Source organism: Dipodomys spectabilis, unplaced genomic scaffold (assembly GCF_019054845.1).
Source record: "Dipodomys spectabilis isolate Male_0828 unplaced genomic scaffold, ASM1905484v1 ptg000299l, whole genome shotgun sequence".
NCBI classification, from domain to species: Eukaryota; Metazoa; Chordata; class Mammalia; order Rodentia; family Heteromyidae; genus Dipodomys; species Dipodomys spectabilis.
In genome coordinates, this window is record NW_024870976.1 from 2,293,718 (window position 1) to 2,417,500 (window position 123,783).

At 59.1% G+C, this 123,783-nt stretch overlaps 2 protein-coding genes and 1 pseudogene across 3 annotated transcripts; 1 reads left to right on the forward strand and 2 right to left on the reverse strand.

Annotated features, from left to right (window-relative positions):
- The first annotated feature begins 7,755 nt into the window (after nucleotides 1-7,755).
- Nucleotides 7,756-13,781, forward strand: Faap20 (FA core complex associated protein 20). 2 transcript variants are annotated; one of them, XM_042701957.1, is made up of 4 exons: nucleotides 7,756-7,822; nucleotides 7,961-8,078; nucleotides 10,124-10,344; nucleotides 13,575-13,781. In XM_042701957.1, exons 1-4 carry the CDS (start codon nucleotides 7,767-7,769, stop codon nucleotides 13,645-13,647), a joined length of 468 nt encoding a protein of 155 aa, XP_042557891.1. In that variant the 5' UTR covers nucleotides 7,756-7,766; the 3' UTR covers nucleotides 13,648-13,781. The 2 variants fall into 2 exon arrangements, with proteins under 2 accessions (XP_042557891.1, XP_042557892.1); XM_042701958.1 differs by having other exon boundaries at nucleotides 10,124-10,378; nucleotides 13,575-13,661.
- A 2,535-nt stretch (nucleotides 13,782-16,316) lies between these two features.
- Prkcz (protein kinase C zeta) lies at nucleotides 16,317-120,608 on the reverse strand. Its single transcript, XM_042701923.1, has 18 exons — nucleotides 120,500-120,608; nucleotides 117,823-117,944; nucleotides 117,111-117,200; nucleotides 112,350-112,400; nucleotides 38,693-38,778; nucleotides 37,688-37,819; nucleotides 36,955-37,036; nucleotides 36,174-36,226; nucleotides 35,090-35,278; nucleotides 30,957-31,054; nucleotides 23,294-23,380; nucleotides 21,657-21,792; nucleotides 21,469-21,556; nucleotides 20,339-20,458; nucleotides 19,423-19,502; nucleotides 18,999-19,088; nucleotides 17,173-17,288; nucleotides 16,317-16,776 (listed from the first exon to the last, which is right to left on the reverse strand). The coding sequence occupies exons 1-18, from the start codon at nucleotides 120,568-120,570 to the stop codon at nucleotides 16,689-16,691; spliced, it is 1,779 nt and encodes a 592-aa protein (XP_042557857.1). The 5' UTR covers nucleotides 120,571-120,608; the 3' UTR covers nucleotides 16,317-16,688.
- On the reverse strand, nucleotides 96,274-96,969 carry LOC122127346 (annotated as a pseudogene).
- Nucleotides 120,609-123,783: the final 3,175 nt, after the last annotated feature.

The window sequence follows — 123,783 nt, forward strand, 5'->3', positions numbered from 1 at the left end:
GTGGAGAGGAAGAGAGGGAGGAGGGAGGGAGGGAGAAGGGAGGGAGGGAGGGAGGACAAAGTGGAGAGGAAGAGAGCTGGGTGGGAGGCAGGCCCAGGGCAGCTGCAGCGGGGACCCCAGGGCCTGGCCCGAGTGTGTCACCGAGGCTGGGCCGAGAGCCACCACCGAGCCCCCAGGACGTGCTCTGAGGCCACTCGGCTGTGTGCCTAAGCCCTCCCTCAAGCCTCAGTTTCCTTTAAGAGACCACTGGGTTCGAGGCATGGAAGGATTCCATTCCGGAGCAGAGACTAACACACACACGCACACACACACGCACACACGCACACACACGTATGCATGCACACAGGCATATACACATGCGCACACATACACAAACATTCAAAACCACACACACACACACACACACACACACACACACACACACACACACTGCAAGCAAAACAGCCCGCCTGTAGCTCAGAGGTCTCAGCCCAAGGCTGGAAAAATCCATGAGGCAGAGCGGGGATGGGGCCCTCCGCGTGGGGCGGGCGGGCTTGGAGGGGGGACAGGGCCTTCCCAGGGCACAGCACCGCCGGCCGCGGGCTCCCTCTCGGGAAGTCCGGCTGTCTGTGGGGCAGCAGCAGCCCCGCCTGCCCAGTGCCTGCGAGTGGGCCGGCAAGGGGGCCCGTGAAGGTGTGAGGGGAGCCAGGGGCCGGCGCGCTCAGATTTCCTGCCCTGTCTGAGCCCCCTCCAAAGCCTGGGCAGGTCCAGCCCGCAGTGCTGTCTCGCTCTGGACAGAAGCTTCCAGTCTTCCAGCCTCTCTCAGCTCCAGAGGGCTGCCAACCTTCAGTGAACCCCAAAGGATGGGCTGCCCCAGTACTCATGCCTTCCGTCTGGTCAAGAGAACCCAGAGCCAGGGCCCCCAAGCCCAGTCCCGGCGCCAGGGCCTCGCCCCCGACGAGGCCTCTTCTTTCCAATTCACAGAAGTGAAGTTTCATGGGCCCCCCAAAGGGCTGCAGAGATGCAGCCCCCCCCCGTGACTCTGTCTCTTAGTGACAGGCCCCCAAGACCTTCCACGTGCCTCCACCCCCGGCCTTGCATGCAAGGCCGACAAGGCTGACCGTCGCTCCCCTCCCTGCAGACAACGGGTAGATTGGTAGCGGACAACCTTCCCCAGAGCAGCCACGGCCCAGAAAACTCCCTGATCCACGGCTGCCCTCCTTCCGCCTTCCAGCCCAGATCTCCCGCCTGCCAGTGAGCACTGGCCCTCCGGTGAGCTAAAAAGGAGAAACCGAGGCTGGGCCCTGCTCTCCTCTTTTCCTACAAGGGGATGTTTGCTGGGCCCGTAGCCCAGAGGTCCTGACTGGTAAGGCCCAGAAGGCCAGGGCCTCCACGCCCACTGTGGCGGCCGTGCTGGGGGCGGTCAGGAGCGGAGCCCGCGCCCCACAGCCCCGTGCGGCAGAGCTGGCCGCAGTGGGGGTGAGCCCGCAGAGCGCCGGCCTCTGCTCTGCAGCACCTGGCCCTTTCCGCAGCCCTGGGCACGGGACGCGTGTCACTTGAGAGGCTGGCAAGGCCTGGTGTGAGCAGCAGGTGTGCACACTCATGACTTGTGCACCGATCGGTTCCATGCTGTGCCAGACACGCCCATGAGTAGCACAGCGCTCTCCCCTGTCCCTCTCACCTCTCCAGGGGTGAATGCGGGCCGCGGGAGCCGCTGGTGAGGTGGTCTGTGGTCGCTGCCACGCGAGTCAGCCCCCTGGGGTGGACAGACCCAACCCCGGCGCCCCACAGAAGGCCCCTGATGGTCACCGACTGTGGAGGGTCTGGCTCACGTGCAGGCTGGCCACGGTGGCTGGGAGCCCTGGCCTCAGTTGGCTGACTAGCACACAGGGCACGGCAACAGCGGCTGCCTGGCGCTGGGACGGCGCACCGCATAACGTGGTGGAATTAGGGAGCGGGCCCTGGGGGCGGGCTGGGGGAGGGCCAAGCGCGGCACCCACTGGACAGGCCCAGCTGCCGACCCAGGGATGTGCTCGTCTTTGCCTCCACCCCAGGCGGGGCCTGGCGGCACCGGCCAGGTGCACAGCTGGGCGGTTGACAGCTGATCACGAATCTAGCCACCCGCTCTCTCCACGAAGGCGTGGACAGGTCAGCCCCGCGTCCCAGGAGCAGGCAGGCTCGCGGAGCCAGTCACAGCCTGGAGCCTCACAGGCGGCGGCTTTCAGCAGCTCTCTGCCCAGTAGGTCTGGGCGAGGGGCTTAGGTGGGGCTGACGGGCACCGTGGCCTTGGTCTGGAGGAGAAACGGGCCACGGAAGAGGAAGAGGCGGCAGGCTGGGATCGGTCCGTTCCTGGGCGGGGGGGGGGGGGGGGGGGGCAGCTGCCTAATGCCTCCCACATCTTGGCTACCTGGGAACGCAGGTGAGGAGTGTGAGGCCTGCGCATGGTGTTAGCCAGGTCACCGGACAGGCAGGCTCGGCCGGGGCGCCCAGGCCGCAGGACAGGACGGGGCTCTGGCAGATGGGCACGGGAGTGTCCACACCACCCGTACCCAGGTGCCACGCTGGAAACAGTTCGCACAGAATGGACCAGCCAAGCTGAGGCCATGGTAGTGGGGGTCCAGGCAGGGTACGGAGGGTCCAGGGAAAGAAGGCGGCACTGGAGAGGGAGTCCATGGGCAGGTAGGAGAGGACACGGGACGCAAACCGGGGGTCTTGGTTTACCGGAAGGGTCTGGGCCGGGTTCTCCAGCAGCCCTCCAGGGTGCACAAGAGGTGGGGAGAAAAAAAAAAAAAAACTGCCGGGCACTGGTGGCTCATGCCAATCCTCCTAGCCACTCAGGAGGCTGAGATCTGAGGATCGCAGTTCAAAGCCAGCCTGGGCAGGAAAGTCCATGAGACTCTTATCTGCAATAAATCACTAGAAAACCAGAAATGGCGCTGTGGCTCAAGCAGTAGAGTGCTCACCTTGAGCTGAAGAGCTGAGGGACAGCACCCAGGCCGAGTTCTTTCTAGAATGTCAAACGCCAAGAAGTTGCTCACCGGGCATGCGTCCCTGAGCCTCTGGCGGGTCTGGCTTCCCTGAGGCCTCGTTTCCCAGGCACCAAGACCTCCCAGTGCCATGAGCAAGGCTGTGCGGGCTGGAGGGTGGATTTCAGCATGAGGTGCTCGCTTGGCATGCTGGAGGCCTTGGTTCAATTCCTAGCACCAGAAATAAAACACACCCCTCTAAACCTCCTTCCTTAAAAAACCCCAAACCAAAACACAGACGCGGAGGTGCAGTGGCAGCGACGGTGGCCAGGCTTCCGGGTGTTCCGGGCTCCAGCATCTCGAGTGTGGGGCCTGCGGGCAGGCGGCTGCGGACAAGGCTCTGGGTCAGGGTCAAAGTGCCCAGAGCTTGGCGTCTGCCGGCTGACTTTCCTCAGAGGAAAGGATCCCCGAGGGTCCTGCTCCCCAGGAGTTCCGCCATGAGGGGATCTGGTGGAGAAGGGTCACACCTGTGCTGTCGGCCGGTCTGGGAGGAATCAGCATGGGCAGGGGCACCGGAGCAAAGCCTTTGCGCTCTGCCTGCTGTGAACATCGACAAGCAGTCAGGCAGGAACACTGGCCAAACTGAAGACTTGGTAGGAGCTCTGTGGGGCCAGGAACGCCCCCCCCCCCCCCATTCCAGAGCATCCCAGACACTCCTTAGCTTTGTGCATGTCTACATGTGTGAGGACTGGACTACGAAGTCTAGACTAGGTCACTCGGCCTTAGCTTTTTCGCTCAAGGCTGGCACTCTACCACTCGAGCCACAGCTCTGCTTCTAGATGGCTTTTTGGTGTTTAATTAATTGGAGGCATCTCACAGACTTTCCTTGATCCTCAGATCTCAGCATCCTGGAGTAGCCTGGGTTGCAAGCGTGAGCCAGGGGGCTCAGGTCCCCGTTAGCTTTGAGTGTTGGGATGGACGCTGTGCCCACTTTGGCTCTGGCTGATCACTGGCAGGCCCTGGTCATAACTTCCTAACTACTGGCCATGAGGAGGTATGGATGTGTGTGTGGGGGGGTGCTGGGGACCCCAGGGCATGCCTGCTCGGCCCCGTGTGTGGACCTGAATGCCTGCTCTGCTGCCCGTGGGTCCGACGATGTTTCCCAGCCAACACTGCCACGCAGCCTGTCTGCCTGGCACTCCTGTGCCTGGTAAACGCCAGGCCGGCAGGTGTGCGAGCAAGCCCACTCCTCGGCTGCGTCAGGGGTGCTTGGCTGGCAGACGTGGCCCAGGCCCTTAGCCATTCCCCCGTGGCCAGCAGGTCCTGCCCGGGCACCATGTGCACATGCCCTGCCATTCTGCCACCCAGTGAGGATGCAAACAGCAGAGCACCACGGACGTGAGCCCAGGCCAGGCGGTTGGCCGTGGGCTCTGCCTGGGCCGCGTCCTGGGTTGGTTGTCTGGCCAGCCTAACCCTACAACGCCCAAGAAACCCAGGAAACCAAGGGGGCCGGGGCCACTCTGCGGCTCCAGCCCCACCAGGGGACCAATCAGACAGGACCCGGCAGGCAGGATGCCCCCGCACGTGGCTGAGGGCGCTCACGGCTGGGACCTCGGGAAGACGGACGGTGCCCAAATGACCCATGTTTCTAGAAATCACTCCTGAGATAAAGTTCGGTGTCTCCTCCAAAAGGATCACCTAGAGGTGGGCAGAGCTCACCAAGAGCAAGGAGCCTCCCGCTGGGCCGCCCGAGGCACAGGGCCTCTGACATTTGCTGTTTCCCCAGCACGGCCCTGAGGGCTGAAGTATTCTCTTGTAAACTTGTTTTGTGGGGCACGGTGGCTCATGCCTATCATCCTAGCTACTCAGGAGGCTGAGATCTGAGGATTGAGGCTCACAGCCAGGCTGGGCAGGAACGTTCGTGAGACTTATTTTCAGTAAACCCCCAGAAAACCAAAATGGCACTGTGGCTCAAGTGGTAGAGCGCTAACCTTGAGCTGAAGAGCTGAGGGACAGCGCCCAGGCCCAGAGTTCAAGCCTCACGACTGACAACACTTGTTTCTGGAGTGCAAGTTATCAGTCCCTGACAAGAAACTATTTGCCAATAAAGCTGACCTTTTCTCCAAGTTCAACTTGTGTGTGTGTTGTGTGTGTGTGTGTGTTGGTACTAGGGCTTGAACTCAGGATCCCTCAGCTTTTTTACTCAAGACAGGTGCCCTACCACTTGAGCCACAGCTCCACTTCTGTTTTTTGGGTGGTTAATTGGTGATAAGGCTCAGATGCTGGCTCACCAAGTTCAACTTTAATCCTACGCTGTGACACTCAGGGACAGCTGGGAAGGGGGGTGGACATGCTCCATCTTCTCATTTCTACTTTGTGAGGGTCCCGCAGACCCCAGTGGCCGGCAGGACGGCAGTGCTGGGTGGTACGGTGGGGTGGGGGTGGCAGCGGTGGGGTGCTGGGCAGCTCCCTCAGCTCCATTCTTTCTTTCTTTTGTTTTGTTTTTTTACCAGTCCAGGGGTTTGAACTCAGGGCCTGGGCACTGTCCCTGAGCTTCTGTTGCTCAAGGCAAGCGCTCTACCACTCGAGCCTCAGTGCCACTTCCCGCTTCTTCCGTGTCTGTGGTGCTGAGGGCCTCATGCATGCGAGGCGAGCTCTACCACTGAGCCCCTTTCCCAACCTCAGCTCCGCTGGTGTGGAAGGACGCACTGTGGGCCACAGGCCTACAACCACCTGGTGGTTGTCCTGAGTGGCCCTGGGCGGCGTCCTTCTCAGGTGTCTCAGGATCCCCAGGCTCTGCCAGGTGGAGCCCTGGCCTGGGATCTGCAGGCAGCATAAATGAGGCCCAGGGGGAGCTAGCAACATCCTGAGGGGCCCTTCCTGGGCCCCAGGGGCCTGCACCCCAGCCTCCGGAACCTGGCTGGAGCCATGCTCCCAAGCCGCCTTACCACCACCTCCCTCCCTCCCTTGCTCTGCTCCTCTTGTACCAAGTGGCTGGGCACCGGTGTAGCAGAGTCCAGGCATCGGGCTAGGCAGGTGGCTCAGGGGTAGAGCGCCTACCTAGCATGCATGAGGCCCTGGGTTCCATTCCTCAGTACCACATACAGAAAAAGCCAGAAGTGGTGCTGTGGCTCAAGTGGTAGAGGGCTAGCCTTAAGTAAAAGAAGCTCAGGAACAGTTCCCAGGTCCTGAGTTCAAGCCCCAGGACTGGCAGAAAAAAAAAACCAAAGTCTGGGCATCCGAATGGGAGGGGCCGAGGAGCTGGGGCTCTGAGGACTCTGGGGAGCTTGGAGTTCAGGTCCAGGGCAGGGACTGGGGCCTCCTGCCTGGAAAAACTGCTGCTCTGCAGTGGCTGCGCGCACAGGTGCCCGGCTCCAGCTCTACTGTGAGGCGCATCTCTCCTCCAGGCCTCTGCCTGAGGGCTGCTGCCAGGGGACACCCATGACTTGCTGGTGGCTGTTTGCTGTGTGGAGGCCTGGGGGGGAGGGTCAGGCCCTGGGGGAGGGTCAGGGGGAGGGTCCTGGGGGAGGGTGGGGGGAGGGTCCTGGGGGAGGGTAGGGTCTTGGGGGAGGGTCGGGTCCAGGCAGAGGGTGGGGGGGTTCTGGGGGAGGGGAGGTCCTGGGGGAGGGGAGGTCCTGGGGGAGGTCCTGGGGGAGGGTCGGGTCTTGAGGGAGGGGAGGGTCCTGGGGGAGGGTCAGGTCTTGGGAGAGGGTCCTGGGGAGGGTCGGGCCCTGGGGGGGAGGGTCGGGCCCTGGGGGAGGGTCCTGGGGAGGCGAGGGCCCTGGGGGGGAGGGTCTGCCCCTGGGGGAGGGTGGGGGGGGGGAGGGTCGGGCCCTGGGGGAGGGTCCTGGGGAGGCGAGGGCCCTGGGGGGGAGGGTCGGCCCCTGGGGGAGGGTGGGGGGGAGGGTCGGGCCCTGGGGGAGGGTCCTGGGGGAGGGTCCTGGGGAGGCGAGGGCCCTGGGGGGGAGGGTCGGGTCCTGGGGGAGGGTCGGGCCCTGGGGGAGGGTCGGGGGGAGGGTCGGGCCCTGGGGGAGGGTCCTGGGGAGGCGAGGGCCCTGGGGGAGGGTCCTGGGGAGGCGAGGGCCCTGGGGGGGAGGGTGGGCCCCTGGGGGAGGGTCGGGTCCTGGGGGAGGGTCGGGCCCTCGGGGAGGGTCCTGGGGAGGCGAGGGCCCTGGGGGGGAGGGTGGGCCCCTGGGGGAGGGTGGGGGGGGAGGGTCGGGTCCTGGGGGAGGGTCGGGCCCTGGGGGAGGGTCCTGGGGAGGCGAGGGCCCTGGGGGGGAGGGTCGGCCCCTGGGGGAGGGTCGGGGGGGAGGGTCGGGTCCTTGGGGAGGGTCGGGCCCTGGGGGAGGGTCCTGGGGAGGCGAGGGCCCTGGGGGGGAGGGCAGGGCCCGGGCCGGGAGACGGAGGAGCCAGTGATGGCCGTCCACGCGCGTCGAGGCTGCCAGCTGGGGCGCGAGCCGGGCCGGCGGAGGTCAGCGCGGGGGTGCGGCCGCGGTGCCCGGGCCTCTGCCGCCACCGCGTGGCCGGCTGCGGGCGCCCCGCGGAGGCCGAACCCCGGAGCGGGGCCTCCGGAGCTCGCGCTGGACCCGAGGCCGCGGCGGGCGGGGGTGCGGGGAACCGGGTCCGGGCCGGGGCCGCGCGCTCGGGTCGGCCGCGGGGAAGCGCCTCGGCCTCGGCCCCCCCGAGCTTCCGCCGTCCCGGGGGAGCGGGCCGCGGGCCGCCGTGGGGTCGGGCTCCCGGGGCCCCGGGCTCCCCGTGGGGCCGGAGGCCCCGCCCCCGCGGCCCGCGCTCACTTCCGCCGGACGCGCGCTCGGGCGGCGGATGGCGGCGGCGCGGCCGCCGGGGAGGCTGAGCCGGCGGAGGCCGCCCCGGGACGGGTGAGGGGCCGGGGGGGGGGCCCGGGGGGTCAGGGGCCTCGGGGGGCGGGGGTCGCGGGCCTGGGGGCCCCGGCCGGGCCCCACGTGCGCCCCGCGCCCCGCCCCCGGCGCCTGACCCCGCCTCCGTCCGCGGCGCAGGTTCCCCCCGCGGTCCGCCTCCGGGGCCGCCGCGAGCGAGCCGTGGGCCGCCCTGCTGCGCGCGGCCGGCGTGGGTCGGAGCCCGGACCTGGAGCCGCTGCCCGCGCTGCCGGGCCAGGTGCGTCTGCGGGGCGGGGCGCCCGGGAGGTGCGGAGGTGGCGGGGGGGGGGGGCGAGTGGGGGGGAGTTCCGGGGTTGCGGGTGGGGGTGTTCCTGTGTGCGGGGGTCCGGGATGCGGGGGCGGCACCCCGGGGTGCGGGAGGAGTTCCCGGGGTGGTGGGGGGTGCGGGAGGAGTTCCCGGGGTGGCGGGGGGGTGCGGGAGGAGTTCCCGGGGTGGTGGGGGGGGTGCGGGGGGAGTTCCCGGGGTGGCGGGGGGGGGGGGTGCGGGAGGAGTTCCCGGGGTGGCGGGGGGTCCGGGGTGCGGGAGGAGTTCCCGGGGTGGTGGGTGGTCCGGGGTGCGGGAGGAGTTCCCGGGGTGGTGGGGGGGGTGTGGGAGGAGTTCCCGGGGTGGTGGGGGGTCCGGGGTGCGGGAGGAGTTCCCGGGGTGGCGGGAGGTCTGGGGTGCGGGAGGAGTTCCCGGGGTGGCGGGGGGGGGGGGTGCGGGAGGAGTTCCCGGGGTGGTGGGGGGGTCCGGGGTGCGGGAGGAGTTCCCGGGGTGGTGGGGGGGGTGCGGGAGGAGTTCCCGGGGTGGCGGGGGGGGTGCGGGAGGAGTTCCCGGGGTGGCGGGGGGGGTGCGGGAGGAGTTCCCGGGGTGGTGGGGGGGGGTGCGGGAGGAGTTCCCGGGGTGGTGGGGGGTCCGGGGTGCGGGAGGAGTTCCCGGGGTGGTGGGGGGGGTGCGGGAGGAGTTCCCGGGGTGGTGGGGGTGCGGGAGGAGTTCCGGGGTGGCGGGGGGGGGGGGGTGCGGGAGGAGTTCCCGGGGTGGTGGGGGGGGGTGCGGGAGGAGTTCCCGGGGTGGCGGGGGGGGGGGGGGGATGCGGGAGGAGTTCCCGGGGTGGCGGGGGGGGGGGTGCGGGAGGAGTTCCCGGGGTGGTGGTGGGGGGTCCGGGGTGCGGGAGGAGTTCCCGGGGTGGCGGGGGGGGGGGGGTTGCGGGAGGAGTTCCCGGGGGTGGCGGGGGGGTCCGGGGTGCGGGAGGAGTTCCCGGGGTGGTGGTGGGGGGTCCGGGGTGCGGGAGGAGTTCCCGGGGTGGTGGTGGGGGGTCCGGGGTGCGGGAGGAGTTCCCGGGGTGGTGGGGGGTCCTGGGTGCGGGAGGAGTTCCCGGGGTGGCGGGGGTCCGGGGTGCGGGGGGAGTTCCCGGGGTGGTGGGGGGTCCGGGGTGCGGGAGGAGTTCCCGGGGTGGTGGGGGGGGGTCCTGGGTGCGGGGGGAGTTCCCGGGGTGGCGGGGGTCTGGGGTGCGGGGGGAGTTCCCGGGGTGGTGGCGGGGGGGGGGGGGGGTTGCGGGAGGAGTTCCCGGGGTGGTGGGGGGTCCGGGGTGCGGGAGGAGTTCCCGGGGTGGCGGGGGGGGGGGGGGGGGTTGCGGGAGGAGTTCCCGGGGGTGGCGGTGGGTCCGGGGTGCGGGAGGAGTTCCCGGGGTGGTGGTGGGGGTGCGGGAGGAGTTCCCGGGGTGGTGGTGGGGGTGCGGGAGGAGTTCCCGGGGTGGCGGTGGGTCCGGGGTGCGGGAGGAGTTCCCGGGGTGGTGGGGGGGGGTCCGGGGTGCGGGAGGAGTTCCCGGGGTGGTGGGGGGTCCGGGGTGCGGGAGGAGTTCCCGGGGTGGTGGGGGGTCCGGGGTGCGGGAGGAGTTCCCGGGGTGGTGGGGGGGGGGTCCTGGGTGCGGGGGGAGTTCCCGGGGTGGCGGGAGGTCTGGGGTGCGGGAGGAGTTCCCGGGGTGGCGGGGGGGGGGGTTCGGGGTGCGGGAGGAGTTCCCGGAGTGGTGGTGGGGGTGCGGGAGGAGTTCCCGGGGTGGTGGGGGGTCCGGGGTGCGGGAGGAGTTCCCGGGGTGGTGGTGGGGGGTGCGGGAGGAGTTCCCGGGGTGGCGGGGGGTCCGGGGTGCGGGAGGAGTTCCCGGGGTGGCGGTGGGTCCGGGGTGCGGGAGGAGTTCCCGGGGTGGCGGGGGTTGTTCCCGTGTGCGGGGGTCCCGGGGTGCTGGGTCCCGGCCCGCGTGCGCAGCCTCCGCCTCCACTCCGCAGGACCCCGAGCCCGGCCCCGACGGCCCTGCGCCCCCCGAGGTTTTCACGGTTGGATCCCAGGTCTTCTCCTGGACGCCCTTGCCGCCCCCTCCGGCCCCGGCCCCCGCCCCGGCCCCCACCTCGCCCACCGGGCCCAGGAAAGGACGCCCGGCGCCTGCTCCCCGCGGAGCCCCAGGGGCCCCACCGAGCTGCCCTGCCTGCAGGACGGCCTTCGCCCCCCAGTGAGTGCCCGCCCTGGGGACCCGGGACCCCCCAGTGAGTGCCCGGCCTGGGGACCCGGGACCCCCCAGTGAGTGCCCGCCCTGGGGACCCGGGACCCCCCAGTGAGTGCCTGCCCTGGGGACCCGGGACCCCCCAGTGAGTGCCCGCCCTGGGGACCCGGGACTCGAGGGTCTGAGGCCGGCCCTGGGCAGGGAATTCTGGGAGGCGAATCCCCCTTTACCCAGCAAAAAGCTGGAGAGGAGGCAGACTTCCCTGGCGCGGCCACCAGGCTAGAGCCCAAAAGCCAAGTGAGGCCTTGGGAGCCCGGGTTCAAGTCCTGTCGCTGGTGGAGGGCTTGCTGCGGGTCTGGGGTCCTGTCCCCATCCTGGGCCCTGTGCTCAGAGAGGTTCTCCTGCCTCCCCCCCCATCTCCCGTAGCTCAGAGTGGCCCCACAGGGGGTCCCTTCATTCCCAGTGTGGACAGGTACGTGACCGGGCCTGTTCAGGATGAAGTCTAGGACCCACTTGCACTGATGTTGCACCCACACTGCCCCGGACCTGGGTGGGTCAGGAGAGTGAACACACTTGGTCAGTTCCTAACGAGTTGGATCAGGCAGCAGGTTCCAGGTGTTCTGTGACCAGGGGACCGTGGAAACCAGAAATATCTAGAAGGAGGATGGATTCTAAAGTTAGTAAGGACAACCCCAAACACACCGAACAGTCTGGCCAATTATCAAAATCCACAGACCAGTTAAGATGGGCTTCTCCATGGTGATGTCTTCATCTGAGTCTTCATCAGTGGGGGGCGGGGGGTGGCCCCAGCCCCACCCCTTCCACGCCCCCCCCCCTCCCGCTCAGGGAGTGGCGAGTGTGGGCTGGCTGGGGGACAGTTTGTGGTGGCTTCAGGTGGGCCATCTCTGTGTGCGCGCGTGTGTATGTGTGCGCGCATGTGTGTATATGTGTGTGCGCGTGCGGGCCCCCTCCCTCCCACAGCCCCATCCCACGCAGCAGCGGTGCCCGGGCTGACGTGGCCCACACCCCTTGTGCTCATCCTGAACTGACCCATGTGCCACCCTGGTGAGGCCGCGAGTGTTTTAAAGCAAAAGCCTCTGCTTTTTGGGTGGAAAGGCACCCAGTGCCGGAGCTCCAGCTCTGGCGGGAATTCATTTTCCCCCAGAACCCGAGCCTTTCTGCCTTTCTGCTGCCACCGGAGGCCCCCGCTGGGGGAGGCTTTTGTCTTAGCAGGGCTTTCATTTCCAGAGAATCTAAAAAAAGATTCTGGAAGACAGGCAGATTGAGGAGGAAGCAGCTCCCATTTTGAGCTTTTCTGCGCCGTTGCGTGAAGGCTTGGCAAAGTGCCTGGATTCTGAAGTAGGGTGTAGAGAAGCAGGTTCAGGTCTTAGCGTGTCTGGAATGCTTCTAGTGTGTTCTTCCATTTGGCCGTGAAGGAGAGTAACTACTTGGGCCACAACTCAGCCCGAGGCCATAGCTCTGCCGCCATCCTGGTGGGGGGGGGGGCTGTTCCTCACGTCTTCCCCTCTGTCCTCTGTCCTGCCCTCAGTCTGTCCAAGCGCTCCAGTGTGACAGGGGTTGGGTACTTGACTAGCCACAGGCACGGTGCTGTTTGTTGCTGGATCCTAGTGCCTTCTCTTGGGGGATGGGGCCCAGGCCCCTGGTACCGGTGCCCATGATATAAACAGCTTCACACTCGCACACAACCTGGGCACATCCTGCACCCCTGGAGAAGAATAACCTCGCAGCACCGGCTTCGAGCTCACCGTCTCGTGCTTTTAAAGCGGGGACTTGTACTCATTTTTTTTTTGCCAGTCCTGGGGCTTGAACTCAGGGCCTGGGCACTGTCCCTGAGCTTCTTTTTCTCAAGGCTAGTGCTCTACCACTTGAGCCATAGCTCCACTTCCAACATCTTTTTTTCTGTGTATGTGGTACTGAGGAATGGAACCCAGGGCTTCATGCATGCTAGGCAAGCACTCTACAACTGAGCCACCTTTCCAGCCCCTACTGATGTTGTGTGTGTATCAGTTCTGGGGCTTGAACTGAGGGCCTGGGTGCTGTCCCGGGGCCTGCACTCCAGGCTAGTTGTCTGTCACCTGAGCAGCAGTGGGAGCCTTCCTCCAGTAGGGAATTGCATTCATTCTTTTTGAACTAGGGTCTCGCTTTCTGCCAGGGGCGTGCCACCTTGCCTAGCACTGTGTTGGGGCGGGGCGTCTCTTAGAACATTTTCTGCCCAGGCTGGCCTGGAACTCAGCCTAGCGCCTGTCTCCCAAGTAGCTAGGACTATAGGAGGAGCCTCGGATACCCAGCGTTCCCTTCCCTGGGCCTTGCCTTCCCTGTGCTGGGATTGAACTCAAGGCTTCACATGTGCTAGACAGGTGTTCTACTGTCTGAGTCGTGCCCAGGCTAGCCTTGAGCTGCAACTCCGCTGAGATTCCGCTGCCTCTTCTCGGTAGCTGGGATTATAGGATTGAACCGCCGAGCCTGCGGGCTTGGTGCAGCGGTGCTGTGGAAGCCATCTCAGCACACGCGCAGGTCTTGGCCCCAGCAAGACCGGACCCAGGTACAGACTGAGCATGCTCAGTCCTGGGGCGTTCCTGGTAGCTCTGCTGACCACCCAACCTGACGCCAGCTGCCCCGGCCTCGTGTCCACGTGCAGTGTGGGCAGCCATCAGTTGATGGGGTCACCTGAGGTCCAGATGCTGCCCAGGCTCGTGGCTTGGGTGGGTATCTTCTTTCCAGCGCTCTTCCCAATCTCAGAACTGGGTGGAGGTTACTCCCTGGCACCAACTGCTCCTGGGTGGGGAAGGAGTCCTGCAGGCCCTGCGTGCAGTGCCTTCCCCTGTGCCCAGTGGGAGCCTGGTCTGTCCTGGCTGCAGGTTGATGGAAGCCGATGGCTGGGTGTGGATTGGGGCCTGAGCCTCTGCCGTGCTCAGACCCTGGGGGCGGGGAGGGTCTGTCCTGCCCGTCCTCAGTCCTCCATGCTCAGGTTGTGTCTCTGCCTGTGGTCTGCAGCTAGGCAGGCGTCTGGGCTGGCCTCCCGGGGCTGAGGCGGAGAGGCCTCTGGCCTGTAGGGTTCCCAGGCGGCGGGGCTTGGCCTGGTTTATGAAAGCTGGGGTGACCCCCCCCTCCCCACGGTGCTGAGCGGTAGAGGGTGGGGCTCCTGCAGCCTGGGGAGGTGTGGCAGGGAGAACACGGTGGTGTCCTAACTGCAGCCTCCATGGGCTTTTTCCCTTCAGGCTGGACCAGCTGGACGTGGACAGCCACCTAGCGCAGTGCTTGGCTGAGGGCATGGAGGACGTGGCGTGGTGAGCTGCTGCCTCGGGGGCCCTGGGAGGCCCGTGCTGGGTGCTGCCGTCCACTCACAGCACCTTTGCTCCAGGATGTGAGCTGCTCCCGGAAGGCCCACCTTGTTGCTGACCCAAATACACATGCGTCTGACTTAAGCACAGGTGTCAGCTCACTGGCGCTCACACAGCAGCTGACGGGGGGGGGGGGGGGGGGGGGGGGGCTTCACACAGAACCGGCCTCCACACCGCTGTACACACAGGTGGGCCGCCCTCCACAGCCGTGTTTCCATTCTTTCCACGTGCTCAAATCCCCATGCGGTGCCCGGGGTTACCACGGGCAGAGAGCTGCAGAGCTGGCACTGCGCTGGGAGGCTGGGGGAGCCGTGGGACCCCGACTTGACAACTGGAGAAATACATGGAGAGAGAGGGGTATTTTCAAGATGGCTGAGGGCGGGTTGGTGTGGCCCGGACCCAGTGTGCGGTCCTCACAGCTGCGGAGCACGGCAGGACGCGGGAAGGACGTGCGCGTGCGTGAGGCCTGCTGGCGAGGGGCCTGGCGCGAGGCTGGGCAGGCTGGGCCTTGGGGTGCGGGTGGCATGGCTGAGCCCAGGCCCAGAGGTTCTGGGACCTGGGAAGCAGCAGAAGACGGGTCTGTCTGAGGTCAAGACAGGAGAGCGGGGGAGCTGGAGTTGGGCTGCGCCTGCACCGTGGTGGACACAGCTGGGGAGGGCACCTGGCCCAGAGCTCGCCGGCTTGATGTCTTCCGTGCCCTGGTGGTGCCCACAGGAGGTGAGGCTCCCAGGAGGTACAGAGACCGGGACCCACAGGGCCAGGAGAGGAGGGCACCTGGGAGCCACCGCTAACATCCCCAGCGGTGCCATGAGCCAGAGCTCCGGAGTGCATCGCACCACCCAGAAGGTGACTCTAAGGTGAGCCACGGAAGGTCAGGAGCTCAGCCTCCGTGGCAGCCCTGCCGGGTGCTGGGAACCCTGGGCCCGGCCGTGGCGCAGTGCTGCTGTGGTCTGTCCCCAGGAGCTGCCAGAGTCGAAGGAAAGGGCTCCGCACCTCACTTTCCAGAAAACATACTTGTGTATATGCGGGGGCCTGAGTGTGGTCCTGGATTTTTGTGCTCAAGGCTAGTGCTCTACCACTTGAGCCACAGCTCCACTTCTGGCTTTTTGGTTGGCTAATTGGAGAGAAGAGCATAAGCTTTCCTGCCCAGGCTGGCTTTGAACTGAGATACTCAGGTCTCCACCTCCCGAGTAGCCAGGATTACAGCGTGAGCCAGCTGCGCACAGCTGAAGCACTTTTAGGTCTGAGAACGGTGCTCACTGGGCACCTGACACGAGCACATCGCCAGCCCCAACACCTTTTTTCCTAACAAAAGTGAGGACAATCGCGTGTGTTCACCAGTCTTTAATGGGTGGGCGTGCAGGGGTGTCACATGACTGGCACATCCACAAGAGACCCCGCCGGCCCCGCCCGCCAGCTCGGCAGAATCGTCTCCTGCCTCTCAGAGGTCGAGAGCTGTGAAGCCACGGGCCGTTGTGCAGACATTAGGACTTTTTCCTCACCACGCACCAGACATTCTTCACTTTACATTTATGTAACAAATCACCAAGTATGACGGTCAATGTGACTCACGCTTCGTGCACCGGCGGCCAAGCTGAGGGCAGCAGCCTGGCGGTGCACAGCCGCGTGCTAACGGATGGAGCGGCCCTCGCTGCGCCCCAGGGGACGGCTGCTGCCTGGCCTCCGGTGGACGGCAGTGAGCACGGGCGGATGGGACCACGTGGGCCTGGGCCCCTTAGACACAGCTTGGGCCCTGCAGAGGCCGCAGAGTTGGCTCTCAAGGTTTTTTTGACCAGTCCTTGGAGACAAGTGTTCCTGTTGGGCGCTGGTAGTGCTGGCGGGAGTGTGCACGCTCCGCGGGAGTTCCCAGGCTGCCAGAGGTGGAGCTGGGGTGGGGTCCCTGAAGCTGGGGCCCCAAGCACTGGTCCTGGCACCTTAGGCTGACAGCAGAGGCCTGAGAAACCTGAGTGCTCCAGGGGCCACGCAACGAGGTGCCGGCCATTGCCTGGACTCTAGCCAAAATCCTCACCAAGCTGCTCGCCCGCTGGGAAGCAGCCATGCTCTGCACCCCCCCCCCAGGCCTGGGGTCTCACAGCCTGCCAAGGTGTGTGGCAGCCCCCCTCCTCCGCCCTGGGCCCCTTTCCCACTGTGCTCAGGGCTGACTAGCCTAGAACATGGCTCCTGCCCTGCTGGGCCTGGCCCACGCCTGGGCGCTCCCCACGCCACGGGCGCCCCCCACGCAGGAAGCAGGCCTCAGGCTGTCTGCTGCTCACGTTAAGGAGAGGGGCTGTCACACACGTCTTTTTAATATTTTCTAATTGAGTAGTATTGATAAGAATACTTCCCCCCAAATCTCTGACATGCCGTCTGAGAGGCGCTGGCTAGTGTTTTCAGGAAAGTATTCCATGTGTTCAGCTTTCATTTTGGGGTGCTAGCAGTGGATTAGGTGTCCGCAGCGCGGTTTCCCTCAGACAGGGCGAGCAGCGCCCCCTGCCGCGCAGGATGCTGCACTGCGAGCTTGTGCTGGCGTGTTAAAAAACAGGAACTTAGCAGGGCGTGGCCAAGGCCTGGGGCCGCCCCGCGGGGCCGCGCCTCAGAAAAAAGGCAGCAGAGGGCAGCTTGGACGTCAGCGGTACATTTTATTCCCCAGGACATTACACACGCACCTCCCTGGGGAGCACGCCAGTGCAGGGCTGTGTCTCTGCGGAGAATGCACCTTGGGTGGTGTGCCCGTGTCCCCTCGGGCAGGGCCACCACACTGGACGTGAGGCGGGCCCAGGAAGCAGTTCCTCCAGCACAAAGCCTGCCTCCCGGGGCCCAGACGCGGGACTGCTCTGCCCGGAGCGCCCGCGGGCGCCTCCCTCCACGGTCTCAGCGGCCATCCCTCCCTGGCTGCCCGGAGCCCCGCGCCCAGCCTGGCATGCATACGCTGTGGTAAAGGGTAAGTTACAGGGTCATTCACGGGCGTGCCCACGACAGACGCACGCCGCCTCACACGGACTCCTCGGTGGAGAGCAGAAGCGGGTTGATGTACTCGAAGCCCTCGAACTCGGACTGGTCGATCCTCTTGATGACATCCCTGGGGGCACAGGATGGGGGTGGGGGCAGTGACTGGGGCCGTCTGCTCAGCGTGGAGATCCCTCCGTACCCCCCGTGGTGGGGGTGAAGGAGCCACCAGTGGCCCTGGCACCACCCCAGGGATGCCCTGCCTTTCTTTGTGGGCTGCTCCTGGGGCTTGAACTCAGGGTCTGGGTGCTGTCCTTTAGCTTTTTTGCTCAAGGGTGATGCTCTACCACTTGAGCCACAGCTACACTTGGGGCCTTTGATGGCTAACTAGACATAAAAGTCTCCTAGACTTTCCCGCCCAGGCTGGCGTTGAGCCCTGATCTCGGGTCTAAGCCCTGCGTGGGCGCCTGGCGGGACCCTGGACCTTGGAGTTGGGGGCACACTCGCTTGCCCGCCCATCGAGACTCACTCGTCATCCGGGGTCAGCTGCACGGGCTCACTGGTGAACTGCGTGTCGAAGTTGTCCAGGCCGTAGTCCTCCGTGATCTGTGGCTGGAAGGGCGGCAGGGCCTGCTTCTTCTCCAGCTGCGGAGGAAGCCGGGGATGTGGGTCAGCGCAGGGCTCCTGCTGAGCTCACTGTATGCGGGCTGCGAGGAGCTCCGGGGATTAATGCCAGCTGTTTTTTCCTTAAAACATTACACCTAAGGAACCATCCAATGCCAGGATTTCTCTTCAGCTAAAAAATGCTGGAAGTATGGATGGCCTGGACCACACACCTGGTACCCTGGAATCTACACACACAGGGCTGGGCCAGCCGGGCGATGCCCCTGCTCTGACCACCAGTGGGCGCACTTGCTCCACCCATGAGAGCAGGGCAGGGGGGGTAGGGGGAGGGAGCAGTTGGTGGGGGGGAGGAGACTTTTGCCCCTGCAGGCCCCAGCCTCTCTCCAGGCCAGCTGGGGCCAGGCCTGTGTAAAGAGAACCATCCTGTTGAAGTCCTCTTCATGATGATACAGTAGGGTTCTGGGGGTCCCCAGGGTGGCAGATGGGGAGAAGCAGAGGGAGGAGCCTGCGCTGAGCTAGGCAGGGGCTACTGCGGTGGCCCCAAGGGGAGGGGTGACCCCTCAGGCCCTCAGCTAGGCCACCAACGCTGGCCTCGGCTGGCCAGCCTTACAGCAGATAAGTGAGGCCTCATAAAACACCATCCAGCGCACGGGTGGGGATGGGAGGGAAGAGCCGAGAGAGAGCAGGGGAAGGGGTGGCACTGTCCAAAAAGGAATGCACTCTTAAGCAGGTGGCTCACGCCTGCAATCCTAGCCACTCAGGAGGCTGAGATCCAGGATTGCGGTTTGAAGCCAGCCTGGGGGGAAAGACAAGAGAGACTCTTATCTCTCACCCCACGTTAACTACTCCAAACCAGAAGTGGTGCTGTGGCTCAAAGTGGTAGAGCACTAACTTTGAGTGAAAAAGGTCAGGGACAGCACCCAGGCCCCACGATGGACAGATTAAAAACCCTCCCCATATCACCCTTTATAACAATGAAAAACATTAAACAACAAAAGAAATGAAACTTCACAGTTTCTCTCTTGAAGGTGGTTTCTCAGTGTCAGGACTGAGCACTGTGAGCAGCGGCCTGGTCTTTCCCGGGAAGGGCCTCGCGTCCTTCCCCGCCGCCACCTGCAGACCACTGTCCACTGGATGGAACGGGGCTGGCGGCCATGTGGGCAGCACCTGGTCCTGGGCGGGGGGTCCCCCATGCCGGCCTGGCTGCCTGGAAGCCAGGTGTGGGGGGGGGGGTGGCGCTGGGACGGAGGCGTCCGCTCCCTTTGCGTGGGCAATTTCATTTGGTGTGGCGGCGTACGCCTGGGAGCCCAGTGCTTGAGGCCAAGGAGGATCATAAGTTCAAGGCCAGCCTGGTCCACACAGTGAGACCTGGTCTCAAAAGCCAAATGCACGTTTTATAGCTCATGTGGCAGTAATTCTCCACGCGTTTGTCTACTTTGAGATTATACAAGTGTCCTCTAATACGAGGAATGGACTAACAGAGAAACACTGAACCTTGCGCTCACAGCCTCGAACAATACCTGGCAGCGTATCAGATCACATGGACTCTGGAAAGCAACCAAGACACCAGGGAACACTCCCAGGAAGGCCCAGCTCCCTCCCGGTGGAGCTCCTCCAGCACCAGGCTGGCTCACCCTGTGTTTCGGACCAGCTGGCCAGCTGACCAGCCGCAGGCAGGGAGCCAGCTGGAGGCCACAACCGCCCCGGGTGCTGAGCGGTCCGAGGACTTACCAGGTCCCAGTCTATGCTGCGGAAGAAGGCGTGGGACTTGATGTCGGAAAACCCCGTCTGCGGCCGGCAGCCGAGCCTCTCCTTGGGGTCCTGGGGGTCAGAGTTCAGACAGACAGGTCACCCTCCCCTGCTGGACAGCACACCACCTCCCCGACCGGAGCCAGCCAGCACGCCACCCCTCCACGCGAAGTCACCCTCCCCGCCGCCATGTCTCTGGGGCGTGATTCTTGCCGCTTCATTTCGTACTAAGTATGAACAAAAACCAACAGCCAGAGAAGGCGGAGGTCCACTAGCAACGCAGGAAACACAAACCTGCAGCCCAGACACCAAACCTGGCCACAGCAGCACTGTGCCCCTGCCCCCGCCCCCTCCCAGACAGCCCAGCCGGGGCCCTCGAGGGACGCGCCTGCAAGGCCAGGGGTACCTTATTTAAGAATCCTTTCAGGACATGCGAGGCTTTGACAGAGAGGAACCGGGGTATCCGGATCGGCTTCTCCAGGATGACTGTGAGGATGGGCGGGTGAGGTGTCTGGCCGCCGCTCCCTGGCTGTGCCCATTCTGCCCAGCAGCCCGCAGGGTCCCTGGACTCTGCCAGTCCTGGGGCTTGAACTCAGGGCCTGGGTGCTGTCCCTGAGCTTCTTTTGCTCAAGGCTAGTGCTCTACCACTTGAGCCACAGTGCCACTTCTGACTCTGTGTATGTAGCATATGAGGAATGGAGGCCAGGGCTTCATGCGTGCTAGGCCAGCACTCTACCACTGAGCCACCTGCCCAGCCTCGGTCTCTCTTTTAAGACTTAGTCTTGACTTACAGCCTAAGCTGGCCTCAAATCTTGAACTTGCAGTTTTCCCACTTGGGTCTGCCCCAGTACTGGATTACAGGCACGCACTACCACGCCCATCTTGAAGTGCTTCTGAGCAGGAGCCCCTTGCTGCCGGAAGCCATGTGTTCTTGAGAACCCTAGGTAGCACCATCTGCCCCTCCTCCCACCCCTTCCGGCACAGGGAGGCCTCTGTGTGCTGAAGACCGGAGGGCGCCGAAGGACAGCCTGGCCTGGACCCCACACTAAAGGTTCCTAAGGTCACCTGGCCAGGGCAGGAAGGAGTCCGGGTTAAATCAGGACGCGTTCTGTCCAGCTGGGCCGTGGAGACCCCACTGTGGACCCTCACCCCGTGGCCAGTCCCCAGCATGCGGGCATGTGGGGATGGGCGGCCAGGGGAATATTCCCTCAGTGCTTTTTGTAGCCGCTCAGCCCAGGCCAGGGACCCCTCCACCCTTGCCCTAGAAGAAGAGAAGGGTGGTGGGAACAGCTGGGGCGAGCTCCGGGCACGTGGCCACGCACCTTGAAAAAGGTAGTCCTCCGTGTTCATGTCGGGGTTGTCGGTGATGATGTCGAAGGGGGAGCGCCCGGCCATCATCTCGAACATGAGGACGCCCAGTGCCCACCAGTCCACGCTGAACCCTGCGGGGAGGTCGCCGTGGGTCAGCTAGGGCGCGCGCGCACGCACGCCGCGCACGCACGCCGCGCACACGAGGCTGGCCGCGCTCCCCTGTGAGCAGCCACAACCTGCCACCCGCATCCACGCCGTCCTCTCTCCGCCTTCTGTTTAGTTAACTAAGGTTGCAAAAGCATCTTCTCTGAGATGACAAAGCGTTCTGAGTTCGCGTTCACGCGTCGGGGTCTGTGGGCAACGCGTCCCGGTGCTGGGGGGGTCTGCCGCCCCGCCACACCCGCGCACCCTCTCCCGCACGGACCAAATCCCCACCCGGCGGCCACACTCGCGACCCTGGGTCCCCGTCTGCCAATCAGCTCCCTTCGTTGCTACTGAGTGACTTCAACTGAAGAAACTTCCAGAAGCCCAATTATCCGCAAGGGTGAGAACCCCGCTCACCGTGCCCGCCCCAGGATGTGCACAGGCCTACATGTGGTATGTTCCACTGAAAACACTAAGACCACAGTGCCCGAGGGTGCACATGAAAACATACAGCACACTGGCCTGCACACACACACACACCCACTGCACGCTGTACGCGCCACGTCCAGGTACCCGCCAGGCAGGCAGCCCAGTGCCACACTGACAGGACTGCATCCCAATTGAGCACCTGCCATCCCCAATGACCCCTCGCTTCTCCTACAGCCCCACGGCACTGCCCACCAGTGTGCATGCTGGTGTGGCACCTGGGCCTGTCGAGCCCTCCTCTCCTCCGTGGCCCCTGGGGCTCACTGGTAAGAGAATGGAGGGGCTGGAGTTAGGGGCTAGGGCCAGACGCTGGCATCAGCTGGGGCATGGGAAGGGTGTGTGTGTGTATGTGTGTGTGTACAGATGTTCAGTGTAAGATGGTAACAAACCTCTCCTGTTGTTGGACAGGACTCCAGGCCTGGCCTGGGACCTGGTGAGTGTACCGGCCGCACCTCCGGCCTCTTGCTACGAGTCATCAGAGCGGGGAGAGGCTCCGAAAGGCCACACTCACCATACTCTTCTCCCCGCAGGATCTCTGGGGCGATGTAATTCGGGGTCCCACAGAAAGTGCTTGTCGTGTCGCCTGGGCCCAGGCCTTCCTGTGGGGACAGAGCGACCGGGGGATCTCGCACCCACGGCCTGGGAGAGGCCTGGCTGGGCACAGGGGGTGCCAGGGTGCGCCGTGCTGGTGGCGCTCACCTTGCACATGCCATAGTCCGTCAGCTTGATGTGCCCATCGGCGTCGAGCAGGACATTGTCCAGCTTCAGGTCCCGGTAGACGATCCCCCGCTCGTGCAGGAAATTGAGGGCAATACAGATCTCGGCAGCGTAGAACCTGCGGTGGGGCGGGCAGCGGAGGTCACAGGGCCCGGCCCCATCCACGGGCTCCACAGGCTCCTCCCAGGGGACCCGCACTCTCCCAAGGATGAGTCACACTTGCGGGTCACACGCACAGGCAGCAGCTCCCGGAGGCGCTCGGCCACTTTGAGACCATGCCCCATTAGAACATCCGCTGTTAAAATCGCCCAGCCAGGTGCTGGGGAGTCATGCCTCTGATCCCAGCTACTTGGGAGTACTGAGGATTGTGGTTCATAGCCAGCCTGGGCAGGAAAGTCCCCAAGACTCATCTCTAACCATCAAGAAGGCTGGACGTGAAATTGTGGCTCAAGTGGTGGAGTGAGAACCTTGAGCAAAAAGCTCGAGGACAGCAGCCAGGCCTTGAGTTCAAGCCCAGGACGGGCACACGGGCACACGCTGGTGGAGATGTGGAAACAGCAGTCCTTGTGCACACGGGGGGTGTAAAATGGAGCCACTTCAAAGACAAATATGAGAACAGAACTGCCCTGTGACACAGCAATGAAGTCCATCGTGCACACGCGGGGTCCAGGAAGACTCCACATGGCTCCGCTGAGAAGCAGCCCCAGCCCCAGCAGCGGAAACAAGGACTCCCCCAGCGCCCACGTTCAGCCTTGAACAGGGAGACGCTGACACGCACAGTGGCAGGGGGTACCGTGACACCATCACGCCACACAACGTAAACCAGAGAAAGACGTGCGCGTGCGTGGGTGCTACTGATGAGAGGCCCTAGAGCTGTCAACCACGCGGGCGACCGTGGGGAGTGGGCTGGGGTCGGGAGTCGCAGCTTCCCTCTGGGGCGTGGCGCTGGGCATGTGCCCGGGATCTGTGTACTTGGAAATGCTCACTTTCAGGCCAGGCGTATTTTACCACAAACCCATCAGGCTCTGTCCCTGCCAGCCCAGCACTCCAGCACCGGCCGTGAGCCTCCTCAGCCAACAAAGTTTGAAAATGAGTGAGGGAGCAGTGGCTGTTCTTGATCTTTCCCTACCTCTCTCCAGAGGATCCAACGTGACTCGTAGACCCGTGTGTGTGTGTGTGTGTGTGTGTGTGTGTGTGTGTGTGTGTGTGTGTGTGTGTGTGTGTGTGTGTGTGTGTGTGTGTGTGTGTGTGTGTTTGCGCGCGCGCGCGCGCACAGGTGAATGAGAATGAAGGAAACAGGAAACGGGGAGCAAGCCAAGCCCACCCCCTCCCTTCCCGGGGGGGGGGGCGGCTTTAGGAAGCAAAGGGAGGGGACTGACGGCCACCATGGAGGGTGAGCAGACGGCCACTAAGGCATTGTGGGAAGAAGCACCAGTGCACACGCCACAGCTCCTGAGAGGCACTGGCGTTTATGACACGTGGAAGAAAGTCTCCCTTCCTGCCATCTCCCCCCAACCTGCTCTTTCCTTTCAACTCCCCGCTCCTCTGGAGGCCCCAGTGCGCTCTCCGGCCCGGCCCGCCCTCAGCCGGCGCTCCCTCCGGCCCAGGCTGGCCCTCACCTGGCATGCTCCTCCGGAAGCTTCCTCTGCCTCTGCATGTGGAACATGAGGTCGCCGCCGTTGACGTACTCGATGACCAGGAACAACCTAGGCAGGACAGAGGCAACAGGGAGCTGAAATCACCGGTGGCGGAGTCCTTGTGCGGACCCAGCCAAGGCCCTCTCAGCCGGGGGGTGGAGCGCGGCCTCAGTAGCACGTGGGGCTGGCTTTTGGTGCACGCCTCAGTAGCATGCGGGGCTGGCTTTCGGCACAGGCTGGGCCGTCCTGGGCAGCTCTACACGCACAGGGGGCAGATATGTGGCGAGGCAGGTGGCGGCAGGCTGGGCAGGGCTGGGAGAGGCCATCTCTCTGTGCTTTGGTGGGAAGATGCGGTCTCAGGTCCCAGCATCTGCTCATTGCCATCCAAGACCATGAGTGTGGTGACTCCAAGGTCGTAAACTCGGACTTGGGGGAGACAGACAGACAGACGTAGATGTCCATCCTCCCATCATCTCTGTCTGTGCTAGCAATGGAAGGTGGCTCAGTGGTAGAGCGCTTGCCTTGCATGCCTGAGGCCCTGGGTTCGATTCCTCAGCACCACATAAGCAAAAAGAAAAAAAGCCGGAAGTGGCGCTGTGGCTCAAGTGGTAGAGCGCTAGCCTTGAGCTGAAGAGCTGAGGGACAGCGCCCAGGCCCAGAGTTCAGGCCCCACAACTGGACCCCTCCCCCCCCCCAAAAAAGAGCTTGACTGAAGTCAATAAAATTCGATTGTCAAAATTAAATTCTTGTATGATTTTCTAGAAAACACCCCATCCAGGGCCCTTGGCAGGTTGGGGCCGGTGGCTCCCCACTGCTGGGGGTGGGCTGGCTGCTCACTGGCACCGGGGTGAAGGTGGGTCAGGGAGGGAAGGAACCAGCAGCGCTCTCAACAGCAGGTAGAGCCTGGCTGAGGTCGCCACAAACGCACCGCAGGTGTGTTCACAGCTGCAGACCACCTGTGACATTCTGATTACGTATCTGGAATGGAAGTAACTCCTAAATAGGCAGGGGTGAGAGCTAAGCCGTCAGCGCAGACGTGGAGCCAGGGTCCTGGGGCCGCATGGGGCTGGGCTGTCCTGCTCTCACACACATCCCACCCCCACCCCCCTTCCAGGGTCTGCTCGGAGACTCTACTACCCGTGCCTCATTCTCAGGGTTCCTCAGCCACTGCCAGCGGGACACAGCCACGCCCGCTGAGCACCGTGTCTCAGTGTCTGTGGGGACCAGGGTGGGGTAACGCACGCCCTCGGACGGCCCAGATCCACAGGCTTTGTGCAGGGTGCCATAGCGCACATGTGCATCCTCCTACACTGAAGATCAGCCTGCGAAGGTGCAGCCCACGCCTCGGTGTGCCGCAGGAAGAAGCAGCGCTCTACTGCAGGGGTGAGCGTCAGGGACAGGGACTGCACAGAGCGTGTGCAGCAGGTCGGGGCGTGGGGTGCTTGCTTAGCAGTGTGAGGCCTTGGGTTCAATCCCCAGCACTGAAAAAGAAATCAGTGAGTCTTCACGAGGGTTAATTTCCCAACCACAACCTGAGTAGGTGCTCTACCACCTGAGCCACGCCTCTAGACCTTTTTGCTTTTATTCTGGCCCAGGCCAGCCAGGACTGACCTTCCTATTCCTGTGCAGCTGGGCCGGGAGCAGTAAAGCAGCTGTGAGCCTAAGGAATTTTTTTTTGGCAGATAGATAACATCTCGGTACCATTTTCAACATTCCTTCAAGGCAGAAATTCCCCCAAACAGACACACAGCGCGCCCTCAGGTGACGCACACCATCACCCCAGATGTCACCCCACCGGAGACACCACGGACGCCTGCCGGTGAGCACGGGGCGCAGGTCCCCTCCCGTCACTCACAGACCCTGGCCGCACCAAGCCAGAAGGAGGCTGGGCAGTGTGGACTGGCCATGGCCCTGCCACACACCAGCCCCATTCTCCTCCTAGCCCGGGCTCCACACATCTGTGCTTAGGACACTACGAGAAGAAACACAGAAGACAGTGTCACCTAGTCTCAACAAGACACGCAAGAATCACAAAAGCTCATCCACCCCACCCATCTCCAGAGAGAACTTGGGAAACTGTGGCCCACAGTGGCCCCTGAGGGATGTCCATGTCCAGGGGGACTAGGGGCAGGCAGCACTGGAACAAGAGGGGCCACAGGACCTTCAGAGAAGAGGAGGTTCCCCTACATTCCCCCAGGAGACCAGAGAAAAACACAACAGCACAAGAACCTAGAGCATGAGCTGGGTGCTAGTGCTCATGCCTGTCATCCTGGCTACTCAGGAGGCTGAGATCTGAGGATCACGGTTCAAAGCCAGCCAGAGCAGGAAAGTCTGTCAGACTCTTATCTCCAAAGAACCACCAGAAAACCGGACATGGTGCTGTGGCTCAAGTGGTAGAGCGCTCGCCTTGAGCTGAGGGAGCTGAGGGACAGCGCCCAGGCCTAGAGTTCAAGCCCCATAACTGACCCCCCAGAAAGGGGACCAAATTCAGTTTTGGGGAAAATGAGGCAGGAGGAATTAGGGAAAATGGGCCTGGTGCAGGCAACTCAGAAACAAGGTCTTTAGAAACAGGAGCACTGTCTTCACTCCAAAGAGAGGAGAGGACCCCTTCCTTATCTAAAGGATAAGCATCTGCTTTGTGGCAGGAAGCAATCTTATCTAGAAGGAACCCCCCCCCCCCATTCCAGGTGCTCAGAAGTGTGACACACAGGTGTGGAGTGCAGATGAAATATCTATCTTTGCATAGCTGAAGTGGGAACCTGAACTTAGTCGTGAATGCCTGGGTGCGAGAGCTCCACGTCTGTCCCGGCCGAGCGCCCGATATCTGTGTTGCTTCCCCAGAACAGCTTTTTGTGTTGTTAAAAATACTTCTTTCAAGTGGCTCACACCTATCATCCTAGCTATTCAGAAAGCTGAGATCTCAGGATTGCAGTTCAAAGCCAGCCTGGACAGGAAAAGTCGGTCATGGGGCTTGAACTCAGGGCTTGGGTGCTGTCCCTCAGCTCTTCAGCTTAAGGTGAGAGTTCTACCACTTGAGCCACAGTGCCATTTCCAGTTTTCTGAGTGGCTTATTGGAGATGAGTATCATGGACTTCTTCCTGGGCTGGCTTTGAACCACGATCCTCAGGTCTCAGCCTCCTGAGTAGCTAGGATGACAGGTGTGAGCCACCGATGCCCAGCATCTCTGTGAGACTCTTATCTCCAATAAACCACCAGAAAACTAGAAGTGGTACTGTGGCTCAAGTGGTAGAGTGCTCACCTTGAGCTGAAGAACTGAGGGACAGCGCCCAGAGTTCAAGACCCACAACCAACAACAACAAAAAAAGTACTTGCACATGTGGGTGAAAGCAGAATTCCCATGTGGGCAGAAACCGTGCGGCTGTCCTGTACCTGTACCGGGGCCGCAGGGGACCAGCCCAGGCACCCCTGGATTTGCAGAGAAAAGCAAGAGATCCTTATTTTTTTCCTCACTCAGAGGCTCCTTCATCATCACCAAGCTCATGTGGAAACTGTTGTGTTTTGTTTACCACTTTTCCACTAAGGCTGCCTGTGAGTGCCAGCACCCTGCCTGGAGTTTAATCCAGTTCCTGTTGTGTGAGATGCTGCCGGAAATCAGAGCAGACAGAGTCACCCAGCCCTCCACTAGCCTACCCTGCTGCAAGGGATCGCCCAGCACACCCAGAGTGGTGACCAGCGTCTTCGCAGGAGGCCAAGCACGGCGTGGCCGGGCCCTGACGTGGCCGGGGTCTAGGGGTCTCCGAGTTCTTCTGCAGCTCGGTGAGTGCCGCACACTGGAAGTGGTGGGCAGGGTGTTTGCTGTGGACATGAACATGGGGCGGCTCCACCCACCTAGCCAGACCCACCCGCGTCCCTGTCCCGTGTCTCCAACATCTTACTGCTGCAACATCTTACTACTTCCCTAATCATGTGGGGGTCACATGAACACCTTCAGATATCCTTTTACATCTGGACGAGAAACGGATTTTATCTTGAATTTTTACACTTTTGCTTACTACGCTATTAATTAAAGAGTGGAGGCACAAAGCCCCACAGAGCAGCCTCACCATGCAAGGTGCTGCTCCTCCGGAGAGACAGAGCAGACAACACAGCAGCTGGAGAAAGAGGCAAACCCACCAGCCAGTGTCAGATGCTTCCAGAACTCAGTGACAAGTTCAAGCCAGGCACGAGTGGCTCACGTCTGTAATCCTAGCTACTCAGGAAGCTAAGATCTAAGGATTATGGTTTGAAGCCAGCCCTGACAGGAAAGTGCATGAGACTCCAATTAAACTGTTAAGTAGAGCTGTGGCTCAAGTAGCAGAGTGTTAGCCTGGAGTAAAGAAGCTCAGGGACAGCACACAGGCCCTGAGTTCAAGCCCCAGGACCAGCACAATAAAAAAGTGGAAAGAGCCTGGCACTGGTGGCTCATGCCTATAATCCTAGCTACTCAGGAACCTGGGATCTAAGGATTGTGGCTCACATCTATAATCCCAGCTCAGGAGGCTGATATCTGAGGATTGTGGGCAGAAAAACCTGTGAGACCTATCTCCAATTAACCAGCAAAAAGCTGGTGGAGGTGTGGCTCAAGTAGTCAACAGCACATAACACTCAGTTCAGGTACCAGTTCAAGAACTAAGAGGTCAAGAACATAATAAATATGCATATTAGTTATTCACAGGATGAGGCCCCGGCGTAGATGAAAAACACTGCTGCAAACCAGCGGCCACAGCGTCCCACCAGGGAGCGGCGCGGGGAGGGAGCACCGCCAGCCCCTCGGGCACGCCTGCCTGCAGTTTTCTCATTCCCCATTGCAGGCACTGGCGCTTGTGTGGCCAGGTTCAGAGAGGCGGCACCCGGGCAACCTGGGTAGAAGGGAGGGTGCAATAGCTGGCCCTCTTCCTGTCCACGTTTCTACAATCAAGGAAAATGAATCAAAATGAAGCTCTGTTTGGATCCCTACCCTTTGGGGGCTCCGCTTGGGCTGGGGTGACTCCTGACCACGGAGTGGGCACAGAGGCAGGCGTGTGACACGAGGGGACGCTGACCACGGGAGGAGAGGGGAGGCGGGCAGGGTTCTGCCGGCAGGGGCAGGGGCAGGGCCCGGATTTGGAGGGGCCAGCCTCGGGTACAATGGTGGCCTGTTCCACTAATGGGAAGCCTCAGCTCCGCCCCAGCAGTGTGTCCATGAGGAAGCTCCTAGAGGAGATGAGCGCCTAACCACAGACGAGCCAAGTGGACAGTGTGGGCATGCAGCGTCCTTCCCCAAGGGCTGACCGCGTGGCTAGGATGGCTGCTTCTGTGCTCAGGGACCCTGGCTCTCAGGCCTCCAAACCACACCGCCAGCTCTCCCAGTCTCCATCTTGTCGATGGTGCACTGAGAATTCTCAGACTGCACCATCACATGAGCCAAAGCTTTTCCCTTCGCTCGGTCCTTCCCTTCTCTTCCTTCCGGCCCTTGGTATGGGAGTTTGAATTTCGGGCCTCATGCTTTCTTAGCTTGCTCTATTACTTGAGTCACACTTCAGCCCAGCTTTCTGTTGTTTCTGGCGATGGGGAGTCTCATGTGTTAGCCGGACATGCTTCTTTCCCCAGCTGGCAGACAAGGGCCCCTGGGTGCAGCGGATAACCAGCTCCCTCCCTCGATGTACGCTTCGCAGCTGCTGTGAGCCTTGGCCCACCATGACGGAGTCCCCTGCCTCACACCCTGCATTAAGTGCCGCCCTCAGCCCCTCCAGATCATAAGGCCCCCCACCCCCAGAAAAACATAAGCGCCTTTCTCCCCTTCTGGTGAGGGAACTAGCCCGTCAGTTCCTCTGCTGACAATGAACCCTTCGCTGCACGTGACCCGAGCCCCTTCATCACAGACTTTCCTGTCAGGGCGGACTGAAACCACAATCCCCAGGCTGAACAGTAGGGTCACCGGTATGCGCCGCAGGCACCTGACCCTGCAATCTCTTCATGTGTGAACACAGGGTTCTGTTCTCTCGAGAACCCCGGTGACTCACGGCTAAATGTCTTCTGGAGTCAGGAAACTTGGGCCCGTGCTGGACAGAGGGAACCTTTGTGACCAGGCCCTGTCACACCCTGCCCGCGGCCCTGACAGAGCCGGTCACGCCCTGAGCCATGGCGGTCACTGTCAGGTCACTGCTGGGGCCCTGATGCAAGCAGCAGACCCTGGTGCCCGGTTTCCTTTGGAATTTACCTCAGGCAGTTTCCTGTTCCTAGGCTGTTGTTGATGTTGTTGAAGACAAGAGTCTCACAGTGAATTTCAGGCTAGCTCAAACACGAACTCTCTGCCTCCGTCTCCGCAGTGCTAGGATTACAGGTGTGCCATTACACCAGCTCTTTTTGACACGTTTCCTCTGTCCTCCGGTGCAGCAAGCTATGGCAGGCTGCATCCTAGATGTTGCCAGTGGATCACTGACATGGGGTTGGGGGGGGGGGTTAGGGTCTTGATGGAGAGATAGTCAGAATCACCCGAGGCCCCGAAGTCTAAACAGGGAATGTATTTATTTTCTTACACCTACATGTCAATCATTTTAAAGCAATAGAGCTCCTATCCATATTAAACTTGCAAGAGGAAATGTGCGATGTACATACATGTTCCTTGCACTGTTGAGATGACCTAGGCACACAAACACTCCACTGTGCACCTGACCAATGCCCGGGCGCCCAGCATACTACCAACCAACCAACACTGTGCCTCTGACCAATGCCCAGACTCCCAGCACACCACCAACCAACACTGCACCTGACCAATGCCCAGGCTCCCAGCACACCACCAACCAAAACTGTGCACCTGACCTATGCCCAGGCTCCCAACACACCACCAACCAACACTGTGCACCTGACCAATGCCCAGGCTCCCAGCATACCACCAACGAACCAACACTGTGCACCTGACCAATGCCCAGGCTCCCAGCACACGACCAACCAACCAACACTGTGCACCTGACCAATGCCCGGGCACCCAGCACACCACCAACCAACCAACACTGTGCACCTGACCAAAGCCCAGGCTCCCACCATACCACCAACGAACCAACACTGTGCACCTGACCAATGCCCAGGCTCCCAGCACACGACCAACCAACCAACACTGTACACCTGACCAATGCCCAGGCTCCCAGCACACCACCAACCAACACTGTGCGCCTGACCAATGCCCGGGCACCCAGCACACCACCAACCAACCAACACTGTGCACCTGACCAATGCCCAGGCTCCCAGCATACCACCAACGAACCAACACTGTGCACCTGACCAATGCCCAGGCTCCCAGCACACGACCAACCAACACTGTGTACCTGAACAATGCCCAGGCTCCCAGCACACCATCAATCAACCCACACTGTGCACCTAACCAATGTACGGGCACCCAGCACACCACCAACCAACCAACACTGTGCGCCTGACCAATGCCCAGACTCCCAGCACACCATCAACCAACACTGTGCGCCTGACCAATGCCCAGGCTCCCAGCACACCACCACCAACCACTTGGAATCACACACCTGTTTCTGTGTAGGAAACTCACCTAATGTGATACCCACAATGAGAGCCACAAAGCAGCCATCGAGAGCGACCGCACCACGGGGACCGGAAGCTCAACCAGGGATGTCGGGGACCGGAAGCAGGTGTCTCTTACCGGCTTGTGGTCTGGAAGCAGGAGTGCAGGCCGACCAGGAAGGGGTTGCTGGATGCCTGCTCAAACACGTGCTTCTCGGTCTGCACCCAGTCAATGTCCTGAAAGACACCACCAAGGGTTGTGAGGCTCCTGGAGGGAAGCTCTCCGCCTGACTGCGTCCCCGGGAGTCCTTGGTGGAGAAAAGTGAGCAGGAGCCAGGAGCCCGCCGGCCTGCCTGCCCCCCATCCCCACACCAGCACCCGCCCAGGTGCTCATCATCCATGCCACTGTTGGACTGCAGCCATGCAGAGCTCGGGAGACTGTGTGGGGGACAGGACGGCATCATCGAGGTGCGTCCACTATCACCAGCCACCCCCCATCTTGACCCCACTGACCACCTCCACCGCCCCATAAGCCATTCTCATGGCCTCTGGGCTTAAAAAAAAATTGTGGCTGTATTGGGGTTTGAACTTACAGCCCTGCTCTTGCTAGGCAGGCGCTCTACTGCTGCCGCACGCCTACAGCCCTGTTTTTTGCTGGCTACTTTTGGGTTAAGGCCTCACGTCTTGCCGGGGCACATGCCTGGACTTCACTCCCCTCATCTGAAGGGTGTGGCTCCGTGTCCACTCCCCTCTGTCGGGAAGACGCGAGGGGACTTCTCTGCCCGGCTGACCTAGGCTGTGGTCTCTGTGGCCTCGGCCTCCCAGGCAGCCTGGCCGGCCTCAGCCCACTTTCCCACTCCAGTCCCATGGCTCCTCTCGCCCCAGACTTGGTACTACTCAACATCTATGCTTGGGCGCCCCCCCCTTTGGACCAGGCCTCGACAGAGCTCTTTGTCTACCACATCCGTGCTCACATGACCAGTGCCTGGCCCCATCCCTTGCTGCCCCGGAGGACTCTGCATCAGCAGATGTGTGGCCACCAGGAACTGAGTTTGCGTTTCCATCTGCCCATCAGCTGCAGGAGACAGCTGTGATCAAGGACCCCAGCCTGGCGCGGCAGGAACTGCAGAGCTGAGGTGGGGGCTTGGAGTCACTCCTGAGGGAACGGAGGTGAGGAGGAGGGGTGTGGGAGTCACTCCTGAGGGAATGGAGGTGAGGAGGAAGAGGCTTGGAGTCACTCCTGAGGGAAGGGAGGTGAGGAGGAGGAGGGGTGTGGGAGTCACTCCTGAGGGAAGGGAGGTGAGGAGGAGGAGTGTGGGAGTCTCTCCTGAGGGAAGGGAGGTGAGGAGGAAGAGGCTTGGAGTCACTCCTGAGGGAATGGAGGTGAGGAGGAGGAGGGGTGTGGGAGTCACTCCTGAGGGAATGGAGGTGAGGAGGAAGAGGCTTGGAGTCACTCCTGAGGGAAGGGAGGTGAGGAGGAGGGGCGTGGGAGTCACTCCTGAGGGAAGGGAGGTGAGGAGGAGGGGTGTGGGAGTCACTCCTGAGGGAAGGGAGGTGAGGAGGAAGAGGCTTGGAGTCACTCCTGAGGGAAGGGAGGTGAGGAGGAGGGGTGTGGGAGTCACTCCTGAGGGAAGGGAGGTGAGGAGGAGGAGGGGTGTGGGAGTCACTCCTGAGGGAAGGGAGGTGAGGAGGAGGGGCGTGGGAGTCACTCCTGAGGGAAGGGAGGTGAGGAGGAGGAAGAGGCTTGGAGACACTCCTGAGGGAACGGAGGTGAGGAGGAGGAGGGGTGTGGGAGTCACTCCTGAGGGAATGGAGGTGAGGAGGAGGAGGGGTGTGGGAGTCACTCCTGAGGGAATGGAGGTGAGGAGGAGGAGGGGTGTGGGAGTCACTCCTGAGGGAATGGAGGTGAGGAGGAGGAGGGGTGTGGGAGTCACTCCTGAGGGAATGGAGGTGAGGAGGAGGAGGGGTGTGGGAGTCACTCCTGAGGGAATGGAGGTGAGGAGGAGGAGGGGTGTGGGAGTCACTCCTGAGGGAACGGAGGTGAGGAGGAGGGGTGTGGGAGTCACTCCTGAGGGAAGGGAGGTGAGGAGGAAGAGGCTTGGAGTCACTCCTGAGGGAATGGAGGTGAGGAGGAGGAGGGGTGTGGGAGTCTCTCCTGAGGGAACGGAGGTGAGGAGGAGGAAGAGGCTTGGAGTCACTCCTGAGGGAAGGGAGGTGAGGAGGAGGAGGAGGCTTGGAGACACTCCTGAGGGAAGGGAGGTGAGGAGGAGGAGACTTGGAGACACCCTGAGGGAACGGAGGCGAAGCTGGCCCTTCTTTCTTCTTCTTCCTCCTCCATAAATTTACATTTTGTTCCCGCTGATCTCTGTGGGAACCGCTCCTCCGCACCCTTTTTTTGAGTCGAAGCTGCTCACTCTCACTTCATTAAGTGCTCACTCACAACGGAACTCTGACCTACACTGCCTGGCCTTTACAAGATCTGAATCCAGGGCTGGGAAGGTGGCTCAGTGGTAGAGCACTTGCCTCGCGTGCCTGAGGCCCTGGGTTCGATTCCTCAGCACCACATAAAGAAAAAAGCCAGAAGTGGCGCTGTGGCTCAACTGGTAGAGCCGTTAGCCTTGAGCTGAAGAGCTGAGGGACAGCGCCCAGGCCCAGAGTTCAGGTCCCACGACTGGACCCCAACCCCCCCCCAAAAAAAAAAAAAGATCTGAATCCAGCCAGATGAGTGAATTACAGCAAAACTCTTCAGGATTTATGCACAAACAAGACAACTTGCCACCCTCAAAAAAAACTACAGCCACACAGGGTAGGACTTGAGTGGGAGTGGGAAGAAGAAAGAATAAGCAAGTGAATCATTAACGCAACAACGAGAGAAATGGCTGATGATAGAAGAGAGTAGATCCTCAAAAACCTGAAGACTATTGAGAGATGGCAGTTAAACAAGACAAGAAAAAGAGCTAGGCACCGGTGGCTCACGCCTGTAATCCTAGCTACTCAGGAGGCTGAGATCTGAGGATCATGGTTCAAAGCCAGCCCAGGCAGGAAACTCTGTGAGACTCTTATCTCCAATAAACCATTATAAAACCAGAAGTGGTGCTGTGGCTCAAGCGGTAGAGTGCTCGCCTTGAGCTGAAGAGCACAAGGACAAAAAGAAAAAGAAGATGCAGGACATGAGAGACACATCAACAGAGCTAGCTAGGAAGCATGAACACATAGGCAACAACAAAAGAAGTCGAAAACAGGCTATCAGGGGTTGGAGATTAAAGCAGAGGAATTAGAACCATCAAAGGCACTGAACATACCAAAGGGGCATTCAGGAGCTAGTGGACTTGGCCAAAAGATCAAATCTACTTATGACTGGAAGAAAGAACCCATTCAACAAAACGATAACAGAAAACTTCCCCAACCTCAAGAAAGACTCTCACCCAGCTGACAGAGACACCAGAACTCCAAGCAGGCAAACCAGACAAACATCACCCCTAGACACATTGTCGTGAAATCTCATGAAATTTTACAAAATAAGGAATTAATTTTAAAGGCAGAAAAATCGAAGAGGGGACTTTATTACAACAGAAAGAAGATTAAAATGACCGCAGATTTCTCAACACACACTCTAAGTGAAACAAAAGCTAGAGAAAAACTCTAGGAATAAAGAATACTAGATTTAAAGAGCACACAAAGCGAGAACTAAGCACAGCACTAAGTAAGGCTGGTGGAACTCAGGGGGGATATGGCTTGCTCCAGTTCAACTCCCAGGATTGCAAAAGACTTCAACATACAAGCCACTGGCTCTCCAATCTCTCTTCTCTTTGGCGGTCGTGGGGCTTTGCCTCGAGCCGGGCGCTGGCTGTCCCTGAGTTTCTGCACTCAAGGCTAGCACTCTAGCATGTTGAGCGCAGCGCCACTTCCAGTTTTCTGGTGGTTCACTGGAGATAAGAATCCCACAGACTTTCCTGCCTGGGTTGGCTTCAAACCACAGTCCACAGATCTCGGCCTCCTGAGTAGCTAGGATTACGGGCGTGAGCCATGGCGCCTGGCTTCATTCCCAATCTTAACCCAAAGCCGCATGTGGAACCAGCCGGGCCCAGCCAGGCCACGCGTGGGGCACACCGGGGACAGCCTCTGGCAGCCCCCATCTTGTGTCTCAACACGGCGTGCACAGCACCCAAGGGGAGGGCAAGGCACTCCATGCTTCCTGAAGTGCCACCTGGCCCCCGGCGAGTCCTGCCCGTGGCGGCAGCGCGTCCGGCGCGGCTCCCGGAGTGTGCGTACCTCGTCGTCATGGACCAGCTCCTTCTTCACCACCTTCATGGCATAGATCTGGTCGTTCTTCTTTAGCCGTACCAGGAGGACCTTGGCGTAGCTCCCACGCCCGATGACCCTGATGAGGTCAAAGTCCTGCAGCCCGAGCCCCTGAGAGATTTTTATTCCATCGACTCCATCGATGACAGGCTTAAGGTCCTAGAGGGGAGGGAAAGACGTGCGCTAAGCCTGTGCCCAGGCCCCGCGGCCCACAGAGACTGAGACAGAGAGGGGAAGGACCAGGCCGGGCCTGGAGCCCACCGGGGCGGCCCCCCAGGCAGGGCAGGAACATGGCCCTACGGTCACACACTCTGGGTCCCCTCCAGGGGATTACAAGGCATGACTAGTAGATGCCTGCTGAGACCTATGCCACACACAGCTGCCACTAGAGGGCTATGAGAAGGGAGGCGGGCAGAACTCCCTGCAGGGAATTTCTGGCCAGGACATCTACGGTACAGAAAGGAGCTGCTAGTGGGGCTGGTCAGTAGAGGCAGTGGATCTGGCTGTCTGAGGTCCCCTGGTTTGCAGCAGACACACTGCCAGGCAGAGAGCGTGAGTCTCAGAGACCATGCTTGTCACGGGGAGAAAGGCAGGGACCAGCTCTGGGAGGACTCTGCTGGGCTGAGACAATCACCGAGCTGGATGTAGACAGGGCTGGATGGGACCTGTTGGCCCAGCTTTGGAAGAAGCTGCAGAGGCAGCACAGGACGTGGTGGGCCAGGAAGGCCGAGGAGGGCAACAAAGGGAAGGCTTTTTTAGGCAGAACGTATCTGATAAAAATTGTGCTCAAAAGCCAGTCCCTGGCCCTGCTCCAAGGCCATGACTTGATTCTGTAGCCTGCAGGGTAGTGGTTTCTGGGGTTATAAAAGATGGGTCTGAAGCCAGACCCAGGAATGAAGACTTCTTCCCAGATGCTCACAAAGCCAGTCCCACTGGAGCCAAACAGCTCCTGGACACACGGAGCTGACAGTGAAATGCTCACAAGTGCTACTGCACGGCCAACACCTTTAAGAGGAAAGTGGACACATCAACTACAAGCTCCGCCCACACTCACCTCGGAGTCATCTTTAATGCTGTCACGTTTCCGGGTTGAAGAAATATAAGCAACTGGCAAGAGGGAAGAAACACATCACAGGTTGTCAGGAACATGGCCTGAGCACCAAAAGACCCCGAGGCCCCGCGCCTCAGGGAGCCCCGTCGAGCTCAGAACCGCGTAGCTTCCTGAGCTCCGGCACCCTGGCCGGCTGACGGTGGGGCCTGGGTACCGGAACTGCAGTCCCTGGCCACCTACTTGATACAACTCCACTCTAGAGCTCCTGAGTGTACGATGACGTGACATCCAAACCACTTCAGGATGAAAATCTATGGCCTGACAAATGCATACAGCACACACCAAGTATTTTAAGTGACTTCAGGGAGGCAAAATCCTCTAATACAAAGCCAAACTACAGTAGAGCACTGCGTATCAGGTGTCACCCGTGCATAGTAGCACGTGCTGAAGGCGGCGGTGAGAATGGGGGTGGAGATGGGATTGCCACAGGACAGGATGGAGCGAGAGAGCTTGCGCAGTCCCGAGCAGCCCAGGCCTGGCCATCCGTCCAAACGGAACTGGAAATTTTTCTCGAGTATCTTAACATTCAAATGCCCCTCCCCCACGCAGGCCACTGGTGCGCAGCAGTCCCGTGGACTGTGCAGGGACCGCGCCGTGCAGTGCCCAGGTGTGGAGGCCCTCAGCCTTGCTGCTGCCCTGGGCCCGTGTGGAAGGACTGAGGCTGGCGAGGAAGAGCCCCTGCCCGGTCAGAGCCCACCCACCCACCCCAGAAAGGGGCGCCTACTTCCATCCGTCTCCTCAGAAGGAAGGTCCGCGCTGTCTCTCTTGTCATCTACTGGAGGCTCCTGGGAAGGCATGGCAGAATCCTGTGGAGGAAGGGCACAGCTGTGGCAGTGAAGGGTCACCTTCAGAATGACACACCGCAGTGTGCACGGAGACGCCGCACACGCCCGCTGTGGTGCGTGGCATGCACAGAGACGCCCGCACCACTGCTGAGATACTGTGCTGAGGTGTGAAGATCATGAAGGTCCTCACCCAGCTCTGTGGGGCGTGCCTGTCCACCTGCGTCCTTAGGGCAGTGAGGACCTGTGGTGTCAAAGGAGCGCAGCAGGGCCAAGGCAATAGCCCACGGCCGCAGCCCAGGGGTATTCATGCACCTGGCAATACTGGGCGAGACCAGAGTGGCACTGGACATGGTGGGAGTCAGCGGGACCCGGTGCACCCCACGGCTGGGACAGGTACCGAGAGGTGGTTTTAGTTACTGCGTGGTGGGAAGTCCCTGGATCCTTCACGTCCACAAGGTAGGAAGGTGGTGAGTGGGCACAGCCTAGCTCCGCCTGCTTCCCAGGGCGGGCAGCGTCACCTGCAGCCCCCAGGAGCGCTGTTCCCTGCCCTCACGGGCCTCCCCCGTGGCCTGGGCCACGCTGCCACACGGTGCCCCCTTCTACCCCCTCCCTCTCCCTGCTGTTGCACAGCAGGCAGAGCCACCCTTCCAGCCCCTCCCGGAGCCCACTCACCATATGCCTTCTGCAGGTCAGCGGGACGAGGGCGTGGCAGCGCTTATGGACTAGCAGCTTGCAGCGGATGCACCTGTAGCCCTGCCTTGCGAGACCCCATATCCTCTCGCTGCACTGGCCGCAGTACGCTCTCTGTAGGCCGACAGTGACGGTCAGGCAGGTGCTGGCTCTCCCACAGACCCAGCCTCACAGAGGGCTCAGCAAGAACGCCAGTGGCTCCTTCACTGGTTCTAAGAGGACCCCGGTGCCTCCCTGCCTTCCGATGCCAGGTTCCCACAGCTCAGCGCCCCTCTGTGCCCGTCCGAGGATGCCGGCCCTGCTTGTGCGCTGTGGCCCCGGTTCCCCAAGGGAGATGTGGGGAGCTATTTCCTTCCTGTGGACATTGCCCCCTTCCACCTTGCTGACCCCCTGGTTCTCTTTGGGTGGCCTGACGAGTCCTCTAGCTAACTTAAAGTGACCAGTGCATAGGGCGGCCTCCCAGGCCTGGCAGAGACCAGGACAGGGAGCTCAGCATGACCTGGTGACAGGCTTCCACGCAGCCGGGAAGGGCTCGTCCTGGCCTTTGCCTGTGAAACCGGCCGGCCTCCCCCCTCTCAAGATGGAAAAGTCTTGGCTCATTAGTTTGGGAAGCGAGGCCGAGAGTCACTCGGACTGAACCTGTTATCGGCAGAACAGGTGTTTCTCCTCAAAGCTGCACACAGAAGGCCCCTGCCTGCTGCCTGCCTGGTGAGAGGAGGGGCTTCCGCGCGAAGCCGTCAGTCAGCCACACACAGAGGCAGCAGGGCCACGGAGGGAGGAAGGCCACGGGGAGCACTGCGGCCAGCCTATGCTGTGGTCTAAGGTCAGGACGCAGCGCGCCTGGCCCTGTGCAGCCGGGAGGAGGAGGGACACCGAGGCAAAGCCCCGTTCGCTGGGGCCACCGTGCAGGCCGAGGCACAGGAGGCTGACAGGGGCCCGAGTGCAGGCAGAGCTCCGCCCCTTTGGGGCGGGTCCGGGGCCACTCACCCTGTTAAAGCGCTTGGCTTGGAAGAGGTGGCCGTTGGCTCGGTACAGCTTCCTCCATCTTCTGGCTCCCCGGCGGTAGATGGATTCTAGAAAAGGCGTGAGCAAAGTGTAAACAGGCGACCTTGCGGCCCGGGGGCCCAGCTCCCACTCAAGCTGTGGACAGGGCAGGGCTGTTCGTGTCCAGGTGACCGGGCCGTGGCTGCTGCCCAGCCGAGGATGCCAGGGCTGAAATGCCAGCGTCCCGGGCGGCGGCTGCCCTCGCCTCTCCTCACAGGATCCTCATGTCTCACTGCCGAGGCTGCTGGAGCCACAGCCCGGGCGGAGGACGTGGCCACAGGCCCGACCACAGCCCAGTCACGGGCTCCTCCCGGCAGGTGGGGTCTGGGGGGGGGCGCGGCGCCCGCCACGGTCAGGCCAGGCTCACCCCTGCTGCTCCCCCGTCCTCCTCCCCTCTGGGAGCTCCGGGAATACGGGGTGCTTTTCCACACGGGACGCGGTGCAGAGGGGTCGCGCGGCGTACACACACACATGCGGGCGGGGAGAGCGGGTGCCACGCTGCTCCGCGGCTGTGGAGAGGTGCAGGTCCCAGCATGGGTCAGTAGACCTCCAGACTGGAGACCGGGGCTCCCCCTGGGTCCCCTTTACCCTCAGTCTTGGGGCAAACGCTTAGCCGAACCCAGAGCTCGTGCTTTGGACTGCAAGCCAGCATCATCTCCTAACAGGCTCTCAGTCACGCGAGGGAGGGACGCGGAGAGAAGCCCTGGCCACGCCGGTGGCCCTCTGCGTCCCTCGGTGGCCCCAGCCTTGGCTCCTTCAGAAATCCACCTACAAAGGAGCTGTGTGCTTTTATAAAATCCTGTGGCCAAAGAACCTTCCACGAACGCGGCAGGGGTGCGGGGTGCCGCGGCGGGGGTGCAGGGAGCCGCGGCGGGGGTGCGGGGTGCCGCGGCGGGGGTGCGGCGGGCGGGCGCAGCAAGGCAATGTTTTTAGAACAAGCAGATCACCGGCTCGGAGGAGACTGTTGAAACCAGGTCACGGGGAGCAAAACCTGCCTCCTCCCTTTAAAGGGAGGGGAGGAGGCAGGAAGCCGGGCTCCCCTGGGAACAGCAGAGGCCCAGCGCTGGCTTGCGGTCTGGGAGAGGCAGAGTGTGGCCTGGTGGCCCCCAGGGAGCCCCACTGCAGATGAAACCTTGGGGCGGCGCCAGACCCGGGCAGCAGAGGCCACTTCTGCCCCTCTCCCTCCTCCCGAGCGGCACCTGCGGCCTGGGGACCGTCCAGGCCCATTCCCCAGCGGGGGCAGCACGGTGTCCATCAGCCCAGGGCATTGAGGAGTCCCTGGGGAGCCTCCATGTGACTCTGCCCAAAGGCCGGTCACCCATACACAGGCATTCCTCCCACATGGCATCTGTGCCCCTCATACCTGAGAGGGAGGGGCACGGGCCAGACCAGAGGAACTGGAGACAGAGGTGTGTGCAGGGGGGAGGGCTGGGGGCGGGGACACCCGCAGGCCAGGCCCAGGTTCCGCCTGCAGCCCCTGCATCCATCATCACCTCAGCCCAAGAAACGAAGAGCCAGAGCCGCAAACCCGGCACAGGCTGAGCTGGCTAAGGAGCCCCCCAAGCCCCTAGAAGGACTGACAGCAGGGCCTGTCACCTCCAATAAAGCCTATCTCCACTATGGAGCCTGTACTGTGTCCCCCAGCTACGGGTGGCGCCCTGACCTCAGGGTGCAGGGGTCACTAAGGCAAACCGAGGGCCCCGACCCCACAGGGTTAGTGGCTTCGCAGGAAGAGAGGGGAGCTCGCTCTCCACCATGCGGAGATAGGTGAGAAGGCACAATCCGAGCCCCAGGCTGGACCCATGTGCGGATGGACGTCCAGCGTCCACCAGGCATCAGCTCAGCTCCTGTGGCTTATTCGCACCCACAGCCTGAGGGACTGTGTTGGCTTCATGCATCCATGCTTGGCCCTGCAGAACACAGGACTTGAACGCAAGGTGAGTGATAAAAGCTTTTCTTCTTTGTGGGAAAAACGCGGGGGCGAGTTAACCTGAGGAAATCTGAAAGACTTTCTAAAAGCAGAGCCAAGGGGGTGGGTGCGGGTGCACCAGTGAGGACGGTGTATCACGCACTGGGCCACGCTCGGCGACTGCAGGGCCCAAGGCCTGCACACGCGCGGCCGAGGGGAAAGCAACCAACTCGGAGAAGACAGGACGGGATCCACAGGTGATGCGGATGGGAAATACAAGCTCAACCTTGTGAGAAACTTGTCAGATGGTACCAGGTCCGTGCACACCAGGGTCCTTGTATACCAGGGACCTTGTGTTCCAGGGTCCTTGTGTACTGGGGACCTTGTACCCTGGGGTTCTTGTATATCAGGGCCCTTGTGTGCTGAGGGCTTAGTCACGTTGGTCTCCCACAGCTCTGATACCAACAAGGCTTCTTGGAAATTGCTGTACTCCTGGACAGGGTCCAAGCCAACCACAAATAGTATTTGTAAAGGTGACTTTTGCTCCAACAAAGAAAGGGAACTATAGACCAATCTTTCTGATGAACACAGACACAAAGCTTTCAATAAAATGCTAGCCAAAAAGTTCAGCAAGTAATCAAAAAAATCATCCAAAGCCAGGCGCCAGTGGTTCACGCCTGTAATCCCAGCTACTCAGGTGGCTGAGGTCTGAGGACTGCAGTTCAAAGCCAGCAGAAATACCCATGAGATTCTTTTTTGTCGGTTGTGGAGCTTGAACTCTGGGCCTAGGCGCTGTCCCTCAACTCTTCAGCTCAAGGCGAGAGCTCTACCACTTGAACCACAGCACCACTTCCAGCTTTTTCTGTTTATGTGGTACTGAGGAATCGAACCCAGGGCCTCATGCATGCGAGGCAAGCATTCTACCACCGAGCCACCTTCCCAACACCCTCCATGAGACTCTTATCTCCAATTAACTACCAGAAAACCATAAGTGGAGCTGTGGCTCAAAGTGGTAAAGTGCTAGGCTTGAGCAGAAAAGCTCAAGGGCAGTGCCTAGGCCCTGAGTTCAAGCCCCATGACTGACAAAAAAAAAATCATTTTGATCAAGTGGACTTTATCCCAGAGATGCAAGTCTGGTTTAACATATGTAAATTAATAGACATAATACACCACATTAATCTAGCCAAAGACAAGAGCCACATGACCATCAATAGATGCAGAAAAAGCCTTTGACAAAATCCAACACCCATTCATGTTAAAAGCTCTAGAGAAGCTAGGAATAGGAGGAACATACCTAAAAATTGTAAAGGCGATAAATGACAGACCAACAACCAAGTCATACTGAATGGAGAAAAACTAACCATTTCCTCTGAAATCAGAAACAAGGAGAAGATAGCCACTCTCTCCACCCCTTTTCCACACAGTTCTGGAACTCCTAGCCAGAGCAAAAGGCAAGAAAAAGACATAAAAGGGATTCCCATAGAGAAAGAAGTCAAATTGTCACTATTTGCAGATGATATGATGATCTTATATGTAAAAGGACCCCAAAGACTCCACCCCCAAGCTCCTAACACTGACAACAACTTTGGCAAGGTAGCAGGATACAAAATTAACCCACAAAAATCAGTAGTTTTCCTGTATACCAACAATGTACAAGCAGAGAAGGAAATTAGGAAAACAACTCCATTTGCAATAGCCTCAAAATAAAAAAATCTGAGAATAAACCTAACCAAGGAAGCAAAAGACCTTTATATGAAAACTATAAAAATTTGAAGAAGCCAGATGCCGGTGGCTCACGCCTGCAATCCTACCTACTCAGGAGGCTGAGATATGAGGATCACGGTTCAAAGCCAGCCCAGGCAGGAAAGGCTGTGAATCTCTTATCTCCAATAAACCACCAAAAACTAGAAGTGGCTCTGTGGCTCAAGCTCGCCTTGAGCTGAAGAGCTGAGGGATAGCACTCAGGCCCAGAGTTCAAGCCCCATGACTGACAAAAAAAATTTTTTTTGAAGAAATTAAAGACAACATCAGGAAATTGAAAGATCTTCCAGTTCATGGATAGGCAGAATCAATATTGTGAAAATGGCCATACTGCTAAAAATAATTTAGCAATCCCCACCAAAATCCAAATTAAATTCTTTACCAAGATAGAGAAAACAATATAAAAATTAATATGAAACAGCAATTCTAGGGGGAAAACAAAAGGAAAGCTGGTGGTATCCCAACCCCAGACCCCAAGCTCTACTACAGAGGAAAAACAACAAAACAGCCTGGTATTGCCACAATACTAGACCTGAAGATCAATAGAACAGACTAGAAGACACAGAAACAAAACGAGTTACCTGATATCTGGTAAGGGAGCCAAAGACATACGGTAGAAAAGAGACAGCCTCCTCAATGACTGGTGCTGGGAAAACGGGGCATCCATATGCAGAAAAGCAAGAGCGGATCCCTGTTTGCCGCTACTCACTAACATCAACTCAAAGTGGATCCAAGGCCTCAACGTCAGCCTTGAAACTTGGAAATTACTGCAAGAGAGAGTAGGAGAAACACTAGAACTCATAGGCAGAGGCAGAAATTTCTTGAAAAGAGTCCCAGGGGCACAACAGATAGGAGAGAAACTGGACAATGGGCCTATGTCAAAATAAAAAGTTTCTGCACAGCTAAGGACATAGTCATTAACTAGAAAGACAGCCAATAGTGTGGGAGAAGATCCTCATCAGCAATGCAGCTGACAAAGGCTTAATATCCAATCTATACAAAGAGCTCAAGAAACTAATCCCTCCCAAGCTAATAAACCAATCAAAGGAGCATCTCTCAGAAGAGGTAAGAATGGCAAAGAAGCAAGTGAAGGAATGCGCATCATCCTGGTCATAAAGGAAATGCAAACCAAAATGAGTCTGAGATTCCACCTGTTAGATGGACCAACACTGTGAACTTGAACAACAACAAATGCTGGTGGGATGTGAACCAGTACAGCCTCTCCTCAAAACACTACACAGCCCTGCCCTACCACCCAGCCATACCACTCCTGGGCATCTGCCCAGAACATCGCAGCCAGGATACCAGAAAGACACCTGCACATCCATATTCACTGCTGCACGCCTACAGTAGATGACTGGATCCAAAACACGTGGTACCTGTACACAATGGAATTTTACACAGCTGCCAGAAAGAATAATATCATGCCATTTGCAGGGAAATCGATGGGCCTAAAACAAATCATGTTAAGTGAGGTAAGTCAAGCTCAGAGAAATAGTACGTATTTCCTCATACGCAGAAGATAGATCTAATATACACTGGAACACACACAATGAGACCAAAGGAAGACATCCGAGGAGAGGAACACAAAGGCACAATGCTTATGTGCATCTAATATAAAGTAACATTGAAATAAACTCCAGGAAATGGGGATGGATTTGTTCTTCTTGCTATTTTTGTTTTCTTTTAGTTTTGTTTGTTCATTTATCTGTCTTTGAGAGAATAAGAAGGGTGCAGAAATGAAGGAATGGAATGAGGGCTCAAGTGGTAGAGCGCACGCCTTGAGCTAAAGAGCTCAGGGACAGCGCCCAGGCCCAGAGTTCAAGTCCCACACTCAATTAAAAAAAGAAAAAACCCCAAAAAACCAAAAGGAATGTCTCCAAGTGCCGAGTTCCATGAACAAGAGAACAAACAGGAGGTGTGTCCACAGGCCCCGACTGCTGTACACAACCACTTGCCAGACGTCCCGCATCAAACCCTGCCACAGACAGCAGATGACACTTTTGTGAAACTAAAACATCAGCCACATGAGCAGTACCTTATTTAGAAGGGGTGGTGACAGGACCCCGGCATGTGCTGGGCGTGTGTGGATGGGCCACACCCCCACGTAGCTAAGGACACACGCGCCCCCACCCCAACCCCCCACAACCCCCCGAAACCACATTCCACACATACATTTAAGTCAGGTGCTAGTGGCTCATACCTGTAACTCTAGCTACTTAGGAGGCTGAGATCTGGAGGATCCAGCCAGCCTGGGGAGCCCAGCAAAAAGCTGGCTGGAGGTATGGCTCAGGTGATACAGCACAAGTTGAGCAAGCAAGTCAAGCAAGTCGAGAGCCCAAGTCCAAACCCTAGTACCCGTGAAATGAGCACTGCCTTAAATCTCACGATGCATAGTACCCACGAAATGAGCGATGCATTAAATCTCACGATGCATAGTACCCGCGAAATAAGCGATGCATTAAATCTCACAATGCATTCGTGGCACTTTTTATTTTGGAATGATTATTTTGTGTCCAGAAGAGAAGGGACGGTTCCCAGCTCTCCCCTCATGAGGTCAGCGTGCCGTGCCGTGTGGGCAGAGATTAAAGTAAGAGCCCCACTTCCCCAGCCAGCCTGAGTCCGGGCCGCCCGTCCTCCCCTCCCCTCCTCTTTAGCAGCAGCACTGGGGACGGGAGTTGGAACCCAGGCCATGGGGCTGCCCAGCAGGTGCTCAACCACCTGAAGCGCAGCCCCAGTCCTGTTAGCTTTGGTTTTGTTTTTTATCTTCAGATCACCTGGACCGAGAGCCTTCTTGTGATGCTTTCTGTGCAGCTGGAATGGCAGGTACGCACAGCCTCGCCCAGCCTTCTGCCAGGAATGCTTTCCTCCAGGCTGGCCTCCGTCTTTGAGCCTCCTTGTCTCTGCCTCCCACAGGCAGAGCAGCAGGCCCAGTCCCGCCCTGCTTCCTTCATGAGCCGTCTTGGGACAGCCTTCCGTGCCCTGCTGCTCATGCTCTCCACATCGTCCGTGGGAGCGCTACGCCTGGGCGTCCTGCCAGCATGTTTCCTGGGCCCTGCTGGGCCGGGATGGCCTCCCGGGGTCCTGGGTGTGGCAGAGGCTGGCAGGTGTCCATGGGGCGTCCATCGACTTCAGGGTGGTGCGCAGAATCCTCCTCAATGGTGGGAAGGGGCTGCGGGGCTGCGGCCGCCCTGGCTTCTGCACTCCCCGCAGCACCATCTTCCCACGACGGCTGCCTCTCCCACAGGGCTTGAGGCTCCGGGTCTGGCCTGGACACCGGCAACCCTGTTCCTGGCCACAGTGGCAGTGCTGGGAGCCGGCCCTCCCCGTGGAAACAGGTCCCCTGGCCGGGGCCTGGCCAGCGGAGGTGCTGAGGGGGCTCTGTGCCCAGTGCAAGGGGCAGGCCAGGCGCTCTGCCTCGGTCCAGGCTCCGCACCACGTGCCCCAGGGCTCCTCCCGCGCCCTCGAGCTGGCGTCTGGGACGCACCCTGCGGAGCAGGTGGGCCGAGTCTCTTTGCCTTTCAGCCTTCACTCTGACATCCTGAGGAGCTCTGCTCGGCTTTGCATCTATAATCAGGTTGGTCGCTCTGTTTCCCTGGCAATTGAGAAGCTCCAGCACTTTGACAAGGAGAAGGAAACAAACCTTTAAAAGCTGGGCTCCAACCAGCGGGCTTCTCTCAGGTCTGGGGGAGAACTATGGTATGACACCCCCAGAAGCAGGCCAGGTGGGCTGGGAGCCCCGTTTCCAGGATACCACTTGAACACAGGACAGTGCACAGACCAAGGTGGCACCTCGGGACGGTCTGGGGACCCGAGTGGGGTGTGTCAGAGCCAGACCTCATGGGCACAGCCCGGTGTCTTGTCTGGCAACCGAGGCCAGTGACCACGAGGCCGGGGAGCCAGTGAGGAGGCGCCCTCCAGCCAAAAGGCTGCAGGGCTGGGGGGCAGCCGACCGTCACCCAGAGCCGGGGGGCAGCCGACCATCACCTAGAGCCGGGGGATGGCTGACCACCACCCAGAGCCGGGGGGATGGCTGACCGTCACCCAGAGCCGGGGGATGGCTGACCATCACCCAGAGCCGGGGGGCAGCCGACCGTCACCCAGAGCCGGGGGGATGGCTGACCGTCACCCAGAGCCGGGGGATGGCTGACCACCACCCAGAGCTGTCACCTGCCCAGGGCAGAGGCAAACAGCTGGAATCTAGTTCTCGAAGGGAGGCCGCTGATGGCCTCCCCAGCACACGCTCCACGCCAGGTCATGCCATCACACAGCCCCCAGGTAGGGAGGGGTGAGGAGGGCGGGGTGCAGGGAGCAGAAGCCCAGAGGGCTACGTTCCCGCAGGTCTCCAGCTTTCCCGGGAGCCAAGCTGAGGTCTGGGACCCACGTCTCAGGGCCCGGGCTTGAGGCCCAGTGCAGACTTTCAGGGCTACACCCAGCTGCCAAGTCACCTGCCCTGTCACGGGGGTTTGGAGCGGGACCCCGGCTCTGGCCTGGCTTCGCCTGGCAATCACCAGAGACTTCAGCAGCAGGCTCTTGATCACCTTGGAGACACAGAGAGGGTGGGCAGGACATCACAGGGGAACAGGGCATTGTGGGGTCGGCAGGCAGCTGATGTCATCTGGATTTGCTGCAGGTCAGTATCCTTCCACGGCATCTCAGAAACCGGAATGGCTTCTTCCCTGTGTGCTACTGCATCAGGCTGGTTAGGTGAGCTGACCCAGGTGCTGGGGGCGCCCACGGCTCCCAGTGCCGAGAGGCCGGGAGGCCCCACCCCACCAGGACGCACGTGACACCCCAAGAGACGCCATGTCTCCCGGAGGTCGAGCTGGGGCTGCTGGCCGTGCTAACTGGTTCTGTGTGTGTGACAACAGAGGCTCACTGCCCACAGCCACAACGCTCATCAGTGTGCTTGTATCCACCGGAGCAGGCCGGGCCTTTGCCGCCAGGCTAGGCTTAGGTGGGACAGGCCGGTCTGAAGCCAAAATACGCAGCTATGTGTGAAACAGAGCCTGATCCCTGGGGGAGGTGAATGGGGACACCCCAGGTGACCGCTGTACTACGGTCCTGCTGGGAGCCACCACGGAGGCCAAACAGGCCTCGCAAACGCTCTCTGTGAGAGCGGCACGGGCACCTGGCCCGCCCTGTGGCTGAGGAGGGGGAAGAAGGCCATGCTTCCTGGCAGGGCCTGGGTGGCTCCTGTGGGGGGGAGGGGAGGGAAGCCCAGTGTGGACGGAGGCGGGGCCAGGTCGGGTGGCACGGGCCGCGGGCTCCCTGCCGGACACTGCGGCCCCCTGCCGGACAGCCTCGTAGGGCAGAGCTGCTGGGAAATCCCTGCAGGATGGCTTGGCCCACTTTGAACCTTCTCAGAAGACTGCATCCGACTCCTGGTGGGAAGAGGGGTGGAGGCGCGGGGTCACGGCTCTGAGACTCAGGAGGAAAGATGCCTGCGCAGTGAAAGGTCCTGGCTTCCTGGAACTGGGGGCTGTGGGAAGCAGGAGACACACTCACGGCCAAGGCCAGCACCAGCCCAGCACGCACAGGGGCCCCAAGGCCGTGCCCCCATCCCATGCGGGAGAAGGGGCCACATCCGGGCCCCCCAGGCCTGCTGGTGCTCCTCTGTGGGCACATGCTACCGGCCAACCGCCCCAAAGAGTCCTGAGAGGGAGCTGCTGGAGACGCAGGTGTCGGGGGCTGTCTCGGATGGACACTGTTGTGATACAAATTAAGTTTCTGGAAATGGCTGAGGCTGGCCAGGATGTTCATGGTTTCTGTGACAAACGTAGAGCAACCTCCGTGAAATCAGTTGCAAATAACTCCATAGTGAGCACCGTCTGAGACCCGAAGGCCGGGGCCGGGGCCGGTGCTCAGGAGCTGGGTTTGCGTGGACGCTGCGGCCGGCCAGGCCCCACACAGGCTGCAGCGCCCGGCCACCAGGCCCACGGCAGCTGCTGGCGAAAAGCGACAGAAAGGAGAAGCGCGCGTGGCAGATGTGCGAGGAGGGAGGTCGGGGATCCAAAGCCACTGGAGACACTGGAAAACCAAAGCCACGCCACAGAGAGGGGGCAGAGCCCAGGCCCGCGGACAGGTCTGCACATGCCCAGAAGGCCAGGCAAAGTCCAGGGCTCACTTCACAAGCATCTCCCTGGAGACAAAACCTGGGGTTCAGGCCAAGACCCCGCGTCCCAGCGGAGGGGACACAGCAGAGCCCACGCCGGGGTTGAGGGCAGATTTTCGCTCCTGCAGCTCTGGGCTCGGGGGCTGGTCGCTCGCAGAGCTGTTTTTACTTTGGGGCCTTGGCAATGGAACTCTCTGGATTTTTTTTCTTACAAAGACACAACCCCACCAGAAGGACTCGCTCCACCTCCCCAACTCTTCCTACGCAAGCGCCACACCGGGAAGGGCTGGCAGTGAGCGGCCGAGGGGGACGAAGTCAACCCAATATTCTACCCCAAGGCCTCCGAGCGCACGTTCTCACGGGAAAACATCTCCACCCAGCAGTCCCACGCCTCGCACACGCTCCAGCAGCAGCTCTGAGTCTGCCGTCTCCCCCGTGGACACATGTCTGAGTCAGGCGGGGGAGGCGCTGCGGGGAAGACGCACACCGCAGCGCTCTTCCCCACGCAGCCGCAGGCCAGCAGAGCCACGCGCTTCGTTCAGACGGTCAGGCAGGTACAGTGCAGACGGGTGGACACCCCCACCCCGACGGGAAGAAAAGGAAACGAGGATGGGGCGACAGACCCAATGCGGTTCTAAAGCCCGGCAAGGCACAGTTTTGAGGCCTAGGGTAAAGCGGCGCAGTGGCGTGGGCCTGCGCGGGCCTGCTGTCCCAGGTACTTGGGAGGCTGAGGCAAGAGAATCTCTTGACTTCCGAGTTTGTAAGGCCAACTTGGCACAGCAAGATCCAGTCTCCCAGACAGACAGACAGACAGACAATCCTCTGTCATTCACCAGCCGCCCTTCCCTGGAGGAAGAGCATTAAGGACGGACAACCCGAATTCTAGCACATAGTGACGCTTTGCTGAATCCCTGACTGCACAAGTTCAGGACCAGAGGCCACAAACAGAGCAGAAAAACAGCTGCTAAACCTGTTAAAACAGCCAGGCGCTGGTGGCTCATGCCTACAGTCCTTAGATGGCTGAGATCTGAGGATCATGGTTCAAAACCAGCCTGAGTAGGAAAAGCTGTGAGACTCATCACCAATTAAGTGCCAGACATCTGATAGGGGGCTGTGGCTCAAGTGGTAGATAGAGCACTAGCCTTGAGCAAAAAAGCCCAGGGACAGCGCTCAGGCCCTGAGTTCAACCCTACAACTGAGAAAAAAAAAGTATTAAGATAAAACAAACAAAACCCTCCAAATCTACGCCAGGCAGAGGTGTCATGAATTCATGGAGCTGGAGACCGGCCAGGAGGGTCCCAGAGGAGAGGAGTGTCACAGGAAGATGCAGGGACAGCCCCAAGTGAATGCAGAGCCCTGTCAGACCCGCCCTCCAGGACACTGCCAGTCCCAGCCGGCTCTGCACACACCAGGGGGCCAGGGGGTCCCCGCTGCCCGGAGGCCGGGAGGAGGAAGAGTCAACCCCAGGAAAGAAACGGCTTCCAGGTGATTCACACATTCAGAACACGTTCTTAGGAGACTAATAAAATGAAAGCGTTAGTGAATGTTCCCTATCAAAAAGAAATGAAAATTCCACAAGAATAATCGCAGTCAGCAATTTAGAGAACAACCTATGTACTAATTAACTGAAAGAAGAAACATCAGTCCGGCCAATTAACCACCAAAAAGCTGGATGTGGCACTGTGGCTCAAGTGGTAGAGCACCAGTCTTGAGTACAAAAGCTCAGGGACACCCAGGCCCTGAGTTCAAGCCTCACAACTGGTGCGTGCATACGCATGCATACACACACATATAACATTCTACGCAGGATCACAGTTTCACGGCATTCATATTGCACTAGGTGCTGTAACTCACAGAAATGATCTTAAGGTATAGAGGTATATGTGCACATCTTATATGCAAATACCACACCACTTCATATAAAATGTCTGCAGATTCTGCTATTTTGGGGAGAGGGAGGCAGCTGGAGCCAAACTCCTGTGGGTCCTGTGGATGACTGTAACAGGAAGGAAACAGTTTATACAAATCCACACACATACACATGCAGAGCTGGTGACACCCACGGTACAATCCACACGCATCCACACGCAGAGCTGGTGACACCCACCAATGCCACGTCGGGTCAATGCAGATAATCCCTGACCCACAACGGTTCCAGTTTGGGTTTGTTTGTTTTTTTTACTTTTTGGAGGGGTGAAACCAATACGCATCCAGTGAGCGCCCTGCTTTGAACCTTGAACTTCGCCTAACAGCACCGAGCAGCAGCTCTGAGATGACCGGGGAACAAACGAAGCCGACCGGGGAACAAACGAAGCCCAGAGCTCCAGCACTGGGTGCACCGCCCCAGGGTCGCAGGGGAGAGAGAGGCCCAGCACTCAGAGGGGCGAGGGACACGTTCTGCTTGTGACACTTTCTGAACCTCGGATTTACTGGGAGGTGATGCTGTGCAAAATCAATGAGGTAAAAACAAATACAGATTAGAGAAAAATCAAGGAATTCCCCAGGGCTGGCCCTTTGGCAAATGTCCAGCGAGCTGATAAAAAATGGCACATATGGAAATGGGACCAGGAAGCCCGCCTGGTACAACTAATGTATGCTAATTAAAACTCCTCATAAAAAAATGAGCAGAGAGAGGAAGAAAGCCTAAACGGCCATTAACAGGAATGAGACCACTGCGGAGCGCCAACGCCACGCCTCCCACGGGTGTGCAGAAAGTACTCACAGCCACGGCACGCACTTCACCCGCCAAGAGACCAGGGGCCGTCCCCTCACCTGACAGAGCGCAGCATCAGTCCTCCTGCTGGAGACTGACAAAAGAAAACACTTGCACAAACATCCTCATTACTGGTGAGCTCTGAGAGGTTTTCCTGACACCAGCCAGGAGGGTCCGCTGTCCTTGCTCCCATCCCAGGCTGTGTGGAAAGATAAGCCTGCCGGGCAGGAGGGAGGGAAGGAAGAAGTAAAACTGTCATCTGCTGATGAAATGGCTGTGCACACAGGAAGAGCAGAGGACGCTGGAGCCGGCTACAGACCAAGCTGAGGATTTAACCAGGCTGCCACAAGGCAGCCCGCTACACTTCTACAGCCACCAAACACAAACACCAGGATAGGTGTGGCAGTACGCAGCTGTCATCCCAGAATCTGAGAGACAGGAGGGCTGAGTCCAAGGCCAGCCTGGGCTGCACAGAAAGTTCCATGCCAGGCTCAGGAACATGGAAGAGCCTCCCTCAAAATACTGAGCAAAGCCGGGCGCTGGTGGCTCACGCCTGTAATCCTAGCTACTCAGGAGGCTGAGATCTGAGGATCGAGGTTCAAAGCCAGCCCGGGCAGGAGAGATCAAGAGACTCCTATCTCCAATAAAACCACCAGAAAACCGGAAGTGGCGCTGTAGCTCAAGTGGTAGAGCACTCGCTTTGAGCTGAAGAGCTGAGGGACAGCGCCCAGACCCAGAGTTCAAGCCCCACGACCGACAAAAAAAAAAAAAAACACTGAGCAAGGGCTGGGAAGGTGGCTCAGTGGTAGAGTGCTTGCCTTGCATGCATGAGGCCCTGTTCAATTCCTCAGCACCACATAAGCAGAAAAAGCTGGAAGTGGCACTGTGGCTCAAGTGGTAGAGCGCTGGCCTTGAGCTGAAGAGCTGAGAGACAGCGCCCAGGCCGAGTTCAGGCCCCACAACCAGCAAAAAAAAACACTGAGCAACCAGCAGCCAAAAGGCCAAACACCACAGAATCCGAACAAGGGTTTCAGGGCCATTACAAAGAAGAGTATGGCGTGTAACGGACTTTAAAGAAAGTCTAAACGTATATCCACAGGCTGGAGCCTCAACATTATAAAGATGCCACAAAATCAAATGCAATCCAAGCAAAACACTCATCGGGCCTTTGGAAATGGAAAGGACACCGTGTGTGGAGCCTACAGGACTGGTGAGCATTTTATAAGGTAAACTAAACTATCAAGAGTATGAAGCTGGAGTGATTCAAACAGAGAACGTCCAGGAAGGAGCTCCGTGGGAGCGTAGCTGGCAACAGGTCTGAGGGAGCCTGGGAAAAGGACAGCTTCACGAGCAGTGTGTGTGTGAAAGAGACAGAGAGACACAAAGGCGGACAGACAGTGCGGCTGGAACCCCTACCTCAGACAGCCAGCGCGCATAACACCCCCTGGAGAGCGCGTGCAGGACTTCAGCGGCATAGGCAAAGCCCTGGTCATGGAGGTTTCCTCCTTCCTCAGCCGCCCCCGGCACTGGGGGCTGAGCTCAGGGCCTTGGCACACCAGGCAAGTATCCTACTCTGAAGTTTTGCTCTCGGTTCGCCCAGGCCCCACCGCCATGAATGGTGAGTCCGAGTGCAGGAAGATGGCGCAACTCAAGCAACCCAGGCACCCTCCAGCTCATAAAGCGCCTACAACTCAACAAAAATGATCCGCCAGTTCAACTACTTCCAAAGAAGTGCTGAATAAAGTTGGACAGGGCTAGAGTATAAAGCCAGCCGGGGCTGCGGTGAGAATCTGACGGGGAAAAGTCAAAAGAGAATTCCAAACGGGACCCAATTGGTTATCCGAAGTAGAGAACTCGAGAGGATGGCATCCTAATTCCGAGACCTGGCCTGTTTCAACCGGCAGGATAATGAAATCCTCTCAGCCTTTATTCCCCACACAGACAGTAACCTGAAGTAGCCTAGAGTTAACCAACCCATTATTTTTATATTGTTCTCTAGCCTCTTTTATAAGAAAGTAGCTTTGAATTGACAATCTGCTTTTTGTTCCCCGGTCTTTTTCAGCCCTTCGCTTCCAATAAAACCAACCTCTTCTGCTCAGCCCTGGGGAGCCGCTTTCTGTTCTCAGGGGAAGAAGAGACAGCTCAGTTCTAGAAATGCAAATAAAGTCCACTCAGACCCTGGCCGGGTGTCCCAGGCAGCGGCTGACACGGACGGCGCGCGCAGGGGTTTGAGGCTAGCCCGGGCAACACTGTTAGAAGCTTGCCCGAAACAGAAAACAAAATAAAAAGCAACTTTGAATGTGCACAGTTTTGTCTTTTGCCATCATTCAGTTTTGAAACGGCCCCCGGCAACCACAGGGAGCGGCCTGGGGCCAGGACGCCACCGCCCAGTGCCCGCTGCTGTTGTTGGAGGTGGCCAGGGGGCTTGAGCTCAGGGCCGGGGCACTGCTGAGCAATTTTGTTCAATGCTGGAGCTCTACCACCTTGAGCCACGACTCACTTCGTGTTTAGGTGGTTAACTGGGGATGAGTCTCACAGACTTTCATGGCCAAGGTGGCTTCAAATTGTGATCCTCAGATGTTGGCCCACTGAGTAGCTAGGATTACAGGCGTGAGCCACCAACACCTGGCTGCATTTTTTTTTTTTTTTTTGCCACTCCTGGGGCTTGAACTCAGGGCCTGCGCGCTGTCCCTGGGTTTCTTTTGCTCAAGGCTAGCTCTACTACTTGAGCCACAACATCACTTCCAGCTTTTTCTGTGCATGTGGTACTGAGGAATCAAACCCGGGGAGGGCTTCATGCATGCTAGGAGAGCACACTACCGCTGAGCCACCTTCCCAGCCCTGGCTGCATTTTTTAAGCTGATTCATTTTATATCTGCTCATTTGCATATATTTAAAGCTCTGACAGTTGTGGTTCAAGTGACAGAGCAGGTCAATGTCTAATATCACCAAAAAGAATTTTCTAGTAACTCAATGGCAATCATATCAGCCAATTGTTTGTTCAAGAAAAATATTTTCTGTTGTGTATATAAAAGTGATTTTCACACACACAAAAAGAGCTCTGCCAATTCACGTGCAGGGCAGCATTCTCGAAGCAGAGGGAGTGAGCAACAACAATGATTTGTCATGACACAAGTCTATGCACACGTGTCTTACAAAGTATTTATTGAAATGAACCCCAGGAAGTGACAATAAGAGGTTTCCTTTTGTGCTGTTTTGGTTTCGTTCCTTTTTGTTGTGTATTTGTCTTTGGGAGGGGAAGGGGGGGCACAGAAATGGAGGGACAAAGGGTAGACCTGCAGCAGTGGCGCTCACTGGACACTGTGTTGAAAATGAACATTACAACGTGTGGGGGGGGTTGGGAGGGAAAAACTGGGAGAGAGCAAGGGAAGGGGCCACACTGTCCAAAAAGAAACGCACTCTTTACCTGACATAACTGTAACCCCTCTGTACATCACCTTTATGATAATAAAAAATTTAAAGATATGTCCCATGTCCTCTGTATGTCCTGTGTCCTCTGTATGTCCTGTGTCCTCTGTATTGTCCTGTGTCTTCTGAATGTCCCATGTCCTCTGTATGTTGATGCTAACCGGGGCACAGGCCTTGGCACTCCAGGGCCGGGCTGGAGTCTGGCATCTCACTACTTCCAGCTCCACCTCCAACCTCAAGGCATCCCTCAACACCACTGGCCAGTTCAGCAGCCAATCACACCAGCGTCATGGATTAAGGAATTCTCCCTCACCACGGCTTGGAACGGGCTGGGCTGGTGAACCCCTCCAGTGTTGGGGTGAAGGGCATGAAGGCCCCAGGATGCCTGGCGGTCACGCCGGCCCTTTGAGTATCTTCCTGAGTTGTATCCTTTATGAAAACTAGTGATGCTACCCAGGCTACAAAGCCAGGCTCTGGGTTCCAACACCCTAACAAGGAGAAAACACCATGATACACAGAGAAGTGGGAACGTGAATTTATCTTCAGTTGTAGCCAAACTGGAGAGGAATTCTTAAATGTCTTCCCTTGCCTAGAGCAGTGTCAGAACTTACTGAAAACAAAAACAAAAAACCCAGGAAACATGCCTATGGAAATGACCCTTCTCCGGGAAACGGCCTTTTTTTTGCCCATTTTCCCTCCCTGCATGCAATTCCTTCCAGGAAGGAATCCTAATTCCTAGTTCCCCCGCCCCACCCCCAGTCAGAGTGAGTGAAGCCATCCCCTGAACTCTGTGGTCATTCCAGCCTGTTACCAGACTCAAGGAGACCAGTACCCTATCAGCAGCCAAGAACAGCTGGCCCCTGGACTTGCGGACTGGGCCTCCAGTGGGGGCTGGCCTGGGGGCGGAGCATCAGCCTGGGGGCGGAGCCTCAGCCTGGGTGTGAACTGCGCTGCTGTGCCCCACGCCTGGCTGTGGGAGGGCAGTGACAGCACACTCCAGCCGGCCACATCGGGAGGCACAGGCGGTTAGTACAGTGACACGGCGATGCCCGTGGAGCTGCATGGTGTCTACACGGCTCTTGGTGTCCCAGCATCCGTCAGGAGTGGACACAGAAGGCCTAGGGGGCTCACACGGTGGACAGTGAGCAGCCACACCCAGCCCTGGGAAGGCCTCACAAACAGAAAACCCCACTGGGGGATGGTATGGAATTTCTTGACCACAAAAGGTGACCCACAGACTGTCGGGAGCCGGGGACAGCGGCCAAGGGGAGGGCCAGGGACACCTGGGCGCAGCGGCTACCCACTGGGAAATCGGCAGGGGCTGGTGCTGCAGCTGGGTTGGCGGGGTGCGGGAGGGTGGGGGCCGCTGGGTGCAGTCCACAGCCAGCACCTCAGGACAACACGCAAACCCCCCACATTGGCCGTTCCAGATTCTGCACTTTACTAACTTTGAGTTGTTTTAAGAAAAGGCGAGGAAGGGAAGGGTGAGGGCATAGAGGCGCTCAGATGATCATTCCCACAAAAACGGTCCTCTGCTGGTCCTTCGCCCTTCCTTCAGCCTGTTTTACTTGTTCTACAACTTTCACCTCTGGCCTGAATCCAGGGCCTCCTGGTCCTGGCGGTGCCCTCCCCCCCCTCCCGCCGCTCCGCTCTCCCCCCCTCCTCCTCATGCTCAGCGTCCTCACCAGGCCCCATCCTTGCTGTCCACTGCTCCACAGACAGGACAGAAACCCTCACCGTCCTGCCATTTTACCAGCCCCTTTGACCTTTGGCCTCCACCCGACACTCAGCCTCCACCTGATGCTCAGCCTCCACCTGACGCTCAGCCTCCACCTCTGACCCTCTGCCTCCTCACCTCTGACACTCAGCCTCACCTCTGACTCTCAGCCTTACCTCTGGCCCTCAGTCTCCACCTCTGACCCTTGATCTCCACCTCTGACACTCACCCTCCACCTCTGACCCTCAGGCTCCTCACCTCTGACCTTCAGCCTCACCTCTAACTCTCAGCCTTACCTCTGACCCTCAGTCTCCACCTGACCCTCGGCCTCCACCTCTGACCCTCAGGCTCCTCACCGCTGACGCTCAGCCTCACCTCTGATGCTCAAGTCTCCACCCCTGGCCCTAAATCATCATCAGCTAATGAGCCAGCCTGGTGCTTCCTGCTTTGGCACTGGGCAGCTCAGGCCCAGCGGGTCCTGGCCACACTCCCACACTCCCACCAGCTCCCTCTTCTCCTAGAATGCCTCACCCCGTGTCAAGAACCCGTCTCTTTCTCATAGCTCCGTTCCAGGTGCCTGAGCCCAACCCATGCTCTGCAGGGCCTGCCCAGCTGGGATGATCATGAGATGAGAGAGGAGCTCTGCGTGGGAGGCCACCCCCCCTCCTGCTGCTGCGCAAGTGGAGAGTCTGTGAACCCTGAAGAGAGGGGCTCAGCCTGCCCACCAGTGCTCCACAGCCCACCAGTGCTCCACGGCCCACCAGTGCTCCACAGCCCACCAGTGCTCCACAGCCCACCAGTGCTCCACGGCCTGCCCACCAGTGCCCCACAGCCCACCAGTGCTCCACAGCCCACCAGTGCTCCACAGCCCACCAGTGCTCCACGGCCTGCCCACCAGTGCTCCACAGCCCACCAGTGCTCCACAGCCTGCCCACCAGTGCTCCACAGCCCACCAGTGCTCCACAGCCCACCAGTGCTCCACGGCCCACCAGTGCTCCACGGCCCACCAGTGCTCCACGGCCCACCAGTGCTCCACAGCCTGCCCACCAGTGCTCCACAGCCCACCAGTGCTCCACAGCCTGCCCATCAGTGCTCCCTGGCCTGCCAGTGTGCTGCGGCCTGTCCACCAGTGCTCCACAGCCTGCCCATCAGTGCTCCCTGGCCTGCCAGTGGGCTGCGGCCTGTCCACCAGTGCTCCACAGCCTGTCAGTGCTCCAGGGCCTGCCCATCAGTGCTCCCTGGCCTGCCAGTGTGCTGCGGCCTGCCTGTCAGTGCTCCACAGCCTGTCAGTGCTCCAGGGCCTGCCCATCAGTGCTCCCTGGCCTGCCAGTGTGCTGCGGCCTGCCTGTCAGTGCTCCCTGGCCTGCCAGTGTGCTGCGGCCTGCCTGTCAGTGCTCCACAGCCCACCAGTGCCATCCGCGGCCTGCGTGCCCTGTCTCTCCTTCAGGACTAAATGTGAGACCACCCTGCTTCCCATCATGTGCAAGTGAACTCCTGCAGCTGACCACCCCGGGCCCCGCGCCCCGCGCCCCACATCCTGCCCGTTCTAAACAGGTGCCAGAAGGGGCGGAAGAGCTGGAGAACGGGTGTAAGGTCACATTCGTCTGCCTCGCTGCTGTGATTCAATTCCAGAGGCCGGGTGCCGCCCATCAGCAGCTGGGCAGCCAGGTGTTCGGCCCTGGCGCGCCGGGGCGCCGTGCGCCTGCACAGCGCCTGCAGCCCACACGGCCCCCACAGCCCCATCTGTTACCACGCGCTGACCCATCCCCGGCGAGAAGTCAGGTGAGGAGACCGTGGGCGCAGGGGGATTTGGGCTGTGTGCTGGCTCTGGACTGTTGCCTAAGGTAGAGAGCTGCATTCTAAACATTTCTTCCCTATGATGTTGAAATAGAGTGAAAATTTCATCAAGTTTCTAGAAATCTACCATTGCCCAGAACAACATCAAAAAAAAACAACACTAAAAAACCGGGTTGGCATCAAAAAAGCTCTAGCAAGCGGGAGCGGGCCGGGGCACCGGGTGTTCAGAGGAAGGCCTGGGCTGCGGTCACAGCAAGGCCAGGCCCGCACGGCAACCTGCCTGGCATCCGCAGGGACGCAGGGACGAGGAAGGACGGACTGGCGCGCTGAGGCCCCGGCTGCAGAGCTCTGGGAGAATGGCCAGGACCGTGACCACGGTGATTTATCGCGGGTGCACTGATCACCCGCGTCTGTGCTCCTCCGTGACCCAGGTGTATCCTCACGCTGGCCGTGTCAATCCCCGTCTCCCCTGTGCTACACGTGTCCTCGAAGCGCACTGGCCAGCTCTCCTGCGTCTGCACCAAGTCCCCCTCACCCCGCTGCTCTGCCCCCGCAGTTCACCCCCGCCTGCCGCCCGACTCCCGCTTCCCCTCCCCAGCTGGGGATGCACCAAGTCATTTCCAGAAGCTCCTGCGGGGAAGTCTGCAGAGCCAGTGACACAGTAGCAATGTCCAGACTCCCACTCCCAAAGCCTCTGAGTAGCCAGCCACAGGCTAAGGGAAGAGTGGACAGGAGGCCGTCCCGAGATGAGTCCCGCAGCTTGGGGCCCAGCACAGCCCTCCCTTCCCCAATCCAGGTCCACTGAGGCCATGGCACAGAGAATACCAGGGGAAATGATCAGCAATAGTAACGACCACGCTCTGAGAGGAGCCATGCGGAGCTCAGCGCACCGGGCAGCCCCCCTTCCCCCTCCCCAGGTCCTGAGCCCTGTGGCCAGTGGCTGTCAGAACAAAGCCAGCTGCAGTCCCGTGGCTCAGTCTGCATAGCTGAGTAGAATTAAGGATAATGAAGCAATTAGGAGTCCTAAGAACAGAACAGGTGGGTCCGCATTAGGCACGCTCCCCTCCCCTCCTCCTCACGCCTGTGATCCTACTACTCAGGAGGCTGAGATCTGAGGACCACAATTCAAAGCCAGCCCGGGAAGGAAAGTCCCTGAGACTCTTATCTCCAATTAACCACTGGAAAACCAGAAGTGGTGCTGTGGCGCAAACTGGTAGAGCGCTAGCCCTGAGCAAAAGAACTCAGGGACAGGGCCCAGGCCCTGAGTTCAAGCCCCAGGACCAACAGAAACAAAAACCCTGATGTGAGTGTTTTTCTATACGGCAGATTTTGAAATAAGTTTAGCAAAACAGCTTCTACCTTAGCAAAATGAAAGGCCACACGGTGTGTGGGGCCCAGGCCGGCCAGGGGCTCAGCTTCGCACCCCTTGCCTTCGGCGGTGTCCGTGGGAACCATAATCAAGAGCAGCGTTAGAGGCGCAGGTGATGGGAGGACCGCAGGAACCGGTGGTGGTAACAAGCCGGTTCAAAGTGGGGTCCTCCCGCTGCACCCCGAGCCACGGGGTCCTCCCGCTGCACCCCGAGCCGCGGGGTCCTCCCGCTGCACCCCGAGCCGCGGGGTCCTCTCGCACCCCGAGCCGCGGGGTCCTCCCGCTGCACCCCGAGCCGCGGGGTCCTCTCGCACCCCGAGCCGCGGGGTCCTCCCGCTGCACCCCGAGCCGCGGGGTCCTCTCGTACCCCGAGCCGCGGGGTCCTCCCGCTGCACCCCGAGCCGCGGGGTCCTCTCGCTGCACCCCGAGCCACGCGGTGCAACCCCAGCGTCAGCTTCTCCAGAGCTCCCTCCTCTTGCACTGGTTTACTTGAAAGTGTGTTTTGAGTTTTCTGTTCCTTGCAAGCGATCCCCTTTAGTGAGCTGAGGACAAGCGAGCTCAGCTTAATTAGAACAGGAAATAGGTCACACTTGGGTTTCACTGAGCTCACTCTGTAAAGCCTGGCAAAATGCAGTTAACTGGAGGTCAGTGAGTCCCGCTAGGCCCCGCGTGCCCACCCTGGCCCTCACATCTGCCTGCCCCGTGGAGTCTGTCAGCTAACCTGACAGGCCCCGGGGCCCCACGGTCTCAGCACAGGCCCCGTCTGCCACGGCTGGTCTGTCCCGTCCGCCTAACGCACCTCGAGGTTATTCCTTGTGCCAACCTGCCCAGGGTTTCCGCCCTGATTCTGCATGGCAGCCTCCCCGACCAGTCACCGTGAGTTGGAGCATTAAGTGGCCAGTGTGCAGCAAGCCTGTCTTGTTTTGCACACGTCTGGTCCTTGGGAGGGACACTTTGGACACTTGGGCTGTATGTCATCCTCCCACGCCGCCGCCCGGCACCCGGGGACCCTGCTGGCACATATGGAGTGAGCAAGTAAGTGATGGACGGCGGGGCTCCGGGCAGGAAAACTCAGAATGCCATGAGTGTGATTTAGAAGGTAAAATACTCCCAGAGCATCAAAAGCCAGGATACCACGAAGACACATGCACGTCCACGTTCCTTGCTGCACTATTCAAGATAGCCAAGTTGTGGAAACAGCCCAGATGCCCCACAAGACGAGTGGGTCCAAAACAAGTGACACCTCTACGTGATGAAAATTTACACAACGGCTATAAAGAATGATATGAGGTCATCTGCAGGGAAATGGGCGGACCAAGACAAAGCATGTTCAGTGAGGTAAGCCAAGTTCAGAGACAAATGGTCCGTGTTTTCTCTCATATATGAAGCTAGGTCCAAAATACTCCAGGACATAAACAGGGCTTTAGGCATTCACACAGTGAGACCAAAGAAGGGCACTCTTAGATGAACACAAGCCCAACGCCTCTGTGCATCTGATCATGTAAAACTATACATATTTCTTTTTTTGGGGGGTGGGGGTGGCCGTGGGGCTTGAATTCTGGGCCTGGGCACTGTTCCTGAGCTCTTTAGTTCAAGGTGAGTGCTCTACCACCTGAGCCACAGCACCACTTCCGGTTTTCTGGGTGATTTACTGGAGATAAGAGTCTCACGGACTTTCCTGCCTGGGCTGACTTCAAACAGAGATCCTCAGATCTAAAACTCCCGAGTAGCTAGGATTATAGGTGTGAGCCACCAGCAACCAGCTTAAAATAATATTTATTGAAATGAACTCCAGGAAATGGAAAGGAGAGGTTTTACCTTTTTGCTGTTTTTCTTTTCTTTTTATTCTGTTTGCTTATTTATCTGTCTTTGGGAGTGTAAAAGGGGACACAAAAGTAGAGGGACTAAGGGTGAACAAACGCAGCAGTGGTTCATACTCACCAGACGCTACATTAAAAATGAGCTTTACAACTATGGGTGGGCGGGATGGCAAAACTGGAGAGAGCGAGGGAAGGGGTGGCACTGTCCAAGATGAAATGCACTCTTTACCTGACTATGTGACGGCAACCCCTCCGTATACCACCTTTATAGTAATAATTGAACAAAGACAACACACACACACAGAATGTAAAATACCGCACATAGCTGAAAACGCCCTATTAATCAGCTAATTTAATGTCCCAGCAACTCAGGCAGGTGTCAGAGCCCCTGTAATGACAAGGTCACAAAGTCTCCCTACCAGGGCAGGGTCGCGCGGTGTCTGCACGGCGACAGGTTGCAGGGCCGCGGGGCAGAGGTCAGCTGACCCTTCCACAGCTCAGAGCCAAGCACTGAGCCCTGTGGCTCACAGGTTGGCACGGGTGGCCAGAGCGAGGGTGTTCCCCGGGTCAGGGGTCACCCGGGCTCTGCTGACATGGAAGCCCCAGCTTGCAGGTTCAGATCTGACAGCACTGGTCAGAGAGCTTGAGTGGCCAGTGGCTCAGGAGGCTGAAATTGGAGGATTGTGGCTCGAAGCCAGCCTGGCCAGGCAAGTCCATGAGACTCATCTCTAATGAACAACTCAGAAAAGGCTGGAAGTGGTGCTGTGGCTCAAGTGGTAGAGGGCTGGCCTTGAGCAAAAGCAGCTCAGGCCTGAGTTTGGGATTGGCAGCGAGAGAGACAGTGAGGGAGGGAAGGGAGAGAAGGTGGGGGGAGTGGGGAGGGGGGAGCATGCTCGGCTGAGCAGCCTGCTGCCACTTCAGGACACTCTTCAACCGAACCAGCAGACGCTCCAGGACGGTTCATCCACTTCTGTGCTGGTCCTCACGGAGACTCAGGCCGCAGGAAGGCCGCGCGTGGGCTGTGCACCACTCCGACCACGGCTGAGGCGGCAGCCGCACGCCACGAGGAGCTGTCTGCATGCAGGGCAGACGCCTCACGCCTGTCTGGATTTCCAATTTAAGACCGCAACCTGGTGAGATGGCACATGCCTGGAATCCCAGCCCCTGCAGACCAAGGCGGGCAGACACGAATCTACAGAGCTCTGTCTTTGCACAGAGCAACTCCTACATTTGAGAAGTCACAGGCAGGCCAGACACAGAGGTGACACCTTCGTGTCCCATGGCGCCCGGCTGCTCCACTGCCATCCTGTCCTCTCCACAGGGCACAGAGGGAAGGCTGGACCGTCAGCAGGGTGGGTGTAGAGGGAAGGATGGGCAGTCAGCAGGGCACAGAGGGAAGGCTGGACGGTCAGCAGGGTGGGTGTAGAAGGAAGGCTGGATGGTCAGCAGGGCACAGAGGGAAGGCTGGACGGTCAGCAGGGTGGGTGTAGAGGGAAGGATGGATGGTCAGCAGGGCACAGAGGGAAGGCTGGACGGTCAGCAGGGTGGGTGTAGAGGGAAGGATGGATGGTCAGCAGGGCACAGAGGGAAGGCTGGACGGTCAGCAGGGTGGGTGTAGAGGGAAGGATGGATGGTCAGCAGGGCACAGAGGGAAGGCTGGACGGTCAGCAGGGTGGGTGTAGAGGGAAGGATGGATGGTCAGCAGGGCACAGAGGGAAGGCTGGACGGTCAGCAGGGTGGGTGTAGAGGGAAGGATGGATGGTCAGCAGGGTGGGTGTAGAGGGAAGGCTGGACGGTCAGCAGGGTGGGTGTAGAGGGAAGGATGGATGGTCAGCAGGGCACAGAGGGAAGGCTGGACGGTCAGCAGGGTGGGTGTAGAGGGAAGGATGGATGGTCAGCAGGCGTAGAGGGAAGGCTGGACGGTCAGCAGGGTGGGTGTAGAGGGAAGGCTGGACGGTCAGCAGGGTGGGTGTAGAGGGAAGGCTGGACAGTCAGCAGGGTGGGTGTAGAGGGAAGGCTGGACGGTCAGCAGGGTGGGTGTATAGGGAAGGCTGGGCAGTCAGCAGGGCACAGAGGGAAGGCTGGACGGTCAGCAGGGTGGGTGTATAGGGAAGGCTGGACGGTCAGCAGGGTGGGTGTAGAGGGAAGGATGGGCAGTCAGCAGGGCACAGAGGGAAGGATGGGCGGTCAGCAGGGTGGGTGTATAGGGAAGGCTGGACGGTCAGCAGGGGCAGAAGAAAGGATGGACAGTCAGCAGGGTATAGAGGGAAGGACGGACAGTCAGCAGGGGTGGAGGAAAGGGTGGATGGTCAGCAGGGTGGGTATAGAGGGGAGGGTGGGTGGTCAGCAAGGGTGGAGGAAAGGGTGGATGGTCAGCAGGGGCAGAGGGAAGGCAGGGCAGTCAGTTTCCGCCAACCAGTTCGTTCTGAACTTCTCCGAAGTCCTTGAGAGAGAGGTCCAGAGAGGTGCCGTTGTCCCAGGGCCCAGCCACACACACTAGCCTGGCAGGGCCGGCCGACCGGGGGCAACACTGGGAGCCCTGGCATGACACTGTGTCCCGCCCGGCCTGCCCCAGGCCGCCACTCCTGCTTCAGCGCTGACCGGGCTTCTGTGGCAGGGCCACCCAGCTGCTCCCCGGGGCTCCCAGCCCACCCCGCAGGCCTCCCCTTCCGTCTACACAGAAGCCCTGCGACGCGGGGGGTCAGAGGCTGCGGCCTGAGCACCAGCTCAGTGCAGCACGAGCGACGGCGCTGCCCGACGCTTCTCACCACTCACTCCTGAGACTGCACAGGGCAACCCCCCCCCCGCCCTAGCTGTCCCGTGGGTGGACGTCGCTGTCCTTAGCTGTCCTGTGGGTGTGACGTCGCTGTCCCTAGCTGTCCCGTGGGTGTGGGTGTGACGTCGCTGTCCCTAGCTGTCACGTGGGTGTGACGTCGCTGTCCCTAGCTGTCACGTGGGTGTGTGTGGACGTCGCTGTCCTTAGCTGTCACGTGGGTGTGACGTCGCTGTCCTTAGCTGTCACGTGGGTGTGTGTGGACGTCGCTGTCCTTAGCTGTCACGTGGGTGTGGGTGGACGTCGCTGTCCCTAGCTGTCACGTGGGTGTGTGTGACGTCGCTGTCCTTAGCTGTCACGTGGGTGTGGGTGTGACATCGCTGTCCTTAGCTGTCACGTGGGTGTGACGTCGCTGTCCTTAGCTGTCACGTGGGTGTGGGTGGACGTCGCTGTCCCTAGCTGTCACGTGGGTGTGTGTGACGTCGCTGTCCTTAGCTGTCACGTGGGTGTGGGTGTGACGTCGCTGTCCTTAGCTGTCACGTGGGTGTGACGTCGCTGTCCTTAGCTGTCACGTGGGTGTGACGTCGCTGTCCTTAGCTGTCACGTGGGTGTGGGTGGACGTCGCTGTCCCTAGCTGTCACGTGGGTGTGTGTGTGACGTCGCTGTCCCTAGCTGTCACGTGGGTGTGTGTGTGACGTCGCTGTCCCTAGCTGTCACGTGGGTGTGTGTGTGACGTCGCTGTCCCTAGCTGTCACGTGGGTGTGACGTCGCTGTCCCTAGCTGTCACGTGGGTGTGACGTCGCTGTCCCTAGCTGTCCCGTGGGTGTGGGTGTGACGTCGCTGTCCTTAGCTGTCACGTGGGTGTGTGTGTGACGTCGCTGTCCTTAGCTGTCATGTGGGTGTGTGTGTGACATCGCTGTCCTTAGCTGTCCCGTGGGTGTGTGTGTGACGTCGCTGTCCCTAGCTGTCACGTGGGTGTGACGTCGCTGTCCCTAGCTGTCACGTGGGTGTGACGTCGCTGTCCTTAGCTGTCACGTGGGTGTGTGTGGACGTCGCTGTCCTTAGCTGTCACGTGGGTGTGGGTGGACGTCGCTGTCCCTAGCTGTCACGTGGGTGTGTGTGACGTCGCTGTCCTTAGCTGTCACGTGGGTGTGGGTGTGACGTCGCTGTCCTTAGCTGTCACGTGGGTGTGACATCGCTGTCCTTAGCTGTCACGTGGGTGTGACGTCGCTGTCCTTAGCTGTCACGTGGGTGTGGGTGGACGTCGCTGTCCCTAGCTGTCACGTGGGTGTGTGTGACGTCGCTGTCCTTAGCTGTCACGTGGGTGTGGGTGTGACGTCGCTGTCCTTAGCTGTCACGTGGGTGTGACGTCGCTGTCCTTAGCTGTCACGTGGGTGTGACGTCGCTGTCCTTAGCTGTCACGTGGGTGTGGGTGGACGTCGCTGTCCCTAGCTGTCACGTGGGTGTGTGTGTGACGTCGCTGTCCCTAGCTGTCACGTGGGTGTGACGTCGCTGTCCCTAGCTGTCACGTGGGTGTGACGTCGCTGTCCCTAGCTGTCCCGTGGGTGTGGGTGTGACGTCGCTGTCCTTAGCTGTCACGTGGGTGTGTGTGTGACGTCGCTGTCCTTAGCTGTCATGTGGGTGTGTGTGTGACATCGCTGTCCTTAGCTGTCCCGTGGGTGTGTGTGTGACGTCGCTGTCCCTAGCTGTCACGTGGGTGTGACGTCGCTGTCCCTAGCTGTCCCGTGGGTGTGGGTGTGACGTCGCTGTCCCTAGCTGTCCCGTGGGTGTGGGTGTGACGTCGCTGTCCCTAGCTGTCACGTGGGTGTGACATCGCTGTCCCTAGCTGTCACGTGGGTGTGTGTGGACGTCGCTGTCCTTAGCTGTCACGTGGGTGTGGGTGTGACATCGCTGTCCCTAGCTGTCACGTGGGTGTGACGTCGCTGTCCTTAGCTGTCACGTGGGTGTGTGTGGACGTCGCTGTCCCTAGCTGTCACGTGGGTGGGTGTGACGTCGCTGTCCCTAGCTGTCCCGTGGGTGTGGGTGTGACGTTGCTGTCCTTAGCTGTCCCGTGGGTGTGTGTGGACGTCGCTGTCCCTAGCTGTCACGTGGGTGTGTGTGGACGTCGCTGTCCTTAGCTGTCACGTGGGTGTGACGTCGCTGTCCTTAGCTGTCACGTGGGTGTGTGTGTGACATCGCTGTCCCTAGCTGTCACGTGGGTGTGTGTGGACGTCGCTGTCCTTAGCTGTCACGTGGGTGTGACATCGCTGTCCTTAGCTGTCACGTGGGTGTGTGTGACATCGCTGTCCTTAGCTGTCACGTGGGTGTGACGTCGCTGTCCCTAGCTGTCACGTGGGTGTGGGTGTGACGTCGCTGTCCTTAGCTGTCACGTGGGTGTGGGTGTGACGTCGCTGTCCCTAGCTGTCACGTGGGTGTGTGTGACGTCGCTGTCCTTAGCTGTCACGTGGGTGTGGGTGTGACGTCGCTGTCCCTAGCTGTCACGTGGGTGTGACGTCGCTGTCCTTAGCTGTCACGTGGGTGTGGGTGTGACGTCGCTGTCCCTAGCTGTCACGTGGGTGTGTGTGGACGTCGCTGTCCTTAGCTGTCACGTGGGTGTGACGTCGCTGTCCTTAGCTGTCACGTGGGTGTGACGTCGCTGTCCTTAGCTGTCACGTGGGTGTGTGTGACGTCGCTGTCCTTAGCTGTCCTGTGGGTGTGACGTCGCTGTCCTTAGCTGTCACGTGGGTGTGGGTGTGACGTCGCTGTCCCTAGCTGTCACGTGGGTGTGGGTGTGACGTCGCTGTCCTTAGCTGTCACGTGGGTGTGGGTGTGACGTCGCTGTCCCTAGCTGTCACGTGGGTGTGTGTGACGTCGCTGTCCTTAGCTGTCACGTGGGTGTGGGTGTGACGTCGCTGTCCCTAGCTGTCATGTGGGTGTGTGTGGACGTCGCTGTCCCTAGCTGTCACGTGGGTGTGACGTCGCTGTCCTTAGCTGTCACGTGGGTGTGGGTGTGACGTCGCTGTCCCTAGCTGTCACGTGGGTGTGTGTGGACGTCGCTGTCCTTAGCTGTCACGTGGGTGTGACGTCGCTGTCCTTAGCTGTCACGTGGGTGTGACGTCGCTGTCCTTAGCTGTCACGTGGGTGTGGGTGTGACGTCGCTGTCCTTAGCTGTCACGTGGGTGTGGGTGTGACGTCGCTGTCCTTAGCTGTCACGTGGGTGTGACGTCGCTGTCCCTAGCTGTCACGTGGGTGTGTGTGACGTCGCTGTCCTTAGCTGTCACGTGGGTGTGGGTGTGACGTCGCTGTCCTTAGCTGTCACGTGGATGTGACGTTGCTGTCCCTAGCTGTCACGTGGGTGTGACGTCGCTGTCCTTAGCTGTCACGTGGGTGTGGGTGTGACGTCGCTGTCCCTAGCTGTCACGTGGGTGTGTGTGACGTTGCTGTCCTTAGCTGTCACGTGGGTGTGACGTCGCTGTCCCTAGCTGTCACGTGGGTGTGTGTGGACGTCGCTGTCCCTAGCTGTCACGTGGGTGTGTGTGGACGTCGCTGTCCCTAGCTGTCACGTGGGTGTGTGTGACGTCGCTGTCCTTAGCTGTCACGTGGATGTGACGTCGCTGTCCTTAGCTGTCACGTGGGTGTGACGTCGCTGTCCCTAGCTGTCACGTGGGTGTGACGTCGCTGTCCTTAGCTGTCACGTGGGTGTGTGTGACATCGCTGTCCTTAGCTGTCACGTGGGTGTGTGTGACGTCGCTGTCCTTAGCTGTCACGTGGGTGTGACATCGCTGTCCCTAGCTGTCACGTGGGTGTGACGTCGCTGTCCTTAGCTGTCACGTGGGTGTGGGTGTGACGTCGCTGTCCTTAGCTGTCACGTGGGTGTGACGTCGCTGTCCTTAGCTGTCACGTGGGTGTGACATCGCTGTCCCTAGCTGTCACGTGGGTGTGTGTGGACGTTGCTGTCCTTAGCTGTCACGTGGGTGTGGGTGTGGACGTCGCTGTCCTTAGCTGTCCCGTGGGTGGGTGTGGACGTCGCTGTCCCTAGCTGTCACGTGGGTGTGGGTGTGACGTCGCTGTCCTTAGCTGTCACGTGGGTGTGGGTGTGACGTCGCTGTCCCTAGCTGTCACGTGGGTGTGTGTGGACGTCGCTGTCCTTAGCTGTCACGTGGGTGTGGGTGTGACGTCGCTGTCCTTAGCTGTCACGTGGGTGTGACGTCGCTGTCCTTAGCTGTCACGTGGGTGTGACGTCGCTGTCCTTAGCTGTCACGTGGGTGTGACGTCGTTGTCCTTAGCTGTCACGTGGGTGTGTGTGGACGTCGCTGTCCCTAGCTGTCCCGTGGGTGTGGGTGTGGACATCATTAGCTGTCATGTGGCAATTGCCCTTCCGACACCAGGGCCACTTCCAGGAAACCACAGAGGTCACTGACCAGCCCCCCAGCGTCCACGTGCCCCCAGCGTCCATTCAAAGGAGGGCGGCCCTTCAAGGAGACATGCGGCCGCTTCTCCCCAGCCACGGTCCCAGCCCAGCCCCCGCAGGGCCGCAGTCCCGGTGGTGTACACCGGTCACTGCGCACCACACCCAGCCTCCGTCGGGGACGATGGAGGGGGACGGCGGCCCGGGACTGAGCATGTAAGATATTGGCTATTTAATGGCTGAGGCTCCCGCACAAGCACGCCACTGCCTTCCCTCGCGGCCCTCAGTGTGCGACCTCTGCTCCGGCTCAGGGTCCCATGCAGGGACCTCACTGATGTGTGCGTGCGCATGTGCATGCTGGGAAGGGGTCGCCCAGCCGCATAAAAAAAGATCTCTCTGGGTATGGCAACGCACACCTGTAATACCAGCACTCAGAAGGCTGAGATAGGAGGGTAGCAAGTTTGAGGACAGGCTAAGCTAGAAAGCAGGACTCTTGGTGGGAGCCCGTGCCTCATGCCTGTGATCCCAGTTACTCTGAAGATCGCAGTTCAAAACCGGCCTGGGCAGGAAAAGTCCCTGAGACTCTTATCTACAATTAACCACCAAAAAAGCCGGAAGTGGAGATGTGGCTCAAGTAGTAGAGTACCAGCCTTGGGTGAAAGGGTCAAGGACAGTGCCCAGCTCTGAGGACTGCCCCCCCTCCCCCCAGCAAAAACATCAGGAAGAAGGAGGGAGGGAGGGAGGGAGGGAGGGAAAACATTCAACAGTAACAACAAAACCCTCAACTTATAAAAGGGCAAAGGTTTTGAACAGACATTTCTGCAAAGAAGTGACACAAATAGGTGAGGTACATGGAAAGGACACACAGTCACACCAGCTGTTAAACAAACACAAATGAAAAGCACCATGAGGCAGAGCATGGTGGTTCACATCTACAAGCCCAACACTTGGGAGGCTGAGGCAGGAGGATCTCGGGATGGAGGCCATCTGGATGACATAATGAAAATCTGTTTCAAAACAAGGAAGGAGGGGCTGGGAAGGTGGCTCAGTGGTAGAGTGCTTGCCTCGCATGCCTGAGGCCCTGGGTTCGATTCCTCAGCACCACATAAGCAGAAAAAGCCAGAAGTAGTGCTGTGGCTCAAGTGGTAGAGCGCTGGCCTTGAGCTGAAGAGCTGAGGGACAGCACCCAGGCCCAGAGTTCAGACCCACAACAGAAGAAAGAAGAAGAAGAAGAAGAAAGAAGAAAGAAGGAAAAGAAGGAGGAGGAGGAGGAGGAAGAAGAGGAGGAGGAGGAGGAGGAAGAGAAGAAAGGGGAGAAAAGAAAAGGAGAGGAGAAAGGAGGGGGAGGGGAAGAGGGCGCAGGGCGGGGAGGGAGGAGGAAGGTGAGGAGGGAGGGGAGGAGGGAGGAGCTCCACCCCAAGTGGCTGTGGAGGATGGCTGGTGCAGTGCTGGTGGGATTGGAGCAGTCCCCATCCCGACCCAGCACTCCCACCCCAAAGAACAGCGGGGGGACTCGCGTGGCCGGTCCAGGAGCATTATTCACACAGCCCACGGCGGAAGCAGCCCAAGCATCTACTTACAGATGAATGAACACAGAAAATATGACCCCATTCTCAGAGGAAGGAAAAAGGGAGGAAATGGACAGCTCCGTGGTGGAGGAGCCCGAGGCGCAGGGAGGCCGGCCTCCGAAGGACAAGTCCCCGTCCCCCCTCGGGAGCCGGCCAGCACCAAGGTGCAATTCTGCAGGATGAGGAAATTCTGGAGACCGGTTACACAATGAGAGTGTATTTTACTAAACTACACACTTACATGGCTCATTTTGTCTGTGTGTTGCCACAGCTAAAACCCAGAAACCAAGGACACTGGTGGACGGTGTTGTCTGGACCCCACCACCATATACCCAAGGGGTGGAGCACCGGCACTGAGGAGGAGTGATATTTACAGGCATGCTCAATAATGTGCTTAGACCATAATGCCAAGGAGAGCTCGGTTCTGTGAACTGTATGTAGCTAATTTAACATGATGGCTAAATTTAACATGTTTAAAATATTTGCATGAAACAAAGGAAAACAATAAAACCCACAACTGGGACCCTGGGAACCCCATCCGCCGTCCACCCTGGGGCCCTGGAAGTCCATACGTGGTCCATTCTCAGCTGGCTTGGGTCACAGACCAGCTGACAAGAACACACCCACAAGTGGAACAGGGCGTGGGCTGCAGAAATGAGGCTGCAGCTGCGGTAGAAAGCTTGCCTGCCATGCACCGCGCTGCTCATCCCTGGCACCATGGGAGGAAGAAAGGACAGAGGGAGGGAAGAAAGAAGGAAAAGGACAATGAGGAGCAGGAGGAAGAGAAAGGAAATCAGCACAGCATTGCTAAGTGGAGACAGCTTCCTTGAAGAAACACTGCAGCCTTTCAGAGGGCTGGCAGCGCCCCGGCCCAGGGAGGCTGGCGGACCCTCGGGCCCGGAGGCCCTGGCGGGACCATGGCGGGAAAGGGTGTCCAGGCAAGCAGGGACCTCATGGCGGGTGAGGGTCAGCAGCACCCTCGGGGACACACAGTCCGAGCCCCGCCACACCCCTTGGCCAGTGCAGCCCTCTGGTCATTTGCAAACTGCCAGAGCCGCGGGCCCGTGGGGAGCGTGGTGGGATTCGGCCTCCCAGGGCCCCGGTTACAGCTGGGCACCACCGAGGACGAAGCAGGGAAAGGAAGGCTGGCACAGAGGCTCGGCCACACCTCCACCTCAGCCCGTGTCCTGAGCGCAGGGGTCGCCTCTGTGGCACCAGCCACGCCCCATGGCCCACGGCCCGCCCCCAGCGGGGCTCCCCCAGGGGCCCTCTGCAGTGGCTGGGTGTACAGCCACCCCTAGGTCCACACCAAGTCCTAACCCAGAGGATGCTGGGATTTGGGGGACATGATCAGGTCAGAGGGCGGAGACATCAAGCCCAGAACTACAGCCTTTAAAAGGGGCCCCAGGGAGCTTGTTTTACCTGTGCCCACCACACCTGTGCCACCACCCTGCCCCGCCCCGCTCCCCGCAGCCCTGTATCGTCCCCAGGCCCACACACAAGCCACGCATCAGAAACAAGGACACGGCTAAAACTGGCTTGCTAACTCCTCTGACTGGGCCCAGCCCATCTGCAGCTCCACTAGCAGGACGGCGGGCTGGGACGGTGGAGGGCCTCAGGGAGGTGGTCCTGGGACACAGTGTGGAGAGGGGCTCCCTGGAGGCACAAGACCGGGGCCCAGCCTCCTCCCAGCTTTGCTGGCGGAAGATGGCTGTGCAGCAGCCCCGTTCACCTCACAGCCTTTCACTGGTTTTGTTTTATTGTTGGTGGTGGTGGTGGGGCTTGAACTCTGGGCCTGAGGCTGTCCTTCAGCTCTTTAGCTCAAAGCCAGCGCTCTACCACTTGAGCCACAGCGCCACTCCCAGCTTTCTGGTGGTTCACTGGAGATGAATCTCACAGACTTTCCTGTCTGGGCTGGCTTTGAACTGTGATCCTCAGATCTCAATCTCTTGAGTAGCTAGGATGACAGGCGTGAGCCACCGGTGCCCAGCTTTTTTCTTTTTTTTCTTTTTCTGACCAGGTGCCCTACCACCCGAGCCACACGTCTGGCCCCCACAAAAAAAATTTTCTTTTTTTTCACCTTTTTTTGGTGAAAATACCGTATAGAAGGATTACAATTACATGAGCAAGGTAATGAATATATTTCTTTTTTTTTTTTTTTGTCGGTCGTGGGGCTTGAACTCTGGGCCTGGGCGCTGTCCCTCAGCTCTTCAGCTCAAGGCGAGTGCTCTACCACTTGAGCTACAGCGCCACTTCCGGTTTTCTGGTGGTTTTTTGGAGATAGGAGTTTCATGGTCTCTCCTGCCTGGGATGGCTTTGAACCACGATCCTCAGATCTCAGCCTCCTGAGTAGCTAGGATTACAGGCGTGAGCCACCAGCGCCCGGCATGAATACATTTCTTATCATGCATTGTTGCCTCCCCCTTGGTTTCCCCTTCCCATCCCTTCCCATCTCCCCCGACCACACACACACACAAATTTTAAGCATCAAAATGTATTGATATTCTCCTTCGGCACAGTCGCTCTGCTGAGATCTCTGGAAACAACCTCACTCACCTACTCTTGGTGTGTGTGCGAGCAAGGGACAGGCTCATGTCTGCCAAGGAAATGAAGCCGGGCCCGGGTTTGGGCACCTTCACTATGAGAAAGGATGACAAGACCCCAAGACAAGATCAAGAGTCCAGCTGGGTGCTGGTGGCTCACACCTGTAATTCTAGTTACTCAGGAGGCTGAGATCTGAGGATCATGGTTCAAAGCCAACGGGGCAGGAAAGACTGTGAGACGCTTATCTACAATAACCACCAAAATAAATGGAAGTGGAGCTATGGCTCAAGAGGTAGAACATGAGCAAAAAAGCTCAGGGACAGTGCCCAGGCCTGAGGTTCAAACCTCAAGACTGGCACATAAAATAAAATTTAAAAAATTAAGGGATGCGAATGCGGTTTAGTAGTGGAGTGCTCACCTACCATGCATGAAACCCAGGTTTGATTCCTCAGTACCACATACACAGAAAAAGCCTGAAGTAGAGCTGTGGCTCACGTGGTAGAGTGCTAGCCTTAAACAAAAGCAGCTCAGGGACAGTGCTCAGGCCCTGAGTTCAAGCCCCAGGAACGGCACCAAAACATAATTAAAAAATCAAGAACCAACATTAACCTTATGTTGTTAACATTTTCTTTAAAACTTAATAAGCATACAGTCGGACCCAGCGGCAGAGGCCTATAACCTCAGCATTCCGGAGGCTGAGGTAGGAGGATGACAAGTTGGAGGCCAACCTACTTTACCTAGCGAGACCTGGTCTCTAAAAAGCAAATTAACAGGTAAAGCTAGGTCAAAGCAAAACACTGGCAAGCTCTCCAAAGAATAGCACAACAAGCAATTTAATTTTTCCCTAGTGTTTTACTACATACTTCAAGCTTTCTGTAGTCAGCATTTTGTTTTTCATAACCAGAAATACTACTTTAGCATCTTTTTGTTCCTTTATCAGTCTTGGGTTTGCTAGGCAAATGCTGTGCCTCTAGCCTCATAGCTCTATTTTTTTCTATTTTTTATTTTTTGCCGGTCCTGGGGCTTGAACTCAGGGCCTGGGCACTGTCCCTTAGCTCTTCAGCTCAAGGCTAGCGCTCTACCACTTGAGCCACAGAAGACTTTCCTGCCCAGGCTGGCTTTGAACTGTGATCCTCAGATCTCAGCCTCCTGAGTAGCTAGGATTATAGGTGTGAGCCACTGGTGCCTGGCTCTGAGCTTCTTTTGCTCAAGGCTGGCACTCTACCACCTGATACTCAGCGCCACTCCTGGCCTTTTCTGTATATGTGGTGCTGAGCAATGGAACCCAGGGCTTGGTGCGTGCTGGGGGAGCGGTCTACACGGAGTCGCATCCCTAACCCTAGATGCAGTTTAAACACAACCACAGGAGCCGTTTCCTCTGGGCTGGGAGTGGGGGGGAGGGGGGGCGGGGGGACCTGGGCCACTCAGGCCAGGCACAGGTGACCGGCTCCACGCTGGCTCTGCAGACACCCACAGCCTGACCTGTCAGTGAGCCAGCCCGCCATGCGGTGGTGGAAGGGGCTCCCGCCCCTGCCCTGGGACCTTTGGTACAGGAGGGGTGGCGCAGCACGCGGCACCCCAGCCAGAACATGGCTGGCGGAGGACCTGCAGCCCCCAGGGAGGCCCAGGAACCATTTTCAGTGCTGAGGAAACACTAAGGTCAACGCCTGGGCCCCACCCAGGAGAGGACTCCACTGGAGAGGGGAGGTGGGGCGGGGCTGGGAGGAAGGAGCCGGAAAAGGATGGGGAGGGGAGGAGTCCAAGGGTGCTGTCCTGGAGGGTGAGCATGGTCAGGAGGTGGAGATGCAGGGCTACTCATCTTGACCCAGGACAGGGCACGGGGAGCACAGGAGTGTGGGGAGCATGGGGGAGGGGGAGCGTGGGGAGCATGGGGGAGCATGAGGGAGCGCGGGGAGCATGGGGGAGCATGGGGGAGTGCGGGGAGCATGGGGGAGCACGGGGGAGCGCGGGGAGCACGGGGAGCATGAGGGAGCATGGGGGAGCATGGGGGAGCACGGGGAGCATGAGGGAGCATGGGGGAGTGCGGGGAGCATGGGGAGCATGGGGAGCGCGGGGAGCATGGGGGAGTGCGGGGAGCATGGGGGAGCGCGGGGAGCATGGGGAGCATGGGGAGCGCGGGGAGCATGGGGGAGTGCGGGGAGCACGGGGAGCATGAGGGAGCATGGGGGAGCACTGGGAACATGGGGGAGCGCGGGGAGCATGGGGGAACATGGGGAGCATGGGGGAGCACTGGGAACATGGGGGAGCGCGGGGAGCATGGGGGAGCGCGGGGAGCATGGGGGAGCGCGGGGAGCATGGGGGAGCGCGGGGAGCACGGGGGAGCATGGGGAGCATAGGGGAGCATGGGGAGCATGGGGAGCACAGGGGAGCATGGGGAGCATGGGGGAGCACGGGGGAGCATGGGGAGCACAGGGGAGCATGGGGAGCATGGGGGAGCATGGGGGAACATGGGGGAGCATGGGGAGCATGGGGGAGCACGGGGGAGCATGGGGAGCACGGGGGAGCATGGGGAGCATGGGGGAGCACGGGGGAGCATGGGGAGCACAGGGGAGCATGGGGAGCATGGGGGAGCACGGAGGAGCATGGGGGAGCACGGGGGAGCACGGGGGAGCATGGGGGAGCACAGGGGAGCACAGGGGAGCACAGGGGAGCATGGGGGAGCATGGGGGAGCATGGGGAGCACGGGGGAGCATGGGGGAGCACGGGGGAGCATGGGGGAGCACGGGGGAGCATGGGGGAGCATGGGGAGCACGGGGGAGCATGGGGGAGCACGGGGGAGCATGGGGAGCACGGGGGAGCATGGGGGAGCACGGGGGAGCATGGGGAGCACAGGGGAGCATGGGGAGCATGGGGGAGCATGGGGAGCATGGGGGAGCACGGGGGAGCATGGGGGAGCACGGGGGAGCATAGGGGAGCATGGGGAGCATGGGGGAGTGCGGGGAGCATGGGGAGCACGGGGGAGCATGGGGAGCATGGGGGAGCATGGGGGAGCATGGGGAACATGGGGGAGCATGGGGGAGCACGGGGGAGCATGGGGGAGCATGGGGGAGCATGGGGAACATGGGGGAGCATGGGGGAGCATGGGGGAGCACGGGGAACATGGGGGAGCATGGGGGAGCATGGGGGAGCATGAGGAGCATGGGGAGCACGGGGAGCATGGGGGAGTGTGGGGGAGCACGGGGGAGCATGGGGGAGCACGGGGGAGCGCAGGGAGCATGGGGGAGCATGGGGAGCATGGGGGAGCATGGGGGAGCATGGGGAGTATGAGGGGCATGGGGGAGCATGGGGGAGCACTGGGAACATGGGGGAGCGCAAGGAGCATGGGGGAGCATGGGGGAGCATGGGGGAACATGGGGGAGCAGGGGGGAGCAGGGGGGGCACAGGGGAGCATGGGGAGCATGGGGGAACATGGGGAGCATGGGGGAGCATGGGGGAGCAGGGGGAGCATGGGGGAGCATGGGGAACATGGGGGAGCACGGGGGAACATGGGGGAGCAGGGGGAGCATGGGGGAGCATGGGGAACATGGGGGAGCATGGGGGAACATGGGGGAGCATGGGGGAGCATGGGGGAGCATGGGGAGCATGGGGGAGCATGGGGGAACATGGGGGAGCATGGGGGAGCACGGGGGAGCATGGGGAACATGGGGGAGCACGGGGGAGCATGGGGGAGCAGGGGGAGCATGGGGGAGCATGGGGAGCATGGGGGAGCATGGGGAGCATGGAGGAGCATGGGGGAACATGGGGGAGCATGGGGGAGCACGGGGGAGCATGGGGAACATGGGGGAGCACGGGGGAGCACGGGAGAGCAGGGGGAGCATGGGGGAGCATGGGGAACATGGGGGAGCACGGGGGAGCACGGGGGAGCATGGGGGAGCATGGGGAACATGGGGGAGCATGGGGAACATGGGGGAGCATGGGGGAGCATGGGGAACATGGGGGAGCATGGGGGAGCATGGGGAGCATGGGGGAGCACGGGGAGCATGGGGGAGCACGGGGAGCATGGGGGAACATGGGGGAGCATGGGGAGCATGGGGAGCATGGGGAACATGGGGGAGCATGGGGAGCATGGGGAGCATGGGGGAGCATGGGGGAACATGGGGGAGTGTGGGGGAGAAGGGGGAAGCATGAGGGGGCATGGGGGAGCATGGGGAGCACGGGGAGCAAGGGGGAGCATGGGGGGCATGGGGGGCATGGGGGAGCATGGGGAGCACGGGGAGCAAGGGGGAGCATGGGGGAGCATTGGGGCATGGGGGAGCATGGGGGAGCATGGGGAGCACGGGGGAGCATGGGGGAGCACGGGGGAGCGCAGGGAGCATGGGGGAGCATGGGGAGCATGGGGGAGCATGGGGGAGCATGGGGAGTATGAGGGGCATGGGGGAGCATGGGGGAGCACTGGGAACATGGGGGAGCGCAAGGAGCATGGGGGAGCATGGGGGAGCATGGGGGAACATGGGGGAGCAGGGGGGAGCAGGGGGGGCACAGGGGAGCATGGGGAGCATGGGGGAACATGGGGAGCATGGGGGAGCATGGGGGAGCAGGGGGAGCATGGGGGAGCATGGGGAACATGGGGGAGCACGGGGGAACATGGGGGAGCAGGGGGAGCATGGGGGAGCATGGGGAACATGGGGGAGCATGGGGGAACATGGGGGAGCATGGGGGAGCATGGGGGAGCATGGGGAGCATGGGGGAGCATGGGGGAACATGGGGGAGCATGGGGGAGCACGGGGGAGCATGGGGAACATGGGGGAGCACGGGGGAGCATGGGGGAGCAGGGGGAGCATGGGGGAGCATGGGGAGCATGGGGGAGCATGGGGAGCATGGAGGAGCATGGGGGAACATGGGGGAGCATGGGGGAGCACGGGGGAGCATGGGGAACATGGGGGAGCACGGGGGAGCACGGGAGAGCAGGGGGAGCATGGGGGAGCATGGGGAACATGGGGGAGCACGGGGGAGCACGGGGGAGCATGGGGGAGCATGGGGAACATGGGGGAGCATGGGGAACATGGGGGAGCATGGGGGAGCATGGGGAACATGGGGGAGCATGGGGGAGCATGGGGAGCATGGGGGAGCACGGGGAGCATGGGGGAGCACGGGGAGCATGGGGGAACATGGGGGAGCATGGGGAGCATGGGGAGCATGGGGAACATGGGGGAGCATGGGGAGCATGGGGAGCATGGGGGAGCATGGGGGAACATGGGGGAGTGTGGGGGAGAAGGGGGAAGCATGAGGGGGCATGGGGGAGCATGGGGAGCACGGGGAGCAAGGGGGAGCATGGGGGGCATGGGGGGCATGGGGGAGCATGGGGAGCACGGGGAGCAAGGGGGAGCATGGGGGAGCATTGGGGCATGGGGGAGCATGGGGGAGCATGGGGAGCACGGGGGAGCATGGGGAGCACGGGGGAGCATGGGGGAACATGGGGGAGCACGGGGAGCACGGGGAGCATGGGGGAGCGTGGGGGGCACGGGGGAGCATGGGGGGCATGGGGGGCATGGGGGAGCATGGGGAGCACGGGGAGCATGGGGGAGCATGGGGGGCATGGGGGAGCATGGGGGAGCATGGGGAGCACGGGGAGCATGGGGGAGCATGGGGAGCGTGGGGAGCATGGGGGAGCATGGGGAGCATGTGGAGCATGGGGGAGCATGGGGAGCGTGGGGAGCATGGGGAGCACGGGGAGCATGGGGGAGCATGGGGGAGCATGGGGAGCATGGGGGAGCGTGGGGGGCACGGGGGATCATGGGGAGCATGGGGGAGCATGGGGAGCATGGGGGAGCATGGGGGAGCATGGGGAGCACGGGGAGCATGGGGGAGCATGGGGGGGCATGGGGAGCATGGGGAGCATGGGGAGCATGGGGAGCATGGGGGAGCATGGGTAGCATGGGGGAGCGTGGGGGGCACGGGGGAGCATGGGGAGCATGGGGGAGCATGGGGGAACATGGGGGAGCATGGGGAGCACGGGGAGCATGGGGGAGCATGGGGGGGCATGGGGAGCATGGGGAGCATGGGGAGCATGGGGGAGCATGGGGGGCATGGGGGAGCACGGGGAGCACGGGGGAGCGTGGGGAGCATGGGGAGCGTGGGGAGCATGGGGAGCACGGGGGAGCGTGGGGAGCATGGGGGAGCATGGGGGGCATGGGGGAGCATGGGGGAGCATGGGGAGCACGGGGAGCATGGGGGGCATGGGGGAGCATGGGGAGCATGGGGAGCATGGGGGAGCATGGGGAGCGTGGGGAGCATGGGGAGCGTGGGGAGCATGGGGGAGCATGGGAAGCACGGGGAGCATGGGGGAGCATGGGGGGCATGGGGGAGCATGGGGAGCATGGGGGAGCACGGGGAGCATGGGGAGCATGGGGGAGCATGGGGAGCATGGGGAGCATGGGGAGCGTGGGGAGCATGGGGGAGCATGGGGAGCGTGGGGAGCATGGTGGAGCATGGGGAGCACGGGGAGCATGGGGGAGCATGGGGGGCATGGGGGAGCATGGGGAGCATGGGGGAGCACGGGGAGCATGGGGAGCACGGGGGAGCACAGGGAGGGGGAGCACAAGGAGCACGGGGAGCATGGGGGAGCATGGGGGAGGGGGGAATAGAGGGACCTTAGAACCGACCTTCTTCAGAGCCACCACTCCAACTCAGGGAGCCCCAGCCCTGCCTTCCCCCCACCCTCGACCCCACTTCACACAGCACAGTGTGGAGAGAAAGCTGCTATTCAGGGTGGTGGCACCGACATCTGAACAAAGGACGCCTTCAAGCCAGTGTCCAGGCAGCCAGCACGTGCCAGTCACCAGCAGCCGCCCCAGGCCCAGCTCCACCCCCACCGCAAGGCCAGACCTTCCTGGGGTGTGGACACTGCCTGGCCACCCAAGGGCCACTCACCATCCCCCCCACCCCCCCACACCACCACCCTACCCCACCACCACCAAATGTAGGGTAAGACTTTCCTCTAGTCCAAGAAGCTGTTTCCAAAAAGTAACTCACTGGGCCCCGCCCTGACTACTCACAGTGACACACTCTCTGCTCAGATATCTTGGGATATTGCTTTTGACATCGCCACATCAAAAGGTTGTGGTTCAAAGCCAGGCTGTCTGGGCAGGAAAGTAGCAGAGGCTCTTATCTCCAATTAATCTAGAAGTTTATCACCAAAAATTTAGAAATGGAGCTGGGGCTCACCTGGTAGGGTATTGGCCCTGAGTAAAAAAGCTCAGGGACAGGATTGGCACCAAAAACAAAACAAAACAAAAGCAGGAGAGATGGAAGGTTCCAGAGATATGCTCCATGACAACAGAGGAGACACACACTCTAAATGGTGAAGATGATACATCTTTTGCTGTCATTGGAGTTTGGACTTGCTATGTAGCTCAGGCTGACCTCCAATTCTAGATCCTCTTGTGCCTCGGCCCCCAAATGCTCAGGATTTCAGAACAGCAACGTGAGAGGAACGTGGGTGTGCGTGGGCATCACAGGTGCTGGGTGTGGCTAGGGGCTGGGTGTGACTGAGGCCCCACCTCCTCCAGCTCCCCTGGGAAGCAGTAGTTATTCCCAGCACTAGGAAGGGAGGGAGCGAGGAAGAAGGGAGGGGAGGAAAGAGGGAAGGAAGGAGAGAGGAAGGAAGGGAGGCAGGAAAGAAGGGAGGGAGGGAGGAGAAAAAGAAGGAGGGAGAGAGGAGGAATGAAGGAGAGAAGGAAGGAGGGAGGGAGGAAGGGCTAGAGGAACACAGGTTTTGGGGGACCACAGGTGACCAGGTGCATGCTTTATGCATTCCCAAAACACCACAGAATCAGGTCATGTGTTTCCGCTACCCCCAAAAGTTCAACGGCAACAAAGGGAACCCTAAACCCACAATGTGTGCCCACAGTGCAGCAGCCTGGAGTTCAAGTCACCACGTGGAGAGCACACGGCCGACTGCAGCCCCGCCACGTGGCTGCCCTCCTCTCTGAGAAGAGCCCAGCGCTTCAGCCACGTCACGACGCCGATTTGTAAAGATGGGAGGAAAACGGCTTTCAAAATGGTTAAACAATTTTATTAACTATATTAGAAGACAGGTGGACTCTCTGGAGGTGTCTTTATGGAAACTTGAACATGTCAGCCATAGGCTGGGAAGGTGGCTCCGTGGTAGAGCGCTTGCATTGCACGCATGAGGCCCTAGGTTCGATTCCTCAGCACCACATAAGCAGAAAATGCTGGAAGTGGTGCTGTGGCTCAAGTGGTAGAGCGCTAGCCTTGCGCTGAAGAGCTGAGGGACAGCGCCCAGGCCCAGAGGTCAGGCCCCACAATCGACTAAAAAACTGTCAGCCAGGCACCAATGGCTCACACCTCTAATCCTAGCTACTCCGGAGGCTGAGATCTGAGATCACAGTCTAAGCCAGCCAGGGCAGGAAAGTCCATGAGACTCTTATCTCTACCCACTCAAAAACCAGACCTAGAGCTGTGCTCAAGGTAGTAAAGCACTAGCCTTGAGCAAAGAGAGCTCAGGGACAGCACCCAGGCCCTGAATTCAAGCCCCATGACTGACCAAAAGTCCTAATCAAGTTGTTTACCACTAGGAAATATTGGGGGAAAAGATAAAAATGTGCCAAGCGTATAGCAGTGATGGCTAGTTCTCTGGATTCTGTGATGCTTACAGTGTATACTGGTGGGTTTTTTTTTTTTTGGGGGGGGGGGGTCCGGTTGTGGGGCCTGAACTCTGGGCCTGGGCGCTGTCCCTCAGCTCTTCAGCTCAAGGCTAGAGCTCTACCACTTGAGCCACAGCGCCACTTCCGGCTTTTTTCTGTTTGCTTATGTGGTGCTGAGGAATTGAACCCAGGGCCTCATGCATGCAAGGCAAGCACTCTACCACTGAACCACCTTCCCAACCCTATACTGGTGTTTTAAAATGTAGTATTTTCCTCTTCTTATCCTAAACACACATAAACACTATAGCTATAAGAAATGGAAGAAGTAAAGCCAGAAAAAGGCCTGCACAAATCCATCCTTACACAACATACGCTCAAGTCCTTCCACAAAAGGAGACCAGGAGGGAGGGAAAAATGAACTGGAGTGAGCACGGTATCAAACATATGCTAGCAGGAATCTCTATTGTAACATAGTCATTTCTGAATCCTGTTAATTATTGTCCAACACAACCCCAAAATAAGATGCACCACCCTGAACAGGGCAGGCAGCACAGCCCAGGAGATCACAGTGGGCGGGTCCTAGGGACTGTCCTGGAGATCACAGTGGGCGGGTCCTAGGGACTATCCCTGGAGATCACAGTGGGAGGGTCCTAAGGACTGTCCCTGGAGATCACAGTGGGAGGGTCCTAAGGACTGTCCCTGGAGATCACAGTGGGCGGGTCCTAAGGACTGTCCCTGGAGATCACAGTGGGCGGGTCCTAGGGACTGTCCTGGAGATCACAGTGGGCGGGTCCTAGGGACTATCCCTGGAGATCACAGTGGGAGGGTCCTAAGGACTGTCCCTGGAGATCACAGTGGGCGGGTCCTAAGGACTGTCCCTGGAGATCACAGTGGGCGGGTCCTAGGGACTATCCCTGGAGATCACAGTGGGAGGGTCCTAAGGACTGTCCCTGGAGATCACAGTGGGCGGGTCCTAAGGACTGTCCCTGGAGATCACAGTGGGCGGGTCCTAAGGACTGTCCCTGGAGATCACAGCGGGCGGGTCCTAGAGACTGTCCTGGAGATCACAGTGGGCGGGTCCCAGGGACTGTCCTAGGAGATCACAGTGGGTGGGTTCCAGGGACTGTCCCTGGAGATCACAGTGGGTGGGTCCTAAGGACTGTCCCTGGAGATCACAGTGGGCGGGTCCTAAGGACTGTCCCTGGAGATCACAGTGGGCGGATCCCAGGGACTGTCCCTGGAGATCACAGTGGGCGGGTCCCAAGGACTGTCCCTGGAGATCACAGTGGGCGGGTCCCAAGGACTGTCCCTGGAGATCACAGTGGGCGGGTCCCAAGGACTGTCCCTGGAGATCACAGTGGGCGGGTCCCACACAGTGGGCGGGTCCTAAGGACTGTCCTAGGAGATCACAGTGGGCGGGTCCCAGGGACTGTCCCTGGAGATCACAGTGGGCGGGTCCCAAGGACTGTCCCTGGAGATCACAGTGGGCGAGTCCCAGGGACTGTCCCTGGAGATCACAGTGGGCGGGTCCCAGGGACTGTCCCTGGAGATCACAGTGGGCGGGTCCCAGGGACTATCCCTGGAGATCACAGTGGGCGGGTCCCAGGGACTGTCCTGGAGATCACAGTGGGCAGATCCTAAGGACTGTCCCTGGAGATCACAGTGGGCGGGTCCTAAGGACTGTCCCTGGAGATCACAGTGGGCGGGTCCCAGGGACTGTCCTGGAGATCACAGTGGGCGGGTCCTAAGGACTGTCCCTGGAGATCACAGTGGGCTGGTCCCAGGGACTGTCCTGGAGATCACAGTGGGCGGGTCCTAAGGACTGTCCCTGGAGATCACAGTGGGCGGGTCCCAGGGACTGTCCCTGGAGATCACAGTAGGCGGGTCCTAAGGACTGTCCCTGGAGATCACAGTGGATGGGTCCCAGGGACTGTCCCTAGAGATCACAGTGGGCGGGTCCTAAGGACTGTCCCTGGAGATCACAGTGGGTGGATCTTAGGGTTCCAGTTCAAAGCCAGCTTGGGCAGGAAAGTCTGTGAGACTCTTATCTCCAATTAACCACCAGAAAACTGGAAGTGGCGCTGTGGCTCAAGTGGTAGAGCACTTGCCTTGAGCTGAAGAGCAGAGGGACAGTGCCAGGCCCAGAGTTCAAGCCCCCCCCCCCAAAAAAAAGACAAAGAAAAGAAAGCAAGAAAAAAGAAAAGAAAAGAAAAGAAACATAGAAAACCCTGACCTTGGCGTTGGCTCCGTTTTGTAATACAGGAGGAGGAAGAACAGCTCCTCCAGGAGGGCATCGGCCACACAGCGAGGACGCGCAACACCCACCTCACGGCAGCAGGACGGGCCCAGACCCAAGCCATGATGACCACAGCACCGGGGCCTGCTCACTCCCGGCAGCCACACACCGGGTCACGCTGCACAGAGCGGTGGGCAGGCACTGGCTCTGTGTGCTCCAGTGACCGTGTGTGGACAGGAAGTGAGCCCAGTGAAATGCAAGAGGCCCAGGACTGGCCGGTCCTTAAGCCCCGACCAAGCACCGCAGAAACAGCAAAGGTCATCCACTCCACCTGAGCGCCGACCCACTCCAGGCACGCCCAGATGCGTGGCTCTCCTCAGACGCAACGAATCTGAAGCAGACACGGGGATCTGTTCCCCGCCCCCCACCCCCCCCCCCCACGCAGGAGTACTGACTGCTTGTTTTTGTAGCTTGGCGGCTAAGTGCTTGCTCGCCTAGCGCTCCTGAGGCCCCAAGTTTGAGCCTCAACACCAACCGCAAACAAATAGAGAATAGATGTATTCCATTAAAATAATGTTACTTATGCAAGCAAGGAATGAGTTTTACATTGTAAAGAGAATGAGTGCTTTCCAATTTCTAACAGTGAATGTGGGTAGCTGAAGACCGCATGGCCTAAAGCTAAAGCACGAGTCCTGCCCTCACCCAGGGCTGACGACGTGGAGCCACCGAGCGGCGGGTTGCATGCCTGTGACCCCAGGCACCAGCCTCCCCTCGCCTACGGCCGCAACGGACTGCAATTAGCCCGCGGCTGTGTCCCCACGTAGTGTCCTAAGGTAAAACAAGCCAGCAGAAGCTGGGGACCCGCAGTACAGTGGGCGTCTGCAGCTTCGCAGCGGAACACCTGCACCCAGCGCGGCAGGTCTGGTTCTGCTGCCCGCCCCGTTCCGCGAGGGAGACGGTAAGTGCTGCTCAGGGGGCGATGGCTGGGCCAGCACAGTGCCATTTCCTCAGCTGCCAGGGCGACACCAGCACCACAGGCAAGGCTTCGGTCCCCCAGCACCCCTCCTCCCCAGGAGCCCTTCCCAGGGGAGGGGGGGGGGAGGCCTCTGCCCTGCGCCCTCTGCGGACCCGCGGTGGGAGTATTTACACCGGGGGAATGGGCCCTGACGACAAAGTCTGGCTTCTTTTGTCTTTCCCAGAGAGCCTAGTGTTGAAGAACGTTTATCAGCTGTGAATGTAATGAAGTAAACTTACACTCACAAAATGATTAATCACCATCTCCACTCAAATTCCGTTTTGTTTGCTGTCTTTCCGTGTGAGGCAGACAAACAGCAACGCAAAAGGTTCACTTTACCAGGGCCTCGCGGCCTCACACGCAAGCAGGCTCGGTCCCATCTCCTGGACTCAGCAAAACCTGCACAGGGACGGGGTGGGCACCGCGTGCTGGTCACACGGAACCTGCCAGCCGCTCCGCCCTGGGGATCCGCACGGAGGGCGGGAGGATGTGGGCAGAGTGGAGGACGGGAGGACGGGAGGACACAGGGCAAGGCTGAGATGCTGAGGGCACACCGGCCCTGCTGAGCAAAGCTGCGTGTGTCACACAGAGCTGCAGGACCAAGGTGCAGAGGGAACGGTGTCCGGGTGCCTGTCCCTCCCTCCCGCCTCTGTCCCTGAGAACTCACGCTGGCCCTGCTGGTGGCCCCTCTCCATGGCCACCATTTGGTCTGCACACACCCCAGGGGAGTGTAACCAAACAAGCCAAGAAACAGGAGCCGATGGGGCTGGGAAGGTGGCTCAGTGGTAGAGCGCTTGCTTTGCATGCATGAGGCCCTGGGTTCGATTCCTCAGCACTACATAAGCAAAAAGAAAAAAGCCGGAAGTGGCGCTGTGGCTCAAGTGGTAGAGCGCTTGCCTTGAGCTGAAGAGCTGAGGGACAGCACCCAGGCCCAGAGTTCAGGCCCCACGACTGGACCCCCCCCCCCAAAAAAAGGAAAGAAACAGGAGCAGAGACAAACCCCCTGCTCCGCACGGAAGAGGGCCAGGGTCCTGGCAGGGGGAGGGTGGGGGACTCAGGTCCCAGAGGAGGGAGCCTGCCACCCCTCAGCCCGGGAGTGGAATGATGACACAGTATGACAAGAGGGCTCTGGTCCCCAAGGTCTCCCCTCAGAACCCCATGATCAGCCTTTGCCAGGGAAACCCACATCAAAATCTGGGCACAACGAAACACGAACAGCTGCCGCAGTGGTGCTCGCTGTGTTGAAAATGAACTTTACGATTTGTGGGTGGGGATGGGAGGAGAGACTAGAGCGCGAGGGAAGGGTGGCGCTGCCTGAAAGGAAACGCGCTCCTCACCTGATGCACCGAGCTGCCACCCGCTGTTATTTTGTGTGGGTTTTTTTTTTTTTTTTTTGGGTCTGGTCGTGGGGCCTGAACTCTGGGCCTGGACACTGTCCCTCAGCTCTTCAGCTCAAGGCTAGCGCTCTACCCCTTGAGCCACAGCGCCACTTCCGGCTTTTTCTTTTTGCTTATGTGGTGCTGGGGACCGAACCCAGGGCCTTGGGCATGCAAGGCAAGCGGTCTACCACTGAGCCACCTTCCCAGCCCCTGTGTGTTTTTTTTTTTTTTTGTGGGGGGAGGGGTGTCTTGAACTCTGGGCCTGGGCGCTGTCCCTAAGCTCTTCAGCTCAAGGCGCGCGCTCTACCATTTGAGTCACGTGAGCCACCTATGCCCGGCTGTAACCCTTTGTACATCACCTTTATAATAACAAAAAATTATTTAAAAAACTTTCAGAACCTAAAACAAAACAAAACAAACTGGGCACAGTACACACACCTGCAATCCCAGCACTCAGGAAGCTGAGGTAATGGGTTGAAAGTTTGAAGCTCTATACTTGTCTCAAAAAGAAAAAAGAGGGGCTGGGATGTAGCGCGGTGGCAAAGCGCTTGCCTAGCAAGTGCAACGTCCTGGGTTCGATCCCCAGTGCCAAAAAGGAAAAGACCAAAATAATAATAATAATACAGTTTAAAAAAAAAAAAAAAGAAGGAAAAAAATATCACCGGGCGCCGGTGGCTCACGCCTGGCCTCCTAGTGACTCAGGAAGCTGAGATCTGAGGATTGAGATTCAAAGCCAGCCTGGGCAGGAAAGTCTGTGAGATTCTATCTCCAATTAACCACTCAGAAAACAAGAAGTGGCACTGTGGCTCAAGTGGTAGAGCGCTGGCCTTAAGCTGAAGAGCTGAGGGACAGCACCCAGGCCCAGAATTCAGGCCCCATGACGGACAAAAGAAAAAAGAAAAAAAAAACCTCAAAGGCAATGCAAGTATACCACACCACCACACACAGAGTCAAGGGCACCGAGACCCAGGCCCAGGCAGACAGTCCACGGGGATTGGGGTCTGAGAGCAAATGCCAGCCATCCACATGGTCACAAGGGGTCCCGGAGGACCCAGGAGGGAAACCGAGGGACGATATGGAGTATAGACCTCAGTCAGAGGAGCAACGCTGGCTCGTTAGCCATGAGCAATGGCCGCTGGCCATGCGGAGAGGGCTGCACTTCATCTTCATCGCAACTCTTCTGTTAATACAGAAGTATTCCCAAAAGTCTATTTCAAAAACATACCACCTCACCAGGCATGGGTGGCTCACACCTGTAATCCTAGTTATGCAGGAGGCTCGCTGTGACTTAGGATTGCAGTTCAAAGCCAGTCTGGGTAGGAAAAGTTTGTGAGGCCCTTAACTCCAAGTAACCACCTAAAAAACAGTAAGTACAGCTGTGGCTCAAAGTAGTAGAGCACTAACCTTGAGAAAACAAAACAAACAAGCCTCAGGGACAGTGCCCAGGCTCTGAGTTCAAGTCCCACAACCAGCAAAACAAAAACAAAAAAGGACAGGGCTGGCTGGGCCTAGCCAGACCCTCTATCTTCCCAGGACTCCACAGAATGAGGTGACGGCCAGGGCCTGACACTTGAATTCTGCCCGATACTGCAAGAGCCAGATGCAAGGAAAAAACAGGGAGGCAGGCAGGCCTGTCCTGTCTACACTCTGCCCTCGGTGTCCTCGTCCAGCTCCAGGGAGCTGCAGGTGTAGCTCCGTGGAGGAACTGGCAGGGGCGAAGCCCTGGGTCTGAGAACCCCGCAGAAGGGGCCAGACCCACCACTGCCCCTTCACGCCGCGATTTCCCATTTTTGGCAGGGTTCAGCTCCAGGAAAGCACACTCTAGACGAATCCAGGTAGAAGAGCTGCACAAATATTACTTCCCAGCCCAGCCCACCCCCTGGCCCACAAAGAGGGAGACTCTGCTGCACTCGGGATGCAGAGAGAGGAAGCAGGGCAGGGCACCGCCCGGAGCACAGAGCCAGGCCTCCAAAGAGGCAGGAAACAGGCCAAAGGACTAGAAAGGGAGCCCTACAGACTCCTGTCCCCCGTGAGGCTGAGGCCCCCCAGGCCCCTGCCTCCTGCAGCCGTCAGGCAGGGGCTAGGACCTGAGTGGAGGCAGTGGCCTCAGTATCCAAGGCAGGATGCCCAGGCACATGGACTGGCCCCGAGAGACTCCCGGGGAAGCCTGGCCAAGCCAGATCCAGAGACCTCCACCAGCAGCCCAGGCTGCCTCGCGATCACCACCTCAAACCAGAAGAGGAGGATAGGCGTGGTGGGCAGGGCCGTGTGAGCCAGCGGTCCCCCGTGGAGCCCTGCTCTGAGGCAGGTGGCGCAGGGGGTAGGGTGCTGGCACCCCCTCCTCCACGTGGTCACAGCTGGGTTCCAGGACGAGGACTGTCGCCCTATGTTAAGAGGGTCTGAGACGCAGAGCACAGCACCCAGTGACCCCACAGCAAACAGCGTGCATGGTTTAAGAGCCTCTTGGCCTCTCTGCACATAGGTACTGCCCTCACCTCAAATGGAGGAAAAAATAACTGCCATGCTGGGCACCAGTGGCTCACACCTATAACCCTGGCTACTCAGGAGGCTGAGATCTGAGGAGCACGGTTCAAAGCCAGCCCGGGCAGGAAAATCTGTGAGACTCTTATCTCCAGTGAACCACCAGAAAAGCAAAAGTGGCGCTGTGGCTCAAGCAGTAGAGCGCTCGCCTTGACATGAAGAGCATAGGGACAGTGCCCAGGCCCAGAGTTCAAGCCCCAGGACAGAGATAGATAGATAGATAGATAGATAGATAGATAGATAGATAGATAGATAGATAGATAGATAGATAGATAGATAGATAGATAGATAGATAGATAGATAGATAGATAGATAGATAGATAGATAGATAGATAGATAGATAGATAGATAGATAGATAGATAGATAGATAGATAGATAGATAGATAGATAGATAGATAGATAGATAGAAAGGAAACCAGACTTAGTAGCTCATATCTGTAATCCTACTCAGAAGACTGAGATCCTGAAGGACTGGATTGAGACCAGTCTAGACAAAAAAATTTATGAAACTCCATCTCCAAAATAACCAGCAAAAAGTGAGACTGAAGGCATGGCTCAAAAGGTAGAATGCCAGCTGAGTCAGCAAGGTAAGAGAGCATGAAGCCCTAAGTTCCAATACTTGTAAGGCCAGAAAAGGGGACTTGGGAGAAGCTCAGACAGGAGGACCAAGAGATCAAGGCCAGGAGCTGGGAAGGTGGCTCAGTGGTAGAGTGCTCTCCTAGCATGCATGAAGCCCTGGGTTCCATTCCTCAGCACCACACACACAGAAAAGCTGGAAGTGGCACAGCAGCTTAAGTGGTAGAGTGCTAGCCTTGAGCAAAGAAGCTCAGGGACAGCGCCCAGGCCCTGAGTTCAAGCCCCAGGACCGGTGGGGAGGAGGGGAGAGGGGGAGAGGGAGAGAGGGAGGGAGGGAGGGAGGGAGGGAGGGAGGGGGAGAGGGGGGGGAGAGAGAGAGAGAAAGAGAGAGAGAGAGAGAGCATGCACCAACCCAAGCTAAACAGTGAGACCTTGTCTTAAAAATAAGCAGCCAGGTGCTGGTGGCTCACACCTGTGATTCCACCTATTCAGAAAGCGGAGATCTGAGGATTGCAGTTCTCAGCCAGCCAGAGCAGGGACAGTGTGAGGGACTCGTCTCCAATTAAACACAAAAAGCCAAACGTGAAGCTGTGGCTCAAGAGCAGAGCACAAGTCTTGAATAAAAACACTCAGGGACAGCACCCAAGCTGGGGTCAAGCTCCAGTGTCAGCACACACACACACACACACACACACACACACACACACACACACACACACACACACACACACACACACACACACACACACACACACACACACACACACACACACACACACACACACACACACACACACACACGAAAAAGAAAAGAAACTCAGAAAACAAAGATCTGAAACTCAGAGAACAAAGATCTCTTGGATGTCACAACAACACCGTCCTTGTACAACTAGTATATACTAATAAAAATCTTTTTTTTTTGTCGGCCGTGGGGCTTGAATTCTGGGCCTGGGCGCTGTCCCTCAGCTCTTCAGCTCAAAGCGAGCGCTCTACCACTTGAGCTACAGCGCCACTTCCGGTTTTCTGGTGGTTTATTGGAGATAGGAGTCTCATGGTCTCTCCTGCCCGGGCTGGCTTTGAACCGCAATCCTCAGATCTCAACCTCCTGAGTAGCAATAAAAATCTTTTTTAAAAGAGCAAGTAAAGCCGGGCACCAGTGGCTCATGCCTGTCATCCTAACTACTCAGGAGGCTGAGATCTAATGATTGCGGTTCAAAGCTAGACCGGGCAGGAAAGTCTGTGAGACTCTTATCTCCAATAAACCACCAGAAAACTGGAAGTGGCGCTGGGCTCAAGCAGTAGAGCACTAGCCTTGAACTGAAGAGCACAGGGACAGCACCCAAGCCCAGAGTTCAAGCCCCATGACTGACAATAAATAAATAAGCAAGCAAGCAAGTAACCAACTCAAGAAAGTTTAGAAGCCAGACACTGGTAGCTCATGCCCATAATCCTAGCTGCTCAGGGGGCAGGGAAGTCCATAAGACTTTGTTGTTGTTTTTTTTTAATTTTTAATTCTGGTCGTGGGACCTGAACTCCGTGCCTGGGCGCTGTCCCTCAGTTCTTCAGCTCAAGGCTAGCGCTTTACCACTTGAGCCACAGCACCACTTCCGGCTTTTTTCTTTTTGCTTATGTGGTGCTGAGGAATCAAACCCAGGGTCTCAGGCATGCAAGGCAAGCGCTCTACCACTGAGCCACCTTCCCAGCCCATCCATAAGACTTTTATCTCCAATAAAGTACTCAGAAAAAGCTGGAAGTGGACCTGGAAGGTAGCTTAGTGGTAGAGTGCTTGCCTAGCATGCATGAAGCCCTGGGTTCCATTTCTCAGTACCACATACACAGAAAAATTCAGAAGTGGTGCTGTGGCTCAAGTGACAGAGTGCTAGCCTTGAGCAAAAGAAGCTCAGGGACAGTGCTCAGGCCCTGAGTTCAAGCCCTAGGATGGGCAAAAACAAAAGTAAACTAAGTAAGAAAGCCTGGAAAAAAAAGCCTAGAAGAAATATTATATAGACAGAGAAACAGAAAATAGAAAAGATTAAGCCAGATATCCAATGGCTCATGCCATAATCCTAGCTACTCAGGAAACTGAGATCACAGTTCAAAGCCAATCCAGGCAGAAAAGTCTCTGAGAGTCTTATTTCCAGTAAACCACCAGAAAACCAGAAGTAGAGCTGTAGCTCAAGTGGTAGAGCACTTGCCTTGAGTGAAAGAGCTCAGGGACAGCGCTCAGGCCCAGAGTTCAAGTCCCAGGATCAACCAAAAAAAAGATAAATGGGTGGGCTGGGAGCGTGGCTCAAGTGGTACAGCACCAGCCTAGCATGTACTAGGCCCTCTGTTTAATCCCTACTGCTTCCAAAAAACAGAAAAAGCGCCCCCTTGTCTTCCATGCATGGCAGGAGCAACAGTTCGGTAAATAAACTTCCTCTCCTGCCTGAATAGCGCATGGTGTTCTCTTCATCGGCTACCTAATGAAAACTACCTTACATATGGTGCCATGACTTGCATGGGGTTTTTGAGATGGAAATGATAGAATTTCCTAACCACCCCTTTTCCGCGAACCAAACTGCCTTGAGACACCATGTGAGACTTTTCACCAATACCATTGCTGGCCTTCACATCCACGTCCACACCACTTCTCTACTCTGGTGAGTGAAACTACTCTCCACGGTTCTCTGTTGCTCAGTCTCTGTCCAGATGTGGTGCCACTCCAGAGAGCTCCTACCGCCTTTAGCCGAAAGGCCGGTCAACCTCCGGAGCTGAGGACGCTTGGTTTTGGGGGCTTGCCATTTCTCTCTAGAATACTCTGGGGAAGTCGGGACGCCTCTTCTGCCTGGTCAGCTCTCCTTCACTCACCAGACTAACTCTTCTACACATTTATTGGGATGCTGCAAGTCACGCCTGAGCCGTGAAACCCCTTTGAAATGCCTCCTGCTCTCCCTGGAAAGCCAGCACACCTAATTTTTATGCCGTTCTCAGTAGTAGACAGTTTTTGCCACTGCAATGGTAAATGGTCAGAAGTCTATTTACTTTCAGGCTCTTTGCTCTGTGCCAATCATGTCCAACTTTCCCTATCTCTCTCTCTTTTCTACAACATTTTGGCTAGTGCCCTGAAGAGTGTGATGCAGGCTGGGTCCCGGGAACCCCCCTCTAGATTCACTTTAAAAGGCTAGCCACTCTAGGTTTGAAGATTGTCAGTTTCCATTTGTTCAGGTTTTCTTTGCATTTTTTTCAGAAATTTGCCATCTTAAGTTCACCATCTTGGCCACATGGTGGGTTAAGGGTTTGGTCTCATCTGACCCTTAACCTTCCACCAAGCTTACTACTCCATCCTACTTCTGCAGCCTCCTCCGCAAGGGACCCCCTCTTCTGCGGCCTCTCCTGCAAGGCCCCCTCCCCTGCGGGACCCCTCTTCTGCCTTTGTAGTGGGGTGGAACCTGAAAGTCCTTGTGTGCTAGAAGCAATGCACTGTCACTGTCAAAATCTTTAGCTCTCTAGCCTTGACCATGTGACTGATGCGCCATCTTGGCATCGTAGGCACTCAGCTGCTATTTCGCACCAACTCGATTTCCCGCTGATCTCAACTTGACTCTGTGTGTGTATGTGTTTGTGTAAACTTGTTATCTGGCATTGTAATCAAGTTATTTGGCTTAAATTGTGTGAGATTCCTGAAGTTTGTTGAGTTTGGATCCGTAGTTCAATGCCAGCCAGTCTACATGCAGTCCAGATCCAGTCCATCTCCTCCAACCTGGAAGACAGGCCTCACTCCTGCCTAGACCATCCTACCTCCACCATGGTAAAAGTAGACTGGAGTCTTGCTTGGCTCCATCACACGCTGCTGATTTCCTGGTGAAAGATTGTTTTGGATTTGCAAAAGCTAAGGTTCTTTCTGTAACTTTGGTTAACAAGCACTGTTAGGGTTACCAGAAAGAAATCAATACTATATCTGTGCTAAAATTTTCATCACATCTAACGAGTTTTGTCATTGCAGAATATTTGTTGGTCAAGTCTTAATAAGGACCAGGTAAGCTCTACTTATTCTACTTGATCTCCTTGTTGCTTTAATTGGAAATAATAAAGGGTTTTTGTCGCAAAGATTGCAGTTCAAAGCCAGCCCAGGCCGAAAAATCCCTAAGACTCCATCTCCCAACTATCCTGCAAGGAGCCAGGCTGGAAGCATGGCTCAAGACTCTTATCTCCAATTAACCACCAAATATTGAAGTGATACTATAACTCAAACTGGTCGAGTACTAGCTTTGAGCAGAAGTACTCAGGGACAATGCCCAGGCCTTGAGTTCAAACCTCCATGAATACCAACTGGGACAAGCCATCCCAGCAACAAGCACCTAGACTCAGCCAGTCTGGGGAACAAGGGACCATGGAGAGGATTAAGAGGAGATGATGTCACATCTCCCACTTTGTGTCTGCCCTTTCAAAATTAACCAGAGCTGGGAGATCAATAGAAGTGAGAAGCCTTGCCCCTCTAATGTCCATACCAGTCTACTTTTTAACTGGACAGGAATTTACATTATTGCCTTTGTTACCTAATGTTCTTACCTAGTCACCAGATGTCAGAAGTAGCTAGGGACATTTCCACCAACTCCAGGACAGCTTGGAATGCAGGAGATAATTTTCTGCCCCAAACCCTTCCTCTTGCTATTTGTTTGCTCTCTACTTTTTTTGTTTTTGTTTTTTTGTTCAGCCCCTCTCTCCCTCATGAGACGCTCCAGACTTCATCTAAGGACTCACGCCTACCAAGTGACAGCTGCGGCCTGCTGCCTTCTCCCAGAGGAGACCACATCTCAGCCTTATACCCCTTCTGTCAATGCCCCTTGCCAGCAGGAAGTAGCCAGAGAGAAACTTCGCCCTTTTTTATAATTATCAAAAGGTTGGAATGTAAGGTCTGTACAGGGACACCTCCCCCTCCTGCTAGGTCACATCCTGGGCCACCTCTGGTCACATGCCTCCCATCTGACCTTAGGAGGGTCCTAGACACTGAGGGCACATCCGATCCAGTGTGGCCATACCTTTCCCCCACCTAGACATACCTCTTCCTGTCCCTGGCCTAGATAAATCCTGGCCCAGGGGTGGGTCGCCCCCTTTTTCAGCCATGCTTCTCCACCATGCATGGCAGGAGCAGCAGTTCAGTAAGTAAACTTCTTCTCTTGCCTGAATAGCACATGGTGTTTTTTTCACCAGCTACCTAATGAAACCTACCTATTTAATATACCTTACAAAAACAACCAGAGTTCAGCAGATGGAGCACCAGAGAAGAGAGAGCTGGACAAGAAAAGTAAAAGTTCATCCTAGAACATGAAGAAATCATCAAAAGCCAGAAAATGAATCACTGGAAAGAAACAGAGGTAACTGTATCCAGTACTCATACAAGGTTGTGAAGAGTATTTGCTCTCAAACAGCCACACTGTAAATAGGCGCAGTGCATCATATATGGAGTGGAGTACACAGAAAGGTATTGCCTCAGTAATGGGAAATATAATTAAACTTAGGACCTATTTAACAATTCATTCCCAACAACTGAACCATCAAGCTGTTTCCAAATATCTCTGTATCCCTGAACAAAGTTCAAGACAAAGTATGGGAATGTAAAAATGTCCAAAGCCATGTGTCATGCCATGTTATGCACCTGTAGTCACAGTTACCTGAGAGACTAAGATAGGTGCATCACTTGAACCCAAGGGTTCAAAACCATTTTGATACTTTGAGATCCTGAGAAGAGAGGAAGAAGAAAAATTCCAGTGGGTCTGTATTCTTCACAGTTCTATATGTTGTATGAGTACTGGGCACAGTTCCCTTGGCCCCACTTTCTCCTCTTAAAACAATTTCGAAGGGTTTCGCTGTTCCACTTTCATATATGAAAATAAAATAGATGGACCAAAAAAAAAAAAAAACAGAAAAAGCAACCAATAAAGGCCCAGAAGGACAACAGAGGGAAAATCCTGGAAGAAAAAGTGACCACAAAGTTTCCCACACTCACCGTTCCCATCAAGAGAGGGAAAAACTGGGAGAGAGCGAGAGAGGGGTGCCGGTGTCCAGAAAGAAATGCAGTCCTCACCTGACTCACCTAACTGAAACCACTCTGTACACCGCCTTTAATAACAATGGAAGTGCTTTGTAAGCAGTTTCCAGCAGGAGACCGAAGACCTCACATCAGAGGACAGTGTGAGAACACCGAAGAAAAAGACCCAGAAAACCTGAGTGGTGCGCTCACGGCTCACGCCTGCCACCCTAGCTGCTCAGGAAGCTGAGATCTGGGGATCACGGTTCAAAGCCAGCCAGGAAGAAAGTCCACAAGACTCTCAGCTCCAATTAATGACAAAAAGCTGGAAATAGAGCTATGGCTCAAGTGGTAGAGTGCTAGTCTTGAGCAAAAGAGCTCAGGGAGCTCTTTTCTAGCTCTTTCCCATCTCTTTCCCAGGTCTTTCCCAGCCACGTGGAGGGCCAACGTGGCCTGGTACCAGCCAGAACGATGAATAAACCTACCCCTTACCTGAATACCATGTGCGTGGTGCTGTTCTTACTTGGCTACCTCTTTTTAAAAACCTAACATAAATGGTGCCAAAACCCGGGAAGGGCTTAAGGTCAGGATAGGTGGGATTCCTCTCTCTCTCTCTTTTTTTTCTTTTTTCCCTTTTTCTGTTTGTTTTTTCCCTTTTTGCTCTGAGGAATACCCACAGTTCTGATGGCCTTTTGCGAACCTGTCTGTCTTCCGCGGACACAACGCATTGATACCATTGCTGCCTTCACATCCACATCCACACCACTTCTCTACTCTGCCCCTCAAGGCCTCTTCAGACTTCTCCAGACTTCATCTAAGGACTCACGCCACCAAGGGACAGCTGCTGCTCACTGCCTTCTCTGGGAGGGGACCAAATTCCAGCCTTTTACCCCTAAAGTCGATGCCCCTCGTCAGCAGGAAGTAGCCAGAGAGAATCCGCGCCCTATTTCATGATTATTAAAAGGCTGGAATGTAAGGTCCATTCCTGGATGGCGAGCAGACTCCACCCTCCTCGCAGCAAAGTCTCTACCTAGTACCTGTGTTACCTAGGCAACTGGCACACCTGGAAGAGGTCACATCAGAATCCGAGGAGGTCACAGCTGAATTTGATGTAGCCACACCTTTCTCCGCCCACACCCTAGATAAAGCCTAGATAAGGCCTGGTCCAGGCCCAGACGCTTTTTTTCTTTTTTTTTTTTTTGACACTGTTTAGTTTTTATTCATAATCATAAACTGAACTCTGCAATCCAGCTAGCTTTGGAGGGGAGGAAAGGAAAACATAGAACCCAGAGAACTGCAGTGAGAGCACAAAGATGACAGGATCGCAAGCAGAGGGGTGGAAGGGCGCCCCTGAGCTCCAGAAGGAGTGGTCTGGTGTGATGGTGACCTTCCTGCTGGTCTTGCCATTCCCGGACCCAAAGCCCTGCATGGCTTCCACCACTTCCATGCCCTCTTTCACCCTCCCAAAGACCACATGCTTGCCGTCCAACCGATCAGTCTTGACAGTGCAGGTGAAAAACTGGGAACCATTTGTGTTCGGTCCAGCATTTGCCATGGACACAATGCCAGGACCTGAATGCTTCAGGATGAAATTCTCATCCTCAAATTTCTCTCCGTAGATGGCCTTGCCACCAGTGCCATTATGGCATTTAAGTCACCACCCTGGCACATGAAGCCTGGGATAATCCTGTGAAACAGGAACCCTTATAACCAAATCCTTTCTCTCCAGCGCTCAGAGCAGAAAGTTTTCTGCTGTCTTTGGAACCTTGCCTGCAAACAGCTCGAAGCAGACGCAGCCCAAGGCTTGACGGCGGGGGCAATGTCCAAGAACACGGTGGGGTTGACCATGGCTGGCAGCTAGTAACCACAAGCGACAGCGGCGTCTGCAAAGCGGCACCCAGACGCTCTTTTTCTAGCTCTCTTTTCCAGCTCTTTTCTAGCTCTTTCCCAGGCTTTTCCCAGCTGCAGGGCCAATGTGGCCTGGTGCCAGCCAGAACGATGAATAAACCTGCCCCTTACCTGAAAAAAAAAAAAAAAAAGCAACTGCTCTAGATTTGAAACAGGAGGGCGCATCTGACCACACCTTCCACACCTCGCTGACTCACCACCAGGAAAATCGCAACAAAATCGGAGCTTTACCCCTCGTCGCTCCTTTCTCGGCTGGTCTTGGGGGGCCTCTCGTGGAGAGTGGGCAGGAGAGAGGTCACGGGATACAGACCAGAAACTCTGGCTGGGCTTCAGAGGCTCCCAGGCCCCAAAATGGGCACGGGGAAGACCCCAGCCCAGGAGGGGGCAGGCGGGCCTGGAGGGAGGCTCTCCAAGCTGAGAATGACTTCTGCAAGGCTGAGACGCGATCAGGACGGGCACTGGTGGAGGAAACCCCTAGGTATGTAATCCACGAGGCTCGTGTGTGCTTTCATAAATAACAGACACACCATGATTAAACAGTACAGGGGACACAGCCTACTAGAAGGACAGAGGAAGGAAGAACTTACAAGGTCTGGGAGACAGAATTACTGTCCTAAGACAGAAAAGTCTAGAGACAGCAGCAGCACAAATGTGTCATGCTGAAACCAGGAAATGCACACCAAGAAGCAATGCCACAGAAGTGGTCCTGCCAGGGAGCGAGGGGCTCTCTGCCAGCCCCATGGGACTATCCAACACCGTAAAACAGAAACACAGACCAGGATGAACTTGGGGGGCTGAGTCGGTTCAAGGCCAGCCCGGGCAGAAAAATCTTTCTCCTTCCCAACCGAGAGCTGGACTTGGTGATTCCGCCTGTTATCCCAGCTACTAGAGGGCCTAACCTAAGTGGGTCACTCCTAGGCTCAATCCACAATAGGAAAAGAGACCCCATCTCAAAAACATTGAGCAAAACACCAGTGGTTCAATGGTAGGGGTGCCTGCGTAGCAACACCCAACCCCAGACACCCCAGAGCTAGAATAATAAAACAAAGAAAAATAATACTTTCTGTTCTCTATTTTTCTTTTTCTGGAAGGTACCTCCGGAGTTTTGTTATTCTTTAATTTTTAGGTGGTACTGGTGTTTGAACTCGGGGCGTGGCTCTTAGGAGGTGGGTGGGTATTTTACAATTTAACCACACGTTTGCTTTTCCGCTGTTGTTTGGAGGGGGCCTAGTTTTCACCCAGGGTCTCAATCCCCCCCCCACACGCCTCCTGCAATGCTGGGGTGACAGGTGACCATGTGCACGGGGCGTCTGTTAAGTGTCATTCATTCATTCATGCCATTCTTAAAGTAAGTCCAAATTCTTATCTAAAATACCAATGTGGAACCTGGGTGCCAAGAGCTCATTCTCATAATCTGAGCTCCTGAGAAGGCTGAGACTGATCACCGATTGAGTCCAGACAGAGACAGGCAGAGACGTTCACGACGCCTCGGTGCACGCCAGTCATCCTGGCTACACAGGCAGCTTGCCATCCAGGCATGAGCCCGGGCAGGAGCCGAGAGCCTGTCTGAAATATAACCATGACAGACATAAATAGATAAAAGCACTAGAGGTATGGCTCAAGCGGCAGGGTCTGTCTAGCATGAGGGCCCAAGTTCAAGAGGCCCAGCTTAAACAAAAATAACACACTAGCTGGGCACCAGTGGCTCACGCCTGTCATCCTAGCTACTCAGGAGGCTGAGATCTGAGGATCACGGTTCAACGCCACCCCGGGCAGGAAAGTCTAGAAAACCAGAAGTGGCACTGTAGCTCAAGCAGTAGAGTGCTGGCCTTGAGCTGAAGAGCTGAGGGACAGCGCCTAAGCCCAGAGTTCAAGCCCCATAGCCAACCAAACAAAAACAAAAGCCCCACACAACATGAGCATTACCCACTCATCGAGCAGCGGCAGCCCAGCTGCTTCCTGCCGGGGTAAGACGTGGCCCAGATCTCAGTGCTCCATGGGCCCCACCTGAGTCCTCTCACAGTTTGTTTCACGGAGTCGTCGAGGGAGACCGGGGCCGGGCAGCGGGCGCCACCCTGTCCTCCGTGCCTGCCCACACAGAGCGGCTCTGTCCTGCTGGAAATCCAGTCGTCATAAACTTCCAGCAAAAGAGATGTTAAAAACCGAACTCCTCAAAGACAAGGCACATTCAGAACGCCAGATTAAACAGCAAAAAATAAAGTCGGAGCGGCTCCCGGCAGCTCCTGCCTCCGCAAAGAGCAGCCAGCGTGCCAAATAAACGAGCGTGGGCCAAACTGAAGCCCAAGCGGCCTCCCCGCCAGACGCTGGCCCGCACCTGAGCCCGTCAGCCCGGCCCTCCCCTCCGCAGCACCGCCACCCGCTCACCGCGGCCACCTGGAGAGGCCTCGGAGACCGGAAAAGGAGAGGTGTCCTGCTCCACATAGAGAGAAGAGTCCTGAAAACAAACCTTGGTGCTGGACACTCGGGGCAGGGGCGGGGGGAGGGGGGGCGCAGGCCCCCACCCCTTTATGACTACACACACTTCCAACACCAGACACGGGGTCCGTTCAGAGGTGAAAGTTTTCTTGCCCTTTGATAAAGCAATGCCCTCATTGCTCCTGCTCCATGATGGTCCCTCAGCTGGGACCATCAGGGTGCCAGCAAACTTGTAGAATAACAGTTCAAGGGAGCTATGGCCTCAAATGACTGTCAGTCTGTACCGCCAGGAAGAGTGGGTGCAGCATGTGCAAAGGCCGTGTAACCCCGGGTGGCAGGGAGAGCGTCAGACGCCCTTGAGCACTGAGGGGCAAGTGCAAAGGGACCGCTCTGGCTCTTCAGATGCCCCCTTGCTGTCCTGGGACAGCGCGTGCGGCCTCGCTCGGGAAGCTCCCTGCTCAGCACCTGCTCACAGCCGGCCATGGCAGAGGAAAGCCAGACACCCTAGGAGGGGATCCTCCGCAGGCAGGAGCCCGCCCCTCCCGCCAGGCAGCCCTGCACACCTGGCATGATCAGGCCATACAACAGATGAGTCAGAGAGAGGCGACCCGACCGTAGGGCCTCCCGCGGCCCCTGGGACCACAGCCACCGCTGACAGCCCTCCAGATCTCCACCAGGACCGACAAGGGCTCCCCGTAACCCAGAGCCTCAGCCATGGGACCCATGGGTCCCCGCGGCCTGGTGAGCGCAGGGCAGAGCCAGCAGGCTGCACCCACAACTCCTTACATAATGGCCAGCAGCTCGGGACTCTGTGCCCCACTGCACCCACCGAGGCTGGAGCACGCCCCGTGCAGGTCTGGCCCCCGAGACGCACAGAGGACCAGCCCCCGGCCGCCCTGTGCAGATCCGGCCCCCCAAGACGCACAGAGGACCAGTCCCCGGCCGCCCGCCATGCCCTCGCAGAGCGGCTCCGGCAGAGGCCCCGGCTCTAGCGACCTCTGGCTCTCACAGCACCTACCACTCAGGGCCTGCACCCCCCCCCCCCCGCAGCCCGAGCAAGTTCCAAAGCCCACGTGTTGAGGGTTCGAATGAGATAGGAGCCAGCTCCCCCCACCAACTATGACACAGCTCGTCTCCCCAACCGCTCAGCTAACAAGCACCTCGGGAGGTGCCTCCGATTTACCCACCCACACCATTGTGATCATCCAAGGACCCCAAACAAACAAAACACCCTGCAACCTAAACTAGCCCCAAGAAGCTGCCTGTGCCTGGGGAGGGGTCTGCCTTCCCGGGGGCCCAGGGCCACCGGCGCTCGGAACCACACTGTCTGCCTCCAGGCAGCCCGGTCCTCCAAGGCCCAGGCAATGGAGCAGAGAGGGCTGGCAGTTTGGGGGCTGGGGGGGTCCTTACACAAACACCTCACAAAATGGATGTCAGAAAAAAAACAGCCCCAGGCCTCATCCCCCCGCCCCCGACTGGTTCACCCCAGAGCCCGTCTGCATCTACCTCCAACCATGTCAGTGCTGAACACCCCGCTCCAGAGCCTTGCTCCCGGCCGACAGCCAGGCCCCGGGCCGCGAGCCATCCACGCTAGCACCGTCCGTGCCACTCAGGCCACCATGAAGCTGTCATCATGCAAAGCCTGCGCTAAGCCAGCCCGGGGGCAGCTTGCTCCTCGGAGGTGCGTGTCCGTGGGAACAGGTGCCGGCCGTGGGACGCTGCCCTGCCGGGTCGCGCCCGCCCATGCAGTCCCAGCGGTCCCATCCACCCACTCGCAGCAATGCAGAAGGAAGAGCAGGGCATGCACGCTCCCTCCGGCCGCGACACTCACACAGTCACGGTCGTAAAAGCCCAGCCAGGGCAACGCTCCCGGTAGCCAGAGAATCCCCAGGGCCAGCCGGTGAGGAAATGAGGCTTCCTAGAGCTGGCCGGCCGCTGCGTCAGCCGCCCGAGCAGGCCCAGCGCACACACCGCCCGTGCCCATCTTCCTCCGTGCCTGCGTCAGCCGCAGACTCCGCACGCCGCTCCACACCTTACGTTTGGGAAAAATCTGCCACCCCAGAAAACAACAGGCTCTCCGTGAGCTTCCCCCGTGTGGGCCCAGCCTCGGGGCGCATCCATCCCTGCCCGTGCTTCCCCCCCGCGCATCCTCGCCCCGCAGCTGCGGCGGAGCCGGTGCTGGCAGGGCTCTGCCACACACAGGCTCGGCCGGCAGCTCCGTCCACACCACGCACGCGGCCTGCAGCCCCCCGCGGCCGCCCGACCCGGTGCTTACTCACCGGCTTTCTCCTCCTGCCTCCCCGGCCCCCGGTTCTTTATGCTCTACGGGAGGGCGGTGGGCGTGCAGGGAGGCATTTTCTTCCCCGTAACTCCCGATGCCGCGGCGTCCTCTGGCCTCTGGCCGACAATAGGCAGGGTGGGCTCTGGCAGGGTGGGCTGAGGCGATGGCTGGGGGAGCAGACATCTAATGGAAGGCTGGCTGCCCGGCTCCCGCCTCTCACATCCCTGCCTCCTCGGTCGCCAGGCCCGGGTGGTACCCAGCTCCCCCGGGAGAGCTGCAGCCGGCAGCTGAGGCACAAACTAAAACACGGCATGGATACCAGGGAGCTGACGTCACATGAAAACAAGCATCTCCACACTGAGACGGCCGGGAGCTCGGAGGGGCAGCGGCCAGGCAGAGGGAGGGCCAGGCTCAGCAGACTTTACAATGCCCATGCAGGAGAGGACTCGGCTGCCGGGGTCCCTCACGGGGCCGGCCAGGACGGACTGCAGCGGCCACAAGCGTGGCGATGACCTGCAGCCCCACACGGGGTGCCGGCCTGGCGCAGTCAGACCTAGGGCAGGCGGCCCTTGGTGGTGTTCTGCATCGCCCACCAGGATGTCACCATGGGCCCCAAAATAGCAGGCCCCAGGAAGGGCGAGAGCCGCAAAAGACAGGCTCCCCAGGGAGCTGAGACCCCCCTCGCTGGCCAGGAAGGAGGCGCCCGGCGCCCCGGTGAGCCCAGGCATCGCCAAGCTCTAATCCACAGGATGCGCGCTCTGGCAGGGGCCCAGAACCATGCTTCCCTGGGGCGGGCTGGACGCTCCTAAAGACCCCACGTGCAACTTCCCACCCGCGTGGGCGCGGAGGGGCCAAGAGATCCCGCCACCCGCGCCTCAGCACACCGACGCTGCAACCCTCCCACCTGGGCAGCCGGGCCTCCCGTAAGCGCACTGTCTTACCTCGGCCTTCCGAGCCGCTCATCCCCAAGGCCCTGCCCCTCCCAGGCGGGAGCTCCCACCTAGAAACCAGACCCAGGAAGCCAGACCCACACCGCGCGCACGCGGCTGACCTCCTCCTCCAGAGCCCGCACGCTCCACAGGCCTCCCCCTGCACACCAGGACCAGCCGGGCGACTCAGCACCCGCGGCCCGCCAAAGTGATTCTCACCAGCCAAGCTTCTGCCCGCACACTGGACTGCACCTGATAGCTCCACAGAAAACATCACAACCTCTCTTCGAGTCCCCCTCACTCCCTCCGCCTCCTGACCGGCCCTGGCTTCTCCACAGGGCCCCGGGTGGAGGCCCCGGCTCTGAGCACCTGTGGGCAGGAGCCAGCTAGCGTCTTGGTGTTGATCAGCTGGCCAGGCTGCAGCTACACCTCGCAGGTAACCACTCCTGTGGTTACTCATGGCGTGGATTCCAGGCCAAGGCTGTGGGTTTGAATTCTAACTCCTCAGTCACTGAGTGGCTGAAGTCACCTCCAGGCGGAGCGTCCGCTCTGAGGAGGGCACAGGGCACAGCATTTCACCACGTGCGGTGAGAACAGCGTTGGGCAACAGGCCGTCCGCCCGCCTCCTTAGGAGACAGCATCTGGTCCACTGAACCGGCAAGCAAAAAGCTAGGTAATTACTGGACTGCACAAAACAAAACTGATTTCCTGTGTCACCGCAGTGTCAACTCAGCCTCACCCTTGCTGGCCGGCCCTGTGGCCCTTGAGCCCCAACCCCAACTATTTTGCTTTCACAGTTTTTGGGGGTTAGGGTCTCACACGTACACCCAGGCTGGTCTAGACCAAAATCATCCTATCTTCACAACGATGTTGCATCCTATTTGACAGGCACATGCTACCAGGCCCAGCTGACTGGCTGAGATAGGGTCTCGTCGACTTTTTGAATAGGCTGGTCTTGATCCGTGATCCTCCTGATCTCCAGTTCTCCAGTAGGTGGGAATATAGAATAATATTTTAAGACTAAAAAACATGTGAACTAGGGGCTGGGAAGGTGGCTCAGTGGTAGAGTGCTTGCCTTGCATGCCTGAGGCCCTGGGTTCGATTCCTCAGCACCACATAAACAAAAAGAAAAAAGCCAGAAGTGGCGCTGTGGCTCAAGTGGTAGAACGCTAGCCTTGAGCTGAAGAGCTGAGGGACAGTGCCCAGACCCAGAGTTCAGGCCCCATGACTGGACCCCCTCCCCCCCAAAAAAAATGTGAACTAGGAAGGGGGTAACAAAGTTCAACAAGAATTGTACTCATTCCCTTACTTATGTAACTGTAAGCCCTCTGTAGATCACCATTACAGTAGGATAAGAAATGAACTTGAAAAAATAATAAAACCATGTAACTAAATTTTCTGAAAGTGTGAAATACGAGCTGGGCACTAGAGGCTCACAGTTGTCTTCCTGGCTACTCACGGGGTCTGAGGATTGCAGTTCAAGCTTGCCAGCCTGGGCAAGACAGTTCGCGAGACTAATCTCCAGGTAACCAAAAAAACTAGAAGTGGAGCTGTGGCTCAACGTGTAGAACACTAGCCTTGAGAAAAACAGCCCAGGGATAGCACCCAGACCCTAAATCCAAGCCCCAGGATGGGCACCAATGTTTTTTAAATATAAACTTCGTATTTGGAGGGAAAAAAAAATCTCAGAACTATAGCAAAATCCCTTTTAACAATTATTCTCTTAATTTGTCAACTTTCTGGTCCTGATTATGTTATGCTGCTCTGTATCCCAATTCCAAATTTCCTGGGCAGAGACTCAGATTGGCCCAGCTTTGACCCAATCAACTACCAGTCAGAGGCAAGCTCTTTCTCCTCAGAGATATCCCCCCGTACCTTGTGGTCTTTCTGTGGTAGAGTCCTTAAAAGGTGTTGGCCGTAATTATGTCATTGATGCTTTCATTGTGCTTAGTAATACAGAGATATAAATTTGCTAATGCATTAATATTTAGAGGAAATCAGCATGTAGTTGGTATAGATAGAGCCAATAAAAAATGAATTTTAAAGACTTTACGTATATAACTATAACCCCCCTGTATATCACCTTGACAATAAAATTAAATATAAAAGAAATACAGGGGGGCTGGGAAGGTGGCTCAGTGGTAGAGCGCTTGCCTTGCATGCATGAGGCCCTGGGTTCGATTCCTCAGCACCACATAAGCAAAAAAGAAAAAAGACAGAAGTGGTGCTGTGGCTTAAGTGGTAGAGCGCTAGTCTTGAGCTGAAGAGCTGAGGGACAGCGCCCAGGCCCAAAGTTCAAGCCTCACAACCCACAAAAAAAAAATAATAATAATACAGGGGCTGGGAAGGTGGCTCAGTGGTAGAGTGCTTGCCTCACATGCATGAGGCCCTGGGTTCGATTCCTCAGTACCACATAAACAGAAAAAGCCAGAAATGGTGCTGTGGCTCAAGTGGTAGAGCACTCACCTTGAGCTGAAGAGTCGAGGGACAGCGCCCAGACCTAGATAGAGTTCAAGCCCCATGACCAGCAAAGAAATAAATTAAAATTAAAAAATAAAATAAAAATTAAAAATGTCAATGTCCACAGTAAGTTTTATGAGTCCTGGCCACACAATCACCAAGATTTAATCAACATCCAGTGGCCAGGGGTGACAATGGAGTGGAAAGGGCTGAAGGCCTCTGACCAAGGCTATAAAATCACAAACCAATGACCCGTCGGAGCGACACGGCGTTCACAGCAGGTGCGGCTTTCCTGGGCCTCGCGTGAAAACAAACCCAGGTGGCGAGCGTCCGTCCCCACCACTGTCCCTCAGCCAGCTTCTCTCTTCAATCCACCCTAAAACACCCGGCTTCACAGAACTCTAGAAAACGTGGCTGGACTGGCAGACTGCTAATTTTGTTGGAAGCCTAATTTAGGCAGGAAAGTAGCTTTTCTAGTTTGTTGCAAATAATGAGGTAAAGCTGAATGAAAACGTATTTTTAACAAAACAATAGACATACCTATAAACACAAGGGACTCACGGCTAAGCTGGTTGGAAAGGATTCCCCAGTAACCGCCTACCCGACAGGCTCCCGCACGGACAGCCCTGGTCCAGCCATAGATGCCCAGCCCTAGCACCCAGCCAGCCAAGACTCGAGCCCAGCCAGCTCAGCTCGCTTCGGCTCAGCCCACAGAAGGATTTCAGGGGCTGGGAAGGTGGCTCAGTGGTAGAGCGCTTGCCTTGCATGCCTGAGGCCCTGGGTTCGATTCCTCAGCACCACATAAGCAAAAAAAAAAGCCGGAAGTGGCGCTGTGGCTCAAGTGCTAGAGCGCTAGCCTTGAGCTGAAGAGCTGAGGGACAGCGCCCAGGCCCAGAGTTCAGGCCCCACGACCGGACCCAAAAAAAATTTAAAAAAAAAAAGAAAGATTTCAGATAGAGTGACCACTCACTGGCCTCCCTGAGCACTGACCACCCACTGGCCTCCCTGAGCACTGACCACCCACCGGCCTCCCTGAGCACTGACCATCCACTGGGTACCAAGCCCAGCCTCCAGGAGCACCAAGTGGGCCCTAGTCCCTCCTACATGCCTCTGCCCCCCTCCATACAAGGGCAATCTGTGGGGCGTAATATGGAAGCTCTCCAAAAATTACCAGACCACAAACGTCCCAGCAATCCTAGGTCTGGGTGGGAATCGAAAGCAGGACGCAGCAGAGATCTGACACCCGTCCACAGCAGCTAACATGGAAGCTAGCCCAGTGCTCGTGGACAGTGACAAGACAGAGCGCCGCGGTGCCTTCACACGGCCTTCCAGGACCGCGCCGAGGGCATCACGGGAGGCGAGCGGGTCACCGACAGTAAACAAGTCCACAGCTGAGGCTGAGGATCAGACAGCAGAAGGAAGAGGACGAGAGGGTGGGCACCAGCATTTCAGTGAACACGGGTTTAGTCTGGGAAGATGACACGGAGGGTCCCGTGGTGCTAACAGTAATCCAAGCACAAGCGGGCACCAGTCAGTCAGAAGGCTGAATTCTAAGGATCCCAGCTTGGGCAGAAAAGTCTGTGACTCTTAGCTTCAATTAACCAGCAAAAAGCTGGAAGTAGGCCTGTGGTTCCAGTGGTAGAACTCTACCTTGAGCACAAAAGCTCAGGACCGCTGCTCAGGCCGAGTTCAAGCCCCAGCACTGGCACACAAGCACACACACACCCACAAAGAACAGTGGAAATACTGATTAAGGCCCAACTATGCATTTAAAATCGGTTACATCGGCCAGGCACGGTGTCCACACCTGTAATACCAGCACTGAGGAAAATGCTGAGTCGGAGGCCAGCCTGGCCGACGTGGAAAGCCCCACCGCAAAAAGAAAAAAGATGGCAGATGTTGTAAGGAGGTGTTTACCAAATTTTAAACCTCAGAAAACCAGTCATGAAGTGCGGCCCGCGGCCTGAGAAGACGCAGCCGCGTGAGAGACGGGCACCAAGGGCCCAGCGCAGGACCTGCTCCAAACGCCCACCAGACGCAGCGGGGCTGGAAGGGGAGGCGGACTCCAACAGGCGTCCTTCGGAATGACGTGGAGAGCCGGTGCTGACCTGGTGCCGTGAACACACAGCCGAGACCGAATGGCTTCCTCAGCAGTGAAGGACGCACCACTGAAGAAAACCGGCCTCCGAACAACAAGCAGACGGTGTCTGTGAGGGCCGCCTCTCAACAGCCCAACACAGCCCTTCCGGCCCGACGCCAGCCCGCGGAGTGGAACCACACCCTCCTCCCTGTCCACGTCAGCCAGCCAGACCCCGCCAGCCCAGGTCCCCGCGGTCTCCCCCAAGGGCAGACCTTCCCGGGGGGACCTCCTCACAGGGAGCACCTCCTCACAGGGAGCACCTCCTCACACGGAGCACCTTCTCACAGGGAGCACCTCCTCACAGGGAGCACCTCCTCACAGGGAGCACCTTCTCACAGGGAGCACCTCCTCACAGGGAGCACCTCCTCACAGGGAGCACCTTCTCACAGGGAGCACCTCCTCACAGGGAGGACCTCCTCACAGGGAGCACCTCCTCATAGGGAGGATCTCACAGGGAGCACCTCCTCACAGGGAGCACCTCCTCACAGGGAGCACCTCCTCACAGGGAGCACCTCCTCATAGGGAGGATCTCACAGGGGGACCTCCTCACAGGGAGCACCTCCTCACAGGGGACACCTCCTCACAGGGAACACCTCCTCACAGGGAGCACCTCCTCACAGGGAGCACCTCCTCACAGGGAGCACCTCCTCACAGGGAGCACCTCCTCACAGGGGACACCTCCTCACAGGGAGCACCTCCTCACAGGGAGCACCTCCTCACAGGGAGCACCTCCTCACAGGGGGGACCTCCTCACAGGGAGGACCTTCTCACAGGGAGGATCTCCTCACAGGGAGCACCTCCTCACAGGGAGGACCTTCTCACAGGGAGGATCTCCTCACAGGGAGCACCTCCTCACAGGGAACACCTCCTCACAGGGAGCACCTCCTCACAGGGGACACCTCCTCACAGGGAGCACCTCCTCACAGGGAGCACCTCCTCACAGGGAGCACCTCCTCACAGGGAGCACCTCCTCACAGGGGGGACCTCCTCACAGGGAGCACCTCCTCACAGGGAGGACCTCCTCACAGGGGGCACCTCCTCACAGGGAGCACCTCCTCACAGGGAGGACCTCCTCACAGGGGGGACCTCCTCACAGGGAGCACCTCCTCACAGGGAGCACCTCCTCACAGGGGGGACCTCCTCACAGGGAGCACCTCCTCACAGGGAGCACCTCCTCACAGGGGGGACCTCCTCACAGGGAGCACCTCCTCACAGGGAGCACCTCCTCACAGGGAGGACCTCCTCACAGGGAGGACCTCCTCACAGGGAGCACCTCCTCACAGGGAGCACCTCCTCACAGGGAGGACCTCCTCACAGGGAACACCTCCTCACAGGGAGCACCTCCTCACAGGGAGGACCTCCTCACAGGGAGCACCTCCTCACAGGGAGCACCTCCTCACAGGGGGCACCTCCTCACAGGGAGCACCTCCTCACAGGGAGGACCTCCTCACAGGGAGCACCTCCTCACAGGGAGCACCTCCTCACAGGGGGCACCTCCTCACAGGGAGCACCTTCTCACAGGGAGCACCTCCTCACAGGGAGGACCTTCTCACAGGGAGGATCTCCTCACAGGGAGCACCTCCTCACAGGGAGCACCTCCTCACAGGGAACACCTCACAGGGAGCACCTTCTCACAGGGAGTACCTTCTCACAGGGAGGATCTCCTCACAGGGAGCACCTCCTCACAGGGAGCACCTCCTCACAGGGAGCACCTTCTCACAGGGAGCACCTCCTCACAGGGAGCACCTCCTCACAGGGAGCACCTCCTCACAGGGAGGACCTTCTCACAGGGAGGACCTTCTCACAGGGAGGACCTTCTCATAGGGAGGACCTCCTCACAGGGAGCACCTCCTCACAGGGAGCACCTCCTCACAGGGAGCACCTCCTCACAGGGAGGACCTTCTCACAGGGAGGACCTTCTCATAGGGAGGACCTTCTCATAGGGAGCACCTTCTCACAGGGAGCACCTCCTCACAGGGAGCACCTTCTCACAGGGAGCACCTCCTCACAGGGAGCACCTCCTCACAGGGAGCACCTCCTCCCAGGGGGGACCTCCTCACAGGGAGCACCTCCTCACAGGGAGCACCTTCTCACAGGGAGGACCTCCTCACAGGGAGCACCTCCTCACAGGGAGGACCTCCTCACAGGGAGCACCTTCTCACAGGGAGCACCTCCTCACAGGGAGCACCTCCTCACAGGGAGGACCTCCTCACAGGGAGGACCTCCTCACAGGGAGCACCTCCTCACAGGGAGCACCTCCTCACAGGGAGCACCTCCTCACAGGGGGGACCACCTCACAGGGAGCACCTCCTCACAGGGAGGACCTCCTCACAGGGAGCACCTCCTCACAGGGAGCACCTCCTCACAGGGAGGACCTCCTCACAGGGAGCACCTTCTCACAGGGAGCACCTCCTCACAGGGGGGACCTCCTCACAGGGAGTACCTCCTCACAGGGAGCACCTCCTCACAGGGGGGACCTCCTCACAGGGAGCACCTCCTCACAGGGAGGACCTCCTCACAGGGAGCACCTCCTCACAGGGAGCACCTCCTCACAGGGAACACCTCCTCACAGGGAGCACCTCCTTACAGGGGGGACCTCCTCACAGGGAGCACCTCCTCACAGGGAGCACCTCCTCACAGGGAGGATCTCCTCACAGGGAGCACCTCCTCACAGAGAGCACCTCCTCACAGGGAGCACCTCCTCACAGGGAGCACCTCCTCACAGGGGGCACCTCCTCACAGGGAGCACCTTCTCACAGGGAGCACCTCCTCACAGGGAGGACCTTCTCACAGGGAGGATCTCCTCACAGGGAGCACCTCCTCACAGGGAGCACCTCCTCACAGGGAACACCTCACAGGGAGCACCTTCTCACAGGGAGTACCTTCTCACAGGGAGGATCTCCTCACAGGGAGCACCTCCTCACAGGGAGCACCTCCTCACAGGGAGCACCTTCTCACAGGGAGTACCTTCTCACAGGGAGGATCTCCTCACAGGGAGCACCTCCTCACAGGGAGCACCTCCTCACAGGGAGGACCTTCTCACAGGGAGGACCTTCTCATAGGGAGGACCTCCTCACAGGGAGCACCTCCTCACAGGGAGCACCTCCTCACAGGGAGCACCTCCTCACAGGGAGGACCTCCTCACAGGGAGGACCTTCTCATAGGGAGGACCTTCTCATAGGGAGCACCTTCTCACAGGGAGCACCTCCTCACAGGGAGCACCTTCTCACAGGGAGCACCTCCTCACAGGGAGCACCTCCTCACAGGGAGCACCTCCTCCCAGGGGGGACCTCCTCACAGGGAGCACCTCCTCACAGGGAGCACCTTCTCACAGGGAGGACCTCCTCACAGGGAGCACCTCCTCACAGGGAGGACCTCCTCACAGGGAGCACCTTCTCACAGGGAGCACCTCCTCACAGGGAGCACCTCCTCACAGGGAGGACCTCCTCACAGGGAGCACCTCCTCACAGGGAGCACCTCCTCACAGGGAGGACCTCCTCACTGGCCCTCAGCAAGACTGCCAGCACAAACACCTCACGGGCAGCAAAGCCACACGGAGCTGCAGAGTGTGCTCAGGGGCCCACCGCGGGGATCCCTGAGAGCAGGGTGGGTGGAGCAGCGAGTGCAGTTACACTGCAAGGCAACACGCAGGGGCTGGAGACCCCGCGCCCTCCAACCCAGACGATGAAGCTGCCCTGAGTCCTCACCACCCAGGCCAGTGGACGGAAGCTGGGTGGGAGGTCCCGAGGAGAGGAGAGGCCCCGTCTCAGGCTCCCTCACATCTCCCCAGAGCCCAATCCTTGGCTTCTGCAAAACTGAGTCGCTGAAGAGGCTGGATCCCCAGTGGGACCCGGGGACCTGCTCACATGCCCGGCCAGTCCTCCCCGGGCTCAGCCGCACTAAGCATGCACGGACGGGCCTGCCCACAGCCCACCCACAGCCGCTCCTGCCAGCTCAGAGCCGCCTGCGGGAGGCCGGGCAGATCAGGCTTCCACAGAGAGGACGGTGAGACCCAGCCCCGGGCAGAGCTGCACAGACGCACTAACGCCGGCTTCCTACCTGCGCCAGCACCAGCCCTGGAACGAGAGGCGGGGGGCCAGACAGTCAGTCTTGTCAGAATCCATCCACGTCCCCCGAACGTCACGACACACGTTAACTCAAAAGAAACCCACGCAGGTAGCGGCCACCTCCTCGTCCGACAGAAACATGAGGGTCAAGAAGCGTCTCAGACCAAACAGCCTTCCTCTTGCTCCTCAGTGTCTGCCTTACTTTACCCTGCTATTGCCCAAGGAGGGCACTCGGTGCACACAGCTTCCTTGGCACCACACAAGGAGGGTCCCTGGGGAGCCTCCCACCCGGGCAGCCCGAGGCAACAAGGACTAGAAGCCCGCCGTGCCTAGCACCAGCGCCGAGGCTCCCTGGGGCTGGGGCCTGTGCACAGGGGTACATGCCCTCCCTCCCTCCGCCCCCGCCACCCCCACCACTTCAACCCTGCCTTCTCAGGCTCCACCCCTGGCCCACAGCCCAGCAGCCGGCGCTGGCTCTAACCGCCTGGAGACAGGACTACACACAGATCACGCACTCAGGCGTCCACAGCCTCAGGTCTGCTCTCCCCAGCCCGGCTGTCCATCAAGCTCCAGGACAGCTAAGAACAGAGGCGCCCAGGAGGCCACTGTCTCTGGGACATGACACTGCACAGCCAGCGAGGGGCAGAGGCCAGGCCTGGCAGACACAGTGCTCACGGCCCCGCTCCTCCAGACGAGGCCAAGGCGCCTCCTCCACACGCCTCCTGCTACCCCCTGACCACACTGGCCCTCCACTCAACGAGACACACACACACACACACACACACACACACACACACACGCTGTGAAGGACACGGGCCACACACACACACACACACACACACACACACACACACACACACACGCCATGAAGGACACGGGCCACCGGGATGGCCCCTCAACCAGACCACGACCCAGACACTGCGGAGGACACGGGCCACAGAGAAAACTGTCCTCCGGTGGCGAGTTTAGACTCTTTCCAGGGCACATGCTCCACGCAAGGGTCACAGCCATCGACTCTTCAGACAGAGCTGTTCCACCCCTCCCACCCCCACCACAACTCCTGTTACTCACTGTCCTCTCCGGGGCACGGCATGCCCGGCTGCTCAGGGGCACTCGGGAAAACTACAGAGAGAGGAAACGAGAAAGCGAGCAAGTTAGCGTCCTCTAGTTTCTACTAACCCACAGAACCCCTCCACTACCTACCAAATCCCACAGAACCCCTCCACTACCTACCAAACCCCACAGAACCCCTCCACTACCTACCAAACCCCACAGAACCCCTCCACTACCTCCTAACCCCACAGAACCCCTCCACTACCTCCTAACCCCACAGAACCCCTCCACTACCTCCTAACCCCACAGAACCCCTCCACTGCCTACCAAACTCCACAGAACCCCTCCACTACCTACCAAACTCCACAGAACCCCTCCACTACCTCCTAACCCCACAGAACCCCTCCACTACCTCCTAACCCCACAGAACCCCTCCACTACCTCCTAACCCCACAGAACCACTCCACTACCTACCAAACTCCACAGAACCCCTCCACTACCTACCAAATCCCACAGAACCCCTCCACTAGGCAACAAACCCCACAGAACCCCTCCACTACCTCCTAACCCCATAGAACCCCTCCACTATCTCCTAACCCCACAGAACCCCTCCACTACCTCCTAACGCCACAGAACCCCTCCACTACCTCCTAACCCCACAGAACCCCTCCACTACCTACCAAACCCCACAGAACCCCTCCACTACCTCCTAACACCACAGAACCCCTCCACTGCCTCCTAACCCCACAGAACCCCTCCACTGCCTCCTAACCCCACAGAACCCCTCCTCTACCTCCTAACCCCACAGAACCCCTCCTCTACCTCCTAACCCCACAGAACCCCTCCACTACCTACCAAACCCCACAGAACCCCTCCACTACCTCCTAACCCCACAGAACCCCTCCACTACCTAACAAACCCCACAGAACCCCTCCACTGCCTCCTAACTCCATAGAACCCCTCCACTACCTACCAAACCCCACAGAACCCCTCCACTACCTCCTAACCCCACAGAACCCCTCCACTACCTACCAAACCCCACAGAACCCCTCCACTGCCTCCTAACCTCACAGAACCCCTCCACTGCCTCCTAACCCCACAGAACCCCTCCACTACCTACCAAACCCCACAGAACCCCTCCACTACCTACTAAACTCCACAGAACCCCTCCACTACCTCCTAACCCCACAGAACCCCTCCACTACCTCCTAATCCCACAGAACCCCTCCACTACCTCCTAACCCCACAGAACCCCTCCACTGCCTCCTAACCCCACAGAACCCCTCCACTACCTACCAAACCCCACAGAACCCCTCCACTACCTCCTAACCCCACAGAACCCCTCCACTGCCTCCTAACCCCACAGAACCCCTCCACTACCTACCAAACCCCACAGAACCCCTCCACTACCTCCTAACCCCACAGAACCCCTCCACTGCCTCCTAACCCCACAGAACCCCTCCACTACCTACCAAACCCCACAGAACCCCTCCACTACCTCCTAACCCCACAGAACCCCTCCACTGCCTCCTAACCCCACAGAACCCCTCCACTACTTAACAAACCCCACAGACCCCTCCACTGCCTCCTAACCTCACAGAACCCCTCCACTACCTCCTAATCCCACAGAACCCCTCCACTACCTCCTAACCCCACAGAACCCCTCCACTACCTCCTAACCCCACAGAACCCCTCCACTACCTCCTAATCCCACAGAACCCCTCCACTGCCTCCTAACCCCACAGAACCCCTCCACTACCTACCAAACCCCACAGAACCCCTCCACTACCTCCTAACACCACAGAACCCCTCCACTGCCTCCTAACCCCACAGAACCCCTCCACTACCTCCTAACCCCACAGAACCCCTCCTCTACCTCCTAACCCCACAGAACCCCTCCACTACCTCCTAACCCCACAGAACCCCTCCACTGCCTCCTAACCCCACAGAACCCCTCCTCTACCTCCTAACCCCACAGAACCCCTCCACTACCTCCTAACACCACAGAACCCCTCCACTGCCTCCTAACCCCACAGAACCCCTCCACTGCCTCCTAACCCCACAGAACCCCTCCACTACCTACCAAACCCCACAGAACCCCTCCACTACCTCCTAACCCCACAGAACCCCTCCACTACCTAACAAACCCCACAGAACCCCTCCACTGCCTCCTAACCCCACAGAACCCCTCCACTACCTCCTAACCCCACAGAACCCCTCCACTGCCTCCTAACCCCACAGAACCCCTCCTCTACCTCCTAACCCCACAGAACCCCTCCACTACCTCCTAACACCATAGAACCCCTCCACTACCTCCTAATCCCACAGAACCCCTCCACTACCTCCTAACCCCACAGAACCCCTCCACTACCTCCTAACACCATAGAACCCCTCCACTACCTCCTAACACCATAGAACCCCTCCACTACCTCCTAACCCCACAGAACCCCTCCACTACCTCCTAACCCCACAGAACCCCTCCACTACCTACCAAACCCCACAGAACCCCTCCACTGCCTCCTAACCTCACAGAACCCCTCCACTGCCTCCTAACCCCACAGAACCCCTCCACTACCTCCTAACCTCACAGAACCCCTCCACTGCCTCCTAACCCCACAGAACCCCTCCACTACCTAACATACCCCACAGAACCCATCCACTGCCTCCTAACCTCACAGAACCCCTCCACTGCCTCCTAACCCCACAGAACCCCTCCACTACCTCCTAACCCCACAGAACCCCTCCACTACCTCCTAACCCCACAGAACCCCTCCACTGCCTCCTAACCCCACAGAACCCCTCCACTGCCTCCTAATCCCACAGAACCCCTCCACTACCTCCTAACCCCACAGAACCCCTCCACTACCTCCTAACCCCACAGAACCCCTCCACTACCTACCAAACCCCACAGAACCCCTCCCCTACCTACCAAACCCCACAGAACCCCTCCACTGCCTCCTAACCCCACAGAACCCCTCCACTGCCTCCTAACCCCACAGAACCCCTCCACTGCCTCCTAACCCCACAGAACCCCTCCACTACCTACCAAACGCCACAGAACCCCTCCACTACCTCCTAACCCCACAGAACCCCTCCACTACCTCCTAACCCCACAGAACCCCTCCACTGCCTCCTAACTCCATAGAATCCAACCAGACGTACAGAAGATGCACAGGATACAACCCACTGAATCTCAGAAACCCAAGGCTAAGTGTACTAAATTCTCTTTGTAAGATCAACCAAAAATTTCAGGGAAAACTGGACAGGAAAACAGGCAAGACTTGGCCATAGGGCCTTGTGCTCGCATTTCTCTTTTTCACCCAAGGCTGGTACTCTACTACCTGAGCCACACCTCCACTTGCTGCTTTTTGCTGATTAATTGAAGATAAAAGTCTCACCAGGTCTCAGTGGTAGAACACCTGGTGTGCATGAAGCCCTGGGTTCCATTCCTCAGTACCACATTCACAGAAAAAGCCAGAAGTGGCGCCATGGCTCAAGTGGTATAGCGCTAGCCTTGAGCAAAAGAAGCTCAGCAGGCGGATTGTGGTTCAAAGCCAGCCCGGGCAGGAAAGTCCGTGAAATTCTTATCTCCCATAAACCACCAGAAAACTGGAAGTAACTCAAGTGGTAGAGCGCTAGCCTTGAGCTGAAGAGCTGAGGGACAGCACTGAGGCCCAGAGTTCAAGCCCCACAACCAACAAAAACATATGCATACATGCAAGCATAGCATACATACATGCAAACAAAGAAAGTGAGTATTTTAACCAACTAGTCCAGTGTAAATGAAAACAAGAGATTTGGGCTGGGAATGTGGCTTAGGGTAGAGAGCTCCCCTAGCATGTATGAAGTCCTGGGTTCCATTCCCTCAGTACCACATATACAGAAAAAGCCAGAAGTGGCGCTGTGGCTCAAGTGGTAGAGTGCTAGCCTTGGACAAAAGAAACTCAGGGACAGCATCCAGATCTTGAGTTCAAGCCCCAAAACTGGCCAAAAAAAAAGGAAGAGGAGGAGGAAGAGGAGGAAGAGGAAGAAGAGGAAGAAGAGGAGGAGGAAGAGGAAAGGAGAAAGAAGGCAGGCAGGCAAGCAAGCAAGCAAGAAAGATTCAACAGAAATCTGTATAGTTCTGAGGTGCAGTCCCATCTTTGTCTCAGTGATCTGGACCCAAAGCCCTGGAAAAGACCCCAAGCAGAGCTGGGCGTGAACACAGATGTGGCTAGCTGACACACTTCCTGATGCACACTCTTGAGTCCCAGAGACACTCCGTAGAACCCCACAGTGTTGGTGGGCAGGATCAAAAGTGAAATCTCCCACCAGTCACCACCAGCTGTGAGCTTACAAAGCTGAGGGAGCTGAGATGGTCGAGCCCCAGGTTCATCTCCACACCCACACACAAAGCTCCGGCAGGCTGAGCATGCAGGGTCCGGCACAAGGCATCACACGCAGTGGAGGGGCCAGGAGGCCACAAGGCTGCGAGGCCAGCCGGCCGGGCACTCGGGTCACCTCAGGATCATTCTCTGAGACCCATAAGGCATATCCAGGCTGCAAGAGGCCGAAATCCCGCAACCTCAGCCCCTGGGAAATGAGGACGAAGTGATCCACAGGCAGAACCCACGCTCCATCAGAGGGCAGAGCGGGCACCAACAGTACCGTAATCCATGTTCTTAAACGCGATGCGGTGGGCTTTAAAGCACAACCCCCATGAGAGTCTGACAGAGGAGGGTGCTGCCCCGCCCGCCTGGTTCCCAGCGCCCACAAGCAGGTGGGGCCGCCGGCACTCACCATGGATGACAAGCCCGTCTTCCTTGTGCTGACAGGCCAGGCGGAGGGCCTCCTCCAGCTCCATCTGGGAGGACACGGTGCAAGGGTCCCCTAGGTGGAAGGGAATGGCACTGAGGGCAGGCAGTGAGGCCACGCCCCTGCTGCACGCCACACCGCTCATGACTGGAGGCCGGGGAACAGCCATGCAGACCAGTCAGTGAGCAGCCAGGCCCCACCCCAGGTCTCCCCAGAGCACAAACCTCCAGAGTCACGTTCACCTGCGGCCTGAGCCCAGGAGCCTGCTGAGCAGTGAGTGAGACCAAGCCCGTCCTTTGTGGAGGGGTCCCCCATGCTGCGGGGGGGGGGGGGAGACTCCCACCTTCTAGGTAGTACAGGACAGGGGACACGGAGCCAGCCCCACAGGGCAGCATGCCCACCAAAATGAGAGCGGCCACTGCTCTGCTCCCTGCACCATGCCCTTGACTACCAGCTGCCAGTCAGCCCCCGGGAGGAGGAGGAGAGTCTCCTGCCTGGCTGAGGTGAAGAGCTGTCCCTCCAAAACCAGGCTGGGCGCCAGGAAGGCCGGTGAAGGAAGGGTCTGCCTCACCCGGTGCTCGGGAGCAGCATCCGGCCCGGGCAGGGACGTCCTCCTCCAGAGGGCCGGGAAGCTGCCACTCCCAGAGTCCCAGCAGCTAAGCCACTCCAGAACCCCCACTAGGGATGCAGCCACTACCTTCACTGTCCACCCACTTGAGGGTGAGGGGGTGCTGAGGGAGCAGTCCGCACATGTCCCGCACTTCCGCGCAGAGCTCGCCGAAGGTGGTCGCGGCACCCACGCTGGTGATCAGGATGTCCCTGGAGCAAAGAGGACACAACATCCCTCACCCAGCCACTCGCGAACCAGGCCCGACACAGCTTGCTGACTAACCAGGTTGCGTTCATTCGGATGAACGGAATAAGACTTCCCACAGGCTGTCTGAGGGGAACGGCCCTTCTGGGACAACACACAACCCTGCCGTGGACTCCGGGGCAGGAGAGCCAGGTCCGAGGCCCGGCGCGCCCCCGAGTAGCCGCCAGTCAACCACACCAGGTGGGTGCCAAGCCCAGCCAGGCCAGAAGGTGACCAGGAGGCGGACACAGCTGGGACTTCAAGTGCCTTGACCAGCAAGGTGCAAGAACCTGGCCAAAGCCAGGCACCGGCGGCTCACGCCTGTAATCCCAGCCACTCGGGAGGATCGAGGTCTGAGAACTGCCCGTTGTTCACAACCAGCCCGGGAAAGGAAGTCCATGAGACTCTGATCTCCAATTAACCACAGAAAAAGGCAGAAGTGGTACTGGGGCTCCAGTGGTAGAGCGCTCACCTTCGGCAAAAAGGAGCTGAGGGACAGCGCCCAGGCCCAGAGTTTGAGCCCCAGGCCCAGTCAAAAAAAAAAAAAAAAGAACCTGGCCAACCCTTTCCCCAGATATCCCCCAGGGATATTCCTTCCCCTGGGAGGGACAGCCCGACCTCGTGCAGCTGTGACAAACACCGCTGTTGGGACACCAAGTCACAGATGTTTCCATTCCCAAGGGGATTTGACTTCAGAAATGGGAGGTGCTCTGGGGATCCTAGGGGGCCCCCAGTGGGTAAATGGGTCATGGCCGGAAGAGGCTCACTCAGGAAACAGAGCAAGCAACATCTTCACATCTAGAGTCCAAACTACTCAGGAGGCTGAGATTTGAGGTTGGCAGTTCAAAACCAGCATGCCAGCATGCACAAAAAGATCTCCAGTTAGCCCACAAAAAGCTGGAGGTGTGTCTCAAGAGGCAGAGTACCAGCCGTGAGTGAAAAATCTTGAGCAAGTTTGATAGGTCCTGAGTTGAAGCCCTAGTACTTGCGTGCACATGTGTGTGTGTGTACACATACACGTATACACACACAGGGGGAAAGCCACAGCAGTGGTATCACAGATCCCAGAAAACTCTAGAACCTAAAACAGCTTGGGAGCCCTGTCCCTCGTCCGCAGACAGCCGCGCGGCCACAGGGTCAGGATGAGGGAGGGCCAGGCTCTGACCTTAAGCCTCAGACCCACAAGGGAGCAGCAGGGGATCGGACCTCACACCCTTCTGCAGACTTCAGGGTGTGCGGGGCAACATGCCTGGCTGCAGCCCAGCCCTCGGAGGCAGCGCCCCACGCCAGGCCCCATGCACAGCTGAAGTCCAGGGTAGAGTTTCACAGCTTCCCATGGCTGAGGGCTGATCTCACTGGATACTTCATGGACCCGGCCTTGGGGCTCCAGCCCAGAGACTCTCAGTGGATGATGGGTGAAGGGAAGGAGCGGTTACAGAGGGAGAAGGGAGTGGAGGGAGGGCCAGGCCTAAAAGACACGGGACAGGACTGAAGGAGGGCCAGGGGGGGTGGGGGGCTCCACTTTATGGACCGAGGAAACTGGAGTCAACAGGTTGAATTACACAGCCAGTAACCAAAGCTGGGGAAGGGAAGGCCCACCTCCCAGGCAGGACCAGCCCAGGCCTCCCCAGGTCCCAGGCCAAGGACTGCCCTGGAGGAGGCTGGAGGGTGGAGGCTGGGAGGGGGGGCTGGAGGAGGAGGCGGCAGGGGGAGGCTGCAGGTGCAGACCCACTCATCCCTAGGGCGCTGGGCAGGTGCTCCCCAGCGTCCCCGCGGATGGGCGGCAGGGCTGGACCCCGGCCTGAGGTGGGGGGGATCAGAAACCCTCTACCTTCAGAGACTGTCCCTCCCTGCCAGGGCGGGCAGCCGCAGGCCCGAGGGCGTTGCCTGGAGGGGCTTCTGCTGGCCAGAGCCGGCCTCCACCCCTCACGAGGACCCTCGACCTTTGACCTGGGAGTATCCAGGTCCCAGCTGGGCTCAGGAAGCAGGGCCGAGGGTGACACCCCGCCCCTAGGCACGTGCACAACCTACCCGGGGCGGGGCCGCCCGCAGCCTCCGCGCAAACCCGGCATCGGAGGTCGGGATCTGCTGGGAAGCGACCCGCCCCGCGCCCCGCGTCCCGACCCCACGTCCCGCGCCCCGACCCCGACCCCGTCCCCACGCCCCGCGCCGCCCCGCGCCCCGACCCCGTCCCCACGCCCCGAGCCCCGACCCCGACCCCGTCCCCACGCCCCGACCCCGTCCCCACGCCCCGAGCCCCGACCCCGACCCCGTCCCCACGCCCCGAGCCCCGACCCCGACCCCGTCCCCACGCCCCGCGCCCCACGCCCGTCCCCGTCCCCACGCCCCGCGCCCCGCGCCCCGCGTCCCGACCCCGTCCCCACGCCCCGCGCCCCGCGTCCCGACCCCGTCCCCACGCCCCGCGCCCCGCGTCCCGACCCCGTCCCCACGCCCCACGCCCCGCGTCCCGACCCCGTCCCCACGCCCGGCGCCCGTCCCTGTCCCCGCGCCCCGCGCTCACCCGCAGTAGTGCGCCTTGAGGCGGACGCGGCCGCCGCTCCCGTCCATCCCGGGGCCCGTCCTGCCCGGCATGGCGCCTCCCCGGCCGCCGTCAGCGCCGCGCCCCGGGCGCTCGGGCCATGGCGCGGGCCCCGCCGCGGGCCGCGGGGCGGGAAGGGCGCGGGACGGGCGCGGGACGGGCGCGGGCCGACGGCGGAGCCGCCAACTCCGCGGAACTCGGCCGCGGGCGGCGTCGGGCGGCGTCGGGCGGCGCGGGCCTGGCGTCCGCGGCCGACCCCCGGGCGGCGGCCGGGCCCCGCGGCCAATGAGGGCGGGCGGCGCGGGGCGGGCGGGCGCGGCCGCCGCCAATGGCGCGCGGGGCGGACACCTGCCGGGCGGGGCGGACACCTGCGGCCAATGGCGGCGCGCGCCGCGCGGCTCTGCCCGGCAACCGCGGCCTCGGGCCGCCCGGGGCCCCGGCCCGGCCCGGCGGGACGCGCGGCGCCGGGGACGCGGCGACGGCAGCCCGGGCCCCGCGGAGGAGTCGGCGGGGACGGGGGGAGGGGGGACCGGGGCCTCCCAAGCTGCCCGCCCGCCCCTCGGCTCCTCCCCTCCCCGCGCCCCGTCCTCCCCGCGGGACCCCCGTCCTCCCCGCGGGACCCCCGTCCTCCCCGCGCCCCGTCCCCCCCGCGCCGCCTCCGTCCTCCCCGCGCCCCGTCCTCCCCGCGCCCTCCCCGTCCCCCCCCGCGCCGCCTCCGTCCTCCCCGCGCTCCGTCCTCCCCGCGCCCCGTCCTCCCCGCGCCCCCGTCCTCCCCGCGCCCCGTCCTCCCCGCGCCCCCGTCCTCCCCGCGCCCCGTCCTCCCCGCGCCCCCCCCGTCCTCCCCGCGCCCCCCCCGTCCTCCCCGCAGGACCCCCGTCCTCCCCACGGGACCCCCGTCCTCCCCGCGCCCCGTCCTCCCTGCGCCCCATCCTCCCCGCGCCCTCCCCGTCCCCCCCGCGCCGCCCCCGTCCTCCCCGCGCCCCTATCCTCCCCATGCGCCCTCTGTCCTCCCTCCCCACCCCCTCCTCTCCCTCCCCGCAGGCCCCATCTCCCTCCCCACGCTCCCGCCCGCCCCTGCAGAACCCGAGAAACTGGGGTCAGGGTTTGCCTGCTTTCCATCCAGACCCTCCCGGACCCAGGGAGCAGAACGCGAATGGCCCGGGGTCAGCACGGCCCCCTAGGGGTCAGCACAGGCACGACCCTCATGGTCCCCCAGTTGGGACGGGCGTGGTCCCCGGGGTCAGACCCCTGTTTTCCAAGAGATGGCCAGGAGGGAGGAGACCGCTGACCACATGCCCTGGGAGCCTTCCTCTTTGAACACCCGCTGCCCTGGAGGACCTGGACCCGATGGTCTCCCTCCCCCTCCGCCTGGCTCACCCAGCCCAGACATTGACCTTGTCCCTCTGGCCTCGGGGCCTTTGCAAAGGCAGTTCCCTCTTCAAAAGCACCTTCCCAGACCCCTGCAGGCCTGACAGTGAGCTTCTGAGGGTCTCTACACACCATTCTTCCCCAGGGTCCTCTGCTGGACTTGGGGGGGGTGCTGCATGCCAGGCCCAAAGGGGGTGCTGGCCAGTGCCGGTCTGCAGCTGCCCCTCGCTAGGGTGGTGGCCTTGCTCTCCGGCCTGCTTCAGGCATCTCCTGATGGCTGGGTGGGCTAGGCCCCTGGGGACGTGCCTTTGTTCCCCAGCACCTTGGGGGTGGCATCTCGTCCCTGGTGAGGGAGGAGCTCAGCCAGTGGGTGGAGCACTGCCCACTGACTCTGCTGCTTGGCCCCGGGGTACACACTGCACCCCGTCCTTTGCAGCCCGATGGTAGTGTTCCGGAAGCTGCCACGGGGCCTCAGTTCTGCCAGGGCCGGGCCTCAGCCGGCTGCAAAGGGCTGCTTTCTGTGGCGATGAAGAAGGGAGAGGTTGGAAGGGGTCCTGTGCCCAGTCCTGACTCAGGCCCAGCCCTGAGGACAGAGGATGTCTGTGTCCCCCAAATGAGGGCCAGAGGTCCCCCTGCTTCCACAGTCCCCCATCTCCCTCGCCTGGGAGGGAGGCAGCTACAGTATTTGCTAAGCAAAGGTCCTCCACCCCACCCTGGAAGCCTCTGGAAGCTGGGGTCGGGTCACAGGCAGTCCCCAGCCAGCCTATACCGGTGAGGCAGGGGGAGGGGGGGCAGGGGTGCAGGTCTCCGGGGGTCACCGCGTCCCCTGGCAGCTGAGGCTGTGTTGGCTCCCAAGCTCACAGAGCACGCCCCCTCTGGCAGGTCACTGTGTCCCCAAAGCCTCTCTAGGAACCTGGCGCACAGTGACTGGGGACAGTCCCCTGGGAAAGCAGGGCCAGGCCGGCTCCTCGGCCACAGGCTCCTCCCCAGGGGTGGGCGGGGACCATTGGCTCCTAGCGCCACCTGACTGCCACAGAGTGACAATCCGGAAAGACTCACTTGAAGGCCCTCCCAGGGCGGGCTGGCAGTGGAGGGGGCCCTGGGGACACGCTGTGGAGGGGGCCCTGGGGACATGCTGTGGAGGGGACCCTGGGGACTGGCTGTGGAGGGGACCCTGGGGACACGCTGTGGAGGGGGCCCTGGGGACACGCTGTGGAGGGGGCCCTGGGGACACGCTGTGGAGGGGGCCCTGGGGACTGGCTGTGGAGGGGACCCTGGGGACTGGCTGTGGAGGGGACCCTGGGAACACGCTGTGGAGGGGGCCCTGGGGACACGCTGTGGAGGGGGCCCTGGGGACACGCTGTGGAGGGGACCCTGGGGACAGGCAGTGGAGGGGACCCTAGGGACACGCTGTGGAGGGGGCCCTGGGGACACGCTGTGGAGGGGGCCCTGGGGACACGCTGTGGAGGGGGCCCTGGGGACAGGCTGTGGAGGGGGCCCTGGGGACACGCTGTGGAGGGGGCCCTGGGGACTGGCTGTGGAGGGGACCCTGGGGACTGGCTGTGGAGGGGACCCTGGGAACACGCTGTGGAGGGGGCCCTGGGGACAGGCTGTGGAGGGGGCCCTGGGGACACGCTGTGGAGGGGGCCCTGGGGACTGGCTGTGGAGGGGACCCTGGGGACTGGCTGTGGAGGGGACCCTGGGAACACGCTGTGGAGGGGGCCCTGGGGACACGCTGTGGAGGGGACCCTGGGGACTGGCTGTGGAGGGGACCCTGGGGACACGCTGTGGCAGGGCCACACCAGGAAGGAGTGTCCTGGCAGTGGGGGGCCGGGAGGCCGGGCTGCAGAGAGCAAGGCCTCACCACCCCAAACAGTTTGTGCAGACAAGACACTGTA

Bases quoted from the DNA above. Each gene is read 5' to 3' on its own strand.
- Prkcz (XM_042701923.1), bottom strand. From the start codon at position 120,570: ATGCCGGGCAGGACGGGCCCCGGGATGGACGGGAGCGGCGGCCGCGTC. The intron at 37,820-38,692 runs GTGAGTGGCCCC...GTCGGCCTACAG, and splicing joins AAGCCAAGCGCTTTAACAGG to AGAGCGTACTGCGGCCAGTG. The intron at 35,279-36,173 runs GTGAGTGTGGGC...CCTCCCCTCTAG, and splicing joins GCATTAAAGATGACTCCGAG to GACCTTAAGCCTGTCATCGA.
- Faap20 (XM_042701957.1), top strand. From the start codon at position 7,767: ATGGCGGCGGCGCGGCCGCCGGGGAGGCTGAGCCGGCGGAGGCCGCCC. The intron at 8,079-10,123 runs GTGCGTCTGCGG...TCCACTCCGCAG, and splicing joins TGCCCGCGCTGCCGGGCCAG to GACCCCGAGCCCGGCCCCGA. The intron at 10,345-13,574 runs GTGAGTGCCCGC...TTTTCCCTTCAG, and splicing joins AGGACGGCCTTCGCCCCCCA to GCTGGACCAGCTGGACGTGG.